We start from the raw sequence: 109,092 nt of genomic DNA, 5'->3' as shown, positions 1-109,092 counted from the left end.
CTTTCAGACAGAAAAAACTAAATCTAAATCGGTTCATCCGTTCGGGAGCTACGATGCCACAGACAGACACACACACAGACAGACAAACAGACAGACAGACAGGCGGACAGACAGACAGACAGACAGACAGACACGTCAAACTTATAACACCCCGTCGTTTTTGCGTCGGGGGTTAAAAACTAAGAATAACAAAAATGTCTTTGACCACTACGATTAATGCCTGATTATTTAAATGTAAACCAAATAAAAAGAGAATATTCATGTTTTTGGTCTTCGACCCCTGCATACAGTTAGTACGCATAATAATTATGATGTTTTTGCTATTGGTGCGATCGGTCAGTAAACAAATATATAACATTGAATCGTATGAGGGTAGATTCAAAATATAACCTAGCCACAAAATTAAAATTTTGAAAAAACCCCTGACTGCGACATAGTTGACCGATTTTCATGAAACATGGCTAAGAACACTCCCGACTAACTCAGCTTTCAGACAAAAAAAAACTAAATCTAAATCGGTTCATCCGTTCGGGAGCTACGATGCCACAGACAGACACACACACAGACAGACAAACAGACAGACAGACAGACGGACAGACAGACAGACAGACACGTCAAACTTATAACACCCCTTCGTTTTTGCGTCGGGGGTTAAATAATATAAGTAGATCGCGTAACTTATGTGTTTCACCACCCACCCACCCGTTTTCACATTATCCGATCCGATGTTATACCGCCTTACAGAAGACCGCAGCCAAATAGCACTAGACCCACAGAATTAGATTTAGATAGAAGAAACAAGTTCATCTATTTGTATAGCGGCCGAGCGTGTCAAATTTTGTACTGAACTTGATACTTGCCTGTGATTTTAAATATGTCTCAGGCCCTTGAGTGTTCATAATTTTTTAATAACGACGGGAGGACCTACGGAACTAATTAGTACTGTCTATTGTCCTTTGAGTCGTCGGCAACCCGAACCCTCCTTGGAACTTGTACACTCCTTTTTTACATACATACATACATCACGCCTGCATCCCATAAAGGGGTAGGCAGAACACATGAAACCACTAAAGCTTCAGTGCCACTTTTGGCAAATAACACTCCGAACAGACACTCCTTTTTACTGTGTATTTAACACAACAAAAGGGAATGTACAAGTTTCTAATGGGGTGGCCACTGGCCACGCGCATGTGACACTCTTTGAGTTGCAGGCGTCCATAGGTTACGGTGACCGCTTTCGATCAGGCGGGCCGTACGCTTGTTTGCCACCGACGTAGTATAAAAAATATCGGATGTAGGAAGGATTTCAAAGGCAAAAATCAAAGATGGCAGAAATATATGGGGATATCGGTCCAACATCCGATATCGGATCGGATAATGTGAAAACGCACTAACTGATAAAGGATTTCTTTATATTTACTTCAATAATCTAACCACAAAATTAAAATTTTGAAAAAACCCCCGATCGCGACATAGTGGACAGATTTTCATGAAACATGGATAAGAACACTCCCGACTAACTCAGCTTTCAGACAAAAAAAAACTAAATCTAAATCGGTTCATCCGTTCAGGAGCTACGATGCCACAGACAGACAGACATACACGTCAAACTTATAACACCCCGTCGTTTTTGAGTTGGGGGTTAAAAACGGATCAGAAAGTTGCATTTTATCCACAAGAGTGCAAAGTGGGTTAAGAATTTCACCACCCCCTTTCTTCCCGTGGGTGTCGTAGATATCGACTGTGGGATATGGGTTAAATTGTGGCGCAGGCGAGAGCCTGGCAACCTGTCACTGCAATGTCAAAATTTCGATTACTTTCGACCCCTTTTTGCCAAGAGTGGCACTGAAACTTAGTAGTTCATGTGCTCTGCCTACCCCTTATATGGGCTACAGGCGTGATGTATGTACGTACCTAATTGTTAAATCAATTGATGGATTTAATTTAGTTTGATATTTTCCTCGTGTTTGTGTGGTGAAAAAAATTGTTTCACTCGATGGCAAAACTTACATGCCTTGAAACCCTCGCAACGCTCAAGGTTCCAAATTGTGACATTTGTGATCCACTCGCATCGCGGTTTAATTTTTTTTTACTACGTCGGTAGCAAACAAACGTACGGCCCGCCTGATGGAAAGCGGTCACCGTAAGCTATGGACGCCTGCAACTCAAAGAGTGTCACTTGCGCGTTACCACCCCATTAGAAACTTGTACATTCCCTTTTTTAAATCAGGTTAAATACACAGTAAAAAGGAGTGAACAAGTTCCAAGGAGGGTTCGGGTTGCCGACGACTCAAAGGACAATAGACGGAATAAGTCAGTTCCGTAAGTCCTCCCGTCATCAGCACACCGCACCCTCGTTGAGCTCTGGCAGCCTTACTCACCGGCAGGAACACAACACTATGAGTAGGGTCTAGTGCTATTTGGCTGCGGTCTTCTCACAGAGAACCTCCTATAGAGTGGCAGTCTTGTATATTTGGTTCGCGATACGAGTCACCAGTGTTTGGGGTGCGAGGAGCGGGCGGGGAATGTGTTAAGCGCGCTGTGATTGGCCGTTTCAAGGACGGCGGGCAGTCGCGCCAGATGAAAAGGGACAGAAGTATGACTGTCCCTCTACTGACGCGTAAGTGGCCAATGTAAGTTGACCTATGCCGGCTCTGAATAAATTATAAATATGACTTATTTGTGGAATGTAATGCCGTCTGTTTTTAAATTTGAGCTTCTTGTTACCTTTCCACACCATTTCACACTACAGGTGGACATCTTTAAGGCATCAAAATACCCTTTTCCAATTTTTTTGTGCGAAAAACACGCGCTGCTTTCGGGTCTGTTACTTGGTCGATACTGATCGGGCACGGCGAGCGCCCGTGCTTATATCAGTGCAAATACTAGGAAGGCTGGCAACCGCGAGTCGTCTTGTAATAGATGTCCTTAGGGGTTGGTCTGTGGGTCTTCTGTAAGGCGGAGGTACTACCCCAGTTGGGCTCTGCTCTAGATTCGAACGAGATGATATCCGCTGTGCTGTGGCCTACCACAAAGCGGAATATCATTCGCTATGCCCTACCCCCTGCAAAATAACCTAATATTGAAATCTTTCGCTTGCTCGAGTATCAATATTGGCACATGCAGTTAAACAAGTGTGCCCCATTGTAATATGTAGTATTTTATGCAACAGGCGTTTAAAGGAGGTCAAAAAAGACGAGTGGCTTGTTATTAAGACGCCACGAGTGTCTTTTGACTCAGTTAAACACCGTTGCATATAATAGTTTTTCTACGACCATGCACTTAGTTTTTAGTTTTCTTGAATAATTTCGTGAAATTCACTGTTTCCTGTATTTTGACGCAAAGGTTTACACTGTCAGCTCAGCTGCCTAAAGCCTTCCCGCGCATGCGCGCAGTATTGTTATAACAACGCGTTGCCATGGTTACAGAGCCAAACAATGCGTTTTTAGTTTTTTCGATACTGCGCGCATGCGCGGAAAGCCGGCGGACGGTGGCTTTGGGGAATATACTTTTACGTAGGGTTTTAAAGATCTATGCACGACCCTGTAAATGACGAATAGAAAAAACAAATAACTATAATAGTTCATGAAATAAAACTATGGAAACGGATTAAATCGCGTATAATGAATTTAAAATACATCCCGACGTTTCGAACTCTTTACAGCGTTCGTGGTCAACGGGTGACTGAGGAAAAATTAAAATGTGCAAAAGCTACCCACTTACAAGAAATATTAACGAACCATGACCACAAATAATATAGATTTCTAAGGCAGGTTCACACACTATTAATAAAGCTAGTTATACAATATTCAAAAAATTTTACCATTACTCTGTTAAAAAAAAAAAATGAGTAACTATCGCGGTAACCGAAGACAATATTAACTATAATAGTTATTTGTACAATAATTGTCGAAATAAATAGGTTGCCAATGAAACACGAAATCAATTTTTCCACTTATTTTATTTGAAAATGGCCACTGCTGTAAAAAATATATAAACAAAAGGTTGTATCTCTAGCATTCTTTACTCTATTCCTCCTAGCCTACAAGGTTCATATACAAACGGGCCACGTACACCATATATATGTATACAAAAAAATATAGACGGTCTAGTAAATCTTGGTACTAAAAATTGACTGATGAATTATGTACATAGGTCAAAAACTCCGCCCTGACGTTTTTTTGCTGATAAAGGGGTCTTTTATTAGAGAGGACGCCAATATTCCATAATAAATCGGTTTCCGGCGGTAGCGGCAAAATTTGAAATATGTAGGGCATATTGGGCAGGTAAAGTTTTTTGAAGATAGGCAAATAATATATTTTTCTGATAGACTACGTTATAACGATCACGAAAAGGTGACATTTTTATTTCGTATAATTTATTTATTATCTATTTTTAAGTGACTGACATGACCTTTGTGTGTTCTGAATTGTACGAAATTAGAAAAAAAAACACCAGTGACAGCTAAGTGACACTGACAGTTGGCATTTTTTTTTTCAAAGTTGTCTACCCCACTTTTTTTGTAACATGGGTAAAATATACGCGATTTTACTCAGAATTTCGAGCTCTTTCGATCCTGATAGGAGAAAAAAAATGTCCCAAGATTTCCATACATTTTTTTCGAACCTTCAATTCCGTTACCGCCATACAAAATGTATGAAAAAATGGTAACGGAATGGGAAAAAACTTTGGGACACTTTTTTTCTCCTATTAGAATTGAAAGAGATCGCGCTTCTAAGTGGAAACCACATAAAATATTCCAAATCAAAAAAAAGTGGGGTGGACAATTTCGAAAAAAAAAATGGCCCAGTTGACATCGCTTTTTTTCTAATTTCATACATTGAGCACGCGCAAAGGCATTGCCACCTCATCTGCTATAGAATTTCACAAACGTCATTTCGGTCACAAAAAAAATATAAAAAATAAATTAATACAAAATAAAAGAACCACGTTTTCTTGATCGTTATAACGTATTCTATTGTGTCTACATAAAACGCGTGCCTTTAAACCTTGACGTTGGCGGAATCATCGACGTGCCATAACACTTAAAAATTGATTGAAAATGCAGGGGTGAAGGTTTCCCATAAAATATTGAATTTCGCGCCATTTTTAGTGCCAAGATTAGGTCGATCATTTATATTTATAAAAAAAAAACAATTATGAAAAGACCGACAGTTATAAGGTGCAATAGGGTAATTCCGAATGACAGGAATGCGCGGATAATTCCGAAAGGGGAATCTTGATATGATGGAAATAATGATGATTTTTATGCGACTTTCGAAATTACCTTAATGTGCCTTACATTTGAAAGTATACCCTTTAGGCATATACATATAATTATTAAAAAAGATCCCGACGAATTGAGAACCTCCTCCTTTTTTGAAGTCGGTTAATAGCATGCTTATAATTCTGTAATTTTTCAAGAAATAATATACAAAAAAAATGTCCTAAAATCACAGCCAAGCGTGAAAAAAATATACAAAAACATAAAGTATCAATATTTGTCTTTGTGTACCAATTCGTATATGAAACGAGACTCATACACACATTTTATTCAAATATCTTCTCGATTAATAAGGATGTACAGTCAGCGACCAAGCTGTTAATACAGTTGCCAAAATATATATACATATACACACCTTAATGTACACGCAATAAAGTTATGTATACAGTGTGGAAAAATCGAATGCCACATGGATGACAACTAACTTAATTACTGTAAATAGCACATTTTGTGTAAGGGAGACTTTCCTTTGTTTTTAAAAACAATAAATTCTGCATTTAAGGATTTATGAAAAATCGCTTGCCTCAGTCGGGACTCGAACCGGTCATATGTGACAAAAAATAACGTGCCGTATTTTATGATGCAGATTGAAAGGGTTACTGGTAAGGTTCATTTTTCTCTAAATAACAAATACAATCAGAATAACGGAAGGCCATGAAAATTTCTTCTTAATTGCGGTGCATTTCACGCGACGGGTGAGATCAAATTTAAAAAGTAATTGTTAGTTTTCATGGCCTTCCGTTATTCTGATTGTATTTGTTATTTAGAGAAAAATGAACCTTACCAGTAACTCTTTCAATCTGCATCATAAAATACGGCACGTTATTTTTTGTCACATTTGACCGGTTTGAGTCCCGACTGAGGCAAGCGATTTTTCATAAATACTTAAATTCAGAATGTATTGTTTTTAAAAACAAAGGAAAGTCTCCCTTACACCAAATGTGCTATTTACAATACTTAAGGTAGTTGCCATCCATGTGGCATTCGATTTTTCCACCCTGTATATATTTTTGGCACTGTATTCATAGCTGTGTTGCTGATTGTACAAGAAAAAATGCCAGCCAGGTGAATGTTATAACATAACTACTTTTTATATGTGACATTCCAGCATATAAGTACGTTTTAGGCACTGGTCCCACCGCAAGCTAGTAAGCTATGAGCTATCGGCTATAGAAAATAACAAAAACAGTCGCTCCCGTGTAAATAGAAGAAAGAGAAGATAGCGCGAGCGAGTTGTTCATCACCGAGGGATCAACTATAAATAAATAAATAGGGGGTAGGGCATATCGAATGATATTCCGCTTTGTGTGGTAGGGCACAGCACAGCGGATATTGTCTCGCTCGAATTTAGAGCAGAGCCCAACTGGGGTAGTACCTCCGCCTTACAGAACACCGCAGGCAAATAGCACTAGACCCTACTCATAGTGTTGTGTTCCTGCCGGTGAGTAATGCTGCCAGAGCTCAACGAGGGTGCGGTGTGCTGATGACGGGAGGACTTACCGAACTGACTTATTCCGTCTATTGTCCTTTGAGTCGTCGGCAACCCGAACCCTCCTTGGAACTTGTACACTCCTTTTTACTGTGTAGGTATTTAACGCAGCAAAAGGGAATGTACAAGTTTCTAATGGGGTGGCAACGCGCATGTGACACTGTTTGAGTTGCAGGCGTCTATAGGTTACGGTGACCGCTTTCCATCAGGCGGGCCGTACGCTTGTTTGCCACCGACGTAGTATATAAAAAAATAATAATTGGGGGACACCTTACAACCTAGCCCCAAACTAAGCAAAGCTTGTACTATGGGTGCTAGGCGACGATATACATACTTAATATAGATTAAAATACATATATGCATAGAAAACATCCATGATTCAGGAACAAATATCTGTGCTCATCACACATATAAATGGGCCATTTTTTTCAAAGTTTCAAACCCCACTTTTTTTTGGATTTGGAATTTTTTATGTGGTTTCCACTCAGAATCGCGAGCTCTTTCAATTCTAATAGGAGAAAAAAAGTGTTCCAAGGTTTTTTCCCCATTCCGTTACCATTTTCTCATACATTTTGTATGGCGGTAACGGAATGGAAGGTTCGAAAAAATGTATAGAAATCTTGGGACATTTTTTTTCTCCTACCAGGATCGAAAGACCTCGCGATTCTGAGTATTAATCGCGTAAAAAATACCCATGTAACAAAAAAAGTGGGGTGGACAACTTTGAAAAAAAAAAAGGCCCAAATGCCCTTACCGGAATTCGAACCCGGGACCGGGGCGTAGCAAATCGCTCGCTCTCTCTTTTATTTACATGGGAGCGACTATCTTTTGTTCGTTTCTTGTCGCTTTTGGTGAAACCAGAGCCTAAGGAAAGCCACATGACCTGTGTACAAATAAAATGTGTGTATTCATAATATTATTTATAATTAACGATCTTTGCATCAAATTCACAGCTTTGGTCAATAAAGAGCGTACATTGCCAGCAGTTTTAAGGTTATCCCATAGACATATTGTATTTTGAGGGTTCCGTACGATAAAGGTACAAAAGGTGCGACTCTGTTCCTTGTCTGTCCGACACATTAATAATCTTGTTTTAAACTTGGACCGTATAACATTCAAAATAATATCCATATTTATATGAAAAATAGCTTAGGGTCTCTTTGGATCTCCAAAAATATTTTAAGGTATTTTCGGCCCCCAAACACATATCCCTCCATATCTACATGTAAAATAGTTTAGGGTCTCTTTGGATCTCCAAAAAGATTTTGGAGATATATTCAACCCCCCAACCTTTTTATTAAATTTGCATTTTTGTATTTATAAATGCGTTTTTCTATTACATACCGAGCATGATACATGTGAAAATGGTAATAAAATAAGTTTCCTGTTCTTTGAAAATATGTTTATTTTTATTAGGTTTGGACAAATATTGCATTTTTGTTATAGCAGGCAAACGAGCAGACGGTTAGCGTGAAGGTAAGCGATCACCGCTGCGTATTGACACCTACAACGCATGAGGAATTGTAATAGTGTTACTGGCAGCATTTCTAACCGTTATATCTATGGAGTAACCTTAAAACATCCACTGGCGGGTGCAAATTGTTTTCTTACGTTATTACGATCGATTTATTATCTTCATCAATTTTTCGTTACTTTTGTCACAGTCAACGTTAAAGAGAAACATGTAATTTTCAAAGATTCTTTTATTTAGACAAACAAAATTTCACTAAAAGAAAGCGGTGTAGTTACTTATGGAAGCATTAAATTTTTGTAGGCTTTGATTTTAAATTTAAACATAAGAAAACAAATTGCACAATACAAAAAAATCCCGGTCCATCCCTCTTATATAAAATTCAAAATATATATTTCTCAATATAAATATCTTTTTTGATTTATTTATAATAGATACAAGACTCCGGTCTTTGCACGCTCTTGCATTATTCAAAAATATCTACCCACCTTCCTTAAACCTACTAATAATATGGTAAATAAAATGGGGTTTACATCCCCAAATTTCACCTAAAAATAACAAAATTATAAAGATATTTCTTAGGATCATTTTCGACTCACAAAATAATTAGAGGTCGTTTCGAACCTCTAAAAGATCTTTGGAGGTCTTTCCGGTCTCCAAGTTTATAAAAACACAGAAATGATGATTGGATGAAATTTGGGGATAATTTCAATCCCCAGGGGTTAAATTCGAACCCGTGTCACTTTCGACCCCCAATATTTAACTTAAACATTGCTACATACTCTAGCGATCTTCCTACTGTGCGCGACAATCCAGAAATATTGTACTCCATCATTAACAACTATGAAAAATGCAGAAAATTCGGAAGGTAAACTAATATTACGAGCACCAAACAAAAATATTAAGTCGAATGTCACACTAAAGTGTTATAGGCCTGAAATATTGACTTCATACGTCAGCAATTCCCGTTAAGTTTGTACCTTTGGATCACGTCTCCGATTTGGATAAAAATTGGTAGGCTGATAGCGTCCATGATGCGGAGCAAGATCCACTAGGTTTCCCAAAATGTCCTAAGTTGATTGTATGAAACTTTCCTTTTTTGTTACCGAAAATGTATAGAAATCTGGTAACAAAAAAGGAAGGTTTCATACAAACTACATAGGACATTTTGGGAAACCTAGCGGATCTTGCTCAGCATCATGGACTCTATCAGCCTACCAATTTTTATCCAAATCGGAGACGTGATTCAAATGTACAAACTTAAAGGGGATAGGTGACTTCTCTAACTTTATATCGTTTAGGTTCTCCCCAAACCTATAATATAATTGCTCGTTGAATATGCGTTCAGCGGCGTCTTCATACTTTAACGAGCGATTTTTGTTGGCTAGAGCCGATTCCTCGTTGATAGCTTTGGGGAGACCCTCTTAGTCAGACCAAGCTAAATCAGCAACGATTTTGATTCCACAGATTGCGCAAGCATTTTTTTAAATGTAACATCATAAGACGTTTATTTAACACAAGCAAAATCCTGTCAACTTAGCTTAGTCTGAGTTTAATAAGATTGTCATTCTATTCTGACACCAGTTTTTTTTTTCAGATGAATTTCGAACATACAGTCATCAGATGTATCGGAGAGGCCGAAGTGCTCACAAATATCTGCTAAATAAAATGTGAGTGTGTTTAGTAAAACGTCCCACTCTGTCGGTTACCATTAAGGCGAGATTTATTTGCATCTTCATATGAATAAACTGACAAAGCGGCTTTATAGCAATCGACAAAGTGGGACGTTTTCCCGTGCACACTCACATTCATTTCAAACTTTTATAAAATATAATATCGTGTAAGAATACTTTGAAAAATATCGTATGAACTTTCATATTTCAAGCCTATTTGAACTAGCGCGATCACGAAAAGACACGCTAAATGTATTTTTAGTCAAAATTTTGGCAAGATTATTTTGAAATAAGGTATTTTTTAGTACAGATGGTGCTTTTTTGACCTTTTTGCATAGTGGTTCATTTCTCAAGTCGAAACTTATTGAAGAAGAACAAATTTCCTTTTCGCACGTGTATCTTATGACGTTTTTCAATACAAATCGTCACTACTATTAAAAAATCTCGTATCTCACGCTGTTCCTCAAAGTTAAAACGCAGTAAGTCTATATGCATTCCATACATACTTACAATTTTCTTTTCATTGACAGACGAAGATACAAGTTTTTTTTAAAGTAGTGACGAAATGGCCCTTTGAAGTTTCGACATAGGCACGCAATGAACCACTTCTCGCCACTAGTGCGATAAAACAGCACCAAGTGTACTGAAAAGCTATATAGGTCATTACCAAACGTATGTTGTGACGTAATATTTCACCTTAAAACTACGATACCGCGTCCGTGTAAATTCGATTATTATCACTCCAAAATCCATTTTTTAAATCATTGAATATTATTGGCACTCCACTATATGGTACAGTCAGCATCAATATATGCAAAAATTAAACAGGTATAAGATATACCATTCCATACATTAAAATGCGACAGTCTAAAAGCGTGCAAAAAGCAGATGGCGCCACTACAATAGGTATTTGTTTTACAAGGGGGCAAAGTTGTTGTTTAACCGCACGTACCAATATTGATACCTGAGCAAGCGAAAGATTTCAATATTGAACCGCGAGCGTAGCGAGTGGTTCAAAAAGTGGAACCTTGAGCGTTGCGAGGGTTTCAAGGTACGAAGGTTAAACAAACTTTGCCACCGAGTGAAACACAAAATTTTTCACCACACCAACACGAACAAGATACCGACTATAAAACATCAAAATAAATCAAATCCGTCAATTTATTCAATATTTATGATTCAAAATCATCATTTATAGGTAAAATCTAGCAGCCAAATTAAGACATCGAGTTAAAATTTGTATGAAATTACTTTGCCCCCTTGTGGATAATTACTTTGCCCCCTTGTGGATAATTACTTTGCCCCCTTGTGGATAAAATGCGATTTTGCTATCTGTTTTCGAATAGCAAAGAAAACCTTTACCAGTTGGTGTGGTGAAAATGCCTTATTGCTATCGATTATAGTTATAGATTGTTGTCATTTTTAGGGTTGTAAAAAAACGGTTTTTTTTCTGGCTTGAAAAAAAAACATGAAAAAAAACCGTGAAAAAAAAAACAGTTTTTTTCTGGAGTATGTTTTTTTTCTAAAGTACGAAATCTCAAAATTTGCAAAGTTGTTAATACTTTTATACGGTTTTTTAGACTTAATGTTAACTATTAAACGAATTTAATCAAATAACTTTAATTTCTGGTCTTATAAAAGTAACATTTACGAAATCTGTAGTTTGTAGTTATCACTATTTACTGTTGGAAACACCACCGCCTCTCCACGCTACACGCAGCATCGGGGATTCCCCAATAAACGTTTGTATACTGAATTAAAATGTACGTTATTGTTATTGAAACACGTTACAACTCACGAAAAACCGTTATTGTCGTATTATTTGTTCATCTGAAAAAAAAACCATATTTAGAAAAAAAACCAAGGTGCTCGGTTTTTTTTCATAATTCTGAAAAAAAACATTTGGTTTTTTTTCTATTTACAACCCTAGTCATTTTCGACATAGATTTATGGCTCGAAAGTACCACATAACGCCAATTTACAAGTCATCGATGGCAACAAGGCATTTGTAGCTAACTTTTAGGCAATCGCATTTTAATGTATGGGATGGTATAGTATAATCTTCTTATATGTATTTATGATATATGTGACTTGCTTATTATTTTCAGTGACAATTTTCTGAATTCGAACGCCGTGAGGCACTGGTCCCACCGCGAGCTAGTAAGCTACGAGCTATCGGCTATAAAAACGAACAAAAGATAAACACTCCCGTGCAAATAAAAGAGACACGGCGATTTTGATAACTCACCGCTGGGCGAGTAACTATAAACATCGCCGTGTCTCTTTTATTTACACGGGAGTGCTTATCTTTTGTTCGTTTTTATAGCCGATAGCTCATAGCTTACTAGCTCGCAGTGGGACCAGTGCCTGAGACTCAAAAATCGGCCCCCTGGTCGTATTTTAACAAATAACTTGTTAGATAATCCTTATGCGTAGTTACAATGTGGTACCTTTTTACTGAGAAAGCCACATATCAGGGTGTTTATTTGGACATCTGAATTAACTTATGGGGTGAAAAAGGTCATAATGAGACTAACTTTTACTACGGAACAAACGTAGAAATAGCGAAAAATTTACTCTCATACAAAGTGCCAGACAGGCAAAATGTATGAAATAGATTTTTTGTCGTGATTTCGAGGTTGGTACCATAGTAAAAGATGCTTAGCCTATAGATTCACTCATAGATTGCTGGTGACTAAATAAACAGTAGTCGTTATTTTATATTGATGCGGACTGTAATACAAATACAGCATAACTGACAATTTTGCAACTATGACAGTTTATAAGGGTGACAATAAATATTTGCAAAGATGACAATAACCACCATTGTGTTAGTTTGTAATTGTCAGAATTGTCATTGTCACCTCTGTAAATATCAACAAACTCTAGGTGACAATGATACATAAACGAACGTCCAAAGGAGAAATAGAAGGTATCGGAACGGTAGATATTATGAGAAGTCACGTGATGATTTCCTTTCATAATAAATTTCAAATGACGTTCTCAATAGCAATGACACAGATGGCGCCACCCTATTAGTCCGTTGCACAGATAAAGAATTTCATACGTGAGAGCGAGATGATATGCAGTGACTAGGCACTTGCACAGGCGCCGCCTGGTGGGATAAATTGTCAGTATGCCTCCTCATTGTCATCTTGGCTAAACTCCTTGTAAATCAGTCAGTTATATTGTCTCTGTAAATATCTTTCATGTTTTATGATATCAACCATAATCGTTATAACATGACCTCTTGTCTAAAAAATTAACTCTAAAGGTAATATATACTGCCAGGCTAGAAAGAGTAGAAATTCATAGGGGCGCCACTGTCTATGCAAATTGCAAAATGCTTTGCATATCGTCACTACTTTAAAAAACACTTGTATCTTCGTCTGTCAATGAAAAGAAAATTGTAGTAAGTAGGTATGGAATGCATATAGACTTACTGCGTTTTAACTTTGAGAAGCAGAGTGAGATACGAGATTTTTTCAAAGTAGTGACGATATGGCAACTATTGAGTCACTTTTGTCGGAGAACAGTAAGTGTTGCTGTTATAAATTTTTTTTTGCCACGCTGTACTAAATTTGTGTTGTATTAAATTTAGCAATTTCATAATGAAATGAAACAATCTTATTGAAGTGAGTGGTGAATAAGTAATTTTGCGAATATGACAAGAGGCCATATTTTTCTCAATCCATTCAACCATACCTAAAAGTATACGGTATCCCAGTTAAGTATAAATGACTTTTACATAATGGCATATCCATTGACTTATTGGTAACTATAATATTATAACTAAACTATTATAGCGTTACATAAATATACTTTATTTTTAAAAAATATATCAAACATAATATAAAAAAATGATAACAAACAAAATAATATACATGTCTCTGAATAATTTGATTTGAAGAAAAATATAATTTGATTAAATCAAATAGAAAGTTTATCACACAGATAATTTGAGTCAATTTGGTAAAAAAATTGCTGCAGTTTCAGAAAAAAAAAACTTAATCTTATCCGATGAAAAAACATCAGTCATACGTAAAAACCGACCTTTATTTTGCCAACTTGACAATTGTCATCTGACACTTCAGAAGGTTCGTTTGTCACCTGACAATTTAACTGTTACCGTTTTTGTTTAAAATTTTAATTTTGGTTTACATTGTAAATGTGAAATTGATAAAATAAGTCAGTTTTCTTACAAATTTCAAGAACTTTTTCGTTTTCAGTTTCTATAATTGTCATTTAAGGGTTAATTTCAGCATTGTTATATTCATATGAAAATTAGAACGTATTCGACTTTTACAATATGAATTTTAACAATTATTAAGCCGTACCGCCTTATATTTAAATCGAGTTCTTATAATTTAATCCTCATTTTAAGTATGTTCATGACTGTATCCCATTGCAAAAATTATATTCTTCATTATTCTGTAGTTATTGTACGTAGCTTTATACTGATAGATAAGCGAAGTATGCCATTATTTTTATTGTAATTTGTACAAATTTCAACTTTTACTTTAGATTGCTTAGAGACTTTTGGCTCTACAGTCCTTTATTGCAATCAAGTTAATAATTCTGGTAATTCATTTAGTATTTTTCATTGAGAATAGTATGACTGAGTTTCATATAACATCAACACTCTTAAGGGGTCTACAGATTACCAGTTCGAACTGATAATTTTTGGGTCCTTTAAGATAATTTTAGAAATTATAGACGAGACGATTTGACGAGATCAAATTCTGTCAAATTTTTACCTTTGTCAATCTGGCAAATCGCTAAATGACAATGACAATTTGGCAAAAAATGTTCGTCAAATTATCATAGTCAGATGACAATTGTCAAATTTATGAAATTGGGTCTATTCTAAAACTTTACGCATGCAAAATAAAAATGTACTTAAAAGTATTTGATACATAAAGGACTGTAGCCAAGTTTTTTTTCAACACGATAAAAAATATATTATTACAAAAGAAAAACCGAGAGATTATCGTCTTTAAGGGAACATTTTACAATTATTATTAACTTTATATTATAATATATTTATTATTCACCGCCACTTTGGAATGTTACTCACTGAAGGATTCTTGGTATATCCTGAAAATAAAAATGATTTTCCATTAAATCTTTTATGCAATAAAACATTTTTTTTTAAATCAATACATAATTTTAACCCTTAAATGCATGACCTTGGCAATGATTAAATAAATAAATATAAATATAGACACCTTACACAGATCAACTTAGCCCCTAACTAAGCAAAGCTTGTACTATGGGTGCTAAGCGACGATATACATACTTAAATAGATAAATACATACTTATATACATAGAAAACATCCATGACTCAGGAACAAATATCTGTGCTCATCACACAAATAAATAACCTTACTGGGATTCGAACCCAGGACCGCGGCTCAGCAGGCAGAAAATGTCAAATGTTCAAATTTTAATGTTGGCATGTTGTCAAGAGAGTCAAAAATACATGATGCGTATATACATTACATCACAATGCATTTAAGGGTTAAAGTGGAAAAAATAAAGCCATGAGTTCAAATCCTATCCAAGATAGTGTTTCCGACTCTAATAGGACCAGCGCTCGGGAAAAATCTAGTAGAATTATAAGAAAACAGTGATATCGTCACTACTTTTAAAAAATCTCGTATCTCACGCTGTTCCTCAAAGTTAAAACGCAGTAAGTCTACATGCATTCCATACATACTTACTACAATTTTCCTTTCATTGACAGACGAAGATACAAGTTTTTTTAAAAGTAGTGACGATATGTTACCTCGTATCTATGCAGTAAGGGCGGGCCGTTGTAGTGTGGGCTTTCGCTATAGAAGAACGGTCTCTTCATTGTATTTTGCCCTGAAAATATACATAACATTTAATGAAATAGTACATTACGATACAAGTGCGTAAAAAAGGAAGAGCGAAAGTGGCGATAAATTAAAACACGACCGAAGGGAGTGTTTTAAATCGACACGAGTTACGAATTTCCTTTTCGCACGTGTATCGTACGACGTTTTTCAGTACAGATGGCACTCCGAAGTTTCGACCTGGCATATAATGGACCACTTCTCACACTAGTGCGTAAAAAAACACCATCTGTACTGAAAATTAATTAAGAATTCATCTTAAAAGGATTCAAGTTTCTCTTCGTAAAGAAAATGTTCAATCCATTCCCTAAAGGATTCTTAGTATTATAACGTTATTCTCATTAAGTGAAAATGTAAATTTTCTTTTGGGAAATAAAGTTCTTTAAACACAAAGGAATAAGTAAGGGAACAGTTGTAACTGTATACATCAGTAAATGCGAGTTATTTTTAGTGACATCTAGCGTCATCCGCGACAAATAGCGTAAATTATCGGTACTAGGTGCCAACAGTGTCGCGTCTGCCAAACACGTAACATTAAAATAGTTCACAACTCATATTACAAGAAGAAGGAATTGAAAACAGAATACTGATTAATACTATTGTAATATTTGCTAAAAATTGGTGAGCATTAGACTCTTCGTTCGTCGCGACATCTACTGACAAGTAGCAGTACTGATAATTTACGCTAGTTGACGCGTGATTGTCGCTAGATGTCACTTAACTATGCCTATACAAATAACTCGCATTTACTGATGTATTGAGTTACAACTCTTCTCTTACTAATTCCTCTATAATATTACCTACATCTGAATATATTTACATTACATTTTATAGAAGCCAATTCGAGGATCCCAATAATGAACTAATTAATCAATGTCGATGAAATTTCGATCGAAAAATGGATCTCTGTAGAGTAGGCATTTAGCAAACCCGTGGTCCATACAAATAAAATATTACAAATAGGAAAGAGTGTGTCTGTTTGTTTGTACGTCTTTCACGGAAAAACGGAGCGACGAATTGACGTGATTTTTCAAGTGAAGACAGTTGAAGTGATGGAGAGTGACATAGGCTACTTTTTGTCTCTTTCTAACTTTTTTTTTTTACTACGTCGGTGGCAAACAATCATACGGCCCGCCTGATGTAAAGCGGTCACCGTAACCTATGGACGCCTGCAACTCGAACAGTGTCACATGCGCGTTGCCACCCCATTAGAAACTTGTACACTCCCTTTTGCTGTGTTAAGTACACATCAAAAAGGAGTGTACAAGTTCCAAGGAGGGTTCGGGTTGCCGACGACTCAAGGGACAATAGACGGAATAAGTCAGTTCCGTAAGTCCTCCCGTCATCAGCACACCGCACCCTCGTTGAGCTCTGGCAGCCTTACTCACCGGCAGGAACACAACACTATGAGTAGGGTCTAGTGCTATTTGGCTGCGGTCTTCTGTAAGGCGGAGGTACTACCCCAGTTGGGCTCTGCTCTAGATTCGAGCGAGACGATATCCGCTGTGCTGTGCCCTACCACACAAAGCGGAATATCATTCGCTATGCCCTACCTCCTACTATTCCCCTAAAATGGGGGGGGGGGGGGTGGAAGTTTGTATGGAGAATTCTGCTATTTTTCGAATTAACGCGAGCGAAGCCGCGGGGAAAATCTAGTAGTATATACTTACAGAGCTGCGTGTGCGCCGCGAGAGCATTTTGCTTCGCGATCAGCATCTCTGGCCCCGGCCGCGACAGCTGCTCATAATATCCTGCACAAACACGAAATCATTATAGTTTTTATACATACATACATACAATCACGCCTATATCCCATAAAGGGGTAGGCAGAACACATGAAACTATTAAAGCTTCAGTGCCACTCTTGGCAAATAACGGGTTGAAAGAAAACGAAACTGTGACATTGCAGTGACAGGTTGCCAGCCTCTCGCCTACGCCACAATTTAACCCATATCCCACAGTCGCCTTCTACGACACCCACGAGAAGAAAGGGGGTGGTGAAATTCTTAACCCGTCACCACACAGGCTATAGTTAGTTGTATAGTTTTTATGTGTTAAATAAATAAATATTATAGGACATTCTTACACAGATTGACTGAGTCCCACGGTAAGCTCAAGAAGGCTTGTGTTGTGGGTACTCAGACAACGATACATATAATATACATAGAAAACATCCATGACTCAGGAACAAATATCTGTTGCTCATCACATAAATAAATGCCCTTACCGGGATTCGAACCCGGGACCGCGGCTTAGCAGGCAGGGTCACTACGCAGCAGGCCAGACCGGTCGTCATGTGTTGTTTCTCATCCCGTTATTCGTCATTTACAGGGTCGTGCATAGATCTTTAAGATCCTACCTAAGAGATTTATTTATTTATTAATATAAACACAAAATTAAATTTTGAAAAAACTATTTATTGTGCCAAATTAGATATTAGTCTAGTAGCCTATAACCGTAAGCGGTTATTTCAGTTTTCTAATAATCGGTTATGAAAATTTGTCAAATAACCGGTTATAACCGATTATTTCAGTTACGGTTATAACCGGTTTGTATTCCCTAGTAATATCCTATGAGGGCGGGTTCATTCCTGGGGCAGAAATTAGCATTGCCATCCAGCGGGGAAAAGGCTACTTGATCTTTTTTTAAGTTTGTCTTATATTATTACTTACTATCCAATTAACCGAAAAAAAAATCACTATATTTTATTGTGACTTTCAAACAGCAAACAATATTTTTAAAGAACACTTTACGTAATCAGGCAAAAACAACATCAGCCATGTCCTATAGATTTTCTGTGAATGAAGTCATTCAGTGCGAAAACAACACTTTCTGACACTTTAAGTACGAGGCATACACATTTTATACCCAAAAATCATTAAATATTGGTTTCTTATGTCAAATATTACAGAAGACAATCATTTATTGTGCCAAATTAGATATGATTCTAGTAGCCTATAACCGCAAGCGGTTATTTCAGTTTCCTAATAATCGGTTATGAAAATTTGTCAAATAACCGGTTATAACCGATTATTTCAGTTACGGTTATAACCGGTTTGCATTCCCTAGTAATATCCTGTGAGGGCTGGTTCATTCCTGAGGCAGAAGATTGGCATTGCCATCCAGCGGGGAAATGTGGACAGCATTATGGGCACTCTTCCGCAGGGATCGGATTTAGGAGATTTTATTTGATATATTCTGTCAAACAAGTCTGTCAGTAAATAAGAACTAAGAAAACTATAGGTATCCTTTTCTCTAGCACCCTAAAGAAAAGGATGCATATAGTTTTCTTTGTTCTTATTTACTGACAGACTTGGTTGACAGAGTAGTTTTTTTTTTTTTTAATTATAAACTGGCCAGTGATTGACCTTAGTCGCACCTGATGGAAGTGACGACAAGGCCGAGGTTGTAGCTCACTGGTTCAGGTTTAGTTTGTAAGGGAAATTTTGGATATTAAGACTGATTTATGTGTGATTGTGTTTAATTTAATGTATAATAATTCCATATTTAAAATATAGTACATTGTGCAAAAAGGGGAGGAAATTGAATATTACTAACGAGGGTTAGTTAAATCGCGACGGCTTGCCGGAGCGATTTAAACACTCGAGTTAGTAATATTCATACTCCCCGAGTTACACACAATGTTTTTAGTCACACTCGCACTATAAAAAATATGTAAATAGATGTAAAAAAAAAAACCGGCCAAGTGCGAGTCGGACTCGCGCACCGAGGGTTCCGTACAAACCTGCAAGGTTTACAAAGTTCGTTCATTACGACAATCGAGTCATAATATGAGGAAATGGGTAGTAAGGTTAAAATTATTAAAAAAAAATATATTATGTGATGTAACTAAAAATTAATGGTTTTCGTTATTTTTCCTTTATCTATGCTATAAGACGTTGCTTCGTACCAAATTTCAAGATTCTGAGTTCACGGGAAGCACCCTGTAGGTTTTGATTCCCTTGCAAGTGTCGAAAATTTGCGGCATAAACGGCTGTATCTTTTGATTGCGTTGGCTTAGAAGTTTGATTTTTTCACAGCTTCAAGGGACAGTAGACCTGAGTAATTGATATAAATTTCAGCTTCATACCTCCACGCGTTCCTGAGAAAAAGGGTCTTGACAGACGGACGGACGGACGGACAGACGGACAACAAAGTGATCCTATAAGGGTTCCGTTTTTTCCTTTTGAGGTACGGAACCCTAATTAAGGTACTAGAAATTTCATTATTCCCTTGGGAGAACGATTTTTCTATAACTCACGCTCCGCCTGCGTGCAATAGCACATTTAGTACGCGGGTGTGGTGAAAAATGATTTATCCTATGATAATATTATTCACTAAGACTTACCCTGTACACCGTTGAGTCCATTGGAGTAACCGTAGGGACTCCCCTGCGGTTGCATCACATTTTCACAGCCTGCAACACAAGCAAACATATTTATGCCTTTACAACACATGTGGCGCTATATTACTGTACTAGTTCGGTAATGAACTCATTATACAACTGTGTCAAAAATTGTACGACACAAGTGCGTAAAAAAAGAAGTGCGAAACGAGTGGCGATAAATTAAGACACGACTTACGAATTTCTTTTTCGCAAGTGTATCGAACGACGTTTTTCAGTACGATAAATACCACTATGTGTATATTGAATACTGAATAACCACAAAATTAAAATTGTAAAAAATAAACCCGACCTAGTAGACCGATTTTCATGAAACATGGCTAAGAACACTCCCGAATAACTCAGCTTTCAAACAAAAAAAAAACTAAATCTAAACCGGTTCATCTCTTTGGGAGTTACGATGCCACAGACAGACAGACAGACACACACATACACACAGTCAGACAGGTGAAATTTATACCCCGTCATTTTCCGTCGGGGGTTACAAACGTGCTTTTTTTATACCACGTCGGTGGCAAGCAGGTATACGGTCCGCCTGATGGAAAGCGGTCACCTTAACCTATGGACGTCTGCAACATGTGCGTTGCCGACCCAACCGACCCTTGCTGTTTTAAGAAGTAGGTTTAGTTTTGTTCTTTTTTTTGCAGTAAATCGTAATTTCCAATATTGAATTGTTGCTGTGTGGTGACGGGTTAAGAATTTCACCACCCCCTTTCTTCCCGTGGGTGTCGTAGAAGGCGACTATGGGATATGGATTAAATTGTGGCGTAGGCGAGAGGCTGGCAACCTGTCACTGCAATGTCACAGTTTCGTTTTCTTTCAACCCCTTACTTGCCAAGAGTGGCACTGAAGCTTTAGTAGTTTCATGTGCTCTGCCTACCCCTTTATGGGATACAGGCGTGATTAAAAAAAGAAAGAAAGAAAGAAAATGCATTTATTGCCACAACACCGAGTACAAGGAAAACATTAAACAAGTTAATCATGTTTCAATCTTAATCTAAATTTGACATTAGTATTAGGGTATGCAAACCGGTTAACCGGTTAACCGAAAAACCGGTTAACCGAGACTTTTTGGCCTCGGTTAAAAACCGGTTTTCATAGTCTAGAATCGGTTAATAACCGAAACTATATTTATTTCCCAAAATGACCAAATTAGGCATAAAAAACCGGCCAAGTGCGAGTCGGGCTCGCGCACAAAGGGTTCCGTAGCAGCAAATATAATAAACTTATTATGTCAATTTATACACCTGCCAAAATTACAGTTAAATCAACCTATCTCAAAAACTATAAGAGATACTTTGATCAAACCAAAAATCGTTGAAAGAGTTAATTAGCATGCATCACCTCTATTTTTTTTAGAATTTTATACCCCGTAGTTATAAAAATAGAGGGGGGGGACATACTTTTTACGACTTTGAGAGCTGATATCTCAAAAACCGTTCACTTTAAGAAAAATGTTTTTTAGAAAACTTTATATCATTTTAAAAGACCTTTCCATTGATACCCCACACGGGTATGTACATCGAAAAAAAAATTTTCATCCCTCAGTTACATGTATGGGGGCCCCACCCCCAATTCTTTTTTTTTACTATTTAGTGTCATAATTTTGTAGCGGTTCATACAACACATATTCCCATCAAATTTCATCACTGTAGTACTTATAGTTTCCGAGTAAATCGGCTGTGACAGACGGACAGACGGACAGACGGACAGACGGACAGACGGACATGACGAAACTATAAGGGTTCCGTTTTTGCCATTTTGGCTACGGAACCCTAAAAAGGGTCAAAAGTACGTAAATCTTCAATGCTTTGTGACAATAAAGATATATTTATTACTTTTCATTGACAACATTACGCACCTGCACTGAATTTCTTAAAGAAGTCATAGTATAATCATGATTTTATAATCGTAATTAAACGTGAAGATTAAACAATAGTCCCGAGTCCACTCAAATATACATGTTATACAGTAGAGTCCAGTTAGTATTACGACTCCGCATACAAGTACCTAACGTCCAACCGCTTACAATAACCGAATAACGGAAGCACAGGTGTTTGTTTGGTTATCATATGTGATATTATGAAAATACATCCGTTTATTAGGACTCCGGTATTAACGACCAACCGCTTTTTACGACGTCATTTAACACAAAATCCATGCGTCAAGTCCGGTTACAACGACGAACGACAACGTTTTTACTAGTAAATTGAGGAAACAAGCCCTGTCTTGCCTACAAGTAGCAAGATGAGATTGTGGCCATGTGACTTTTTGGAGCATTGGTTTTAATAATTTGAACAATTGGTTCGCCTCGGGTCTAATCTTATAAGCTAAATAGAACCCACTTTTTATTTTTCGATTGCGTATAAACTAGTTTTTCTTAATTAAAAAAACGATTGTCATATTAATTACGTAAATCGAGCAACTAGGGAACAAATCAAATTATTTTATTAAATATTTTTTTGTTCGCCCTTAGAGTTGGTCAAAAGGCGCCTAGCCCTATCAGAGATAACATATAGTCGCCATCAGATATATAAGAGCGCCCGAGGTACTCAAAAATATCTGAACACGCCTCTATTGCCTAGGCGTTAGAGGCGTGTTCAGATATTTTTGAGTACCTCGGGCGCTCTTATATATCTGATGGCGACTGTACACTAGAGAAATTTCGTCGGGTACCACGGCGGGCGTGTGGTCTAGTGGTAAAGACGTTAGCCGCGTAAGCTGAAGACCCGGGTTCAATTCCCGGCTCGGCCACCAGTGGGCCTTGCCGTTTTTTCTTTCGTGTATGATATCTATTTCAATTTACGTAAATCGAGGTTCAAGGAATGCGACTATTCGCTAAAAGCGAATTTAAAAAAGTTATGGCTTTCGGACGCATCTTAATCAAAAAGATGTTTGCGGTTAGGTAGGTAGTGTATGTATGTAGGGTAATGGTAAACTGTATTATATGATATAACGTCTATATTGCTATAGTTTGTAGGTTAGGTATAGGTTTAGCTTAGGAAAGTCTACCGTCTCCAATTCTCCTTTAACTGCTCTAAGGTTAACTGGAAGAAATCCCTTAATGGGATAAGTTCGCCTTTGTACAAATGATTTGTGTGCTCTTTTTCCTTTCCTGTGTGTGTTCTTATTTTTGTACAATCAAGTGTATTACTACTACTACTACTATTTATTATTACGAACTACGACAGTAATTTGCCGGTGATGAGCAAGCAGCCAAGCACGCATACAAAACAATTACATATCTTTAAACCGAAATGAAATTCGTTTTGTACGACGTAATAGCAGCGGTCCCTAGGGCGTCGTTATAACCGAACTCTACTTTATATTTCAAATTATATTTTTAAAATAAAGGGAAAATGAAGATCTTGGTTTTCTTACGTGAATTCCTTGTATTAAGTACCTCTGGGAGCTGCAGACCTCCGCGACATTCTTAGAAAACGCACAACTGACATCTTTATGGCAACTTCTGCATTTTACAAAATTTCCAAAAACTGGATAAAAATGATATTCATCGTGCAAGTAATACCTGCTACGATATCATAAACAACAGAATTCTTGAAGGTAATGGTAATATTATAGCGTAGTATGGTAATTTACTAAAAATCCTCAAAACCGGTTAAAAACCGGTTAACCGGTTTTGAAGGTATAGGTTCGGTTATTAACCGGTTTTTAAAGTTAACCGGTTTTTGCATCCCCTAATTAGTATATCCAGACATTAATAATTGACTTGTGTAGTAAATAATAATTCTTAATTTTGCAATACTTAAAATTCTAAAATCATGATAATATCTAGACATGTGTGTAATAATAGTGTAACAATCTTTTACTTGTTAGGATCTTGTATATTTGTATATTTATTAAGTTAGATTAAGAGGGGGTCGTACGAAATCCTCGAAAAGTGCATTCGGCGTTTAACAAATGCTGCTCACATTTCTAAATTAAATGATATAAAATAAATGTAGTTATTATCTTAAAGAGTGTGTCTACAACTTTTGACTATTCACAGTCTCCAATTATTAACGGTGTAATAACTAAACCCACACAAAGTTGACCTAAAATGAGAAAAACGTATGTCGCCGTTTAGTAAACTTTGTTAAAAAAATTCAATACTTTAGTTATAACATTAAGTGATTCTAAAAGCCAGATAAATGGACTAGAAGTTTTGAGGTTTTTTATATTTTTCCTCTCAAAGGCAACAAAGAAATTTTACCTTAAATTTAAACTATCGTAAAATTTCCATACATTCGCCATTGCTGTCAGAATTCTCCTTTCGATTAGACGCCCTGAGCGGCTCATCGGAGGCAGACGTGTCGCCGGTCGCTCCGCGTTGACGTTTAAATTTGACAAATATTTTGACAGAAAATAGTGTACGTACACGAAAAACCATACCAGTGTAAAACTGTGCTCAAAATAAATAGGGTAAATCAATAATGTCAGGTGGAGATCCAATCTCATTTAAAGTTTAAAGGTGCATGGCTTGTGCATAAAAAATAAATAAAAATATATCACATTATTAAAGAAAATAACGAACACAACCGAATGAGTATAAATGATTTCATTCTAGTTCGGTTAAATTGAAAAAAGTTTCATGTTTTCTTTTACTCATCGGAATACATTTTCATTACGCTGGTATTAACAGTACGTCATTTTAAAAATATATATGACAGCACCTACGTCAAATTTTGTCAACCAAACTTCACAGGTTGTATGTAAACAATTACAATTTAATTTATTCATACATATATTCAGATACTTATTAACTGATTCTTACTTAGAATAGAAAAAAGGGGAATGCGAGCGGGTATAATAGGTTTAGTGGTTCTAGTTCAAATTTAATTGTATATATAAAAAAATGTCTCAATTTCATTAAAGATTTACTCTGTGCATACCACGAACACGTAACCGTAAGTTGAAAACTATAATAATTATAAAGTACCTAAATATATTGTTGTTTAGAAAGTTAACGCTCGTTTTGAATGGTACTTCTCCACTCAACTAGACTAGACCAAATATTCATGGAACAGTCACCAGCATAATTATATGACTATGAACGGCCGTGCAAAAATATCAAATTTTCTATAAGGGATCATAAGTATATGACGACATATTCCCGGCAAAAATTTGTGATGCTCCGTGACCGGCAAAAACATCGTCTCTCTTTCTAGCGTCTCGCGAGCGTAGCGTCGGGCCAACTGTATGGAAAAAGACGCCGCGTCGGCGCGGCTTAGCCATACAGTTGGCCCGACGCTACGATTGCTAGACGGCAGATGTGGGGAGTGTCCTTATCCGCAGAAATATCTGTATGATCGGGTAGCTTAAAAATATTTGATTCCTTATAAATAAAAATCTAAATTACACTCTTACTCGCATAAATATCTATCCATTGTTAAAGCAAATATATATCTTACGGGCTAGAAATCATTAATATGTAATTAAAGTGCAATAACAAACCCTACCTTAGTTGCCTTAGAGCGGTAAATTGTATGAGGTGATTTGACATCTCACGAAACACGTGAAGTATTGTCAGTGCATATGTCTGTCTCATCTGTTGATAAACTATGAGAAGTAAACTTATTACAAATCTGATATCAGAAGCCTTTTTACAAGCTTTTATTCAACTTGCCTTGTTAGTATTTATCTTAGTTTGGGCCAAAACGTAGAAGCTAAATTTGACCCGCTTTCCGATTTGCGATTGAGCTGAAATTTTGCACACTTATGTAAATCACGTGACAATGCAATATTCTGGTATCATGGAGGTGATCTGATGATGGAGCAGAAAGGTGGTCAGAGGAACTCTGTTATGAAACGTCGTATCCCCATTGAGTAAGCTGTATTTAGAGACATCTCGGAGAGCAATAGATGATTTTTGAAAGAAAGGTACAGTCGGCTAAGGTAAGCCTGTGCCAAAAATGATTTTTTTGCAAAAAAACTTATTATAAATTGGGAGGTGAATTTTTATATTATTTTATATAAGAAAAACCGGCCAAGAGCGCATCGGACCACGGTCAGTGTAGGGTTCCGTTCCGTACTTTCCGACATTTTACATATTGACAATTTAATAAATACCGCAATTTGGGGTGAATAGGGTTCCCGGGGTATATAATGCTATTATATTTAAATAATATATTTTATGATTTATGTAAATAATATATTTACAGACATAAAAATGTCTGTCAAAGTAGGCATTCAAATTTATTGGATTTTTTACTCATTTTAACTTCATTTTTGTGTAAAATTTTGCTAAGAATTTGTTCATTATCCTTTTGAATGTAGTGTATACCTATACTTCTAAAGTTTATGTTTAACAGAAAATCATAAGACATATTTTCATTTTTATAATGGTTTTCATGAAGAAAGCGATGCAACTGTGTTGGGGAACTTTTACGAGATGAACAAATATCCGCGGCCTGAGGGGTGAATAGGATCAATAATGGGGGAAACGGGTCGTAAAGGGGGTGAATAGGTTTACGAAGGGGGTGATTAGGGTCGGAAGAGGGGTGAATTGGGATGTGTAGTCAATGGTTGTCAAATTGTATAAAAGATATATAACTTACCTAAAGGATTTATTAACACAAAATATACATTTAAATAATAGAAATAAATTAAAACTAAACCTAACTTAACCTAGGGGGACTACATTGTATACCTAAAGTGATGTTTTTATGAATGACCTCTCTGTATGGGCGGATTTTTATTTTGTTGTAGCGTTTTGAAAAACTTGTGTTTTTATAAATGTTGTTAGTTTGCATGATAATAATTATTTTTTCGTGTTCATTAGTCATTCATCTACATAAAATTCAATGAAATGAATAGCATTTTTGTATGAACTCAGAAAAAAATGAACTTTAATCGGTGTTTCTGGAGCTGGGTGATCCACTGAGTTACAAACTTACTAATGTATAAAAATAATAAAAAAAGATGTATATATGTGAAATCTTTTATTAATATTAGAAATCTTAACAAAATGAACTTAAATAAAAAAAAAAACAGTAGAATAAACACAAAAGCACCCTCTAAAAATCACTTTTACATATCCACCGAGTGACATTGTGGTCAAAAAACTTCAAAACTTTTTCGTAAAAACATAAAAATCTGTAGAAAAATTAACTATAAACTCCTATTAAATGTAAAGAAGATGTTAAATTTATATAATATCATACTCACAGGTAGGTAAGGCTAACAAAATCTTATAAAAATTTAAATTTACATCTAAGAAAATGCTAGGACAATTTCTCAGTGGAACGTAACATAAAACTAAGGGTGCGATTAACATGGAGCTAATTTAACTACGTCAAACAATTAAGCAAACTGTTTTTTACGTGGATGTTAATATCTCAAATACAAAAATAAAAAAATAACTGAGCCCTTTTCAGAAAAAGTGTACATATTCAGTGTCTTCAAAATATTTACTTTTTGGACTCATTTTACGCCTCACGTATGAAAATTGAGGCCCTTAATTTAGTAATTTGTTTTCTTTGTATATTGCATCACATTCATGAAAATAATTAAATTTCCATATAAAAAAGTAACGATAAATTTTTTTAAATGTAATATGATGTGAAAATATAAATGTGTACTTATAACGCGGCTTTATCGCTCCACTGAGTTATACTTTTTCATCCACTGAGAAACAATATTTCTCAATGGAACGTAACGGTTACGCCTTTGAGAAACAAAATTCTGGTTGTAAATTAAATTATACAAATTCTTCCCATAAACGTTATATATTATTAAAATAGATAAACTAACTAGTAATATGAACAGGTAGTTTCTTAATAAAATATACAATATACCTTCGAAAACGTAGTCACTATGTGGAACTCAGAAACGGACCTCTAAAACACGCTCGAACAAATACTTCCTTCACGAGTTGTGGCGTGCGACTGACAACAAATAACCAATATGGCGTACACGGCAAGACATTATTATATTGCCAGAATAAAAAATAACCTACCACTTTAGTAGTAAAATAAGTAAATATTGACGAAATTTCTCCGTAACTCAGTAGGATTTTCCACAGAGCTACTTTTTGTGGTTTATGTTTGAAATGATTTTTTAGTATTCTAAAACTATTTTTGATAGATAAAGCGTTATTTAAATTAGAAATTAATGTACAAAGAAATATTTAAGTAAATAAAAACATATTGTTATGATAGAAAAATAATATTTTAACGCATATGAAACATAAGTACTTCATGGTAGGACATGGGAAAAACAACACTTTTGTTGACTTCAAACAGAAGTTTTTATTAAAAATATGACTAATATTCATTCAAAACTAATAATTTCTAAAAGACAATTTATTTATTTATGTATAAATATCAAACGGCTGTAAAAAAAGTGATATAGAATTTGTGCAATCTTTGTCAGAAGAGGTAGGACATGCCAAATTTGGTACCATACAACAAAAAAAAAATTTGCCCGTATATGGACGCAATTTATACGTCAATGTATTGCTTCGTAGTTAGACTAGATACAATAAATTAACATTTAGAAATGTTAATCACACTTCTGTCAACCACAAGTCAACGTTTCTACTTAAGTCCACAAAAATCACCCATGGTTGCTATAAAATAAACGGATTACTTTAAAATAAAAATCATAAGTATGAAACTATACATCTAGGGAAGAAATAAAATTATTTTATTGAATAATTTTTGATTTGTTATTTTCAAGTTTATATAAATAATAAATTCTCAATTCGCTCAAAGGTTGGAAGAGATCCCTTATAGGTATAAGTTCGCCTTTGTACACCATAACTATACTGTATTTTTATGTCCTAACTTGTCTTATGTACAATAAAGTGTTCACATACATACATACATAAATTGAAATAGATATCATACACGAAAGAAAAAACGATAAGGCCCACTGGTGGCCGAGCCGGGAATCGAACCCGGGTCTTCAGCTTACGCAGCTAACGTCATTACCACTAGGCCACCCGCCCGCCGTGTGGTACCCGACGAAATTTCTCTAGTGTATGTTATCTCTGATAGGCACATTTTGACCACCTCGTATATGAATCTTTAAGGCCCTTTTGCACCAACCACTTAACTCAGGGTTAGTGGGCTGTCAACTGTCAAATTCCATGTAAAATGGTGGGTTAACCCTCAGGTTAACCCTCCATATTCGTTGGTGCAAGTGGCACTTAGAGGATTAGGGTATAGCGAGAGAGATGGCGGGTTCGATTCCCGGCTCAGCCACCAGGAGGCCTTGTCGTTCTTACTTTCGTGCGTGATATCTATTTCAATGCATAAGTATGAAAACGGTTATGACTTTATTTTCAAGTAAGTAATTTTTGCTGATAAACTTTTTTTTTCGGCATTCAATTTTGTAAGGTATGCTCCCAGCCGAAGATCAGCGCTGATGAAGAGGCACCAAAGAAAACACGTCCGTTCCATACAAGATTTATTAGCAGAGAGCGAAAATATAACCTACCCACAATCAGTCGGCGCCTAATTACTAAACTACCCACATTTGTCACAAATTTATTTCAAAAATACTTAAGTCATTATCAGTTTGCCGTTAATATTTGTGGGATATTAAATTGGACCAGGAGTGATATTTAAAAAAAACTATACATTTATAACCTTTTGAATTTTGGAATTCGGTTAAAAAATCCGGCCAAATGAGAATCTATTTTCGCACAATTGTAAAACTAAATTATCTTTACTAGTTACCTCCAAAATACTAAATGAAATGACATCTATTGCGACTTAAGTAGTTACCCAATTCACCTAGGATGGCGCTGTACTTTGGGCTACTTAGTACATCATTTTCTGAAGATTTTGGGTTCATGGGGTCGGAACGGGTATGAACTAACTTAATTTGTGGTGAATAGGGCCAAAACCGACTTTTGAACGTCGATAGCAGTTTTTTTATATGTGCCATGATAATTTTTTACACAAAAAATCTTCCAGCGGTGTGAACTCCGGGTTGTCTTTGAAAATATGTCGTTTTATTTAGTAATTTTCGCTCACCCTAACGTTGGGGTGAAAGGGGTCGGGAAGGGGGTGAATAGGGAAAAGTGCTAGGGTTGACTTTTTTGGATTACGAACAAAACCTGACCTGTCACGAGCATATTATATTTATTTTATCAAAAAATAAGGAACTAATATATTATGAGTAGTCGGTAATGTATTAATAAAATAAATTTATCGAAATCTAGACATATGATAACCCTAAACCAACCTTTATAGTTATATGGTGCTCTGACGCAGTGAACAAGTAAGCATGGTCGTGGGCAGTGCGGATAACGTGTCAAAATATAAGCATAGTTTGTTGCTATTTTTCATGTTTAAATAACTTCTAAACTAACGTAGTGGGTATTAAAGTAAAAGGTTCACAGTGAACATTAGCTTGCCAGACATGTGTTTAGCTATACCATTGTATTGAGTGTTGTATCATAAAGTCAAACTAGGCATTTATTACTAATTATTTACTATGTGGGGTGTCTTTGATCACTTGCATGGGGTAAAATTGACCATAATGACACATAGTTGATTATTGTCTGATTATGTCACGGTACTTGTTGAGACTGATAATTTGATCTCTTCTTGTGATAAATATTGAAACAATTGCAAATAAAGTTGGTTTTTCGAAGATGGTAATTTTTATTTTTAATCAAAGTAACCCCAAAATAGCGTTAAAGAGTTGTAATATTTGACTCTGCGAACCGTTTTTTATCTTTTCTTGAGATAAAATACTTTTGTAAGGGATTACATTCGATTACCATTAAAAAAATACATAGGGTATCAAAGTAACCCCAATGTCAGTTTAAGTTTGATAACATGGTTTTTTTTTGCGTACATTATTTTGTTACCTTTCTATATTTTTAGCAGGAAAAGACTAAAAAAGTTGATGGTCCCATTTTTTCTTTCTTTGTTACGTTACATTGACCAATTATGGAATTTATACTTCTCTAACTTCTACATTTAATGGGTAAAAATACCCATTAAATGTAGAAGCTAGAGAAGTTTAAATTCCCAAATTGGTCAATGTAACCCCAGTTTACGGCAGACACCGTGAACCTTTTCTAATAATTCTCTTTTTATTTGAAATAAAAATCGTTACGATACTAAAATATGCAATCTGAGATTAAAAAAATGCTTTTCATATAGTTACAAACTTAGTTCAGAATTTTTTTCTGTAAAACTTTTATAAATTGTTCTACCTATCAAGTTCAAAATAATTTTCCTAGAAAGTCTTAATAAAGTTCTGCTTTTGAGATTTTTTCATATTTGAGAAAACAGCCCTTATTGCCTGAAATACGGCTACATTGATATTTGCTTTTTCGTATTTTGATGGTATTTTGACTGCACTGTTGTATTTTTTGCCATGCTAATTTGAACCTTATCTCTGAGCGATGTTTTTTAATTTTCAGTCACGTCACAGATGTTTATGACATAACATCTAGGTATTTAGCCATTTAAAAGAAACTACAAGTGGCTTTACAGACGTGGCGACTGCAACTGGTACAGGGCCTAAGCCATAATTTAAAATTATATTGTGATTTTATATGTATTTGTGTTTTATTTAATGCTAAGTATGAGTTTCAACATTTTCAACTCAAGAAACTGAAATTAAGAGAAGAGACTAGGAAATTGGGTAAGATCAAGAGTCTGATGCAGATAGCGATGGCGGTATTGGATATGATAAGATATGCGTCGATATTCCCTGTCTTCCTTTGGGTCTCTGACTTGACTGCTGCTAGCTGTACTCTATTCATTAGGTTTTTATTTTATACACATGCTTTATTTTTGTATAAACTAAATGATAAAAAAGCGAAGCTAAAACGACCAAAAAGAATAAAGAAAATATCTGATAGTCTTTAATAGAATAGAATAGAATAGAATAGAAATCGTTTATTCGTGGTAAATTACAATAGGTATTAAAAATACAAACATTTAATTATTAAAACATAATATAAAAATTATCGTTTACCACGAAATGGTCCCGCCTCAGCATAATGCTAACCATACAGTCAGCGCTGGTCTTCCGGCGACACCATTTGTGGGCCACGGACGCAAACGTGCAACACGGCCTTAATATAACTTGAACGCGCCCATTTGTCATTCTTGGGTCGACGCCATCTTGTTGCGCCTGCGCGCTGCACGATGGGTTAGGTGTCATGATGACATTCATATGACATTTGAGAACTGAGAAAACGAAAACCATGTTGCACGTTTCACGATTGATATAAAATTACAATTCTACATTTCAAACAGTTCAATCTGCTAAAAAAGTAATAACTACATGGAACAAGCATAACGTTAACTCGTTACACGGAAAAATAAGTGCAATAATACATTGATTAAGTTCTTTGTTACAAAAGCGTTTACGTTGCCGAAGCGTGTGTGCTCCGAAGTGCCAAGAAACAATATGCATACAGTTATCACCTATATAAGTGACGATTGGGTTACAACAATTATACCCACAAGTTACGATGCGGCAATAAATTGCGAAAACGCGGACACGAGATCAACAAGTGCGCTTTGGCTGTGTCTGTAAAGAAAGGACATAAAACAGGTATGCCTTTTACTACCTAATTAACTAATTAATTGGCTTGCTCATTTGTACAAATTGTAGCAAGCACTTAACACAGTTACTTGAAAGTATTGATTAAGAACACTACAAAAAACTTGTGTCATTTCGGAAAGCTTCCTGCTGCCGCTGGTGCTGAAGTATACATAACTGAAGTTTGGTTTTAAAAGATTTGATACTAATTTGCAGGTTCCTGAGGGAGGAGGAATGTTGTTCCAGCAGCGACTGGCCAAGTACTTAAAACTACCACGAAATGCTGCTGAGGTGTGTCGAGGCGTCACCAGTTGAACACTGCAGTTACGAGCCCCTAACGATCTACGAGTGGACATCCATGATAGCTTCTCAAAAAGATATGACGGAGATTTGTATTTAATCGTACCAAAAAGAAGACAAGCCAGATGAAGTTTGCGACGGTGCAACATTTTAAGAATGTTATGATCATTCAAAAACGGAGTTACATGGGCTCTTGGTGGGATATTGAAGCAGTAACGAGCACACGCATTTTGTACCCGCTGAATGAGTCGTTTCGTTTTTGCTAGGAGACAAGAACCATACACTAAGTCCATGTAATTTAGTTTCGACAGAACAAGTACTTCGACTAACTGAGTGCGCAGAGATTCATTGATAAATGGTCTTATGTTATATAATAATTTTAACCGGTAGAAACAGTTTCTAACAGACTCAGTAACATGCTTTTCATACCTTAGTGAGCTGTCCATAATTAAACCTAGATTTCGAGCCTCATAGACTCTCTCAATGGGCTCCCCTGACAACATACACACTTTTCGTTCGCTCCGTGAGGTCACGTGACGCGCGTCAAATCGTCCATACACACTTTTCGTTCGCTCCGTGATATTTATTAAAATACGAAGTATTTAGCTGGTTTTGGAACAAAATTAGTTTTAAAGTTTACTCGTAGCATCAGTGGTTATTACAATTGAACAATAATACGGCGTGAAAACGTAATTTGTAGCACTAAATTGCAGTTTTAAAAACAGTACAGACTTATTGCGGTACGGATCAGCTGAGCGGTGACAGCCAATCAGCTGTTAGTATCTGCGTGTGCGCGTTATCAGTGCGTCAGTGACACTCACGGGATTTTACACCTTATTACTAAGACGCGCAGGTCGCTTTTGCAATGGCAAGCTGTGGCGGTTGTTTTCAAAAAATAACCGACGGACGGTTTTTGAACTGCAGCAACTGTCGAAAATTATACGACCTCGTATGTGCCAATGTCCCGGAGGACACTTTTGCCGGCATGGGACTGGACATAAAGTACTCCTGGAAGTGCGTTGAGTGCAAAAGTGCCGAGCCGCGGACGGACAATACAAACACGCCCGTACGCGGAAATAACAATATAAATATGTGTCGTGGTGCGCGTTCGCAAGTTACTCTAAGCCCCGTGGGGCATGAGGGGGACAGCTCCGTCATGGAAGTGTCGTACAACGACGGCAATTCGTCTGTCGCCACGCCGCGTGACAATGGTCTAGATGTGTCCCGTGTTGCGGACTCGCAGGGGCTTGCCGCCGAGCTGCGGCTGTTTCGCGAGGAGATGCGCAGGATGTGCCAGGAGATGCGCGCTCTTCGTGCGTCTTTGGATGGCCTGACAGCCAGAATCGACCAGTGCGACAGGCGGGTCGACAGCTGTGAGGGGCGCATCGAGGCGCTATGTGCCCGTGTCGAGGCGTTGGAGAGCAGACCTCAACACAGTGATGCCGCTCCTAGCGCCTCTCTCGCGGAAACTGTCTCGCAGCTCAGGTTGGAGCTCAATGATCGCGATCAGGAGCTGTTACTAAATGACATCGAGATTAGTAGTGTGCCGGAGAGTAGCGGCGAAAGCACGATGCATATAGTAACAGCCCTGAGCAAGAAACTGGGAGTCGAACTCACCGAGCATGACGTCGTCGATGCTGCGCGTGTGGGGCGCGCGCCTCAGTTGCAGGAGGGTACCCAGGAGCCGGCGGGGCGGCCGCGGCCGCTCGTGGTGCGCCTGGCGCGCCGGGCCGTCAGGGACCGCCTGCTCCAGGCGGCGCGCGTGCGCCGCGGGGCCACTACGGAAGGCACCGGCATTCCTGGCCGGGTCTGCACCTTCTACATCAACGAGCGGCTGACTCCACACAACCGGCGTCTCCTGTATAGGGCTCGGGAGCTGAAGCAGCAGCACTCTTGGCGGTACGTCTGGACCAGAGACGGCAAGATCTACGCGCGACAGCAGGCGGGCACGAGCTCGCCCCGGCACCGTATTCGCACAGAATTAGACCTAGACCGTGTTTTTAGCTTACGATAGGTTTGATCACTATAATATTCACTTGACGTTTAGCCTAAGATCACTTTCGTTAGCTATAACTCGCTTCTGTCTGTCACTGCTACTGCTGCCGCTCACTACTTATTACACACTTGAAAAACTTACACTGAACTGGAGGATTTCTACTACACCTAATACTTGCTTCAATAATCTGAATACTACATCATGTATATTATTTACTTATGCACAACCACATGCCGAAACACACATTTACGCTTATAACCTCAAACACTCACTGCACCCAATGAACACGCTCGCTACCTATGCAAAACCGGTTATGTTATGCCGCCCGCTTATCTACTATGAGTACTATGTTTTTCACCATTTTATAAAATGACTAAAAATCTGCTTAGAATCGGTTTGTTCAATGCGGGCTCATTAGGCACTAATCAAGACAATTTTTTAGCGACCTGCGTTCGATTGGACATGGATGTCTTAGCAATAAATGAAACTTGGCTGAGAGGGGGCGATGAGGGCCGGGCCCCTGTGATACCGGGGTGTAGGCTTCGCCACACTCCGAGACCACAGGGCTTGCGCTCACGCGGCGGGGGGTTGGTTTTTATATCAAACGAAACGTCACTGCTCGTAACTTGCCACACCCCGTAGACCCCAAACATAAGTCAGTTGAACAAATGTGGGCACTCATGACGCTACAGGGAAAAAAAATAGTAATAGGCACAGCTTACCGTCCACCTTGGCAGGATGTTGACCTATTTTTGGACGCCATATCGGATACAATTAGCTCACTTAATTGTTATGATCATTTAATACTGCTGGGTGATTTTAACATTAATTTATTTGATAGTAATGATTCCAAAATAACAAAATTTAACAATTTTTTATATAGTTTTAATTTAGCACAAGTAGTAACTGAACCAACACACTTCACAAATACCAGCCAGACACTGATCGACGTTGTTTGCACTGATTTACATGCCAGAAAAATTAATGTTGAGCATGTCGGGACTCTCTTTGGGCACTGTATTGTTATGTGTGAGTTCAGTATAAGGCGAAATAAACCACAGCCGTACACTGTACTGTACAGGCCCCTTGACAACATTAATCTTGCACTTTTTGATACTGCCTTGCGTAGTGTAAGGTGGGATATTATGTCTGAGTTACCTAACGTTAATGATAAATTGGAAGCATTATGCAAGTACATAGTCTATTTATTTGACTTATATGCACCCCTAAAAAAAACCATAATAAAGGGCCCTTCATATCCTTGGATAACTGACACGGTGAAGTTAATGATGCGTTTGCGTGATCAGGCTGCCGCAGACTATCATAAAACTCGTTCTGAGAGTAAAAAACTGTATTACAAAGACCTAAAATCCACAGTAAACAAAGCCATATATAATGAAAAGACTGCGTTTTTTAACCAGAATATAAATAATAAAATAAAGGAGCCAAAATCCCTCTGGAAAAATTTAAAAACGACCATTCTGCCTAAAAATAACACTGAACTACCATCTACTTTCAATGACCCGGATGTAATTAATAATCATTTTTTGGATCTACCGCTGACATCACAAGTTACAATTTCACAGCTATGCTACTTTGAATTCCACAGGTTCAACAAGTCTGTGTTTCATATTGAACCAGTTAACACCGAGCAGATACTTAAAAATGTTTCTAAACTGAAATCAAATGCAGAAGGTCATGACTTGATTAACTTGAAAATGCTCCTGATGACGTTCCCATACACTCTAGACTTGTTGACTAATGTAATAAATACTTCTATTTTAACATCTACTTATCCTGACATCTGGAAAGTAGCCATCATACGCCCATTGCCCAAAAACACTAATCCATCAGAGCTAAGGGACTTGAGACCTATTAGTATATTGCCGTGTATATCTAAAATAATAGAAAAAATTGTGTGCACACAACTTAATGAGTACATTGTAAGCAACTGTATCTTACCGGATGTGCAGTCAGGCTTTAGGAGGGGGCGTAGTACAGCCACAGCCCTGCTACATGTCACGGATGATATACTTAGCGCGCAAGATAAAGGCTTGTGTACACTGCTCGTACTGCTCGATTTTTCTCGGGCATTCGACTGCATACATGTAGATTTGTTGCTATCAAAGTTGAGTTATTACGGATTTGATAGTAGTGCACTGCGATGGTTCCATAGTTATCTCACTGGAAGGTTTCAATATGTTAAGTTAAGCTCAAGTGATGGATCAGTCAAGATGTCAGAAAAAATGGCCGTCTCCAGAGGCGTCCCACAGGGATCAATACTCGGCCCGATCCTGTTTATCTTGTACACTGCAGATATGGGAACACGCATTACACACTGCAAGTATCATATGTATGCAGACGACACGCAGATATATATATCTTGTAGGCCTTCTGACATTGACAGCGCTATACAAAAAATAAATATGGATCTTGCAAGCATTGCATCGTGGGCTTTAGAGAATGGCTTAATGCTCAATGCCGCTAAAACAAAATATTTAATATTTGGCACCAAAAAACAGCTCAACAGCATCAGGCCTACCAGAGATGTAATGTTGTCAATACAACCCGCATATACGTAATGCACAGCTCAGGCCTCTGAAGACCTGCAGGGCAATCATGGTCGCGCGATAAATGATAAAACATCGGACCGTCCCTATCGCACTTACAAATAAAGCGATAGGGCTGATGTTTTATCATTTAGCACGCGACCATAATTGTTTGCCTGGAGGTATCGGCCTTCACACACGTCTTTGAAAAATGTTTGCGGGGATAGGCAGGCTGACGATTTTTAATCTAAGTATAGAAAAGTAACGCAAAATGAAGTGCAAAGTAATTTGAAATACACCTAGGTAAACAATCAACTGAGTAAGGAACGTTATCTACATATTTAGGTAAATTAAAGTCACATGAGACATGGACAGAGAAGGAAAGCTAGATGACGCGTATTTTTTCTCTGTCTTCTTGTATGCTACCTTTTTTACAGTTTTAATTTCTCAAAGGAGGTCAGTAGTTGACTACAAACTCAAAATAACACTCTTGAAAAAAATTAAGGGTCACTGACCTTTCACAGTAAATTGAGGTAGTGTGAGTGAAGGGTGTTTGTGTGTGTAATGGGGTAATTTGACAGATTCTGAAAATTCTCCCTGCTCTACCCCCTCTTAAGCACACCTTCTTTGCATGCTTTGATAAGCAGAATGTACAGTCGCCATCAGATATATAAGAGCGCCCGAGGTACTCAAAAATATCTGAACACGCCTCTATTGCCTAGGCGTTAGAGGCGTGTTCAGATATTTTTGAGTACCTCGGGCGCTCTTATATATCTGATGGCGACTGTACTATGGGACATAATGTACACTGTAAGAACTTGTTTTGTGTACTACATTCTTGCAAATGAATAAATGATTATGATTATGATTAATTACTTAAGGTGTTTAAGTTAGTTGATTCATCATCATCATTCCCTTGGCCTTTTCCCATTATTTGGGGTCGGCGCAGCAGATCATCTTCCTCCATTTCTCTCTATCAGCCGTCATTTCCATACTAATACCTTTCACTCTCATATCGTTGTTCACACATTCCATCCATCTTTTCTTAGGCCTTCCACTACCATTGTATCCATCCACTTTCATATTTACCACTCGTTTTATAACATTGCTTTCATCCCTCCGCATTACATGCCCATACCATGCTAATCTACTTCCTCTCAATTTCTCTGTCACTGGCGCTACTTTCAGGCTTCCTCTTATATACTCATTCCGAATCCTATCCAGTCTTGTCACACCACACATCCATCGCAACATTCTCATTTCATTCACATGCAGTCTTCTCTCATCATTCGTGGCCCAGCACTCACTTCCATACAGGACGACAGGTCGGATAACTGATTTATAAATTTCCCCCTTCAGCCTGAGAGGCATTCGGGGATCGCAGGTTGTACCTGTAACCTGTCGCCATTTCATCCATCCTGCGTTAATCCTGTGCTGAACTGCTCTGTCGATCTCGCCATCTCCCTGAATGAGGGAACCCAGGTACTTGAAATCCGAGCAGGTAGGCAATATTACGCCATCTAGTGTCATGGCAACAGGGGCGGAAAGACCGCCGAAGTCACAGTAAAGATACTCTGTTTTGGATCTACTGATCTTCAAGCCAACATTTTCCATCCTCTGTTGCCACTTCACTAACCTGCCTTGTACCTCGAGGTCCCTCTTCTCCGACAAGCACGATGTCGTCGGCAAAGAGCATGCACCAGGGTGCCTCTTCCTGCATGTCCGACGTCAGAGCGTCCATTATAAGCACGAAGAGGTATGGGCTCAATGCCGAGCCCTGGTGCAAACCCACAGCCACACCGATGCTGTCAGTAGTTCCAGCAGCGGATCGAACACGCGTACAAGACGATCTGTACATAGCACGGATTAGCTCTACATACTTCCCAGGCATACCTTTCTCTTTCAAGGCCCACCACAAAACCTCACGGGGAACCCGATCGTAAGCCTTTTCCAGGTCGACAAAAACCATGTGCAGATTTTTATGTGCGCGCCTGTACTTTTCGCACAGTTGGCGTAAGGCGAAAATGGCATCTGTCGTACCTCGACCGGGCATAAATCCGAATTGATTTTGCGTTATTTCACACTCTTCTCTCATTCTTCTCTCAATTATCCTCTCCCAGACCTTCATGGTATGTGACATGAGCTTTATTCCTCGATAATTATTGCAATTTTGGACGTCTCCTTTGTTTTTAAATATTGGTACCAGCGTACTACTGCACCACTCGTCAGGTATGCGTTCCTCATGCAACAACTTACCGAAGAGTACACTCAGCCATTTCCATCCATCCGCACTCAACAACTTCCATACTTCAACTGGTATTCCATCTGGGCCCACGGCTTTTCCATTCTTCATATTTCTTACAGCCATTTTCACTTCTTCCACACTAATCTCCCTAACAAGGCCCAGATTCAATGGTGGATTTTCAAGCACACCATTCCATTCATTTTCTTCATTCATCAACTTCTCAAAATATTTCTTCCGTCGTTCTTTTATGCTTTCATCATCAGTCAGAATCTTCCCAGAATCATCTTTTATACATTTAACATGCGAAATATCTCTTCCATTCCTTTCTCGAGCCCTTGCAATTTGGTAAAGTCGTTTCTGACCTTCAGGTCTTTCCAAAGACCGGTACAGATTGTCCTGCGCCTCCGCCCTACAAATTGCAACTGTCCTCTTGGCTCTTTTCTTACATTCTTTATACACCTCTTTCTTACTTTCTTTTAATGTTTCATTCTCATCCTCAACCATCTGCCATTCTTTAAACGCCTTTTTAGGGTTCCGTAGTCACTAGGAACCCTTATAGTTTCGCCATGTCTGTCTGTCCGTCCGTCCGTCCGTCCGCGGATAATCTCAGTAACCGTTAGCACTAGAAAGCTGAAATTTGGTACCAATATGTATATCAATCACGCCAACAAAGTGCAAAAATAAAAAATGGAAAAAAAATTATTAGGGTACCCTCCCTACATGTAAAGTGGGGGCTGATATTTTTTTTCATTCCAACCCCAACGTGTGATATATTGTTGGATAGGTATTTAAAAATTAATAAGGGTTTACTAAGATCGTTTTTTGATAATATTAATGTTTTCGGAAATAATCGCTCCTAAAGGAAAAAAAGTGCGTCCCCCCCTCTAACTTTTGAACCATATGTTTAAAAAATATGAAAAAAATCACAAAAGTAGAACTTTATAAATACTTTCTAGGAAAATTGTTTTGAACTTGATAGGTTCAGTAGTTTTTGAAAAAAATAAGGAAAACTACGGAACCCTACACTGAGCGTGGCCCGACACGCTCTTGGCCGGTTTTTCTTTTCTCTTAACACTCTTTAAGTTAGTTGATTGTATGTATGTATGTATGAATTGTTTACCTTCGGGCTCCTGCTTGACTTGCGGCGCTCCGCTCAGCTCCAAAGAGCGTTGCTGCGCCAGACGTCGCTGTGAGTCGTACATGCCCGCATCTATATAACACAAATCATTACATTATTTCAGTAGGAGGTGGGGCATAGCGCACAAGGGAAGAGTTGTTTTTTTTTATACTACGTCGGTCGCAAACAAGCGTACGGCCCGCCTGATGGAAAGCGGTCACCGTAACCTATGGACGCCTGCAACTCAAAGAGTGTCACATGCGCGTTGCCACCCCATTAGAAACTTGTACATTCCCTTTTGCTGTGTTAAATACACAGTAAAAAGGAGTGCACAAGTTCCAAGGAGGGTTCGGGTTGACGACGACTCAAAGGACAATAGACGGAATAAGTCAGTTATAGTAACTCCATACGTCAGTAAATGCGGGTTATTTGTATAGGCATAGTTAAGTGACATCTAGCGACAATCACGCGTCAACTAGAGTAAATTATCAGTACTGCTACTTGTCAATAGATGTCGCGACGAAATAAAAGTCTAATGCTCACCAATTTTTAGCTAATATTACAATAGTATTAATCAGTATTCTGCTTTCAATTCCTTCTGCATGTAATATAAGTTGTAAACTGTTCTAATATAAAATTTTTGGCAGACGAGACACTGTGACACCTAGTATCGAGTTAGTGGTACTGATAATTCACGCTATTTGACGCGTGATTGTCGCTAGATGTCACTTAACTATGCCTATACAAATAACCCGCATTTACTGATGTGTAGAGTTACAACTCTACCTTTACTTATTCCTCTATAATTTCAAGTATACACCTAGAATCAAAATCCCTTAGCAAAAATTTTGTATGGTGGGCATTACAAGGCTATTTTACCTCTATCAGCCAGATCCTTGCTTGACTAGTTTCATGTGCTCTGCCTACCCTTTATGGGACACAGCCGTGATGGTATGTATGTATAGTTACCTCTCTCAGCCATCTCCTTGCTACGGTCATACATGTCTTCTCCGCTGAGGTCCACCTCTTGCTTGATGCCTTCGGTGAAGAAATTCTGGTTCTCCGTCACCCGGTGCTGCTGTTGGAGTATTTGGAGGTTCGCTTGCTGGTTCCGGAGTATCTCCGCACTGGAATCGAAAAAAAAAATGAATTTAAGAGTGATGCTGGTGACTTTTGAACAGAGAACGTAGTGAAAAACATCTAGTTTAGAGTAAATTTCATAAGCTTAGGACCCATTTAGACGGTACGAGAACTCGTATACGAGTTTAATTACATTGAGGTATTTGAGGGCTGTGCAAAATCTTATACTTTTAAACGAGCAATTCTTGTATATTTATTTATTTATTTATTTATTTATTTATTTATTTATTTATTTATATATTTATTTACACTGACGATCTCAGAAACCGCTCTAACGATTTCGCAGAAATTTGTTATGTGGGGGTTTTTGGGGGTGAAAAATCGGTCGAACTTATCCTTTCGAGTTTTCATGCGTTTTTCTTCGCGCGCCATCTCGTGTGCAGTAGTTGTACTGTTAAGACAGAATTCTTTCGGTCGATGTAAGTACTATTTATTGCAAACACTAGATGGCGACACAGGTCAAGGCTAAAACGAATAGAAAAATACACTATTTGAGTTTTTGTGGCGAAATGCGCGCCATCTCGTGTGGAGTAGTTGTGTTGTTAAGGCTGAGAATTCTTTCGCTCGATGTAGGTACTATTCATTTTTGAACTAGATGGCGACACATGTCAAGGATATGAAACAAACCGAGCTTGCCCAGATATTTGTATGTAACCTCAACAGCACGCAATGTAACTAAAATCGCATGCGAGTTCGCACGCCGTCTAAATCAGGCCTTAGAATAAATTTAAGAGTGGAAAATTAGTGCCTTGCACAGATGTCATATATACCATAGATCAAGCAAACGTATCTACTTAGCGTGTCAAATGAACTCAGTGAAATCCACTGAGTTGTCCGTCTTTAATCGCAGCTTGCAGCTTTCGGGCGTCAATTTTTGTAAGTTGAAGTCAATCAAAACATAAAAAATGCCTCGTTACGTGATATTCAATTGCAACAACACAAAAATTATGAACAATCAAGAGCCTGAGACATATTTAAAATTACAGGCAAGAAACAACTTCAGTACAAAATTTGACACGCTCGGCCCCTATACAAATAGATGAACTTGTTTCTTCTATCTAAATAAAGTTCTGTGGTGCCTTGGTTAGACTTGAACTACCGGGCTCTGGATCTTCCAACACTCTGCCAACTGAACCACCAAGTCTTCAACCAAGTGTCCGAGGTGTGTCGATAGTGTCCGAGGTATGTCGTCATTGTCCGAGGTAAGTAAGTAAGTAAATATTCTTTATCGCACCATTTTACATGTTATAAATATACAGAATATTGAGTGAGAGTATAACTAGGTAACAACAGGCGGTCTTATCGCTAACAAGCGATCTCTTCCAGACAACCTTAGGGTAGCTGGAAAAACGGAACAGAAACAAAAGTTAACAGGCAGTGCAAGAACAATAAAAAATATAGAGAAAACCAACACAAACACACATACATATATACAAAATACATAAATAAATATACCTTACATACACATAATACATACATACATAAATACAATAAATAAAAATGGCAACTTAACATAGAGATAGATAGTATAATTTAAGCTGATTTTTGAAAATTGGAAGAGACTTTGCTAGTCTTAATTCTACTGGTAAGGAATTCCACAACCGTACAGCCCGGAAGGTAAAAGAGTTGCTATAGAATTTAGAAGTAGATGGTGGAGGAGCAAGAATATGAGTTTGAGAACATCTGATAGAAGAGAGAAACTTGAAACGCTCTTTGAGATAAGGCGGAGTAGAAGGGTTAAAGAGAATGCCAAAAAGAAGGGTGAGAATATGAGGGCGAGGTATGTCCCCAGTGTCGTAGGTGTGTCCCCAGTGTCCGAGGTGTGTCATCAGTCCGTGGGTTAAAAAACTTACCTGTCTGTATATCCATTGGGGTAGTAGCTCCTGAACTCGTGTTTGTCGCTGAGCGCGTACAGCTGGCCCATCTTCTGGTAGTCCAGGCTCTTTTGGTACTGCTCCTTGTCGTATCCGTTGAGGGATTTCTGGCCCAGTGCGTATTTCTCCGCCTCCTATAAATAAATAAATAAATAAATATTATAGGACATTCTTACACCGATTGACTGAGGCCCACGGTAAGCTCAAGAAGGCTTGTATTGTGGGTACTTAGACAACGATATATATAATATATAAATACTTATATGCATAGAAAACATCCATGACTCAGGAACAAATATCTGTGCTCATCACACAAATAAATGCCCTTACCGGGATTCGAACCCGGGACCGCGGCGCAGCAGGCAGGGTCACTACCGACTGCGCCAGACTGGTCGTCAAATCCACTCCTCCTCAGATCGGTCGTCCTATAAGATAAGATTTATTGACAAAGCTGTGTAGGTACAATCACTGGCAATAACATCACACAAAACCTTCCAAACCAAGAACAACCTTCAAATCAAGTGTGAACAGGCATCTTTTGGGCGAGCTCACTCCATCGTAGGCCGCATATTTGCCTTTGGCTAGTCTGTGGCCCAGAGTAAGCCCATTTATAATTTAAAAAAACTAAGGCTGCATAAAAAAACCGGCCAAGTGCGAGTCGGGCTCGCGCACAAAGGGTTCCGTAGCAGCAAATATAATAAACTTATTATGTCAATTTATACACCTGCCAAAATTACAGTTAAATCAACCTATCTCAAAAACTATAAGAGATACTTTGATCAAACCAAAAATCGTTGAAAGAGTTAATTAGCATGCATCACCTCTATTTTTTTTAGAATTTTATACCCCGTAGTTATAAAAATAGAGGGGGGGGACATACTTTTTACGACTTTGAGAGCTGATATCTCAAAAACCGTTCACTTTAAGAAAAATGTTTTTAGAAAACTTTATATCATTTTAAAAGACCTTTCCATTGATACCCCACACGGGTATGTACATCGAAAAAAAATTTCATCCCTCAGTTACATGTATGGGGGCCCCACCCCCAATTCTTTTTTTTTACTATTTAGTGTCATAATTTTGTAGCGGTTCATACAACACATATTCCCATCAAATTTCATCACTGTAGTACTTATAGTTTCCGAGTAAATCGGCTGTGACAGACGGACAGACGGACAGACGGACAGACGGACAGACGGACATGACGAAACTATAAGGGTGGCGCACTGCACGCCATAAGAAATTATTTGCTATTCCTTTCTCTCGTACAAAATTTTGTTCAAATTCTTACTTCAACCGTTGTCTCAATTACTATAATACAAATATGTCTCATATTGATCTTTTTTCCTATAAAACATGTAATAGTTTTAAGAAACAAGTAATCATTAACTTAAAGTAAAATCAATGAACAATTAGAAACTGTTCGAAAAATAATAATTTTATAGTTAAAAATCAGGTTTCAGCGTTGTATAAACTTATGTAAAATAATTTATTTAATTCTTGTTTGCACGTAGGTATGTCTGAGTTTAATGCTTAAAATACCTACAACCCGCTAACCGCTCCTAAAATAGCTTATATTTTAGATAAGAATATAATATGTTTAAGTTAGGGCACTCAAGGTCTATTAACACATCATGTATTTCCACATCATTGTTTGTATGACTGTTTGTTGCCTAAATAAATAAAAAAAAAAAAAAAAAAAAAAAAAAAAAAAAAAAAAAAAAAAAAAAAAAATCTGACACGCGCTTATGGCTCTAGAAATAAGATTGTCAGATATTTTTGCGGCCTTCTTTTTGTGCGATGTTATTGCCGGTAACGTGCATAGGTCCTTTGCAACGTGAACGTTGCAAAGGACCTCAGGATCAGCTTACTTTAAGAACAAATTAAATTATTTTCATAGATTTTTTTTTAAGTAGTCGCACTACTATTTCTATTAAACTGAAATAAATGGTGTGTGTGTGGATTGAGTGAGCACCTTCCGAAAATAAAAAAAAATATGCTGATCATTTAGTAAAAGTTCTAAAACAATTGTAAAACGAATCTCTGAATTTGTAAAAAGATAAATCAAAAGATACAGCCATTAACATGTGCTCACTCAGTTCTCACAAACTACCAACGAAAACAGTGAATATATTCATTTAACATATAATATTTATATACTAACATTTAGTAAAAAATAGGCCAACCTACCTCTATAAATATTAGATCACCTAGTGACATATTAAATTTTTTACAAATAGTTTCTTATGCTCACTCAATCCACACACTTTTGAAAAGCCGAATTTTGATGAAAAACATAAGATTTAGACCGCTATTATATGTGTATAGTTTAGTAAAAGTGAAATGGGAATTTGTAAAATACAAAACGAACCACTAACGTGTCAGGTTTTTTTATAATAAATTTTTGTAAGTGCTCACTCAGTCCACACGTTTTGAGAAAGTTAAAAATGTAAATATCTTACGATTTGTAGCACCTAAGACACTCGAAAGTACTTCAACATTTAGTAAAAATTTTTACTAAATATCCACCATCTAATATTTTATATTCGTTGTCTGGTTTTAAAGATAATCAGACATAACTTTTCTCATACAAATGTATCAAGTACGGTGACCACACTATGTCGGCTCCTGATTTTCCCCACCTTCCCATTGTCATATTGAGATTGGGGAGTTTCGTTCAATTTTGATAATAGTTTACCGGATTTGTAAGTGGGAGCGAGAAAAGAATAACTATTTCTCGCTCCCACTTACAAATCCGGTACGCTCATCTGTTAGCGCGATTAGATTACCAGGTTCTGGTTTCTTACTAGTGAAGTATTATATTCTTTGTTTCTTACCAATTATTATTCATGTCCTTTTTAATGCATGCATGTCGATATGGTTATTATCCTGACGTCGATAAAAATTACACAATACATATCATCACTAGGCCAAGAACATAACCTAAAAACAGTTTGCAGATGGAGAATTAATATGGTATTAGTTTAATATTATCAAAATTGAACGAACGAAACTCCCCAATCTCAATATGACAATGGGAAGGTGGGGAAAATCAGGAGCCGACATAGTGTGGTCACCCTACTTGATACATTTGTATGAGAAAGGTTATGTCTGAATATCTTTAAAACCAGACAACGAATATAAAATATTAGATGGTGGATATTTAGTAAAAATTTTTACTAAATGTTGAAGTACTTTCGAGTGTCTTAGGTGCTACAAATCGTAAGATATTTACATTTTTAACTTTCTCAAAACGTGTGGACTGAGTGAGCACTTACAAAAATTTATTATAAAAAAACCTGACACGTTAGTGGTTCGTTTTGTATTTTACAAATTCCCATTTCACTTCTACTAAACTATACACATATAATAGCGGTCTAAATCTTATGTTTTTCATCAAAATTCGGCTTTTCAAAAGTGTGTGGATTGAGTGAGCATAAGAAACTATTTGTAAAAAATTTAATACGTCACTAGGTGATCTAATATTTATAGAGGTAGGTTGGCCTATTTTTTACTAAATGTTAGTATATAAATATTATATGTTAAATGAATATATTCACTGTTTTCGTTGGTAGTTTGTGAGAACTGAGTGAGCACATGTTAATGGCTGTATCTTTTGATTTATCTTTTTACAAATTCAGAGATTCGTTTTACAATTGTTTTAGAACTTTTACTAAATGATCAGCATATTTTTTTTTATTTTCGGAAGGTGCTCACTCAATCCACACACACACAAATAAATGTCATATTACATAGAAAAAATTACCAAGGATTCGCAAGTGTCCCGAACTGGATTCGAACCAGCGTCCTCCATTTAGCGGACATATGTCTAAACTGCTCGACTATCGAGTCACAGTGGCTCAGGTGGATTAAGCATTCGTTCAGTAAACGGAAGACGCTGGTTCGATTCCAGCTCTGGACACTTGGAGGCCTCGGTCACATTTTCTTTAAATAAGACACTAGCTGTTGCCCGCAGCTTCGCTCGCGTTAGAAAGAGACAAAAAGTAGCCTATGTCACTCTCCATCTCTTCAAGTGCCACTTAAAAAAAAATTAGGTCGTCGCTTCATTTTGCCGTGAAAGACAGACAAACAAACAGACACACACACTTTCCCATTTATAATATTAGTATGGATTTATTTCATTCAAACTTGCTTTTACCCGTGGCTTCGCGTGCGCTAAATTCGTAAATTGCAATGCTCCATACAAACTTCCACCCCCCATATCAGGGAATTAGGGGGTTAGAACGAGACAAAAAGTAGCCTATGTCACTCTCCATCCCTTCAACTATCTCCACTTAAAAAATCACGACAATACGTCGCTCCGTTTTGCCGTGAAGGACGGACAAACAAACAGACACACACACTTTCCCATTTATAATATTAGTATGGATTATAGTTGTACCTTATTGTATTCCTCGTCGGTCTGCGGTATATAGTCGTCGCTCTGTTTCGTATAATCTTTTGGAGGGTCGTAAGATTTTGCGTCGTAGGTTTTTGCGTCGTAGGATTTTGCGTCATAGGATTTTGCGTCATAGGATTTTGATTCGTAAGGTTTTGGCTCGTACTGTTTTTCTGGTTCTTTGTATTGTATTGGATATTCGGCTGTGAAAAAATGCAAAATGTTAACAAATAATAAGCTTACCATTTTAAGTGCTATTTTTACTTAATTCTATAAGGGACTATCTACACACAGGCGACGCACGTCGTAAGACGCCAGCGAGTTTGAGGCGCGCGCCTCGTCGCTTGGGGCGCGTCTTACGTCTTTCCTATACAAAATGTACTGAGGAGACGTTTTTTAAATTACACTCGGGCGGCGAGGCGCTGGCGTCCGTTCCGCGTCTTACGACGTGCGTCGCCTGTGTGGGTTGCCGCTAAAGGGGTTACTATCTAACAACACAGTAGCACAGGACACAGTAGTCAACACAGTTAAATCAAGGTAGTCAAGACACTGTAGTTAAGACACAGTCGAAAAAGTATTAAGATCAGTGCTGGGCAAACTACCATTGAGGGCCAAAATTGAAAGGAGTTTTAGAGGGCTACGTTTACACTAAAATGCATTATTAATACAGTGCTAGCCATATCACAGACTATTTGGAAGGACTGATGGACCGCTGGATACTACAGTATCCAGTGTGTCACAGCGAAGATACTGTAACAAAATCTTAGATCAAATTAATTATTATTATAGTATCCAGTGCGGATACTACAGAATCCAGTGTGGATACTACAGTATCCAGAGTGGATACTACAGTATCCAGTGTGGATATTACAGTACCCAGTGTGGATACTACAGTATCCAGTGTGGATACTACAGTATCCAGTGTGGATACTAAAGTGTCCAGTGTGGATATTATAGTATCCAGCGTGGATACTAAAGCGTCTAGTGTGGATATTATAGTATCCAATGTGGATACTAAAGTGTCCAGTGTGGATACTAAAGTGTCCAGTGTGGATATTATAGTACCCAGTGTGGATACTAAAGTGTCCAGTGTGGATATTATAGTACCCAGTGTGGATACTAAAGTGTCCAGTGTGGATATTATAGTATCCAGTGTGGATACTAAAGCGTCCAGTGTGGATATTATAGTATCCAGTGTGGATACTAAAGTGTCCAGTGTGGATACTAAAGTATCCATTGTGGATACTAAAGTGTCCAGTGTGGATATTATAGTATCCAGTGTGTCACAGCCAAGACACGGTAGTCAAACATGAATGTAACTCACCTATCTGTTCAGACTGCGAGTGGTAAGAGTCGGAAGTCTCACTGTAGCTATTGTTGGGCTGGTTGTTATCCTCGTCCTCTTCTTGCACGGGGTCTGTCTGCATGAAGGCGTCCTGCTTCCTCGGCTTGGGCGGGAGAGTGGGTGTGGAGTGGGAGGGGGGCGGGGAGAGGGGGGACACGCCGTTGGCGAGGGCGTGGAGAGTTTGGAGGCGGTAGGCCAACTGGAAAATATAGATCTAAATTAGTCCATCGCAGGCCACGTCTTTGCCTAGTTTGTGTTTTACAGGTTGCACTTCGGGGAGTGTGCTCAAGAGCTACACGAGCTTATTCCACCGTCCCCATTCTACCATCGGACTCTTAGACGCACGGCCGGTTTCCATCCTTACTTGGTAGATATTCCGCGAATTCGCGCACTGCCAAGGAGTGGAATTACTTGCCGGCTATATTTCCGAGTTCATATAACCCGGCAACCTTCAAATCAAGCGTGAACAGGCATCTGTTCGAGCTCACTCCATCGTAGGCCACGTCTTTGCCTTTGGCTAGTCTGTGGCCAAGAGTAAGCCCATTTATAAGTAAAAAAAAAGAGTAAGCCCATTCATAATAATAAAAAAAAGTTTTCAAAACAGTGAGACTGGCACATCAAACACATGAACTACATAAAACACTCGTATTTTAATGACTCTCATTATCCACCAATCACATAAATACATACATACAATCACACCTGTATCCCATGAAGGGGTAGGCAGAGCACTACTACTCAAGTTTCAGTGCCACTCTTGACAAATAAGGGGTTGAAAGAAAACGAAACTGTGACATTGCAGTGACAGGTTGCCAGCCTCTCGCCTACGCCACAATTTAACCCACATCCCACAGTCGACTTCTACGACACCCGCGGGAAGAAAGGGGGTGGTGAAATTCTTAACCCATCACCACACGAAACGCTATCAGTGCAATTCCCGAAAAGTTTGTACATTTGGATCACGTCTCCGATTTTGATAAAAATTGGTAGGCTGATAGAGTCCATGATGCTGAGCAAGATCCACTAGGTTTCCCAAAATGTCCTATGTAGTTTGTATGAAACCTTCCTTTTTTGTTACCAGATTTCTATACATTTTCGGTAACAAAAAAGGAAAGTTTCATAGAATCAACCTAGGACATTTTGGGAAACCTAGTGGATCTTGCTCAGCATCATGTACTCTATCAGCCTACCAATTTTTATCCAAATCGGAGACCTGATCCAAATGTACAAACTTATCGGGAATTGTTGATCACATTAAACACTATTTTTCCTATTTTTAACAAAGAACCATTACTATGTTTTTAAATAAATAATTAACTACTCATTGGTTTTTTCCTACGATTAATAATATCCACATTCGGGAGGCAGATGAACTAGATATTGACGCACTTTGCGCCATTTCCTTATGGAAATACCGAATATTTATGTACTCACTCAAGTCATTCATGTGTAAAGAGACAGATGAAACAGTAAACCATAAATATTAAATAAATGTCATATACAAAGAAAAAACCGGCCAAGTGCGAGTCGGACTCGCGCACCGAGGGTTCCGTACAAACCTGCAAGGTTTACAAAGTTCGTTCATTAGTATTTGGTATGAATTTCAATTTAATACCTCTACGCGTTTATGAGGAAATGGGTAGTAAGGTTAAAATTATTTAAAAAAAAAATATTATGTGATGTAACTAAAAATTTATGGTTTTCGTAATTTTTCCTTTATCTATGCTATAAGACGTTGCTTCGTACCAAATTTCAAGATTCTGAGTTCACGGGAAGCACCCTGTAGGTTTTGATTCCCTTGCAAGTGTCGAAAATTTGCGGCATAAACGGCTGTATCTTTTGATTGCGTTGGCTTAGAAGTTTGATTTTTTCACAGCTTCAAGGGACAGTAGACCTGAGTAATTGATATAAATTTCAGCTTCATACCTCCACGCGTTCCTGAGAAAAAGGGTCTTGACAGACGGACGGACGGACGGACAGACGGACAACAAAGTGATCCTATAAGGGTTCCGTTTTTTCCTTTTGAGGTACGGAACCCTAAAAATGACCAATGCCTCCAAGTGTTCCAAGCTGGATTCGAACCAGCGTACTCCGTTAACCGGACGGATGCCTCAACCACTCGGCCATCGGTACACGAAAGCAAGGGTCGAAATTTTCAAGTATATGACACAATTACCGAGAGCTTGGCGCCACCCGCCATCTCTGAGGTTGAAACGAAACTAGTTGTGATTACAAGCAAATACAAATTAAAAGCTTTTCTATGAGAAAATAGTTTACTTTGATCTAAGATACCTACAGTAAATCATATTGTTAAAATTCATTTGTTTTTAGTTTTGACATACTGAAATACGCATACATACATATGATCAACCAGTATTCCAGTAAAATAGGCAGATTACATGAAACTATTTAAATTTCAGTGGCACTCTTGGCGATAGGCTAGTTTCCTACTAGTCAAATCAGCTTCTTTTTAAGAACTGTCAAAACGATTTGCTAATATGTAATTACTGAGGAGTGACGTAACGGTCAATTCATTTACTTTATATCTTTCTCTTTGACTTATTAAATAGAAATTATGTTTTAACATAACTACTGTCCATATTTTTCTTCTAATTATGTGGTGCTTTTAGGGTTTGAGATCCGGATATCCGGATATCCGAATTATCCGGATATCCGTTGAATTTGAGATCCGGATCCGAGGTCTCATAGGATCCGGATAAAACGGATAATACGGATCCGTTAAATATGGGTATCTATCCACGCCAGAAAGAATTTTCGAATGAAATTTATGAATTATTTCCTGTATTTTGTCGCCTAAAATGTTTATTCACATTTATTTAATTCAAATACTCCAGAATATCAAGCTAGGTTAGGTTTGGTACATTACGCCATGCGATGAGTCCATAAAACTATATGTTAACAAACTAAATAAAATGAACAGTAAACCATTGTTTTTAAAACTGCTTTTGTTTCTAACTGAATGCATCCCACAGGAATAACGATAAATTATTAATTTTCTATAAAGCAGAAACGATTTCCATGGATGTTTTTAAGCTTAATGATGAATTAGAGATCATGGAAGTAATTAATATAATTATATACTAAGCTGAATCCTGATCCATTTTTTTTTGTATTTAATAAGATGGGAGGCATACTAGCAGACAGGTCGCCTGATGGTTAGCGATCACTCCCGCCTATGGACACCCAAAACACCAGAAGGATTGGAGGTGCGCTGCCAGCCTTAGAGCTTCACTGAAAAGCGACTGGCAAATACCTAATGACATTTTGCACATAAGTTCAGAAAAACAATTGAAAATGGTACATGATAACTAAATATGTGTAAACATGGAAAAGATATTGAAAGGAGAGTGAATGCTGGGAATAGAGTGAATGGAGCACTAAACGCTTTTATGGGCAGCCAGAAAGTGTCGCAAAAAGCACGTCTGGCAGTGCATAGAGGAGTTTTGGTGCCAACACTTATGTATGGTAGTGAAAGTTGGGTGTGGGAGAAAAGACTTCAAAGTCAAGTGAATGCCGTGGAAATGAGAGCGTTAAGAAGCATGGCTGGTGTAAAGTTGAGTGATAGGATCAGAAATAGCGTGATAAGAGAGAAGTGTGGAGTGGATGTAGATGTGGTGACAAAGATTGAGATGGGTATGTTAAGGTGGTTTGGGCATGTAGAGAGGATGGATGAGAGGAGATTGACGAAGAAAGTATATGAAAAAGGAGTAGAAGGGTCAGTTGGTAGTGGAAGACCTAGGCGAACTTTTCTTGATCAAATCGGGGAAATATTGCAAAAAGGCCAGGTCAGAAGTACTCGAAACCGACGAGCGTGTATGAGAAACGTTATGAAAGTGTGTGAAGCGAAAGTGGTTTGTCAGGATCGTAGTAAATGGAAATCCGTGATCTCTGCCTACCCCTCTGGGAAACAGGCGTGATTGTATGTATGTATGTATATTTTACACGTCTAATACGTGTAACGCAATAAAATTATATAATTTTATATTTTTCCCTACATCTGCAATTTCGCATGGATGTATTTATTGGCTGTGGTTACGGATAGACGCCCCAGTAAAACGGAGGCATTAGTGAACAACACTAAATTACCCTGCAATAGCTTATGTATGTTAAACAAAAATATTGGCCTATTGTTTAATGTTATTTATTTGGAAAAACATGTTTACATGGCTTGACAGACAATCCAATGCGCCATAAAACTTAAATAGAACATAATAATTAGTACAAAATGTAAATAATTAAACAAGTAAGTATCAGATTCTCACAGTAGTTGGTCTCACAGAACCTCAAGCATTCATTTCTCACAGCCATCCATCGCCACGCAAACAGATCGCATTCAGGTGCTGATGCCAGGAGAGCATTCAATTGCGTGAGTGCCCGGGGCAGAGGAGAGTTCAAGCGCGACACAGTGCGTAGTGCGCAGTTATATGCTGTACTGTACAATGGGAGTGACATTAATTGTGTCGCTTAACTTCAAACTCCGGTAAATCCATTCTGCTTTTTTATATAATCATCCTTAAAACCGAATCGATTTACGCGAGTTTGAAGTTATACGAACGTATGTTAAAAGTTCGTCTAAAAAGTTAATGAAGCAATAATAGACTATATTTGTGTCGTTTTGTGAGTTTAAATTATTTTATTTCGGTAACAGCAGCTTTGATTTGACGAAACCCCTATAAAAAGTTACATTTTCAACACGGATCCGTTTTATCCGAAATATCCGGATATCCGGATCCGGCAAATCTTAAGATCCGAAATATCCGGATCCGAAAAATCGGCGGATCTTGCAAACCCTAGGTGCTTTATTTCGTGCACTGCATAAACTATTTTAAGTATAGGAAACTAGCCTGTTAAGGAGTTGAAAGAAAACTAAATTGTGACATTGCTGTGACTAATGTGGGTACTTACGCTGCTATCAGGTTCCAGGGGTGTTTCGGGCAGGGCCGCAGAAGGCGCGTGGCTCATACCGAGGGGAGACCATTTCTCTGTCTTGTCACTGTAAATGAAAAAACACATTTATCTTATACTTTTAAACGAGCAATTCTTGTATATTTATTTATTTATTTATATATACCGACGATCTCGGAAACCGCTCTAACGATTTCGCTGAAATTTGTTATGTGGGGGTTTTCGGGGGTGAAAAATCGATCTAGCGTAGCCTTAGATCCCGGAAAACGCGAATTTTTGAGTTTTTATGGGTTTTTCTTTCGCGTTAGTACACATAAAATATGGTCGTTAATTTCGCCGCGCGTGTTTCGACTCCGCTTAGCTCAGTCATACGAGGTCGGTCTAATGTTCGCAGATAGATCGCAGGTTTCGAATCCCGGCCAGAAATAAAGTTTTTGTTTTTATATTTGTAAGAGTATTTTTTTATCTAAATGATATAATAAAATAGAACCGAGCGAAGCTCGGTCGCCCAGATATTTAGTTTTATTACATAAATATCTAGACATAAACTCACTCCAGCCAGGCAATCATCATCGCGCGATAAACGATAAAATATCGGGCCGTCCCTATCGCACTTACAAATAGTGCGATAGGGACGGCCTGATGTTTTATCATTTATCGCGCGACCATACTTGCCTGTCTGCTTTCAAAGGAAGGGGTGCAACAGGGTAGTGTATTTGGTCTTTAATATTACAATTTCTATTTTTAACCCCCGACGCAAAAACGACGGGGTGTTATAAGTTTGACGTGTCTGTCTGTCTGTGGCGTCGTAGCTCCCGAACGGAACGAAAATTTAGATTTCCTTTCTTTTTTGTTTGAAGTTGAGTTAGGAGTGTTCTTAGCCATGTTTCATGAAAATCGAATTTTCAAAATTTTAATTTTTATTACATAAATACCTAGACATAAACTCACTCCCGCTTTCAGGGGAAGGAGGTGCAACAGGGTAAGTAAGTAAGTAAATATTCTATATTGCACCATTTTACATGTTATAAATATACAGAATGTTGAGTGAGAGTATAACTAGGTAACAACAGGCGGTCTTATCGCTAAAAAGCGATCTCTTCCAGACAACCTAAGGGTAGCTGGAAAAACGGAACAGAAACAAAAGTTAACAGGCAGTGCAAGAACAATAAAAAATATAGAGAAAACCAACACAAACACACATACATATATACCCAATACATAAATAAATATATCTTACATACACATAATACATACATACATACATAAATACAATAAATAAAAATGGCAACTTAAGATAGAGATAGATAGTATAATTTAAGCTGATTTTTGAAAATTGGAAGAGATTTTGCTAGTCTTAATTCTACTGGTAAGGAATTCCACAACCGTTCAGCCCGGAAGGTAAAAGAGTTGCAATATAGAATTTAGAAGTAGATAGTGTAGTGTATTTGGTTCTCAATTTTACAATTTCTATTTTTAACCCCCGACGCAAAAACGACGGGGTGTTATAAGTTTGACGTGTCTGTCTGTCTGTCTGTCTGTCTGTTTGTCTGTCTGTGTGTGTGTCTGTCTGTGGCATCGTAGCTCCCGAACGGATGAACCGATTTCGATTTAGTTTTTTTTATTTGAAAGCTGTGTTAGTCGGGAGTGTTCTTAGCCATGTTTCATGAAAATCGGTCCACTAGGTCGCGGTCGGGGGTTTTTCAAAATTTTAATTTTGTGGTTAGGTTATTGAACAGTAGCTGTTATTGGGCTGGTTATTATTGTCGTCCTCCTCTTGCACGGGGTCGGTCTGCATAAAGGCGTCCTGTTTCCTCAGGAGGAGTAAACGCGGCGTGCGGGCGGGGCGGGGGCTCGCTGGATACTACAGTATCCATTATATTATGTACTAACATAGTATCATCTTGCCTTGTTTCCGTGTGTTTGATAAAGCGGATCTTGCGGGTCATGGTGTTTGATGCTGATGCCGAATTTGATTGTGAGGAGTACCACAAGGCAGTGCGTTTGGCCCTCTATTCTTCCTTTTATTAATCCCCGACGTAAAAACAACGGAGTGTTATAAGTTTGACGTGTCTGTGTGTCTGTCTGTGTGCGTGTCTGTCTGTGGCGTCGTAGCTTTCGAACGGATGAATCGACTTAGATCTCGTTTTTAGGGTTCCGTAGTCAACTAGGAACCCTTATAGTTTCGCCATGTCTGTCTGTCCGTCCGTCCGTCCGTCCGTCCGTCCGTCCGCGGATAATCTCAGTAACCGTAAGCACTAGAAAGCTGAAATTTGGTAACAATATGTATATCAATCACGCCAACAAAGTGCAAAAATAAAAAATGAAAAAAAAAATGTTTTATTAGGGTGCTCCCCCTACATGTAAAGTGGGGGCTGATTTTTTTTTTCATTCCAACCCCAACGTGTGACACATTGTTGGATAGGTATTAAAAAATGAGTAAGGGTTTACTAAGATCGTTTTTTGATAATATTAATATTTTCGGAAATAATCACTCATAAAGGAAAAAAAAGTGCGTCCCCCCCCCTCTAACTTTTGAACCATATGTTTAAAAAATATGAAAAAAATCACAAAAGTAGAACTTTATAAGGACTTTCTAGGAAAATTGTTTTGAACTTCATAGGTTCAGTAGTTTTTGAGAAAAATATGGAAAACTACGGAACCCTACACTGAGCGTGGCCCGACACGCTCTTGGCCGGTTTTTTTTGTTTGAAAGCTGAATTATTCGAGTGTTTTTAGCCGCGTTATTTTATTTCTCTAGTGCAGTAAAGTTACTTACATAGGCTCGTCTTTCCTGCTCTCCTTGTACTTGAGTGTGCGGCTCTTGCGGATCACCATGACGGTTCCGTCGGGGTTCAGCTTGGGAAGGTTCTGGGAGGGCACGGCGTCTTTGCTTAGCGTCTTCCATTGACCTGAAAACAGAAAAATACGTGTATTTAATGAGAAATCATAAATTATAAATTAAAATAGATATCATACATACATACAACCACGCCTGTATCCCATAAAGGGGTAGGCAGAACACATGAAACTACTAAAGCTTCAGTGCCACTCTTGGCAAATAAGGGGTTGAAAGAAAACGAAACTGTGACATTGCAGTGACAGGTTGCCAGCCTCTCGCCTACGCCACAATTTAACCCATATCCCATAGTCGCCTTCTACGACACCCACGGGAAGAAAGGGGGTGGTGAAATTCTTAACTTGAAATAGATATCATACACGAAAGAAAAAACGACAAGGCCCACTGGTGGCCGAGCCGGGAATCGAACCCGGGTCTTCAGCTTACGCGGCTAACGTCTTCACCACTAGACCACCCGCCCGCCCACGCGGGCGCGGTGGAAAAAAAGAACAAATCAAAAAATATTCAATAAAATAATTTGATTTGTTCCCTAGTCGTGGAGAAATCATAAAGATATAACCAGGCCTCGGATTATTTTTCGCATGGTAAAATGAAAGAAAACTATGGAGTCGATATTAAAATTAAATTGTTATTTATATCCATACTCATACTCATTCATTTAATTAAGAACGAAATTAAATTATAAATAAAAAAAATCATATGAATAGAAATAAATTATATTGTAAATGATTGAATGATCATCGCGTCATGAATGATTGACCTGACATTGACATGCAAATGATTTTTGATAAATCAGCTAGTACTTAGCATTACGTTTACCGCAACAAAGTAGTCTGCACCAAACAAAATAGTAACTAATTTGATATAGTTACAGGGTAAATGTAACCCTTTACCAAGCAAAAGGCTTCCCAAATCACACCACATAAATAATTTTAATTACATTCAGTAAGATTAATTTTCGATTAACATTTTCGATCTGTCAACCTGCACAAGGGACAAAAGTATTACGGGACTAAGAAAATTAGTGAGTATGAGTATGAATTAAAGTTTAGTTTTAATATCGACTCCATAGTTTTCTTTCATCTTACCATGCGAAAAATAATCCGAGGCCTGGATATAACCTAACCACAAAATTAAAATTTTGAAAAGCCTCCGACATAGTAGACCGATTTTCATGAAACATGGCTAAGAACACTCCCGACTAACTCAGCTTTCAGACAAAAAAAATCCAAAACGGTTCATCCGTTCGGGAGCTACGATGCCACAAACAGACACACACACAGACAGACAGACAGACAGACAGAAGGCGGACAGACACGTCAAACTTATAACACCTCATCGTTTTTGCGTCGGGGGTTAAAAATCAAATAAGGTAATCAAGATCTATATCCCGATCAATAAGTCCAATGAAAACAACCGTGAATCATTCAAAACTAAATGAATCAATGTTTACAAAGTTTTCCATTTCGCTGTTTACCATCGCCACATGGCCACAAAATAAGGCCAGTTTTTTAGGGTTCCGTAGTCAACTAGGAACCCTTATAGTTTCGCCATCTCAGTAACCGTTAGCACTAGAAAGCTGAAATTTGGTAACAATATGTATATCAATCACGCCAACAAAGTGAAAAAATAAAAAATGGAAAAAAATGTTTTATTAGGGTGCCCCCCCCCTACATGTAAAGTGGGGGCTGATATATTTTTTCATTCCAACCCCAACGTGTGATATATTTTTGGATAGGTATTAAAAAATGAATAAGGGTTTACTAAGATCGTTTTTTGATAGTATTAATATTTTCGGAAATAATCGCTCCTAAAGGAAAAAAAGTGCGTCCCCCCCCCCCTTCTAAATTTTGAACCATATATTTAAAAAATATGAAAACAATCACAAAAGTAGAACTTTATAAATACTTTCTAGGACAATTATTTTGAACTTGATAGGTTCAGTAGTTTTTGAGAAAAATACGGAAAACTACGGAACCCTATACAGCGTGGCCCGACACGCTTTTGGCAGGTTTTTTTATACTCTGTCAAACAAGTCTGTCAGTAAATAAGAACAAAGAAAACTATAGGTATCCTTTTCTCTAGAACTCTAAAGAAAAAAATGCATAGTTTTCTTTGTTCTTATTTACTGACAGACTTGTTTGACAGAATATATATTTTCTCGAGTTTACTATTTTAAGCATTTGGAAATTTTTATTCTTTTTTAACCCCCGACGCAAAAACGACGGGGTGTTATAAGTTTGACGTGTCTGTCTGTTTGTCTGTGTGTGTGTCTGTCTGTGGCATCGTAGCTCCCGAACGGATGAACCGATTTAAATTTCGTTTTTTAACCCCCGACGTAAAAACGACGGGGTGTTATTTATTTATTTATTTATTTATTGTCACTTAGCAACTATCCTTACAGGTAACCCTAATACAATAGTGCCTATTCATAGTTATTTACATAATCATATCAGCAAACCTTATATAACAATTACATCAAATTATAACATATAACATTTAAACACACTTTCACGAATTCGGACATTGGACAACTAAACGAGTCAGTCTTTCAAAGAATTTATAATAAATAATAAATAAAAATGTTTTATTCTGTATCAACAAATGTTTTACAAAGTATCTGCGCTGGTGCCTCTTTTTAAGTGAGGAAACACTTGTGCTAAGAGAGCACCGCTCTTCCACGGTATACACTGTTTATCTTATAAGTAGGTATGTAAATTTAGATTAATAACACAAAATTATACTACTTAACCTTATACAAATAATAAACAAAAATTTTTGAGTTTGTTACCTATTACTACACATTCTCATAATGAGATTTATGATTAAACATTTTCGACTAAATGATTATTATGAACAGTGATAGTAGTACTATTGATAATAATGAAACAAAATTATGATAAGTAAAATTATGAGAAATGATCATTCGGAGCACACATCGGTATAAACAATAATTTTATAACAAATAATTTTATATGAGCCAATATGGACCCGTCTGATCAGTCACTCAATTCAGTGTACGGACGGTGCGACTGAGAGGCGCCTTACGAAGCAGGTTGGTTCTGCCGATCGGTTCCACCAGCAGCTGCGGCCGCCGCCTGCGCTCCACGTAATTCGGACATTGGACAACTAAACAAGTCAGTCTGATCAGTCACTAAATTCAGTGTACGGACGGTGCGACTGAGAGGCGCCTTACGAAGCAGGTTGATTCTGCCGATCGGTTCCACCAGCAGTTGCGGCCGCCGCCTGCGGTCCACGTAGCCATTGGGTACGTACAGATTCATCTGCTGTATGATCCCCGGGTTGTGAATTGCCGCGAAGGATCTTCACCATGTTATAAGTTTGACGTGTCTGTCTGTGTGTGTGTAAGCCTGTCTGTCTGTCTGTGATGAACCGATTTAGATTTCGTTTTTTAACCCCCGACGCAAAAACAACGGGGTGTTATAAGTTTGACGTGTCTGTCTGTGTGTATGTCTGTCTGTCTGTGTGTGTGTCTGTCTGTGACATCGTAGCTCCCGAAAGGATGAACCGATTTAGATTTCGTTTTTTTGTCTGAAAGCTGAGTTAGTCGGAAGTGTTCTTAGCCATTTTTCATGAAAATCGGTCTACTATGTCCCGGTCGGGGGTTTTTGGAACTCGTTAATTTAAGGTCTTGAATATTAAGGTCATTTTAAAGTAAATATGTAAACTATGTAAAATCACACTTTATAGAATGTTTATTTGTGTTTACAAAACATCTAACTTTTATACGAACATTATTTAAATTACTTGACAAGTTGTATATATCTCACTTATAAAATAACAATCTAGTTCCAAATATTACAACTTTATAGTTCAAAATAACTCTCGACTCGACCAGCAAAACACCGCACTCTTAAAAACTTACTTACGATTCTAGTTCATATATCAACGTTGTTAAGGTCCAAGACGACTCTTGACCGACAAAAGTTACTTACGATATTTACCTACTATTCTAGTTCATACATCTTGTCCTTACATCTAAGTAGAAATGTAAAATAGGGGTAGAAATGTATATTTAATTTAATTTAGGTTTAATTTTTGTAATTAAATTTAAATTAAATTTTATAATTTAAATCAAATGTAATTTTATAATTTTAATTTTATTTTATTTATTGCTGACATTTCTGACATTTTTATATCTTGACTTATAATTATAATATATTTATTTGAATTTTAAGTAGCCTAGGACTTATTAGTAATATATGTTATAGTGGAATTCTAATTTAATCTGTGAGTTTTTATGATTTTATCTTTTAAAATTTTATAATATAAACAGAAAAAAAAATGTCAGTATTGTCGCAAATATAATTTTAATTTTTGAAACTGGTGGTAAATTATGTTTTTTTTTTGAACTGTGATTTATTTATTTTAATTGTACTGTTATTTTAATTAGACCATATGTTGTCTGCAATAAACGGATTTATTATTATATATATCTTAGTATATAATGTTCAAAATAACTTCGCACATACAGTCAAGTGCAAAAATACGTAATTCGATTTTATCCGCTCAAAAATATGTACCGAGACCTTATTCCGCCGACATAAAGTGCTATGGGACATATTTTTGATAAGTTGTACGCACCCATATTTTTACACTTGACTGTACTACAAAACGTACTTACGATTCTAGTTCATATAATTCAGTTTTTAAACCCCGACGCAAAAACAACGGGGTGTTATAAGTTTGACGTGTCTAAGGTTTATAAAATGAATGAATATTTTGAAAAAAAAAAAACCCCGACCGCGACATAGTAGACGGATTTTCATGAAACATGGCTAAGAACACTCCCGACTAACTCAGCTTTCAGACAAAAAAAAATTTGAATCGGTTCATCCGTTCGGGAGCTACGATGCCACAGACAGACACACACACAGACAGACAGACACGTCAAACTTATAACACCCCGTCGTTTTTGCGTCGGGGGTTAAAATAACTTACTACAAAACTTACGATTCTAGTTCATATAATTCAGTTTAAACGACTCTTGACCGGCAAATTGCGTCAATCGGACATCTGATAATCTTGAGGAAAACGCTAGGTATTCCCGCGATGTGATTATTCCTTATTTCATTTTAATAAAAGTAATTTAGACTTTATGTCTAGTGTGATAAAGTCAAGGAAAAGGACAGTTCTGTTACCGTAAAACAGTTACGCTATTGATTGTTTACAATGTTGGAAATTTGGACTGCGGATAAGCTTCGCGACAACTTTACGGTTGTTTTGCAGTCGGGTTGCAGTTCCAGTACAGTCATCAGCAGAGGGCGTGATTGATCATGGCAAAAATCAAACGTCAATAGAGTTGGAACGTTAAATTTTATCGACATTTTCAGCTATCGATAAATTCAGTCACCTTTTACATTTCTGACTTTAACATTGACCTCTGATTAGCCCTTATTAACCCCCGACACAAAAACGAAGGGGTGTTATAAGTTTGAAGTGTCTGTCTGTCTGTGTGTGTGTCTGTCTGTTGCATCGTAGCTCCCGAACGTATTAACCGATTTCGATTTAGTTTTTTTTGTTTGAAAGCTAAGTTAGTCGGGAGTGTTCTTAGCCATGTTTCATGAAAATCGGTCCACTATGTCGCGGTCGGGGGTTTTATCAAAATTTTAATTTTGTCGCATTAAACGTCGAAGTGACTTCTTTGACAAATACAGCACGGTGTCAATGTCTAGAGTGGTTTAGGATTCAAATTGGTTGACTGTACTTTTCAATATTTTATGCCATAAAATTTAAATAAACAAATCGTCACTACTTTTAAAAAACTTGTATCTTCGTCTGTCAATGAAAAGAAAATTGTAGTAAGTATGTATGGAATGCATATAGACTTACTGCGTTTTAACTTTGAGGAACATCGTGAGATACGAGATTTTTTAAAAGTAGTGACGAAATACCGCATGGAAAGTACCATATAAACCGAGTATGACATTTACACCGCTTTTTAAAGCAACGCTAGATAGCTATTTACATATAACCTTTACTTTTGAATGCAAATGACCACAATGATTGCCGAACGCATTATATCAGATATCGTAATTATTTTGCCAGAATCGTATGACGTCATACTCAAATAATACTAGCTTTTGCCAGCGGCTTCCCTCGCGTTAAACTCGAAAATTACGGAATGCTCCATACAAACTTTTACCCCCTCCCCCCTTTTTTGGGAAGTGGGGGGTTAAATAGATACAATAACCTAACCACAAATTTAAAATTTTGAAAAAAAAAAACCCTACCGCGACATAGTGGACCGATTTTCATGAAACATGGCTAAAAACACTCCCGACTTACTCAGCTTTCAAACAAGAAAAACTAAATCGAAATCGGTTCATCCGTTCGGGAGCTACGATGCCACAGACAGACAGACAGACACACGCACAGACAGACACGTCAAACTTATAACACCCCGTCGTTTTTGCGTCGGGGGTTAAAAAAGACGTCGCGTCGACGTCGCGTCGACGTCGTGCTGACGCGGCGTCAGGCTTTGCCATTCAATTGGCACGACGCTACGCTCTTCACCGTGTTTTTTTTGTTTTCCGTTAGGGTCCCCCCACATCTAGCGTCTCGCGAGCGTCGCGTCGGGCCAACTGTATGGAAAAAGACGCCGCGTCGACGCGACGTCGACGTGGCGTCAGGCTTTGCCCATACAGTTGGCCCGACGCGACGCTCGCGAGACGCTAGATGTGGGGGGACCCTTAAATTCGACACGCAGCTAGGTTCATTATCAGGAACCACCCTGTATATCACTTTTAGTTAAATTCGCAAAAAAAATTTTTTTCATCATTTTCATACATAATAAATGAATTTATTAGTGTGAGAGACCCTTAAGAATAACATTCAAGTTAGTGTCAAGTGATTGACGGCACATGTCAAAACAAATAACATTAGGAATTGGTAAAGGCTGTCACGCACGTGTTCAGTAATTATCTTTATTAGGGTTCCGTACCAAAAAGGTACAAACAGGAACCCTTATGGTGCGACTCTGTCCGTCTGTCTGTCCGTCTGTCACATTCCTAAATATCTCGAGAACTACTAATGCTATCACCTTGAAATTTGGAATAGTTATGAACATTGTAAACCTCTACAAATAGAAAGTATATTTTTTTTTAATTTATGAATTTTAATTGTAGAAAATGGCCAAAATGAATGGGGGGCAAACTGTAAATTTCAAGTTACTAGGTCAAGTGGGACATCGTTAGAAAGAGCGCAAATTGAACGTAAATAAACTATTTTTTATAATTTTTTTCTTGTGAAAAAAAAAAAGAATTTTGAAGGAAAATGTAAAAAAAAATACCGTCCCCCCCCCCCCCCCCTTATCTCCGAAGTTTACCAACTAAAAATTATGAAAATTTTAGGAAACATTGGTTTTATGCTAAATATTACAGGAAAAATATAATCGTGTTTGTATCTTGGAAACTTTTTTTTAATTCACAAAAAACTTTTCATATTTTTACTTTCAATTTACCCACCCTTGCGAATGTATATCGTACTTCAAATTAATACGAGATGTTACGTAAACCGTCTTCTTTCCAATAAAGTATAAACTGTTTAAATCGGTTAACATTATAAAGAATTATCCCTGAAAAACCAACATAGTATACAGGTCGCACAAATTAGTTAGCGAATTCACCGAGAGATGGCGCTATACACAATAATGCTCATTAGTACCTATAATTTTGTCTTCTAGTCAAGTCATTAGAGTTATATGAAAACATGAGATTATTTTAACTAGGTAGTTTGAAAGAAAGTTTGTACGGGACCCTCGGTGGGCGAGTCCGACTCGCACTTGGCCGGTTTTTTTTTAATAACTCGATAACCGTAAGAGATGAGACGCTAGTTTCTTAGAGACATTAATTGTATTTGATCTAAAGAATCTTCTCTTAAAATTAACGGAATTCAATAAAAACAGGTTGTATACATTACGAGTTTTATAAAATACTAGCTTTTGCCCGCAGCTTCGCTCGCGTTAAATTCGAAAACTGCTCCATACAAACTTCCACCCCCCCATTTTAGGGAAGTGGGGGTTGGAAAGAGACAAAAAGTAGCCTATGTTACTCTCCATCCCTTCAACTATTTCCGCTTAAAAAATCACGTCAATTCGTCGATGCGTTTTGCCGTGAAAGACGGACATACAAACTGACACACACATTTTCCCATTTATAATGTTATGGATTTACATAATTTAGCTTAGAAGAAATAAATCAAATAAAGGAAGCGTAGTTACCATATTTTTATAGAACTATCTACCAGTGGCGTGGCGTGAAAATTTTCGTTGGTAAAGCCGGAGGGGTTTTCAGAATCTGTTTTGTATGGACTTCTACAGATACTAAAGAATTTTAGGAAACCCGTTGGGAATCGAGTTGTATCGACGCTACGCTATATATTTGAATATTTGGTAGCCAGGCCATCTTTTCTTGAAATGCCCTAAACATAATAAAAACTATCTATTTAAATAAACAAATAAATAAAACTAAATACATTCCAGATGATACATTTATCCTGCATGACAAATACGTACGCACGAGATACTGAGGGAAAGGCCCATCTATAAATAAAGTTATTATTTCATGAAAGTTTACAATCGTCCATGACAAGGTATAAGAGGATTTAGAGGATACATATAAAACCATTCAAGAGCGTGTCGGGCCACGCTCAGTGTAGGGTTCCGTAGTTTTCCGTATTTTTCACAAAAACTACTGAACCTATCAAGTTTAAAACAATTTTCCTAGAAAGTCTTTATAAAGTTCTACTTTTGTGATTTTTTTCATATTTTTTAAACTTATGGTTCAAAAGTTAGAGGGGGGGGACGCACTTTTTTTTCCTTTAGGAGCGATTATTTCCGAAAATATTAATATTATCAAAAAACGATCTTAGTAAACCCTTATTCATTTTTAAATACCTATCCAACAATATATCACACGTTGGGGTTGGAATGAAAAAAAATATCAGCCCCCACTTTACATGTAGGGGGGTACCCTAATAAAACATTTTTTTCCATTTTTTATTTTTGCACTTTGTTGGCGTGATTGATATACATATTGGTACCAAATTTCAGCTTTCTAGTGCTAACGGTTACTGAGATTATCCGCGGACGGACGGACGGACAGACAGACATGGCGAAACTATAAGGGTTCCTAGTTGACTACGGAACCCTAAAAACCGGCCAGTTAGAATCATCTCATGTTTCTTAATATAACTTTAAAGACGTGACTAGAAGTATAGGTATAGTATAGCGCCATCTCTCGGTGAATTTACTAACTAATTTGAGCGACCTGTATATGTTGGCTTTTCAGGGATAATTCTTTTCCCCACACTAGCTCGGAAACACGTGTTTTGTCCTTTAATACCAGCGGGTAAAAACGCATTTTATCCACTAGTGGGTAAAGTAATTTGACCTTGAATAAAGTCAAATTAACTGCTTTAAAATTGATAAAAGTAGGTGAATCTAGTAATAAAGACGATTTACCACCTGTAGAACTACTGGAAGCAGTGATAAACGCATTTTTTGCGTTGTAGTTTCCTCGCTATAGTGAGGGGAAAAGTTTTGTGTTACACTCGGGTGCAAATGTATTTTACTTCTCGTGTGTTAAAAAACTCGCAAGTTCAGGATTCTATTCTCGAACCACTCGCTTCGCTCGTGGTTCAACTATAGAATCCTTTCACTTGCTCGTTTTTCAATTCCACACTCAGCGTTAAAATACAACTTTGCCCCCTTGTATAACAAATAACTATTAAAATGTTAACAGATTTCGACAGTTTTTACGACTTTATTTGAAAGAGAATATTTTACGTAAAATTTCATATTAATTTGAAATGCGATATTATATCAGCAAGGGTGATTAAATAAATAGACCAGGAAAAATAGCTTGACCTGGACATAATTCGATAACCGTAATTTTCTTTTTCTGTCGTATAAAGTATCATTAGTGATAGTTAAAATACAAATTATTAATCAAATTAGGGTTCTGATTCAATTTAAAAAAAAATAAAAACCAACTTTGAATATTTTTTGATTTTATAACTAAAGTATTAAATGTAATCCGGAAAAAGTGCTTGTATTATGTTGTGACACCTGCATTTCATATAAAAACATCTAATTTTTATAAATAATTCATACAGAACTATCATTTATAAAGAAGGTTTAGTAAGTTACACATTTTCAGGCGTATTTCACTAGAAAATATTGTTAACCGTAATCCTGCAATTTATTATGAATATAATATTACGTGTGTTGATAAATTATTAAAACTTATACCAATACTTTTGGCGCTTGTTCAAAATCTTAAATATTGATAATTTTAGGAAAGGAAAAATACCTAACTAAATTGAAAGATGGTAAATTTTGCCGTTAATATATTCTTAGTACTATACGAAATCAATTAAACAACAAATATGTAAGATTCATTACTTAATTGATATTTTTCTTACTTGCGCTTTAATATGAACGTTATTACCTGCAGAATAAGGTCGTGCACAGAGTAGGTATAGCTAGTATAGTAGTAGCGGGAACGGGCGGCGAGTCGTCAACACGTGTTTCATATCAAGGGCGCCGCGTTTTCAAAACGCTTCGATAACAAATATTTCACCGTCCAGTATAAGAGAGCTCCCTTATTACAAGTGACAAAAGTCATACAAATCAATTAGTCCGATAGGTCACGTTAAACTGGTCAAGTCGTTAGCTCAATAATAGTACCTATCGAGCTTGACGAGATGCTTGGATCACAACAACGTAATATGTATGAAAGCTTGCGGCGCTTAAGACTGTATTCTTTCGAGTCGTGTGTAACGTATTTTGGCGAGGCAAATTTGAAGCACAGTGCGTGTCTGTCTCACTCACTCTTACGGTAAACCTAATGAACTGTTTCACTTTCAGAGGATTTTTGAAGTAATTTGGGTAATATGACATTGTCGCGGTGAGGTCTTTCCGGTACAAATTTATCGGTGGATCTTTTCGGATTTGTGGATGATGAGCCGATGCGATGTCGCTTCATTTTGAAGTGTCGACTCTCGCGAGGGAGTTCTTAGAGGACCGCGAGGAGCGCGTGTGACTGTTGAGTTTTTGAATGATTTGAAGTTTGTGAATGATTTTATTTTGTGTGTATTTGTGTGGGCATGAGGTGTTTGTGTTGCGAGAGTCAAATCAATAATATGAGTGGTACAAATTTTATTAGGGGGCCTCATGTGTGAGAAACTCAACACTCGAATGCTGCGTAACAATGCGAGCCGAAATCGCCTAATCGGAAGTGTCCGACTTGGTATCGACTAATCTATACACGTTGTAACATGAGAAACCAGAAATCAAAACCTGGTTTCTGGTATCTAGTACCCGGTAACCGGTAACCGGTAACCGATAACCGGTAACCGGTATCCGGTATCCTGTATCCTGTATCCGGTATCCGGTAACCGGTATCCGGTAACCGGTATCCGGTATCCGGTAACCGGTATCCGGTAACCGGTATCCGGTAACCGGTATCCGGTAACCGGTATCCGGTAACCGGTATCCGGTAACCGGTATCCGGTAACCGGTATCCGGTAACCGGTAACCGGTAACCGGTAACCGGTGACGGGTCTCCGGTATTCGGTGACCGGTAACCGGTAACCAGTAACCAATGACCGTTAACCGGTATCCGGTAAACGGTGACCGGTAACCGGTAGACGGTAACCGGTATCCGGTAAACGGTAGACAGTAACCGGTAACCAGCATCCGATATACGGTATCCGATATCCGGTTTCCCGTGTTCGGTTTCCCGTTTCTGGTTTGGTTTTGGTTTTAGTTTTAGTTCTGTTAGTTTAAACAAAAACAAAACTGAAAACGAAAACGGAAACCGAAACGGGAATGGAAACGAAAACCGAAATCGAAACCGAAACCAAGACCAAAACCGAAACCGAAAAAAATATTTAAGTTCCTAGAAGTAAAGAGTGACAGAGATAGCACTATAATCATTTAAGTTCCTGGTAGTAAAGAGTGACAGAGATAGCACTCATGTTAGTCAAACTCGTGGTATGTGCACTTCCCGTACACAGTAAAGAGTGACAGAGATAGCACTATAATCATTTAAGTTCCTGGTAGTAAAGAGTGACAGAGATAGCACTGTAATAATAAAATTTATGTTCCTGGTAGTAAAGAGTGACAGAGATAGCACTATCATAATTAAAGTTCCTGGTAGTAAAGAGTGATAGAGATAGCACTCATGTTAGTCAAACTCGTGGTATGTGCACTTCCCGCACACAGTAAAGAGTGACAGAGATAGCACTATAATAATTTAAGGTCCTGGTAGTAAAGAGTGACAGAGATAGCACTATAACAATTTAAGTTCCTGATAGTAAAGAGTGACAGAGAATAGAGATAGCACTATAATAATTTAAGTTCCTGGTAGTAAAGAGTGACAGAGATAGCATTTTTGTTATTTAAATTTCTGTTAGTAAAGAGTGACAGAGATAGCACTATTGTTATTTAAATTTCTGTTAGTAAAGACGTAAAGAGTGACAGAGATATCACTCACGTTGGTCAAAGACGTGGTTTATGGACTACTATTTGGACCCCCCAATGTCACGCTTTTTTAATCCTTTAACATGGATTGTCACATTTAGTATGACGTAATATATGAATGACGCCTAAAGATTGAGAGAGACAGCAATATTGTTCTTCAAATTCGTGGTAGTGAGAACAGGGTGCGTAGCCGAATGGCACAAACGCTCACGAAACGAAACGCTAGTAGATATCTATCTCTATCGCTCTTGCGTATTGGCGCGACAGAGCCAGACTGCGTTTCGTTTTCGTTTCGCGTCGGAGAAATGGCATTCGGCTACGGGGCCTGAACAGAGACAGCACTATGTATCGCGCGGCCGCCGACTACGCAAGTCGCCGCGTAATTATAATAACCGTTCGGCTCCTTTTTAGATCGTGTACAGTCAACAACACAGCTGGCAAGACAAAGTGCCAAAAATATGTATAGAGTATTTTATTTCCTGTACAAGTGTTGGTACTTGGTACATTAAGGTATGTGTATACATATATTTGGCACTTTATCTTTATTCACAGCTGAGTTGCTGACTGTACCAATAACGATCAACTATGAACTTTTGTGGTTTGTTTTAAATAGTTCTATGCAGATATAGATTAGAATACCTATTCTATCGGTACTTTTTGTATAGGTTATTATAATAACTGGACAAAATAATTATAATCAGTGCCGGCGCACTCCGCGATCACGATTCTTTCGCCGAGCTACAAGGCCTTGATATATAGGATGTATTATTTTATCAGCAACAAAAATATGTGATGATATTGAATTAAGGCAAAACAAGACATATAAACGCTCTCCATTATTTCCTCCCTGGTTTATGAAGCTAGAACAATGATTTTTAACACATACGAAATTCGTACACTGAAATAAAGTGATGATACTATAAATATACTCGACATTCAAAGTCGATAATCTAGTGACGTGAGAAGTTATTGATATAACAGAATTTTGCACAAAATTTTGCAGAATTTTGCCCTTTGATGTTGAAAATGCCGCCACTCTATAAAACAAACAGACCGCACACGAGCAGCCGACATTAAATTCTATTGCACGGCGCGAAGGTCGAAAGCCGCGCCCGCACCTGGGCGTAGGTAGCGAGATCGGGTGCACGTGCGCTTACCTTTGAAATCGCCGACACACAGGTGTCGCCGTTCGCCCTCTCTTTTCATTTATGTTTCTGTTTCAATCGGTTAGCCGTATGCCGGCCGGCAATAAAGGTTGTTTTTTTAACCGACTTCAAAAAAAGTAGGAGGTTCTCAATTCGACTGAATGTTTTTTAGGGTTCCGTAGTCAACTAGGAATCCTTATAGTTTCCCCCTGTCTGTCTGTATGTCCGTCCGTCCGCGGATAATCTCAGTAACCGTAAGCACTAGAAAGCTGAAATTTGGTACCAATGTATCAATCACGCCAACAAAGTGCAAAAATAAAAAATGGAAAAAAATGTTTTATTAGGGTACCCCCCCTACATGTAAAGTGGGGGCTGATTTTTTTTTTCATTCCAACCCCAACGTATGATATATTGTTGGATAGGTATTTAAAAATGAATAAGGGTTTACTAAGATCGTTTTTCGATAATATTAATATTTTCGGAAATAATCGCTCCTAAAGAAAAAAAAAAGTGCGTCCCCACCCCTCTAACTTTTGAACCATATGTTTAAAAAATATGAAAAAAATCACAAAAGTAGAACTTTATAAAGACTTTCTAGGAAAATTGTTTTGAACTTGATAGGTTCAGTAGTTTTTGAGAAAAATACTGAAAACTACGGAACCCTACACTGAGCGTGGCCCGACACGCTCTTGGCCGGTTTTTGATCATATTAATATTTTCGGAAATAATCGCTCCTAAAGGAAAAAAAGTGCGTCCCCCCCCTCTATATTTTGAACCTTATGTTTAAAAAAATATGAAAAAAGATCAAAAAAGTAGAACTTTATAAAGACTTTCTAGGAAAATTGTTTTGAGAAAAATACGATAAACTACGGAACCCTACACTGAGCGTGGACCGACACGCTCTTGGTCGGTTTTTTTGTTACTCGATATCTCCGAGAATCGTGGACCGATTTTCAAATTATTTTTTTAATCGAACGGGTATAACCCCGAGATGGTCCTATTGGCACCAAGTCCCAGGCGGCGCGGCGCGCGCCACGCCGCCGCCACGCCGCCTGGGGCGCGTCTTACGTCCTTCCTATACAAAATGTACTGAGGAGACGATTTTTGAATTACACTCAGGTGGCGTGGCGCGGACGTCCGTCCGCGCCCCGAGACACGCGACGCTCTGGTGTGGCCGGTACCACAGTATAAGGATAAATCAGTAGTTAATCTCCGGCAGCGGCGACGCGGTCGTTACTACTGCGCAAGGTCACGCAGGGTTGTACCCACTGTACCTGTGCTATTGTCCTACTCGTAGTAACTGTGTATGGCGCTATGCTAGTACCAACGCGCTTTCTACCTTTTTATCTAATAAAGATTCAAGTACGTGTTTGTTTCTTAAATACTGACGAAATCGTATTTACATAAAATGTTTGAATAGATGTTTGCACAATATTTAAGTAGGTACCAAACTTTCGAGCTAGATAGATCGCAGCATCTACCTAAATGTCGTTACAGATAAATCCTTATTGATTTTAATGTGTCATTCTAGATTTAAATCTCACTTTTACGCCATTTACGTAAGCAATAATGTACCTAACACTGCAAAAATATAACAACCACTTACTTTTCTGGGTGTCTAGGAATTCTAAAGAACATTCTGACATTTCCGCATTTTGAGAACTGTTCTCCATACACCCATAAACACTATAGTAACGAAAATATGTCTTCGGTGCTGACGTCATTTTCTCCCGAACTCAACACGTCAACACAGCGCGCGAAGGCGGCCCCGACTGTCCAGCCCAATACTTACCAGTTTCGCATGTATTCGGTGCATATGGAGAGTAGTTTTCGACACACCGCGCGGAGTGAAGTTTGTTAGAAGAGTTATTACTGCTTTATACTGTGCCGGTACCTTACGTCCCTAACCTATTAACCGATCCGCCGCGGTGACGCGGCCGGTGCGCGGCGCGCTCTCCCAGGCCCGCGCCCCGCGCGCTCCCCCCGCCCCGCGACAGCCTCTCTACGACAACTTTGCACCCTTTTAAATTACTGACATTTACAGTTTCTTAAGCGCGACCTTCACAGTATTAATTTTGATAAAATCATGATTATAGTACACAAAAACCTGGTCTTAAGCAAAAAAATCTCAGTTACAATTTATACCTACTGAGAAATTCATGTTTATTTAAGCGTTAAAAATATATGTTTAAGATCGGTGTTAAATGTCTATATATACTTAATACAATGCAAATTGATATATATATCATGGTCACCATTTTTACCTACCTAGATATTCACATTAAATGAAAACGGTAAAAAAAAGTACACAATCAGATTTATTTTCTGTGTAATATCGCTAATAACTGATCGCATCTGAGTGCACCACAAAGTTAATCTAACAAAGTTTTCGGTTAACTATTTTGCTGTTAGCGAAAAGTGGGATAATGTACTTTATCTCATGATTTTTATAAGATATGAATACGATCGTCTTTTTTTTTATCTATGTACATAATTACTATTTGATGCTTAATAATAATACCCAATAAAATATCAAAAAGGACGAGTTATTGAATTATGTCCAGGGTACCTTACTTTTACTCCACTAAAAAGTTGAAATCTGAAAGTTTTTTTCTACACTATTTTATTTTCCTGTAATATTTGTCATAAAACCAATGTTTCGTAAAATTTTCATAAGTTTTCGTTGGTAAACTTCGGAGATAAGGGAATGGTTGTTTTTTTTATATTTTCCTTCATAATTCTTTTTTTTTCTACTACAAAAAAAAATAGTTTTGATATGTACAGTTTGAGCTCTTTCTAACGATACCCCACTTGACCTAGTAACTTGACATTTACAGTTTGCCCCCCTTGCATATTGGCAATTTTCTATAATTAATATTAATAATTATTTAATCTCTTTTCTTTAAACTCTTTAATAAGTCTTCGGTATTGTCGCGATAGTTACTCATGAAATAAAACTATGGAAACGGATTAAATCGCGTATAATGAATTTAAAATTCATCCCGACGTTCATTATACGCGATTTAATCCGTTTTCATAGTTTTATTTCATAATATTAATAAATTTAAAAAATAATACTTTCAACTTGTAGAGGTTAACAATGTTCATAACTATTCCAAATTTCAAGTCGATAGCTTAAGTAGTTCTCGAGATATTTAGAAATGTGACAGACAGACAGACAGACGGACATAGCGTCGCCATAAGGGTTCCTTTTTAACCCCCGACGCAAAAACGAAGGGGTGTTATAAGTTTGACGTGTCTGTCTGTCTGTCTGTCTGTCTGTCTGTGTGTGTGTCTGTCTGTGGCATCGTAGCTTCCGAACGGATGAACCGATTTAGATTTAGTTTTTTTTGTCTGAAAGCTGAGTTAGTCGGGAGTGTTCTTAGCCATGTTTCATGAAAATCGGTCTACTCTGTCGCAGTCGGGGGTTTTTTCAAAATTTTAATAATTTTGTGGTTAGGTTATGTACCTTTTTGGTACGGAACCCTAAAAACTATGGGCAATTTTGTGTAGAGTTCAGACCAGTTTTGTAAGAATTCCGTTTTCGCATGCGTATCGTACATTTTTTAGTGCATATCGCCCTTTGAAGTTTCGACCTGACAAGAAAAGAACCACTCGCACTAATGCGTAAAAAAAACCATCTGTATCTACTGAAATAGTAATTACGATACAAGTGCGTAAAAAAGGAAGTACGAAACGAGTGGCGATAAATTAAAACACAAGCAAAGGGAGCGTTTTAAATCGATATGAGTTACACATTTCCTTTTCGCACGTGTATCGTAAGACGTTTTTCAGTACAGATGGCCCTCCGAAGTTTCGACCTGACACTAGTTTGAGCAAAAAGCACCATCTGTCCTGAAAATCAAGAGTGAACAGGCATCTTCTGGGCGAGCTCACTCCATCGTAGGCCACGTCTTTGCCTTTGGCTAGTCTGTGGTCAAGAGTAAGCCCATTTATAATAAAAAAAAAAAAAAAAAAAAACACTTTCTGACCAACAATATTGGATAAATAATTTATTTGAAGCTAGACTATGATCAAATGCACTTAGAAATCGTACTAGCATCATAAGATAACAACTAACCTAACCACAACATTACAATTCAGAAAAAACCCCCGGACCGCGACATAGTCGACCGATTTTCATGAAACATGGCTAAGAACACTCCCGACTAACTCAGCTTTCAAACAAAAAAACTAAATCTAAATTGGTTCATCCGTTCGGGAGCTACGATGCCACAGGCAGTCACACACACACAGACAGACAGACACGTCAAACTTATAAGACCCATCGTTTTTGCGTCGGGGGTTAAAAAAGTAAAATCAAAGGCAAAAGATATAAGCAACTAGCAAAACAAGTTTTTTTAACTAAGCATTTTACATTTGAATATGATTGTTATGTTATTCACTGTGCACATTTGTTTGTTTTTAAAATGACAAACACTGATGTTTAGTCCTCTCGTTTGTTATTGCAAACAACAATTAAAAATGTAATTTGACACTATACAAATATTACATTTACGACCAGTCTGACCTAGTTGGTAGTAACCAACGACTAACCATACCCAGTTGGTATTTGTATATGTTGTTTGTTTTTTTACCCTGCCTGCGATCCTGGGTTCGAATCCCGATGAGGGTATTTATTTGTATACAGGTAACAGGATTCCAACCCAGGAACGCAGGCAGGGCGACGACTCAGAAACAAACGTATCTGAGTCGTCGATGTATTCTATTCTATGTGTATATGTATATTATTGTATTGAGTACCCACAGCATAAGACTTCTTGAGCTTATTGTAGGACTCAATCAACCCCCTGCCAGCTAAGAACTGAACCCAGAACTTATAAATATTGTGGACACCTTACACAGATCAACTTAGCCCCAAACTAAGCAAAGCTTGTACTATGGGTGTTAATCGACGATATACATACTTAAATAGATAAATACATACTTATATACATAGAAAACATCCATGACTCAGGAACAAATATCTGTGCTCATCACACAAATAAATGCCCTTACAAGGCAGGATCACTACCGACTGAGCCAGACCGGTCGTCAATAAATGCCCTTACCGGGTAGAACTGTGAGTTTGAATCCCAAGTAAGGCCATTTATTTGTGTGATGAGCACAGATATTTGTTCCTGAGTGTTGGATATTTTCTATGTATCCATTGGCTAGTATCCTTAGTAGAAGCTATGTTGAGTTTGGGGCTATGGCTAGGTTGATCTGTGTCGGATGTCCTCTAATAACTTTTTGTATAAATATTGGATGGAGGGAAAACATCCCACTTTGTCGATTGCTATAAAGCCGCTTTGTCAGTTTATTCATATGAGGATTCAAATAAATCTCGCCATAATGGTAACCGACAAAGTGGGACATTTTACTAAACACACTCACAAATATTGGATGGATTGCTTTTACAAGAATGACCCTTAAAGCTTAAAGGTTATCTCGTCAACATTTATTTTTAATTCTCTGAAAAGCATCTGTTATCTATTGTTTAGTTTTAATCTTTTTTTTATAAAGTTTTTTATTCATTTTCTGTTGTTCAGGCCTATAAATTTTTAGTACATACATACAATCACGCCTGTATCCCATATAGGGGTAGGCAGAACACATGAAACTACTAAAGTTTCAGTGCCACTCTTGGCAAATAAGGGGTTGAAAGAAAACAAAACTGTGGCATTGCAGTGACAGGTTGCCAGCCTCTCGCCTACGCCACAATTTAACCCATATCCCATAGTCGCCTTCTACGACACCCACGGGAAGAAAGGGGGTGGGGAAATTCTTAACCCGTCACCACACAGGCAAATTTTTGTCCGACTGACCAAAAATCTTGGGCCATTATTTTGAAAACTAAATGTCCTATTTCAAGATGTTTATTTGTTATTAGTTCACTTGCCCTAACGTAAAATGGAATTTAGATCCATTTGACGGCCGGTCTGGCTCAGTCGGTAGTGACCCTGCCTGCTAAGCCGCGGTCCTGGGTTCGAATCCCGGTAAGGGCATTTATTTGTGTGATGAGCATGGATATTTGTTCCTGAGTCATGGGTGTTTTCTATGTATGTAAGTATGTATTTATCTATTTAAGTATGTATATCGTCGCTTAGCACCCATAGTACAAGCTTTGCTTAGTTTGGGGCTAAGTTGATCTGTGTAAGGTGTCCCCAATATTTATTTATTTATTTATTTATTCAACACTTCATTTTAGTCTCAGTGTTTAGAAACATAAAATGCAATTGTGAATGTCTTATTAGCATACTACTGTTTATCACATAGTGACAATACCAGAGATGAATCAACACGAAACAAATGAATATCTCAAGGAGTGACCTTACATATGCGGATTTTTTTGATAATATACACAGTTAAAGGTCAAACGAAATAAGATAGCCAAACCATTGTCATCCCATTGCATAACAATCAGTAAATGTTTGGAATAACCCAACAAGATTCTAATAAAAACAGATAAACATAAAAAACTCGTAATCAAATGACCAAACGGAAGCCGATTCCAACGATTGCATTATTAAAACAAATAAAAGCGACAGAATGATGACTCATTGGAGAGAAAACTAGTGTATAATGAAATAACTGCGGTAACCAGGGCTGGGAAAACCCGGCGGGCGAAACTTACCCATGTTTGTGACGTTGTAGTCATTCTGAGTGAAGTGCAGGCTGCAAACTTTCGAGTATTTCGTGTAAGGCTTCCCGCGTTTCAAAATCACGTTCCATTTGTCTGCCATGGACTCATCGCGGGGGAACCGGTGGAATTTCACGTTCTTGGTCTTCCCGGCCAGCGAGGTGCACTGAGGCACCGTGCAGTAATAACCCATCGCGGACCGTGTGTCTTTGTTGTTACCGACGACTCCGGCAGCAATGTGAAATGCCGCCCGCGGACAAAGTATCTCACATCCAACAGGAAACTAACGGGAACAATGGGCCGCTAAAACTGATTATTTGTTGCAATCGTTATCACGTTTGTGGGAATCGAAATCATCACACTATAGCCTTGAAAAGTTGAGTTAGTTGAAATATTTGACATGTATCACCACTTTTTTCAGAAAAATGGCTCCTGTTAGCCACAGACAATTTTAATGTTGCTCTATTAATAGTATTAAAAACGTGACTTGAAAATTTACATTCGGACACATTATTTCTACCTTTAATATTCAAATTAATATGAATTACTTATAATGAATAAAATATTGCTTTGATTTTTATTGAATGAAAACTAATTAATTTCTAATTTTATAAAGTAGTAATCGACTCATTAATTCGCGTAACGAATCGATTCTCGTGAAAGAAGGCACGGAAGTATAACTAAAGCATGGAAGCCATGCTAAAATAAGAGCTCGGTGACATATATCTTACTCACACCACACTATTACCTTTTTTATATGAGCGAATGAGACAATATTCCACAACTTCTTTCGTTTTCTCGAAGGTTGTCCCTAAATGCTGATGTCAAAACGGACCTGGGGTCCATTTATTATACGGCAAAATTAAATATACGTTTGTCATTTCACACTCGGTCTCCATCTTTGACAACTGTACATAGTCGTATTATATTGGTTCGAGTTTTTAGCGCGACTTCAATGGTCGTCTTGACGATATTTATTTATTTTGTGAGGATTTCTGATAGATCGTGGAAAAAATAGCTCAGTGTATATTTGTGATAGTTCCAAGTTTCATTTTTGACTATGGCTTGTGTGATCAAGTGTTGCAAATCACATTCAGGAAGAAAAGAAAACACGCAAGAGGTTATATCATTTCATCGGTAAGTTTCTTGAGTTTTTGATAATATTTATTGATACGACCTGGCAGAAATATAAATGTACATATTAGTAGTTTATACGATTCAAATCTTATTCAATTCTGTATAGATTTTTGCATATTTTTTGGAAGTTTTCTCAAACTCGGAAAGGTTATGTTTTTTAGCATAGTGATGTGATGTGTTTTATCGACCTTGCAATAATAACCTATCAATATTCATACCTTAAAAACGCCATCAATGATTATTGTTCTTTGTTATGATTCTCTTGTTATTTAGCTATTTTACAAATTCAACTATATATATATTTTTTAGATTTCCGAAGAAGAAGACCGGAAACACGAAGTTCAAGGTGCGATGCTCGCGGTTCCTTTACTCTTCATCTGAAGGCCAAGAAGCTGAAATGGAGCAGGCCCCCAGATGTCTCCCCAGGTGTCTACCTTTGACAATTGTACATAATCGTATTATATTAGATCAAATATCTCGGCGGTCGTCTGGCCGATTTTTAATTTAATTGTGTTTATTCCTGATAGATAGTTGATGATCCTGCTAAATTCTTATTTGTGATGTGTTAGTTCCTTGTGTGATTATGGCTTGTGTGATTAAGGACTGTAATTCACGTACATGGACAAAAAAAAAAACCAAGAACCTGCTGTGTATCATTAGTGAATTTCGGTCAGTTATTGATACTATTATTTGTAGGATCTAAACAAAGCATAAAATACGATCTTTTCATAGTTTATATAATAACTACTACCATGTTAAATTCTGTTCTGAAGTTTCTCCAAACTGTTTTTAGGTTATGTTTTTATACTAGTGATGTGTCATTTTTATCGACGTCCCGACATTAACTCTATTGACATTCTTGCATTGAAAAGGACATAAAAATGATTAATGATGATCAGGTATCACAGACTGGGTAAATGGTAATGTAACATTTCTAGTGAATTAAACTTATAGTATTTTTTAGTTTTCCAGAAATTCTCAAACATTATTAAAAAGAAACTAAAAATAGGTGAAACTATTGAAATAATAAATTTTGGTACCTACACTGCCGTTTTGTTTTATTTTCTATTTGATAGAGAAAATATTATTGAGGTAAGTATAAGTAGATTCTTGAGTGGTGGACTAGAAATTAATAGAGGGATGCTACACGAATTAAATTACTTAGGTCTTTGCGTAAGGAGAAGAGAAGAATGTATTTATTTGTTTTATACTCGTATCTCCCATCTTCTATTTTTTTCAAACTATTTAGGCCGATATTACACTATCATAGAAATATAGTTATAGACAACATGCCGTCCTTTTTATTCACGTTACAGAAAAAGGGAGGCATACAGACCTATGATCAGAGATATAGGTATGATAATGTAATATTAGGACTTGGTAAGAGAAGAGAAGTGACTGTTTATACTCTGTCAACCAAGTCTGTCAGTAAATAAAAACAAAGAAAACTATATGCATCCTTTTCTTTAGGGTGCTAGAGAAAAGGATACCTATAGTTTTCTTAGTTCTTATTTACTGACAGACTTGTTTGACAGAATATATGTAGGTAAGTACATAAACAAACCATTTATTTGCAATCAGTAGGTACGGTTAGCCAAGGAGGCAAGAATGTATGAATATATGACTTTCATAGCCAAAAAGCCACATAATAATCTAAATGAAATGTTTATATCAATATTGTATGTTTTCGTTACTTTTATATATATAACGTTTATATTATTTTTAAGGTGAGAACGTAAGTGCATATTTTATCGATAATTGAATCGACAAAGTAACATCCCTAGCTAACACAAAACCAGGGACCACCTACCAAAAAGAGAAATAACTAGCATATATCCATCCTTTTTCAATACATTATCTAAGTCATAAGGAAGTCAAGGATGAGTATATGCATTTTACACGAATTTTTATTAGGGGGGCTTGAAAGAAGGCTTTAATTCCATAGACAATATTTTCTACAAATGACTAATTATTTATTCTGGCAACACTAGCCATTTTTTCTTTATTTTGATAATGTCGGCGCTTGGTGTTTGTGCGCGAAGTTTTGTTTGTTTTTATAAGTATTCCACCTGTACCTAATCAACAGTGCAAGCATAACATAGCTATGATAATTACTGAGTTGATGCGCGGTTCCAGCTAGCGCCAAGATGCCATATTACTGCACAGTGCCTCGTTGCACTTCGATGGCCGGTAAAGCCAAGAACGTATCGTTTCATCAATTTCCTAGAGACGAGGAGCTCGCCAAGCTATGGAACCGCATACTAAAAAGAGGAAAGCCTTACACTAAGTACTCAAAAGTGTGCAGTTTGCATTTTAAACCGGAAGATTATACTATAACGAGCGTGGGAAAAAATAAGGGTAAGTTGAGAAAAACGAACGTCATTCTCTCATATTATCATGTCTAATCACCACGGAGTCCCATAATTAGTTTGTTTTGCAACTAAATATGCAATTAGCCTTTTGAATTAGGATATTATGTTAATTGTCATTGTCTAAACATTCAAACAGGACAGTAAATAAGCCTATCATAGACAGATGTATACATCTTCAAAATTCATGTAGATGCTCTAGTTTAAATTGATCATTATCCTTCTAAAGACACTATATTACTACTTTTATCGGTATACAGTGCCTTCTGAGTGTACCTAAGCAACATTCAGTATGGTATGTATTACCTGCATGTAGCCAATTACATGTAGGTACCTAGATACCTACTTGTTAGTAAAACCTGTTAATTATAAAAGTTGTTTGCATCTATAAATGGAGCAAATGATTAACTGTGCTCAATATAAGTCATGTTATGTTACATTGTATCATCTGATGTAGAGAATTAGTTTGATGTTAGGTTCAGAATTACCTATGGTTATATTCCTTTGGTGTATCATTTTATATGTAAAACTTCTAAGTTTAGAAATGACATTGCGTTGCTGGTGGATAGGGATCAAAATGTTGTTATTTGCCTATAAGGCTAATAGTATAAGGATGCAACCAATAATCTGTGTATTTGAAGAAAACATATTTACTTACACACTTAGAATCAATCAAGCACATGAAACTACTAAAGCTTCAGTGCCACTCTTGGCAAATAAGGGGTTGAAAGAAAACGAAACTGTGACATTGCAGTGACACCATTGGAGTTGCCAGCATCTCGCCTACGCCACAATTTAACCCATATCCCACAGTCGCCTTCTACGACACCCACGGGAAGAAAGGGGGTGGTGAAATCCTTAACCACCACAGAGGCAAACATCTGATGACAAAAAGTGTTTGCAAAAGGCTAGGTCCACATAAAGCCTTGGCTGAGGCAGGTTGCTCATTCGAGCAACACGCACACACTGCCTTCCGCGGCCAACACACATGAACCCAACAAATAACAAAAATTTTAAAACTTCTAAACTTCATATCATCTTGAAACATACATACAAGTCAAAATCATAACCCCCATTTTGCATTGCTGCAGTCTGGTAAAAATATGGCACAACCAAATATTCAGTTCGATAACAGCAGAATAGATTGTAGTCTGAATATTGTAAAATAAAACAAAAAAGAAAAAGCCTTTATTATCAAAGTTTCAATTCTAGTACATATTTTGTTATTTATTTACATCGGCAACTCCAACTCATCCTTTGACGAAGGCCTCTTCTAAAGTCTTCCACTGGTTCCTATCTCTTGCCACATTCATCCCCGCTTTTTGAATCCCGCTTTTTCTTGTGCTGTACCTAGGGTACCATTTCACAAGCTCTCGAGTCCACTTGTCTCTGCCCTCACTTCTGTTGCTTAATCACTGCTGATATGGCTTTGGTCTTGGCTTTTGCTATTATGTTACTTATTTTCACCCTATCTCTTAGCTTTTTGTCTAAAATTGATCTTTCCATGTTCTGAACCATCTGAATATTGTTACTTGGACCATCTCTATAACTAATGTTCTTTTGGTTATAGGACAATGGAGAACCCTCCGGAAGGACGCCATTCCATCACAAAACCTCCCGTCAGAGTCACCGGTGCCCTACACAAGACAGTCGCCAGGCTGCTGGGTGCCAGGCCAACCTGCCCTAACAGATCCTATGGTAAGAGCAAATACGACAGGACAGAAGCATCTCATATCTAAAAGTCACCAGTGCCCAAGACAGTAAGGTCAATCTTGTGTCATATCAGACCAAAAGTGGGTCAGTGATCATAGAACATATTAATTTTAAATTAAAGGAAAAATGGAAAAATTCACACCTCCGGCAGGACTCGAACCCACGCTCCCAACTGCGCAGTTTGAATTTTGCGTGAAATTTGCGTCAGGTGCGAATTTTTCGTTTAATTTAAAAATATGTAGCGATATCACAGAGAACCTCCTATAGAGTACCAATATTGTAAATTTAGTGCGCGGTACAAATCACCAGTGCTTGGGGCGCGAGGAGCGGGAGGGGAATGTGTTTAGCGCGCTGCGATTGGTCGTTTCAAGGACGGCGGGCAGTCGCGCCAGATGAAAAGGAACAGAAGTATGACTGTCCCTCTACTGTCGCGTAAGTTTCCAGTGTAAGTTGAGTCGGCTCTGAATAAATTATAAATATGACTTATTTGTGGAATGTAATGCCGTCTGTTTTTAAATTTGAGATTGTTGTTACCTTTTCACACCATTTCACACTACAGGTGGACACATCTTTAAGGCATCAAAATACCCTTTTTCAATTTTTTTATTGCGAAAAACGCGCTGCTTTCGGGTCGGTTACTTGGTCGCTACTGATCGGGCACGGCGAGCGCCCGCGCTTATATCATGGCAAATACAAGTAAGGCTGGTGACCGCGAGTCGTCTTGTAATGGATGTCTATAGGGGTTGGTCTGTGAGCGATATTATGCAGACGTTTATGCAGGATAAAAAACATAGCAGGATAAGCTAAGAAAAATTGCCCCCAGCGTTTTTGGGTCGAAACTATAATCAAATGATGCCTTTTGAAGAGGTGGCCTGCACAAAGTTTCATCCCCCTTGTACCGCCTGGGGGTGAAAAATACCCGATTTCCTATGAATTTTACGGATGAGGTAAATAGTCAAACTTCTATCTCATTAAATTATGGCTAAATCTTTGTTTTAATAAAATTGGGCTAGAATATGGATATATCATTGAATTATTTGCATACACTGTGTGCAATTTCTATTGAGGGTGATTTTAGAAACTCAAAAAAAGCCCTAGGAGGAATTACACACACATCAACTAAAAAGTGTGTATGACGAATATGCATGATGATGATAAGAAATTGTAACATTTTTGTGTTTTGACAACCGGTCTGTCATAACGGGTGATGACACTGCCTGCTAAACCATGGTCCTGGGTTAGAATCCTGGTATGGGCATTTATTTGTGTGATCAACACTGATATTTGTTCATTAGTCATGGATGTTTTCTATATAAATAAGTATTTGTAAAGCGTTGTCTGAGTACCCACAACACAAGCCTTCTTGAGCTTACCGTGGGACTCAAGTCAATCTGCGTATGTCCTATAACATTCATTTTCCCCTCACTAGCTCGGAAACACGTGTTTTGTCCTTTAATACCAGCGGGTAAAAACGCATTTTATCCACTAGTGGGTAAAGTAATTTGACCTTGAATAAAGTCAAATTAAGTGCTTTAAAATTGATAAAAGTAGGTGAATCTAGTAATTAAGATGATTTACCACCTGTGGAACTACTGGAAGCAGTGATAAACGCATTTTTTTGAGTTGTAGTTTCTATTTTTTATTTTATTTTATTGGTATTCAGGATAACAACAGAGCCGTAAATGGGTGATTCTAAGTTAAGAGCGCTTTCAAAAAATCTGCTTGCTCGCATTTCGACGCCGGCGGCGCTGGCGTGCGCCTGTGTGCAGACGCACACTATAACCAGAAGCATAACGATTGTAGCCTGCGGTACAGACATAGCGTGCGATCCTCTTCGAACCAACCTTACGTGCGGCTAGAGCGAAAGGGATAGCATTCATGGTCGGTACCGCCACGCCGTCAGTAGCGTTGCGGACTAACCATTATTGATACTTGCGTAAAAACACCACCATATATATTACATATTTGCATACATGATTTCGTGCATAAATACTTGACCTTTTAGTTTAATTATTAAACTTATCACAGTTTTTAGGGTTCCGTAGTCAACTAGGAACCCTTATAGTTTCGCCATGTCTGTCTGTCCGTCCGTCCGTCCGTCCGTCCGTCCGTCCGCGGATAATCTCAGTAACCGTTAGCACTAGAAAGCTGAAATTTGGTAGCAATATGTATATCAATCACGCCAACAAAGTGCAAAAATAAAAAGTGGAAAAAAATGTTTTATTATGGTACCCCCCCTACATGTAAAGTGGGGGCTGATATTTTTTTTCATTCCAACTCCAACGTGTGATATATTGTTGGATAGGTATTTAAAAATGAATAAGGGTTTACTAAGATCGTTTTTTAATAATATTAATATTTTCGGAAATAATCGCTCCTAAAGGAAAAAAAAGTGCGTCCCCCCCCTCTAACTTTTGAACCATATGTTTAAAAAATATGAAAAAAATCACAAAAGTAGAACTTTATAAAGACTTTCTAGGAAAATTGTTTTGAACTCGATAGGTTCAGTAGTTTTTGAGAAAAATACGAAAAACTACGGAACCCTACACTGAGCGTGGCCCGACACGCTCTTGGCCGGTTTTTTTATTAAAACGTGTGTAGCCTTGGAAGAAATAAATTAAAAAACTTTTATAATATAATAAATTGTGTATATAATATTGTCTTCTGTCACCGCGATAGTTACTCATGAAATAAATTTATGGAATCAGATTATATCGCGTATAATGAATATAATCCGTTTTCTTAGTTTTATTTCATTTTGTATATGATATGTTTTCTAGGTTCTTTTCGGTGAAGGAAAACATCGTGAGGAAACCGGACTTATTCCAATAAGGTCTAGTTTACCCTTTGGGTTGAAAGGTCAGATGGCAGTCGCTTTCGTAAAAACTAGTGCCTACGCCAAATCTTGGGATTAGTTGTCAAAGTGGACCGCAGGCTCCCATGAGCCGTGGCAAATGCCGTGATAACGCAAGGAAGATGATGATGTTTTCTAGGTACATATATATAATGGAACTAAGATCGGTTTTCTTTAATTTTAAGTAGTTTTTTTTTAATATTTAAAATGTGTTTTTAGGGTTTCGTAGTCAACTAGGAACCCTTATAGTTTCGCCATGTCTGTCTGTCTGTCCCTCCGTCCGTCCGTCCGTCCGCGGATAATCTCAGTGACCGTTAGAACTAGAGAGCTGAAATTTGGTACCAATATGTATATCAGTCACGCCGACAAAGTGCAAAAATAAAAAGTGGAAAAAATGTTTTATTAGGGTACCCCCCTACACTTAAAGTAGGGAGTGATTTTTTTTTCATTTCAACCCTAACGTATGATTTATTGTTGGATAGGTATTTAAAAATGAATTACTGAAATCGTTTTTTGATAATATTAATATTTTTGGGAATAATCGCTCCTAAAGGAAAAAAAAGTGTGTGTCCCCCCCCCCCCTCTAACTTTTTAACCATATATTTAAAAAATATTTAAAAATCACAAAAGTAGAACTTTGTAAACTTTCTAGGAAAACTGTTTTGAACTACGGAAAACTACGGAAGAGCCGAGCGGCTATTTACCAACGCGGCTTTAAAAACCGGCCGAGAGCGTGTCGGGCCACGCTCAGTGTAGGCACTGAGCGTGGCCCGACACGCTCTCGGCCGGTTAAATAATATCTTATACTTTTAAACGAGCAATTCTTGTATATTTATTTATTTATTTATATATATATTTATTTACACTGACGATCTCGGAAACCGCTCTAACGATTTCGCAGAAATTTGTTATGTGGGGGTTTTTGGGGGTGAAAAATCGGTCTAACTTATCCTTAGGTCCCGGAAAACGCAAATTTTCGAGTTTTCATGCGTTTTTCTTCGCGCGCCATCTCGTGTGCAGTAGTTGTACTGTTAAGACAGAATTCTTTCGGTCGATGTAAGTACTATTTATTGCAAACACTAGATGGCGACACAGGTCAAGGCTAAAACGAATAGAAAATACACTATTTGAGTTTTTGTGGCGAAATGCGCGCCATCTCGTGTGGAGTAGTTGTATTGTTAAGGCTGAGAATTCTTTCGCTCGATGTAGGTACTATTCATTTTTGAACTAGATGGCGACACAGGTCAAGGATACGAAACAGAACCGAGCGAAGCTCGGTTGCCCAGATATTGTTGTTTTAATTGCATGGAGCACAGGAAGGTCCACATCTATGTATTAGTTTTTTGTAAGGAAATACAACTCTACGCTACGCCTACCTGCTTTAGTTGACTGTTGACACACTGAGACAGTGGCTGCGCCAGAGTATAAAAGAGTGATTACCATCTCTTGTCAAAGATCTTGTTGAGACGAATCAAACGACCCCAAACACAAAGTGGTTTCAAGACCTGGTCGTGGAATACTCTTGGCTACCTTCCAGCTTCATCATCAGATCCTGGGTACCATCTCTTGTCAAAGATCTTGTTGAGACGAATCAAACGAGCCCAAACACAGAAGAGTTTCAAGACCTGGTTGTTGAATACTCTTGACTACCTTCCGGCTTCACCATCAGATCCTGGGTACCATCTCTTGTCAAAGATCTTGTTGAGACGAACCAAACGAGCCCAAACACGGAGTGGTTTCAAGAACTGGTTGATGAATTCTCTTGACTACCTTCCAGCTTCATCATCAGATCCTGGGTACCATCTCTTGTCAAAGATCTTGTTGAGACGAACCAAACGAGCCCAAACACGAAATGGTTTCAAGACCTGGTTGATGAGAACTCATGACTACCTTCCGGCTTCATCATCAGATCCTGGGTACCATCACCTCTTGTCAAAGATCTTGTTGAGGCAAATAAACGAGCCCAAACACGAAATTGTTTCAAGACCTGGTTGATGAGAACTCATGACTACCTTCCGGCTTCATCATCAGATCCTGGGTACCATCACCTCTTGTCAAAGATCTTGTTGAGGCGAATCAAACGAGCCCAAACACGAAATGGTTTCAAGACCTGGTTGATGAGAACTCATGACTACCATCTGACTTCATCATCAGATCCTGAGTACCATCTATTGTCAAAGATTTTGTTGAGACGAGTCAGTAACCTAAAATGATATTCAATAATAAATAATACTTACTAAAAATATTAGTCAAGTTAATTAGTTAGTTACCAAAGTCGTCAACCCAAGGATCAAAGTTTTCGGTCGCAGTATATATGCAACAGTACAGCCAAACACGCACACAAGTGCGGTTTTGGACACGGCGGGTGCCGCACACAATGACAAAATAACTTCGCGATCGTCGAGCCGCGTGCGGAGCGGACTAACATACGTCCTGCCTCTACAAGCTCTGCCGCGGTACTGACATCGCAAGCGCGCGTAACCGGTAATAAGGAGGCATTTTTAAAAAATCGTCAAAAATATTAAATTGCAATTAATAGAAAACTTTTGCATAAAATCTGTTTGAGTAAGCGTTGCAGATTATTTTTATATTAAAACTACTTCAAAAACACGTAAGTTTACGAAGAAATTGACACTTATTCTGAGGTGATTTCTGAAACAAATTGGATTCATCATATCCTCATTTACTCTATTCTAAAGCCTTATAACAAAAAAGTAGTCTCAGAAGATTGTAGTACAGGATATACATAATACAAATTTACCACTTGAAGCATTCAAAACTATCCAAATTTTACAAATTAGACGGACTAAGTCAGCACTTTTCGCGGGTTTTCCTAAACATGCACTAGAAAAAAAATCATAATTAATTAAGTGAGTTAGTTTTTAAAAATCCAGTCTCACAACATGTAAGTTAAGAAGATGTCCTAATCGAATCCTGAACTTAATAAGTCTTTTAGATGACGGAAAGTGTAGCATTTTGCCGACTAAAACTATCAATTTTACATTATTACGACGTTTTCGTTGAATGCCCTCTTAAGAGGTACTTTCGACGGCACTGACAAAAAAATATATATTTTTTCAAGATAATACTTCATAATAACATATTTATTTTATAAAACTAAATGTTTTCTACCTGGGCACTCAAAATTATTACAGAAATTCATGTAAATTAGTCACAATCAGCTCTAATGTAGGAAAAATGTCTCTCCCCTGGCCTGTCCCCCAACCGAATTTATTTGTCAACAAGTAATTATGACTTTGTTAAAATTCACTTATTATTTTAATAGCCTTAATTTTACAAACATAAATAACTAAGGAACAGTATTTTATGAGTGGAATTTCTTATATTACTGTATTTAACAACAATTATGAACTCCAAACTTTGTCCTACGTGTTTCGTGTCTCGTCCCCTGGCTTTTTAGTTTTCGTTCAAAAGTCGGTTTAATTTGTTAATCTGTGGAGGTTCTGTCCTCTAATACACAGGGTGTTATGTGAAGTTACCGTCAAGAGGCGCGTAAGGCAACTATGCATCCGTTTTGTTGATTATTTCGGCCACGGCACTCGCTGGGTACAGAAATGTTGAGTGAATGCAGTCTTTCCTCTGGTCACTTTTATTTCACAATCATTTGTTTAAATACTAATATATATAACAATATCCACTGTAAATGTTGAATATATTGTTACGTTTATTTATGAATTGCGTACGAGAAACACTTTTACAGCTATTTTTGATTTTCATCGAAAATGTATCTCCCCTGGCGTATCAAAAAAGCCAGGGGAGATACTTTTGTACTAGATTTGATTATTTTTATTTCCGTTTTCTCTTAACCTTTGTTTAGCGTTGTACCTATTTTTATTTTAGCTTTACGATAGAAGGTTTTCTTTCCAGAAAAACGCAACTATTAAGAAAAAAAGAGGACACATTCACATTCAACTTCATATGAAATTTTCGTGAAGCTGTTTAATAAAAAGGTTTAATACTGATATTAAAAGGATAGGTTTTTGTTTACTTGTTGCCTATTGATTGTACATTAAAATTATTTTTGTTTTAATGGATAATATGGAGAAGTGAAAAATAAGACAACTCATTAAGGAATTATCACTTTTTTTGCTGTAAGAATGTTATGAAATGTAAAGTCTGAGTATAAATAATCAATAATTATAATAAAAACAATAAATAGAGTTAATTCTTAAAAAATAAAACTAAATTTTTCATACAACTGTCTCTTCCCTGGTCACAAAGTATCCTCCCCTGTGCAACAGTATCTCCCCTGGACTGAGTATTTCCCCTGGTCGCTGATAAAACACGATAAAACAAATAAATTGACTGGTCCTCTTTGTAAACACTTCAAATTGGCAGTTTTAACTAATACAAATAAACAAATAGGTAAAAAACAACAAAAAAGTTCGCGCCGTCACCCCATACAACGTATTACCTCTTAACTTAGAATCACCCAAATATAACTAAGACATACTACTGCTTACGTATAAGAAGGCCAATAACAGTCATCCATTAAATTACATTTTGTAAGAATTAAATTACCTAAATGTTATATAAAGAATCAAAATGTGCAATACACACAAATGCTCCAACGGCTAAAGTACATACAGGTTGTTGATTAAGTATACTTATAATTACGTAACTTAAGGCTTCGATAGCTATCCACCTACTTAATTCATTAGAATACTAGTATAAATACCCATAAATACTCATAAGTCAGACACCAACAAAACTTACGTCAAGAATTTACAATAGTACCTCCTCACTATAGTGAGGGGAAAAGTTTTGTGTTACACTCGGGTGCAAATGTATTTTACTTCTCGTGTGTTAAAAAACTTGCAAGTTCAGAATCCTTTCACTTGCTCGTTTTTCAATTCCACACTCGGCTTTAAAATACAACTTTGGCCCCTTGTATAACAAATAACTATTATTGTTTCCAGGTGCAACAGCAAATGGCGCAAGCTATATACATGCAGACAATGCTTGCCATGCAAGCTGCTGGTGCGTCAGATTCCCTCGCTGCAACCGGTAAGGAACAACTTTCCTCCTCCTTGTATACTTAAGTAGTCATCATCATGACGACCGGTCTGGCGCAGTCGGTAATGACCCTGCCTGCTACGCCGCGGTCCCGGGTTCGAATCCCGGTAAGGGCATTTATTTGTGTGATGAGCACAGATATTTGTTCCTGAGTCATGGATGTTTTCTATGTATATAAGTATTTATATATTATATATATCGTTGTCTGAGTACCTGCAACACAAGCCTTCTTGATCTTACCGTGGGACTTAGTCAATCTGTGTAACAATGTCCTATAATATTTATTTATTTATCATATCAGCCCCTTATCGCCCACTGCTGAGCACAGGCCTCTCTTCTAGTACGCCACTTGTCCCTGTCCTAAGCTAGTCTTATCCAGTTGTGACCCGCAATTTCCCGTATGTCCATCCAACCCAAAGGATGTGAAGCCCTTCTTACATCTGTGATCGGCGACCATACCGTTAACATTTTAGTCCATCTGCCATCACTCTGCTTAGCAACATACATTTTAGTTATGTGTAGACGACGGCTAGCGGGTAGTGACCTTGTCTGCCAAGGCGATGGCCGTGGGTTCGAATCCCAATAAGGCCGTGTATAAATCTAATCAGCACAGATATTTGTTCCTGAATCGTGGATATATTCTATGTGAGCAATAGTGAGCATATTTGCATGTTATAGTCTTTATACCCACAACATAATCTTAAATAGCCAGCTCTATTTTCTGAAGTTCGATGAATAAGACAAAATAGATTTTTTTATCGAACATAATCATGATCTGAATTTGCACGAAAATTTAAGGACTTATTTCTACAAGTCAACACAGGGTATTTTTATTTATTATTTCCTAGAGAAATAACCCTTGTCTAAATATATAAAAGAAGAAACTGACTGACTGAAATATCAATTCACAGCCGAAACCGCTGGTCCTAGAGATTCCAAATTTGGCACGTAGGTTCCTTATAAAGTGTAGAGGAGCACTAAGAAATTTATTTTCAAAATTAACTTCTAGAGAGAGTGCAAAAAGTGTTCTTACGATCCCTTTATAAAAAAATGTATGGGTACTACCCGTTTTTATATCCCACCAAATTCTTGCTGGGTGTGCTGGGTTTTCTCTCTCTGGAGGTAAGACGTAATCATGCACTTCTCACTACTGCCTGTAGCGTCCTGCGTGGGGAGTCGGACTGCCCCGAACTGGTGGAGCAAATGGTGCGTCTGTACGTCCCCTCAAAGACCAGAATTGATTTCAGACCTCGGGACCGTTGCCTGCTGGCAGTCCCGGCTTCACGTACTGTAGCGCGCAGGAATTCCCCTCTGGTGCGTTCCTTGGTCCTCCTGAATGCGTTCCTCGCATCAGCCCCTCAGTGCGACTTATTTGCAAGCAGACAGGTTGTTGTGCGTGATGAGTGTCTGAGGTTTTGTGAGAGGATTGATGCAAGGCCTACTACAGTTAAAATGTAGGTAAGATAAATTGTGTTTAGATATCTTTTGTTGTTATTTACTGTTGCTGTGTTGTATGTTTTATTCTATGTAGTTAGCAGTGATTTAGTTTCGACTGTTATGCTGTTAACATGTTTTGTAAATAAATAAATAAATAAATAAACTTCCTAAGGGGGTGAAATGGGGGTCCAATGTTTGTGTAAGCGACAGGCTCAGCGTCGGCCTCCTTGGTCTGCCAAGCACCAGGGAGGTTCGTCGGCAGCGCGCGCTCTGGCCGTGTGCGCGGCGGCCGATTATAGTTTTTCTTTTGTTTTGTAGTTGTCAAAATTCTTCTCTAGCGATATACTGCTACGCAGTGTTTTTTGTTGGTTTTTATTTAGTTTTCGTGTATTAATTATTCCATATTGTAAATATATATTGTGAAATGTGCATAACCGTGTGACTTGAATAAACGGTATACTTATAGAACCTTACGTGTACATAATTTTCATCACCCGCGGCCCGAACTGTCTACAGTTTGTATGGGAAAACAAGAAGAGATTATTAGTACGCGGGCGAAGCCGCGGGTAAATGCTAGTTGACTGATAAATCCTTTTGAAAAGACACTCCTCGAATCTCTATTAAATCTTCGTGCCAATTCAGACTATGATTAATAATCGATAAAAAATTCTAAGCTGTTCAAAAGTTCAATCAATATTTAATAACACATTATTTTCGTTTTACAGATCAACCTCCTCAAATCCCTGAATCAACGAACCCTAGCCCCTCTAGCAGTTCTCTCACCGAGATAGAACTATTACTCCGAAGAGATTCAGAACAGAAAGACATCACCTACAAATGCCATGAATGCTCCAAATGTTTCAAAGACCCCGATGTATTTATCCTACATAAAAGGACCCATAAGAACTCTACACAAATAGAGAAGGAAAATTACAGCACCAATATACAAGATAGAGAAGAAACTCTAAGAGCTAATCCAATTTTAGCCAATTTACTAAAATCTAGTATGAGACTTGAACCGGAAACAAATATGTCAAATATACTGACAGTTGAGAATCAGATCATGGCAGCGTTAGCGTCTAATATGGAGGCGTATATAAGAACATTATCGTCTATGTTAAGTCAAGCTAGAGAAACTGAGGAAAAAGACGATTCTGATTATGAAAATGAGAGAGAAACTGCAAAAGAGTGTGAAGATACAGATGAGGAACATATGTGTATAGATACAAGTAAAGAAACTAACCAAGATAACATAGAAGACGATATACAGGATGGTCTTAAAGTCAATGTTACTGCGTGTGTAAGTCCAGTAGATGTTAAAGAAGATGATACAATGAAAGATGATATAGATACAGAAAACCAAAGTGATGTTAAAAGTATGAATGATGAAGTCATAGATAAAATAGAAGAGGCTTCCAGTAATCAAGGTGTAGAGAGTAATGAAACAAATCAGGAAACTCTAAATCATGAATATCAGGTAGAAACAACAAATAATGACAGAATAGAGTCAAAAGATGAGACGGTTGAAGAGCAAAATGAAGTAATGGTTCATAAACATGAAAATTCAAATGAAATCGACATGATTGAAGATATAAGAAGAGCAGATGAAATTAAAGAAACCATAGTGGATGAAAATCACGTCAATGCAACTAGCAAAGTAGTTGATGAAAATCACGTAAGTACAGATAATGCAGTAAATGATTTTATAGATGCAAAACCAAATGATGCAATAAATGAAAATAACAGTAAAGATAAAATATTTGATGATAAAGTAGATCAGGCTAACCCTGAATGTGATAGAGATGTAGAGCCAGAGTTAATTAGGATAGAGTTAGAAAATTAGGTATTAAAGTAATTTTTTTTACAAGATATGCCTTGAATAGAGGTTTTAACGATACAGAACATTTTGTCAAAACAGTACATTTTGAGTCACAGTTTTTATGAAAACTGTTCGTCAATGAAACAATAGGATCTCTGATTTCTATGAATTTTGATATGTATTACTAAAATTTAGTTTTAAACTTTGGTCACTTCGCAACAATTACCTACAAACTGCAAGAAATGTCAAAATATTTAAGATATCTTTGATTGAAAAGCTTTTCATCGATATTTTTATTTCTGTAATAGGGGAGACGACTAAAAAAACTAATTAGTCCGTCAGTTAGATTATCAAAGAATTTTAGACACTTTTTTTCCTCGTAGACGAAAAATGAAGACGGTGCAGTGCGTTGAAGTTTCGCGTGACGTCACGCCTAGGTACAATTTTTACTTAGAAGTGACGTCACAAGCCCCCACTCCGGAACTTTGATGCTCCTCTATATCTTTGTATTTTTTTCATTAATTAGAAAAAGCGAAAAATATGTGTTCAATATTTTTGGACGATCTAACTGACGGACTAAACAGAATGCCAATTTTTTTATGTAGTCGTCATCCCTATTAGTAACTTCCAAGTTTAGTTTTATCTTGATTATCATTTTAATGATAAATTTACAATCTCACTGGTAAAAACTGGTTACGATGAAGAAAACTATCTTGTAAAAACATATTCCCGCCTCATAGACTGCTAAAAGGTTATGTATATTTTGTCTATAAGTAGATTAGTCTGTAGTCTTGGGTAAACTACTTATATTTAGAATTAAGAGTAATTTTCATTCATTTTCATTAAAAAAGTTGATGGAATATATTTTACCGTACACATGTTTACAACTTTCATCATATGTAGTTCAGTAAGATATAATACTTACGAAATAACTCAAAAATAGATAAAATACTTGTCCACATATTAAAAAACTTATATTTGAGTTATAGTATAAATCATGTTCATAAAATGGTATTTTCGCGAGAGAAATCACCAAAAATTTTTTTTTCGAAGATAGGTAAATTTTATGTTTTTTCAATAGGTAAATTTTATGTATTTCATCACACCCGCACTTTAAATGTGCTATTGCACGCAGGCGGAGCGCGAGTTATAGAAAAATCGTTCTCCCAAGGGAATAATGAAATTTCTTGTACCATACTTAACTTTTTTACATCTATTTACATATTTTTTACATTGCAAGTGTGATGAAAAATATTGTGTGTCACTCGGGGAGTATGAATATTACTAACTCGAGTCTTTAAATCGCTCCGGCAAGCCGTCGCTATTTAACTTACTCTCGTTAGTAATATTCAACTTCCTCTCCTTGTTACACAATGTACTATTTCTACTCAGAATCACGAGCCCTTGCGATCTAGTACAAAAAAACAAGAGACAAAAAAATGGTCCCAAAATTACCTATTATTTTGCATACTTGTAACCGCTGCACAAATTGTTTGAAAAATGGCAACGAAGTGGAAAAATTCAATTTGTGACGCTTTTCTTCACATAGTAGGATAGAAAGGGCACGTGATTCGGAGTAGGAAAAACATTAAATGTACCTATTTCGGAAAAAAAAGTTTTTGAATCTTTTTTTCGCGAAAATTACCAAATTTGGATAAATTTATCAACAGTTTGTAATATGTTACGTATACTGTTAAAACGTAATTTTGTGAATATATTAAATGTAAGTTACGTTAAGAAAAGTATTGGAATCATAAAAATCATGTCATTGTCATCAAATAACTGATCTCAGGATTGTGGTTCATTTGCCATTCACTGCAAAATGTGGATATCAAAGTTTTCTGATATCATTTGATTATTTTAAATTTATTCTTGAATCGAAAAAAATTGTGAGTGGGCACGGGGAAACGTCCCACTTTGTCGATTGCTATAAAGCTGCTTTGTCAGTTTATTCATATAAAGATACAAGTAAATCTTGCCCCGGAAAAGTGGAACGTTTTACTAAACACATTCACAATTGTAGACACTGCAGAAAATACACAGTGAAATAAAAAGGACCTTTCAAACTTAGCACAGTGAGTTTTGAAGTCATAATGAAAAAAAAGAAGAAGAATGATTATGGGACTAATTAAATACTGAAATCGCAAACAAAAATTTGACATTTCGACTATAGCTCAGCTCAGCTATAATCTCAGCATTGGTTCCATAACTAACCTAACCACAAAATTAAAATTTTGAAAAAACCCCCGACCGCAACATAGTGGACCGATTTTCATGAAACATGGCTAAGAACACTCCCGACTAACAGAGCATTCAAATAAAAAAAACTAAATCAAAATCGGTTCATCCGTTCGGGAGCTACGATGCCACAGACAGACACACACACACAGACAGACAAACAGACAGACACGTCAAACTTATAACACCCCGTCGTTTTTGCGTCGGGGGTTAATAAAAATTGTTCATTATGACCTCAAAAGTCACTATACAAAGTAGTAGCTTTTGCCCGCGGCTTCGCTCGCGTTAAATTCGAAAATTGCGGACAAACTTCCACCCCCCATTTTAGGGAAGAGGGGGATTAGAAAGAGACAAAAAGTAGCCTATGTCACTCTCTATCCCTTCAACTATCTCCACTTAAAAATATCACGTCAATTCGTCGCTCCGTTTTGGCGTGAAAGACGGACAAACAAAGAGACACAGACTCTTTGCTATTTAAATAAATATAAATGTTGGGGAACACCTTACACAGATCAACCTAATCCCAAACTAAGCAAAGCTTGTATACTATACGTGGGTCACTCGAAAAGTTTTGAGATACAAAAAAACTATTGAAGATATTAACACTATTTATTTTACATCTTTTCGAAATACTCTCCGTCATTTTTTATACAAAGTTCCATACGTCTAAACCAACTTTGGAAGCACTTTTGCCAGTCTTCATCGGTTAGGCCAGAAATTGCTACTTCATAGGCAGCCACTGCTTCTTCGGCACTCGAAAAAAACTTTCCTTTTATTTTTCCCTTTACTGTCGGGAATAAAAAGAAATCACAGGGAGCTAAGTCAGGGCTGTAGGGTGGATGAGGCAAGGTTTCAATCCCAGTTTCTTCAATAAACGCCTTTGCTCTGAGGGACGTGTGGGAAGAGGCGTTGTCGTGATGCAGCATGATTCCCCGAAGCCCAGCCTTTGGTCTCCTCTCCCGCACTGCTTGGAAAACTTGTGGCGAACTAACGCCTAGGATTTTCTCGATGTCGGTGTATGTAAATTCGTGGGTCTTCTCGCACTAACATTTCAGTAGTCCATACGTTTTCTGCAATTACTGCTGTTTGCGGGCGACCACTTCTGTGGTCATCTTCGAGGTTAGTTTTACCCCTCTTGAATTCACTAAACCATCTAAAAACAGTTGCTTGGGATGGAGCAGACTCTCCTAATGCGGATTGTAATCGTTGCAAACTCAGTTGTTCGGTTAAACCAAATTTAAAATCATAAAATATCATAGCACGCAAATGCTCGCGGGTCAGCTCCGTCGTTTCAAAGAAAAAACGCGGGAACCGTTGTAGTAAAACAAAAGAAACAAATTTATTTTTAAAATTGAACCGAATTGGCTTCTTGTGTTCTATTTCCAAATAAATTTGCTTTTTAAAAACATATAATATGGGTGCGTTCCATTTTAAAATTTCGAGCATCTCACAATTTATCGAGTGACCTACGTAGGTATAGGTGTTAGGCGACGATATAGTTTAGATAAATACATACTTAATATCTGGGCGACCGAGCTTCGCTCGGTTCTATTTTAATATATCACGTCTTTAGATAAAAAAACTCTTATAAATACAAAAACAAAAAAAAAGACAAAAAACAAAAACTTAATTTCTGGCCGGGATTCGAAACCCTGACACCAACGATCTATCTGCGTACATTAGGCCGACCTCGTACGACTGAGCTAAGCGGAATCAATGCGCGCGCGGCGAAATTAACGACCATATTTTACGTTTACTAACGCGAAAGAAAAACTCATGAAAACTCGAAAATTCGCGTTTTCCGGAATCTAAGGCTACGCTAGATCGATTTTTCACCCCCGAAAACCCCCACATAACAAATTTCAGCGAAATCGTTAGAGCGGTTTCCGAGATCGTCGGTATATATAAATAAATAAATAAATAAATAAATAAATAAATAAATAAATATACAAGAATTGCTCGTTTAAAAGTATAAGATATACATAGGAAACATCCATGACTCAGGAACAAATTAATATCTGTGTGCTAATTACACAAATAAATGCCCTTACCTGGATTCGAACCCGGGACCGCGGCTTAGCAGGCAGGGTCACTACGCAGCAGGCCAGACCGGTCGTCCATTTATAATATTAGTATGGAAGGCTGGACCTTTTTATTTCATCCTGTAGTGTAGTAAAATCATAATAAAAATATCTTTTTCTCAAACATGCAATGAAATATTGTCTTTACGTTCCTTAAAATGAGCTGGGAAGTATCGCTTTTTGGGCGCAACAACTCGAGAGGACTAAATTTCATATTATTTTTTAGGCCTAGGCCTGCAAAGTAACTTTTTTTATAAAATATTGTCCTTTAGAGCATTTTTTATTTATTTCATTGTATGTTTGAGAAACGCACTATACATGCCTCGGCGTGAAAACGGATTCCCGGCCTCGTATCCCTATCCGGCTATATATACCCACTTGGCCGGAAATCCTCATTTTCCCGGCCTCTGATGTAATGTACTAATTATCATTAAATCATATCAGAAAACTGTCAAGTGAAAATAAGCATTATTGAAAACTTAAGACTGTATAACATGAAGACTGGTACCCACCGATTTACAAATTCGTATTTGTCTAACGTACTTATAAGTATACATATTAGACCGTTCAATTATAAAAGACCTTCAAAAGAACTGGAATAATCGAGCCTTAATTCTCTTTTGAGAGCATTTGAGCATTTTTTTTGCCATTTTTTTATTTAGATTTTTTTAGGGAATTTTAGGTCAATCTCACTGGGAGACAAAAAGTGTCCCAGAATTTCCATACATTTTTGTAACTTTCCTATTTTGTTACCCCACACAACATGTACCGAAAATGGTAACAAAATAAGAAAAAGTCGTATGGGACAATTTTTCAGCTACCTACTAGGATTGAAAAAGCTAGTGATTCTGAGTAGAAATAGTATTTTTTTTTTTCAAAAATATCACATTTTAGTAAATGTTAGTATATAAATATTATATGTTAAATGAACACATTCACTGTTTTCGTTGGTAGTTTGTGAGAACTGAGTGAGCACATGTTAATGACTGTATCTTTTGATTTATCGTTTTACAAATTCAGAGATTCGTTTTACAATTGTTTTAGAACTTTTACTAAATGATCAGCATATTTATTTTCAGTTCAGTTTTTAAAATTAAATGGCTTCAGTCCATTGGGACTATTTCGCCAGTGTCAAGGTGATATGAGCTAATATTAGTAATTTTTGTACAGTAAGTACGACATTGTACGGTGACTTAGCACTTGTAAATTGATAGCTAGATTTTACAAGAGCACGTGGACTACCGGCCGTTTACGACAAAAAAGAGGCTAAACGCGTTTCGAGAACAATTCTTCATCAGCTTCTCACTACACCATTAGTTTACTGCATAATAAGCTATCAATATTACACTTTAAACAACATTAATGAGTAAAAGAAAAATAAATTATTCACGACACGAAACCGCTAAGATGGCGTCCCAACCGGAAGTCCCCATATTTATTTTTTATTTTCGGAAGGTGCTCACTCAATCCACACGCACACTGTCAGCGACAAGTGTCAAATAGGCCACAGTTGTATATACCAAAATATTTTAATTAAAATTGAAGGTCTTTTATCTGCGGACGGTATATTGTAATTTTAAGTTGTAGTGCCTTACGCTCAGTTGCATAGACGCCCGTTACTCTCTGGTCCCACCAAATTTGAATTAGCGATGATCTATCGGCGTTAGAAACGAACAAAAGATAGCTTTCGTGTGAATAACCTAACAACAAAATTAAAATTGTGAAAAAAACCCCCGACTGCGACATAGTAGACCGATTTTCATGAAACATGGCTAAGAACACTCCCGACTAACTCAGCTTTCAGACAAAAAAAAAACCGGCCAAGAGCGTGTCGGGCCACGCTCAGTGTAGGGTTCCGTAGTTTTCCGTATTTTTCTCAAAAACTACTGAACCTATCAAGTTCAAAACAATTTTCCTAGAAAGTCTTTATAAAGTCCTACTTTTGTGATTTTTTTCATATTTTTTAAACATATGATTCAAAAGTTAGAGGGGGGGACGCACTTTTTTTCCTTTAGGAGCGATTATTTCCGAAAATATAAATATTATCAAAAAACGATCTTAGTAAACCCTTATTCATTTTTAAATACCTATCCAACAATATATCACATGTTGGGGTTGGAATGAAAAAAAATATCAGCCCCCACTTTACATGTAGGGGGGGGGGGGTACCCTAATAAAACTTTTTTTTTTTTTCATTTTTTATTTTTGCACTTTGTTGGCGTGATTGATATACATATTGGTACCAAATTTCAGCTCTCTAGTGCTAACGGTTACTGAGATTATCCGCGGACGGGCGGACGGACAGACAGACATGGCGAAACTATAAGGGTTCCTAGTTGACTACGGAACCCTAAAAATGAACTAGAAATCGCTCGCTCTCTCTTTTATTCACACGGGAGCGACTGTCTTTTGTTCGTTTCTAACGCTGATAACTGATGGCTTCTGGTGGGACCAGTGGCTTCAGTTTAATCACTAAATGTGTTTCTATGCAATTGAGTGGTAGTATATAAAAGTTTTGTAAAAATGGCAGCTAGTTTTGTACTGATTTAATAGTAAAACTTACGTCTACATATTCTATTGGTATTATTTTCGTAACTCACCAATCCCCATATACAGAGTGGGGCCTGTAACAAAGGCGAAGAATTGAACTATTCTCCTTATACTGATCTACATTTGTTCAGTGACTTTTAAAAATAACTTGTATTTTGATTTTTATCACCATTGAAAGTTTTTTCTAAGAGGTAATGTATTGCGAATTCTGTTAAGTCTAAAGTCTGACAGACAACGTCAATGACAACAATAATGGCGTACATTGAAGCTAATATTTATTTTGTATGAAAAAATAAAAATTTAAAGACTTCATAATTTTTAAAAGTCAGTTGATCAGTATAAGGAGAATAGCTTACAGTTCAATTGTTCGCCTTTGTTACATGCCCCACTCTGTATAATCTACACCCTGTTTTTATTGAATTCTGTTTACTTTAAGGGATGGTTCTTTAGATCAAATACAATTAATTTCTCTAAGAAACTAGCGTCTTAACTCTTGGGTCATTCCATTGTGACGGGTGGGATATTTATACTCTTTTTTGCCTACATTTTGCTTTATTTCTGCCAAACGGCAACAATTAGCGTATTAAATATGACATTATCAATTACTTGAATAATCAATGCGTACTGTACCTTCAAAAAAAATATGAAAATGTCATTATTATTATGAGAAATTGATGGTATAAGAAGTGTGACGGGTGGGACTTCAAAGTGCCTCTCCTCTCCGACTTGACTTACACAATTCGCAATTGGTAAGAAACTACGAAACTTTTGTTAAACAACCATTTTTTATTTAATTCCTGATATTATATAGATTAGGTATTAGTATAATTTACGCAAATAACTCGTAAAACAAAAATAATTTTGCTTCTCAATGCTTGTGACGGGTGGGACAGCGCTTTGTGACGGGTGGGACGAGTAACATTTGAGTATACAAATATATGAAAAATATAAAGACAGTTCGTTTGTATTTACTTTAAATCAGCTCTTTTATTAATTATTTAATGTTACAAGTAATAATTTCAGTAGTTTTCTTAGAGCATTAAACTAAAAAAAATATTTTTTCAACTTGAATTTTTAAAGGTTCAGAAAATTGTCAAACCTTGTCAAACAGTCTATTACCACATACTTTTATCAGTGGGTCAGAAATAATGTCAAAAATTTTACCAGTTTTAATGAAAAAGACTTCTTCCTGACTCATAGGCCTCATTGCATTCATTGTGTTCTAAAAAGTAATACCACAACCGAATTAAGCAATATTAGACATATAATTTGCTTTAATATAACCCAGTTAGGTTTAACTAAACTTAAAAGAAGGATTTTATACTCATTAACTCAAGTTTTATCAGATAACCCATTTTGCTCACCCGTCACTGTGACGGGTGGGACCTACTTTGAAAAGCGTTAAAAGTATACTTTTATTCACAAAAGCAGCGCGTTTTTTAGCTAAAATAACCAACCTCAACCTAATTGTTACTTTCACAAAGTAAGACATCAAGAGTTTAGATACTTTTAGGGTAAACAAGAAAAAACTTTGTTTTATTGTGACGGGCGGGACGTGAGTTACGCATTGTGTAGACGCCCAATAAATCCTAACCATGAAACTTAATTTAAGAGGGCTTTCGTGTTAAAAATAGTGAAATCGCAACCGAACGCTCGATCATACCGTGTGTGGTATCAAATTAAAGGGCTTTGCGAGTAGTTTATAAATATATATCACATTATAGGACTTTTTCTACTTGGTCTAACAAAATATGAGAAAATGTCCAAAAGTGGTAATAATTGTACCGGTGAAGGCTCGTTTTCAAAAAATTGGCAAAAATCAATAATAGCAATGTATAATCACTAAGGCATAACAGCAATTTAAGTAAACGTTGCAGATTAATTTAGTACAAAGCTTGCTTCGATGTGATGTAGATTTTCAAAGAAATTGTCACTTAATTTTAGGTAATTTCTGAAAAAAATTGAATTCGCCTTAGGCTAGTTTACTCTTTTTCAAAAACTTAAAATAAAAATCTAGTCTGAAATGATTGTGGTACAGGATATACGAATTATAAATTTACCCGTTTTAATATTCAAAATTGTCCAAATTTTACAAATAAGATCGACTGATTCAGCTCTATACGTGCGTTTTTCTAAACGTGCATTACAGAAAAATTCATAATTAATTTAGTGAGTTAGTTTTCAAAAATCCAGTCTTATAAAAATCAAGATAATAAGATGCTCTAACTGGAACTTGAATTAAATAAATCTATTGGATAACGGAAAGTGTAGTATTTCACCGACTAAAACTATCAATTTTACATTATTTTGACGTTTTTTTTGAAAGCAGCCTTAAATTTACTTGCCACTGGTTTAAACAGCTTTAAATATATTTTCTTTTACACATATCACTTTCTCCATAATGTTTATTGAAAGCGCGAAATAGCGCTGCCAACTTAGGGTATATATATGCCACCTTAGACAACTGGTGCTAGGGGTACGTTTGGACACATATAAAATGCAAAAAAATGTCATAAAAAGGAAAACTCATTGATTCATAAAATTAGGCATAATGTTCTATTCTCTAGATGTAGATTTAAATGTAAATTAAGTTATTTAATTTTTATGCCTGTGGTGTCGGTTTCGCTGGAATGACCCTCTTACGGTTGTTATAGAGTTATTAAAAAAATAAGAATAATAAATACATATTATAGGACATTCTTACACAGATTGACTGAGGCCCACGGTAAGCTCAAGTAGGCTTGTGTTGTGGGTACTCAGACAACGATATAATATATAAATACTTACATCCATGACTCAGGAACAAATATCTGTGCTCAGCATCACACAAATAAATGCCCTTACCGGGATTCGAACCCGGGACCGCGGCGCAGCAGGCAGGGTCACTCACTACTGACTGCGCCAGACCGGTCGTCAAAAAAAGAATAATTACTGAACACGTGTGCCCTTTACCACTTCCCAATGTTATTTGTTTTGAGATGTGCCGTCAATCACTTGACACTAACTTGAATATTATTCTTAAGGGTCTCTCACACTAATTAATTCATTTATTATGTATGAAAACGTTGAAGTATTTTTTTTGCGAATTTGACTAAAGTGATATACAGGGTGGTTCCTGATAACGAACCTAACGACATGTCGAATTTAACGGAAAACAAAGAAACACGATGGATATATTGACTGCAAAAAGAAATCATTATCGCAGGTTGAAAAACCGAATATCGTGAGTGTTGTGTGTCGACAAGTTGACATCCCTAGTGCACAAACTGTTCCAAGTGGGTATTCAGGACAAAGTGCGGGTAGTTCGAAAAACTCTTGATTTCAACTTCAGCCAGTCTGTTCCGAGACCACGAGGCACAGTGTGGGATCAGACCTCATTTTTGACCATGGTCTTTTTATTGTAAAAACCGGTAGCCTAGACCACAGTATAAGGATATATCAGTAGTTAATCTCCGGCAGCGGCGGCGCGGTCGTTACTACTGCGCAAGGTCACGCAGGGTTGTACATGTACAACGTTACTATAATCGACTTCGTACAATGTAAGTTGTTGTAAATCTAATAGGTACTATTAACTGTAAGTAGGTTTTAGTATAACAATACCACGTCATGACACCACATTAGTCAGTATTGAAGACACAAAAAATCATTATAAATATATTACTCTCATACGCGCAATAGTAGATTGTGTAACAATAATTGCAAAAGCGTTAATTTAAGTGTTCATTTTATATGTTTTCTCTAGAATACACCCAATCCATCACAATAAAAAAAAGATTCGTTTGAACTAGAAACGTAGGTACCTACTGTCCTACTCGTATTAGTAACTGTGTATGGCGCTATGCTAGTACCAACGCTCTTTCTACCTTTTTATCTAATAAAGATTCAAGTACGTATTTGTTTCTTAAATACTGACGAAATCATATTTACATAAAATGTTTGAATAGATGTTTGCACAATATTTAAGTAGGTACCAAACTTTCGAGCTAGATAGATCGCAGCATCTACCTAAATGTCGTTACAGATAAATCCTTATTGATTTTAATGTGTCATTCTAGCTTTAAATCTCACTTTTACGCCATTTACGTAAGCAATAATGTACCTAACACTGCAAATATATAACAACCACTTACTTTTCTGGGTGTCTAGGAATTCTAAAGAATGACATTTCCGCATTTTGAGAACTTTCCATACACCCATAAACACTACAGTAACGAAAATATGTCTTCGGTGCTGACGTCATTTTCTCCCGAACTCAACACGTCAACACAGCGCGCAAACGCGGCCCCGACTGTCCAGCCCAATAATCACCAGTTTCGCATGTTTTCGCCGCATGCGAGGGGAGGGAGGGGGACACACCGCGCGGCGTGAAGTTTGTAAGAAGAGTTATTACTGGTTTTATACTGTGCCTAGACCAAAACAATGCTACGACTAAAATTCCCGAATGTCAAATATGACTAGTTAACGAGAAATTATTTTTTGAAATTTAGGGTAAATGTACCCGAAAATTGACTAAAACTCAAAATATCATGAGAACGGTATCGATTATCAAAAAACACTTTTAAGAGAACTTATAGAACTACCAATATACTATCGAATTGAATAATCAGCACGGTAATAGCATCATTCATATCGGTATTAGAACCAAATTAGTAATTTTCGATTTTGATTTTTTTTCTCGAAAGTTCCTGTATATTAGCATTTCTTGTATTTTTTTACTGAAAGGTGATTAGCTTACTTATATGCTATAATTTTTGCCCTAAGCAATTCCATAGGATCTAGAAATTATGGTGTGTTTAAACGTCCCATATAAAATCCCCATAGAGTAATTAAGCACACCATAATTTCTAGATCCTATGGAATTGCTTAGTGCAAAAATTATAGCATATAGGGAAGCTAATCACCTTTCAGTAAAAAAATAAAAGAAATGCTAATATACAGGAACTTTCGAGAAAAAAATCAAAATCGAAAATTACTAATTTGGTTCTAATACCGATATGAATGATGCTATTACCGTGCTGATTATTCCATACGATAGTATATTGGTAGTTCTATAAGTTCTCTTAAAAGTGTTTTTTGATAATCGATACCGTTCTCAGGATATTTTGAGTTTTAGTCAATTTTCGGGTACATTTACCCTAAATTTCAAAAAATAATTTCTCGTTAACTAGTCATATTTGACATTCGGGAATTTTAGTCGTAGCATTGTTTTGGTCTAGGCTACCGGTTTTTACAATAAAAAGACCATGGTCAAAAATGAGGTCTGATCCCACACTGTGCGAGGACAAGAAACGAGTCCTTGAAACGTCGGAGGTTAGTGTAATACGCGATTAAGGGCCAGATTAGGGTTGTAAATAGAAAACCAAATGTTTTTTTTTTCAGAATTGTGAAAAAAAACCGAGCACCATGGTTTTTTTTCTAAATATGTTTTTTTTCAGATGAACAAATAATACGACTATAACGGTTTTTCGTGAGTTGTAACGTGTTTCAATAACAATAACGTACATTTTAATTCAATTAACATTTAGTATACAAAAGTTTATTGGGGAACCCTCGATGTTGCGAGTAGCGTGGAGAGGCGGTGGAGTTGCCAACAGTAAATAGTGATAACTACCAACTACAAATTTCGTAAAACTTACTTTTATAAGGCCAGAAATTAAAGTTATTTGATTAAATTCGTTTAATAGTCTAAAAAACCGTATAAAAGTATTAACTACTTTGCAAATTTTGAGATTTCGTACTTTAGAAAAAAAACATACTCCAGAAAAAAAAACTGTTTTTTTTTCACGGTTTACTTTTCATGTTTTTTTTAGAAAGCCAGAAAAAAAAGCGTTTTTTTGCAACCCTAGGCCAGATCAACCACATTTGACACACACATCATCGATGATGATGTGTGTTGGAACTTTCCATACAATAAAAATTTAACGAACGCTTTAACGGTGACAGACGGTTTGGTGCAACCGGCCCTAAGTCCCGTTTGCAATTTAAAAAAAACTCTAGGTACGTAAAAAGTAGGTCTTTATGAAATCAAATACAAATAAAGGAATGATATGAGAAATTAGTATTTGTGAGCTAAAAAAAATATGGGTAATTAATAATTAACAACGTAATACACTTCCAAAATATTAACTTTCCTATTAATAAAGAGATCAGAGAATTGATATTAAAATAAAATTAATTAATAATTAACAATGATAAACTTTGAGAAAAGTTTAATTATTAACAAATTGATCATTTTATAGGTATTAATAATTAGTTATTACACTTAAAAACGTAGTACACTTCAAAGATATTCTTATACTATAATTAATAGGTACATGAATCGAGACCCTTCTTTGGCAAGGCACGTTATATTGTGTGCGTGTGGATTGAGTGAGCACCTTCCAAAAATAAAATAAAATATGCTGATCATTTAGTAAAAGTTCTAAAACAATTGTAAAACGAATCTCTGAATTTGTAAAAAGATAAATCAAAAGATACAGTCATCAACATGTGCTCACTCAGTTCTCACAAACCACCAATGAAAACAGTGAATGTATTCATTTAACATATAATATTTATATACTAACATTTATTAAAAAATAGGCCAACCTACCTCTATAAATTTTAGATTACCTAGTGACGTATTTAATTTTTTACAAATAGTTTCTTATGCTCACTCAATCCTCACACTTTTGAAAAGCCGAATTTTGATGAAAAACATAAGATTTAGACCTCTATTATATGTGTATAGTTTAGTAAAAGTGAAATAGGAATTTGTAAAATATCAAAATTGAACGAAACTCCCCAATCTCAATATGACAATGGGAAGGCGGGGAAAATCAGGAGTCGACACAGTGTGGTCACCCTACTTGATACATTTGTATGAGAAAAGTTATATCTGAATATCTTTAAAACCAGACAACGAATATAAAATATTAGATAGTGGATATTTAGTAAAAATTTTTACTAAATGTTGAAGTACTTCCGAGTGTCTGTGGTGCTATAAATCTTAAGATATTTACATTTTTAACTTTCTCAAAACGTGTGGACTGAGTGAGCACTTACAAAAATTTATTATAAAAAAACCTGACACGTTAGTGGTTCGTTTTGCATTTTACAAATTCCCATTTCATTTTTACTAAACTATACACATATAATAGCGGTCTAAATCTTATGTTTTTCATCAAAATTCGGCTTTTCAAAAGTGTGAGGATTGAGTGAGCATAAGAAACTATTTGTAAAAAATTAAATACGTCACTAGGTAATCTAAAATTTATAGAGGTTGGCATATTTTTTACTAAATGTTAGTATATAAATATTATATGTTAAATGAATACATTCACTGTTTTTGTTGGTAGTTTGTGAGAACTGAGTGAGCACATGTTAATGACTGTATCTTTTGATTTATCTTTTTACAAATTCAGAGATTCGTTTTACAATTGTTTTAGAACTTTTACTAAATGATCAGCATATTTTTTTTTATTTTCGGAAGGTGCTCACTCAATCCACACGCACACGTTATATTTGTGCCATTATCTGGGTAAAGGGCGTATTGTCGATGGCGCTTACGTCGTTATGAGCGATGCTCGTGTACAAATACGACGCCGCGGGACGTAAGCGCCATCGACAATAAGGTCCCTTTATCTAGATAAAGTCATATTTAACCAAATGTTACGCTTAAAGATAAGTTATTAATAATTAATAGCCGGGCCCACACTAAGGCTGCAAATAGAAAAAAACAAAAATTTTTTTTTTCAGAATTCTGAAAATAAACCGAGCACTATGATTTTTTTTCTAAATATAACAGCTAGTATACCGACTCATAGGTCACTTTACGCTGGACGGTCGGCACCGCCCGCGCTCGTACTACTTGACTTTATTACAGTTTGGTCACTTATCAGCTAATACCGGCGAACGCTGTACCCACATATTTAAATATGATTTTATTGCATGTTTCGTTTATATAAATTTTGTATTCATACATTTGTAAATAATACTTAAGTAAGACTGTTTTGTATTTCTCTAAGTTAAGTGAATGTTATATTCTTTTTGGAGAAATAAATTCTTAAACCATAATATGTTTTTTTTTGAATGAACAAATAATTCGACA

General features: G+C 37.1%; 2 protein-coding genes across 2 annotated transcripts; one reads left to right on the top strand and one right to left on the bottom strand.

The window, feature by feature from the left end:
• Window positions 1–12,236: 12,236 nt before the first annotated feature.
• Window positions 12,237–78,424, bottom strand: LOC125240225. The gene is made up of 12 exons (XM_048148049.1): window positions 77,763–78,424; window positions 57,392–57,524; window positions 54,613–54,700; window positions 49,666–49,885; window positions 48,345–48,544; window positions 43,922–44,076; window positions 41,898–42,055; window positions 40,932–41,021; window positions 20,146–20,214; window positions 17,468–17,548; window positions 15,707–15,786; window positions 12,237–15,014 (listed from the first exon to the last, which is right to left on the bottom strand). The coding sequence occupies exons 1-12, from the start codon at window positions 77,959–77,961 to the stop codon at window positions 14,991–14,993; spliced, it is 1,497 nt and encodes a 498-aa protein (XP_048004006.1). The 5' UTR covers window positions 77,962–78,424; the 3' UTR covers window positions 12,237–14,990.
• LOC125240224 lies at window positions 78,052–95,288 on the top strand. The gene is made up of 5 exons (XM_048148047.1): window positions 78,052–78,144; window positions 80,992–81,263; window positions 82,845–82,972; window positions 90,782–90,869; window positions 93,041–95,288. The coding sequence occupies exons 2-5, from the start codon at window positions 81,053–81,055 to the stop codon at window positions 94,156–94,158; spliced, it is 1,545 nt and encodes a 514-aa protein (XP_048004004.1). The 5' UTR covers window positions 78,052–78,144; window positions 80,992–81,052; the 3' UTR covers window positions 94,159–95,288.
• Window positions 95,289–109,092: the final 13,804 nt, after the last annotated feature.

This window comes from Leguminivora glycinivorella, chromosome 27 (genome assembly GCF_023078275.1).
Source record: "Leguminivora glycinivorella isolate SPB_JAAS2020 chromosome 27, LegGlyc_1.1, whole genome shotgun sequence".
NCBI classification, from domain to species: Eukaryota; Metazoa; Arthropoda; class Insecta; order Lepidoptera; family Tortricidae; genus Leguminivora; species Leguminivora glycinivorella.
This window is presented reverse-complemented; position numbering and strand designations above follow the sequence as displayed.

Bases quoted from the DNA above. Each gene is read 5' to 3' on its own strand.
- LOC125240225 (XM_048148049.1), bottom strand. From the start codon at position 77,961: ATGGGTTATTACTGCACGGTGCCTCAGTGCACCTCGCTGGCCGGGAAG. The intron at 42,056-43,921 runs GTAAGTTTTTTA...TTTCGATTCCAG, and splicing joins CCCAATGGATATACAGACAG to TGCGGAGATACTCCGGAACC. The intron at 15,015-15,706 runs GTAACATATCGT...TTTTATTTTCAG, and splicing joins CCTTACTGCATAGATACGAG to GATATACCAAGAATCCTTCA.
- LOC125240224 (XM_048148047.1), top strand. From the start codon at position 81,053: ATGCCATATTACTGCACAGTGCCTCGTTGCACTTCGATGGCCGGTAAA. The intron at 82,973-90,781 runs GTAAGAGCAAAT...TATTGTTTCCAG, and splicing joins CTGCCCTAACAGATCCTATG to GTGCAACAGCAAATGGCGCA. The intron at 90,870-93,040 runs GTAAGGAACAAC...TTCGTTTTACAG, and splicing joins AGATTCCCTCGCTGCAACCG to ATCAACCTCCTCAAATCCCT.